Source organism: Ornithorhynchus anatinus, chromosome 4 (assembly GCF_004115215.2).
Source record: "Ornithorhynchus anatinus isolate Pmale09 chromosome 4, mOrnAna1.pri.v4, whole genome shotgun sequence".
Classification (NCBI taxonomy): Eukaryota; Metazoa; Chordata; class Mammalia; order Monotremata; family Ornithorhynchidae; genus Ornithorhynchus; species Ornithorhynchus anatinus.
In genome coordinates, this window is record NC_041731.1 from 135241630 (window position 1) to 135357961 (window position 116332).

Below are 116332 nucleotides of genomic sequence, written 5' to 3' on the forward strand. Positions count from 1 at the left end.
GTTCAGGGACTAGTTATTAACGCTCATTCCTCCCCTCACCAATTTCAGCATGGTCATCCTTCCAAAAAAATAATAATAATAATAATAATAATAGTCATCCTTCAGGCTTTGGGGTTTTTTTGTTTTGTCTTTTTTTTCTTTTGTTCTGTTCTCCCCAGGAATTAAAGCTAAATGGGGATTCCCCTTGAGGTTTTCAATCTGAATCCTTCCCCCCCACCCACGACCCCCCCCACCCCGAAGCAGAGACAGCAACACCAACAATATTCCTGTCTCCACCTCCCAAAGAAAAAGAAAACCTAAAACCTACTCATTTTTCCCAGCACATTAAAGTCATGCAAAGTTGCTATCCTTTTTAAATACGTTAGGAAAAAAAATAATAATACTAATAATCCCCTAGTTCAGGCTAGAAGAAGCTGTAGTCTTGGTTATGGTGTTGCTGGCAGGCACTGTACATCCAGACGCATGCCACTTCTGCTTTGCATTGCTCTTTGCATTAGACATTTCACAAATCGGGCATCGTTAAAGCAGTCATTCCCTGGGGTGGACGGCTGCGGTGAGGCCGCTACATTTAGCTATCAAGCAGCTGGTTATGCCGAAATATGCAGGGTTTCCCCCCCCGCCCCTCCCCCCACCCCTTTTGCAGATTCCGGCCACGCACTGCACCGCTGCAAGGTCCGGATTGGGTGGGCACATTGATGTGCAAATGCGTTGCCATGGAAACTGCAACCCCCCCTCCCCCCCACCCAGCTCGACTTCAATGACACCATTCAGCAAAAGCCCAAAGGAAAGGGAAGAACCGGTTGTAGGAATATTCGTACAACGCGACCAGAGACAGACAGAGAGGTGGGGGGGGGGAACAGTCGGCAGGGCCCCGGGCGCATGCGCCGGACCCGGGCGGCGGGAGGCCCCGGGCGCATGCGCCGGCCGCCCTCTCCTCCGGCGGCGGTAGGACTAGGGCGCATGCGCCGGCCGCCCCCCCCCCACGGCGGTGGCGGCGGCAGGAGGCCCAGGGCGCATGCGCCGGCAGCACGTGGAGGCCCGGAGGTCGAAGCCGGAGACTTTGCCCCGCGGTCGTGCAGTCGGAGGGATCCCTGGTTAGACTCCGAGGGGCGGGACCGGCCGACGACGGGGTGGGGAAGGGCGCCGTCCACCGCCCACCGTCCTTTCGGACATTCTGGCGAGATGAGGCACATCCAGTGAAAGTGCAACGTCGCGGGCCGGGAGGGAGGCGGGGAGGCCGGCCGGGCTCTAAGGGTCCCGGGCCGGCCGAGCCGGTCCTCCCCGGGCCCGGACCCGGCACCGACCACTTTATACGTTTTCCCTGAAAAACGACAGTCTCTCCTCTTCCTCCTCCTCCTCCTCCTCTTCGTCCTCCTCCGCCGCCGCCGTGCCCGGGGGCCGAGCGCACGTTCCGCTTCCCGCCGCGTGAAATACCGAGAACCGCGTTTCAAGTAAAAGTGTGGCCGCGGCCGCTCCCGCCGCTGCATTCGCTGCATCGGGAACGCGGGCCGTGTCCGACGGACGGGCGGCGGGAAGAGGCGGGGGGCCGAGCGGGGGTCGCGGAGCGGGGCGGGATTTTAGCTCTCTGGGCTCGGGTCGGGGGGGATTCCGGCGGGCCGCGGCCGGCGGGGCGTCCGGGCGTCCAGCGCGGAAGCCTCCGGCCCCCGGGGAGGGCCCCGCCGTGCCGTCCGTCCATCCTGACCGTCCCTCCGGGCGGCGGGTCAGCCGCGGCACGGCGGGAGCAGGGGGCGAGCACGGTGACCGCCGCGAAGGAGGGGTCGGTGGCAGCCCGGTGACGACCGAAGACGGGCCCCCGGAACCGGAGGGGGGCGAGAGAAAGGAGGGGGAGAAACCTGCCTCGGGGATCGGGCGGGGGTTGCAGTATCGGCGGTGCGCACGGGGGAGCGGGCCGGGGTCAGGGGTCGCTGGGGGTCGAGGCCGGCTGCCGGTGGCGTTATTCCTCCCGCAGCTGCAGGCGGTAGCGATGGTAGCGCAGCTGGAAGAAGAGTTTCTCGAGCGGGGAGTGCGTCATGCCCGGCAGGGCGTAATGTTCCACGACGCCCGTGTGCTTGAAGCCCAGGGACTCGTACAGCTTGTGCGCGGCCACCTTGACGGCGGTGGTGCCCAGCACGACGGCCGAGAAGTTGTTGAGCACGGCGAACTCCAGCACCTTGCGGCCGAGGCTCTTGGCGATGCCCTTGCCGCGGTAGTTGGCGTCCACGGACATGCGGCACAGCTCCACGGTGTTGTCCTCCTCGCGGCCCCGCGCGCCCACGATGCCCACCACGTTGCCGTCCAGCACGGCCACCCAGAAGCAGGAACCTGCAAGGGAGGGGGCGGGGCGCGAGCAAGGGGTCAGCGGACAGGGCTCGAGCGGCCGGAGGGGTTGGGGGAGGGCGTGTGAAGACCCCGCCCTCCTTCAGCTGGGCAGCACCCCCACTGCTCCGGGAAGAGGACGACGGGCTACTCTTACCTTACCCGGAGTCCTCGGCGCGGACCTGCCCCTCTCCGCCTCGCCCTGAGCCCCCCCGCAGAGGCTCTGCCCCTCTCTGCCTGGCCTAAACCCCCCAACGAAGACTTGCCCGGCTCTTCCTCACCCGAGCGTCCCCTGCGGAGACCCCCCCCCCCCCCCCCCGTCCCCGTCCCCGTCCCTCTCTACAGTTTGCTTTTCCTGCCTCTGGCCATGCCATAAATCCATCCGGGGGCATCCGTTCCCAAGGTGGCCCTCAGATTGTCTCTCATTTGCCTCCCTCACCCTCCACCCGGCCTTGCTGGGAGGATGGGTGGGGAGACCCCTACCCTCAGGTCGGATAAATCATGGGACCGAGGGAAATGGGGGAGGGAGGGATGGCAATGGTCAATCAATGGTGTTTATTGAGCGCTTACTGAGTGCAGAGCCCGGGACTGAGCACTTGGGAGAGTCCAGTACAATACAGTTGGTAGAGACTATCTCTGTCCACCAGAACCTGACAGTCTAGATGGGGTGATGGACAGCCAAGTAGATTGGGGCAGGGGAAATAAAGTATAAGGTCTCTCAAGGACCACCTCAGATAGGATGCAGGTGACCAGTCAGAAAATGACCAGCCTGCATGCCACAAAAACAAATTTCCAACATCCGGTTCACCTGGTCCTCAGCAAAGGGCCGTCCAAGACCATTAGCTTCCTCTGTCATTCCTCTGTCAACCAATGGCATTTATTAAGTACTGGCTGTGTGCAGAACACTGTACTAAGCACTTGGGAGAGGCCAATACAACAGAGTTGGTAGACAAGGTCCCTGCCCAAAATGAGCTTACAATCTCGACGGGGAGACAAACAGTAGAAATAATGATCCTCCCTGCTCTGTGCTTTCCTAATCCCCTATCCTAAAATACTGCCTGGATCCTCGCCGATCACTCTTTCCCCCCCTTCAAAGCCCTATTGAAGGCACACCTCCTCTAAGAGGCCTTCTCAGACTAAGCCCCACTTTTTCTCAGCTTCCCCTCCCTTCCGCATCATCACCACTCGCTCCCTTTGCTCTTCCCCCCTCTCCGCACCCCACAGCACTCATGTCTATGTCTATAGCTCTATTTATTTTATACCGATGCCTGTTTACTTGTATTGTGTCCGTCTGTCTCCCTTCTAGACTGTGACCCAGTTGTGGGCAGGGATTCTCTCTCCTTATTGCTGTATTGTACTTTCCAAGCGCTTAGTACAGTGATCTGGACAGAGTAAGTGCTCAATAACTAGAACTGAATGAATGGCCTCTTCCACCCATTTCCTCCTCCTGCCGTTCCTGTCCAAACTCCACGAATGGGTTGTCTACACCCACGGCCTCCACTTCCTCTCCACCAACTCCCTTCTTGACCCCCTACAATCCGGCTTCTGCTCCCTTCATTCTTCGGCTACCAACTCTATGGGGATGCCTTATTAAAATCACATCTCCAAGAGACCTTCCCCAGCTAAACGCTCATCCTCTTCTCCCACTCCCTTCTACGTTGCCCTTGTACTTTGGATTTCCACCCTCTATTCGGCGCTCCGACCGCCCCACAGCACTTAAATACATATCCCTAATTTCAACTCTGTTGTACTCTCCCAGATGTTTAGTACAGTGTTTGGCATAGAGGAAGCACTCAATGAAGATGACTGGTGGATTGATGACTATCATATCGACCTCTATCCTCTGCAATCTCACATTTCCTCCTGCCTCGGGGACATTTCTATATGGATGTCCTGCCAGCAACTCCAGCACAACACGTCCAAAATTCAACTCATCTTTCCTCCCAAATCCTCTCCGCGCCAAGTCTCTCCTATCACTGTGGATATTACCACCATTCTCCCTGTCCCAAAAGCCCTCAACCAGTAGAGAACCAGCATGGCCTAGTGGATAGACCTCAGGCCTGGGAATCAGAAGGACCTGCGTTCTAGTCCCGGCTCTGCTGTGTGACCTTAGCCTAGTCACTTCACTGTGCCTCAGTTCCCTCATCTATAACATGGGGATTCATTCAGTCAGTCGTATTTATTGAGCACTTACTGGGTGTACTGCGTGTTTGGCAAGTGCCATTTGGCAACAGATAGAGACAATCCCTACCCAACAACGGGCTCACAGTCTAGAAGCGGGGAGACAGACAACAAAACAAGTAGACTGGCATTAATAGCATCATAGGGGATTAAGGCTGTGAGTCCCATGTGAGACAGGGACTGTGTCCGACCCGATTATCTTGCATCTACCCCAGCACTTAGAACGGTGCCTTAACAAATACCATGAAAAAACCAATAAACAAATCCTGCTGGATTTTTCTTCACGACATCAGTAGAACCTGCCCCCTTTTTCTCCATCCAAGGTACTCCAAGCACCTGTCACGTCCTGCTTCCTTACTGACCTCCCTGCCAATGGCTTCGCCCCTCTCCAGCCGTTACTTCATTCTGCTGACCAGGTCATTCTTCTAAAACATCATTCTGTGAACATCTCCCCACTCCTCAAAAACTTCCAGCGGCTGCCCAACCATCTCTCAACCATCTCTGCTCAGAAGCGGCGTGGCTCAGCGGAAAGAGCCCGGGCTTGGGTCAGAGGTCATGGGTTCAAATCCTGGCTCTGCCACTTGTCAGCTGACTGTGGGCAAGTCACTTCACTTCTCTGGGCCTCAGTTACCTCATCTGTAAAATGGGGATGAAGACTGTGAGCCTCACGTGGGACAACCTGATTACCCTGTATCTCCCCCAGTGCTTAAAACAGTGCTCTGCACATAGTAAGCGCTTAACAAATACCGACATTATTATTATCTCTTCATCAATCAGAAACTCCTTCCCACTGGCTTTCAAACATGCCCATGTCTCCCCTACCCTAAAAAACAAAAAACCCTTCCTTGACTCCAAAGCTCCCTCCAGTTAGCACCCTATCTCCCTCCTACTATACCTCTCCAAACTCCTTGAACAAGTCGTCTACAGCTGCTGTCTCCACTTCCTCTCCTCCAATTGTCTCTTCGACCCCCTCCGATCTGGCTTATTAATAATGGTATTTGTTAATCGCTTACTACAATAATAATACTGCATGCCAGGTACTGTTCTAAGCACTAGGGTAGATACTAGATAAAGCATTGGACACGGTCCCTGTCCCACAGGGGGCTCTCGGTCCTAATCCCCATTTTACAGATGAGGTAACTGAGGCACAGAGAAGTGAAGTGACTTGCCCAAGGTCACACGGCAGACGAGTGGCAGAGCCAGGATTAGAACCCATGACCTTCTAAAGCCCAGCCCCATGCTCTATCCACTACACCGTGCTGCTTCCGCCCCCTTCACTCCACAGAAACTGCTCTGGGACGTAGAAGGGGTAGAATAATAATAATAGTAATAGTATTTGTTAAGCGCTTACAAACACTGTTTTAAGCGCTGGGGTAGATACAAGGTAATCAGGTTGTCCCATGTAGGGGTCACAGTCTTAACCACCATTTCACAGATGATGGAACTGAGGCCCAGAGAAGTGAAGTGACTTGCCCAAAGTCACACAGCTGATAAGTGGCAGAGCGGGAATTAGAACCCACAACCTCTGACTCCCAAGCCCGGGCTCTTGCCACTGAGCCACAAAGTCAGCAATGACGGCGAAGTTCACCTAGCAGCCTGTGTGTGGGCCTGAAGGGGCCAGTGCGGGACCCGCGGCACCAGCTACGTTGGCCACACAAAAAGTTGCCTTTTGTTGTGGTTTTCTGTTTGACATCCAGGCCTGGGGTTGGGGATTTCTGGTTCCTTGGAGAGACCTGGGTGCTTGTGCGGAGGGGAGTGGCAACAGCTAGGGGAGACTGAGGCAAGCTGCAGGACTGTATGCCTGGAGCCTGAAGGAGAGCAGGAGCTCATGGACGATAATAATAATAATGTTGGTATTTGTTAAGCGCTTACTATGTACAGAGCACTGTTCTAAGCACTGGGGTAGATACGGGGTCATCAGATTGTCCCACGTGAGGCTCACAGTCTTCATCCCCATTTTACAGATGAGGTAACTGAGGCACCGAGACATGAAGTGACCTGCCCAACGTCACCCAGCTGAGAGGTGACAGAGCTGGGATTAGAACCCATGACCTCTGACTCCTAAGCCTGTGCTCTTTCCACTGAGCCACGCTGCTTCTCCTGACAAGAGCTGTCAGTTGGAGAAGAGGACCCTTGGGTTCTCAAGGGGAATCTGGAAGGTGACTGGAAGCTCGTTGGGGGCAGGGGATGTATCTACCAACTCTGCTATACTGGACTCTCCCAAGCACTTAGTACAGTGCTCTGCACACAATGCTCAATAAATAACATTGATTGATCCCCTTCCTAAATCCAATAGCCTCTGCTCCATCCTAAGCCTCCTCGACCTCTCGGCTGCCTTCAACACCGTCAATCGTCCCCTTCTCCTGGAAACATTCTCCGGCCTTGGTTTCATGGACAGTGTCTTCTGGTTTTTTGTTTTGTTTTGTTTAGGGTATCTGTTAGGTTCTTGCTATGTTCCAGGCACTGTTCTAAGCACCAGGGTAGATACCAACTAATCAGGTGGGACAGTCTATGTCCCACATAGTAATAATAATGTTGGTATTTGTTAAGCGCTTACTATGTGCAGAGCACTATTCTAAGCGCTGGGGAAGATACAGAGTAATCAGGTTGTCCCACGTGAGGCTCACAGTCTTAATCCCCATTTTACAGATGAGGTAACTGAGGCACAGAGAAGTGAAGTGACTCGCCCACAGTCACACAGCTGACAAGTGGCAGAGCCGGGAGTCGAACCCATGACCTCTGACTCCGAAGCCCAGGCTCTTTCCAGAGCCACGCTGCTTCCCCTAGTATTAGCCCCCATTTCAGTAACTGAGGCACAGAGAAATGAAATGAGTTTCCCAAGGTCACACAGCATACAGATGGCAGAGCCAGGACTAGAACCCAGGTCTTTCTGACTCCCAGGCCCGGGCTCCATCCACTAGGCCACGTTGCTTCCTCCCCCACCTCCCTGGCTGCTCATTCTCGGTCTCTTTTCGCAGGCTCCTCCTCTGCCTCCCACCCCCAAACTGCGAGGGTCCCTCAAGGCTCCGTTCTGGGTCCCCTTCTATTCTCCATCAACACCCACTCCCTTGGAGAAATTCCACACCCCCTTCGACCCTGAGCTTCAAATACCACCTCTATGCCAATGAATCCCAAATCTACATCTCCAGCCCTGATCTCCTCCGCAGTCTTGCAATTCCTCCTGCCTTCAAGATATCCCTACTTGGATGTCCCGCCGACACCTCGAACGTAACATGCCCAAAACAGAGCTCCTTATCTTCCCACCCAAACCCTGTCCTCCCCATAACTTTGCTGTCACTGTAGACAACACCACCATCCTCCCTGTCTCACAAGCCAATAATCTTGGTGTTACCCTTGAATAATGTCTCTCATTCCACCCACACAGTCAATCTGTCACCAAAACCTGTCCCATCAACCTTCACAAATTGCTGAAATTCATTCATTCATTCATTCATTCATTCAATCATATTTATTGAGCGCTTACTGTGTGCAAGGCACTGTACTAAGCGCTTGGAAAGTTCATTTGAGCAACAAAGAGAGACAATCCCTGCCCACAACAGGCTCACAAGAGTCTAGAAGAGGGGAAACAGACATCAAAACAAGTAAACAGGCATCAATAGCATCATTATAAGTAATAGAATTATAGATATATACACCTCAAAACAAGTAAAGAGGCATTAATATAAATAAATAGAATGATAGATATGTGTAATAATAATAATAATAATGTTGGTATTTGTTAAGCGCTTACTATGTGCAGAGCACTGTTCTAAGCGCTGGGGTAGACACAGGGGAATCAGGTTGTCCCACGTGGGGCTCACAGTCTTAATCCCCATTTTACAGATGAGGGAACTGAGGCACAGAGAAGTTAAGTGACTTGCCCACAGTCACACAGCTGACAAGTGGCAGAGCTGGGATTCGAACTCATGAGCCCTGACTCCAAAGCCCATGCTCTTTCCACTGCCCCACGCTGCTTCTCTATCTCTTGTGTAAATATATATACACAAGAGCTGTGGGGCGGGGAGGGCGGGTAGAGCAAAGGGAGTGAGTCGGGGTGATGGGGAGAGGAGAGGGAGCTGAGGAAAAGGGGAGCTTGGTCTGGGAAGGCCTCCTGGAGGAGGTGAGCCTTCAGTAGGGTTTAGAAGGGGGGAAAGTGTGATTGTTTGGCAGATTTGAGATAGGAGGGCATTCCAGGCCAGGGGTAGAAATTGGTCCAGGGGTCGACGGCGGGACAGGCAAGAACGAGGCCTAGTGAGGAGGTGAGCGGCACCAGAGGAGCAGAGTGTGCGGGCTGGGATGGAGAAGGAGAGAGGGGTGGGGAGGTGGAGGGGGCAAGGGGATGGACGGCTTGGAAGCCAAGAGTGAGGTTTTGCTTGATACGGCGGTTGATAGGCAACCACTAGAGATTTTTCAGGAGGGGGGTGACGTGCCCAGAACGTTTCTGTAGAAAGATAATCCAGGCAGCAGAGTGAAGTTTCCCTCTGTTTCTCCTCCCCTACCCATTCATTCTCCCGCCCTCTGCTCTTCCCCCTTCCCCTCAGCATTGTGCATATTTGTATATATTATTTATTACTCTATCTATTTGGTTAATGATGATTCTATTTATCTTGATGATATCTATGCCAGACTACTTGTTTTGTTTTGTTCTGTTTTTCTTTGCTGTCTCCCCCATTTAGACTGTGAGCCCATTATTGGGCAGGGATTGTCTCTATCTGTTGCCGAATTGTACATTCCAAGCGTTTTGTACAGTGCTCGGCACATAGTAAGGGCTCAATAAATACTATTGGATGAATGAATGAATGAATGAATGAAGTATAGACTGAAGAGGGGAGAGACAGGAGGTTGGGAGAGCAGAAAGGTTGCTGATGCAGTCATCCAGTCGGGATAGGATGAGAGATTGTAACAACAAGGTAGTGGTTTGGATGGAGAGGAAAGAGCAGATCTTGGTGATGTTCTGAAGGTGACACCGGCAGGTTTTGAAGACAGATTGGATGTGTGGGATGAATGAGAGAGTGGAGTCAAGGATGACACCAAGGTTGTGAGCTTGTGAGAAGGGAAGGATGGTCGTGCCGTCCACAGTGACGGGAAAGTCAGGGAGAGGACAGGGTTTGGGAGGGAAGATAAGGAGCTCAGTCTTGGACATGTTGAGTTTTAGGTGGCGGGAGGACAACCAAGTGGAGATGTCCTGAAGGCAGGAGGAGATGTGAGCCTGGAGGGAGGGAGAGAGAACAGGAGAGGAGATGGAGAGTTGTGTGTCATCTGCGTAGAGATGATTCTTGAAGCCGCGGGAGCGAATGAGTTTACCGATGAGTATAGATGGAGAACAGAAGGGGACCAAGAACTGACCCTTGAAGAACCCCTACAGTTAGGGAATGGGAGGGGGAGGAGGAGCCCGTGAAGGAGACCAAGAATGAACGGCCGGAGAGATAAGAGGAGAACCGGGTGAGGACGGAGTCCGTGAAGCCAAGGTTGGATAACGTGTGGAGGAGAAGGGGATGGTCGACAGTGTCAAAGGCAGGTGAGAGGTCGAGGAGGATTAGGATAGAGTAGGAGCCGTCGGATTTGGCAAGGAGGAAGTCACTGGTGACCTTTGAGAGGGCAGTTTCGGTGGAATGGAGGGGACAGAAGCCAGATTGAAGGGCGTCCGGGAGAGAGCTGGGGGAGAAGAATTCGAGGCAGCAAGTGCAGACGACTCACTCCAGGAGTTTGGAAAGGAAGGGTAGGAGGGAGATGGGGCAATAACTGAAGGGGGCTGTGGGGTCAAGGGAGGGTTTTTTAGGACGGGGGAGACGTGGGCATTTTTGAAGGCAGAAGGGAAGAAGCTGTTGGAGAGTGAACGGTTGATGGAAGTTAAGGAGGGGAGGAGGGACGGGGCAAGAGTTTTTATAAGGTGGGAGGGAATGGGGTCTGAAGCGCATGTGGAGGGTGTGGCATTTGAAAGGAGGAAGGGGATCTCCTCGGAGGATACTGCTGGGAAGGATGGGAAAGTAGAAGAGGGGGTCGAGAGGAAGGGGGATGGAGGAGGGAGGGGATGATTTGGGGGAGCTCAGACCTGATGGTGTTAATTAATGAAGTAGGTGGCCAGATCGCTGGGGGTGAGGGATGGGGAGGGGGAGGAACTGGGGGCTTGAAGAGGGAGTTAAATGTCATGAACAGCCGACGAGGAAAATCTGCCCTGTCCTCTCCATATAAACTGCTACCATGTTAATCCAAGCGCTTATCCCATCCTGCCTTGGTTACTGTATCAGCCTCCTTGCTGACCTCCCTGCCTCCTGTCTCTCCCCCTCCAGACCGCACATCACTCTGCTGCCCACATCATTTTTCTACGAAAACGTTCAGTCCGTATTTTCCCACTCCTCAAGAACCTCCGGTGATTGCCCATCCACCTCCGTATCCACCAGAAACTCCTCCCCGTCGGTTTTAAAGCAGTCGATCGCCTTGCCTCCACCTACCTCACCTCCCTGATCTGCTACTACAACCCGGTCTGCACACGTTGCCCCACAGATGCCAACCTACTGGCTATCTCTATTCTCTATCTCGTCTATCTCGCTGCCGACCTCACCCGCGTCCTGCCGCTGGCCGGGAGAGCCCTCCCTCTTCATATCTGAAAGACAATCACTCACCCCACCTTCAAAGACCTATTGAAGCCAAGAGACCTTCCCCAACTAAGCCTTCATTTCCTCGTCTCTCACTCCCTTCTGTGTCTCCCTTGCACTCTTTATTCACCCTTCCCTCAACTCTACAGCACTTATCTACACATCCATAATTTATTTATATTGTCTGTCTTCCCCTCTAGACTGTAAGCTCATTCAACTACTCATTCGAGAAGCAGTGTGGCTCAGTGGAAAGAGCCCGGGCTTGGGAGTCAGAGGTCATGGGTTCTAATCTCGGCTCCGCCGCTTGGCAGCTGTATGACTTTGGGCAAGTCACTTCACTTCTCTGGGCCTCAGTGACCTCATCTGTACAATGGGGATGAAGACTGTGAGCCCCCCGTGGGACAACCTGATCTCCTTGTATCCCCCCCCAGGGTTTAGAACGGTGCTTTGCACATAGTGAGCGCTTAACAAATGCCATCATTATTATTCAACTGTGTTTATGGAGCGCTTACTATGTGCAAGTGCTTAGTACAATCCTGCTCACTGTGGGCAAGGAACATGACTACCGGCTCTGTTACACTGTAGTCTCCCAAGCACTTAATATTCATTCATTCATTCAATCGTATTTACTGAGCGCTTACTATATGCAGAGCAGTATACTGTGCACTTGGAATGTACAATTTGGCAACAGATAGAGACAATCCCTGCCCAACAACAGGCTCACAGTCTAAATGGGGAGAGAGACAACAAAACAAAACAAGTAGTCAGGCATCAATACCATCAAGATAAATAGAATCATAGATATATACACAGTGCCTGCACACAGTAAGCGCTCAGTAAATATGATTGAGTGATTGAAGGCACTGAAATTGGCTCTCTCCCCACCAGCCTATCCTCACTCCTCCCCCACTTCACCCCAGCTCAGGCACTTTACTCCTCTCAAGCCAACCTACTCACTGTGCTTCATTCTTGTCTCTCAATCAACAGTATTTAGTGAGCGCTCACTGTGAGCAGAACACTGTACTAAGTTCTTGGGAGAGTAAAATAAAACAATATAACAGACACGGTCCTTGCCCACAGTGAGCTTACAGTACTTTTGATTACCCCTCCTACCTGTCTAGAACTTCCTGTGCTCTCCCCATCTTCAAAGCCCTTCTGAAATCACATCTCCACTGGGAAGCCTTCCCCGATTAATCTCCCATCTCCCCAACCTATTTCTCCTCCGCATCACATACGCCTTTTGGGCCCTCACCCCTATGCACTTCGAGCTATCGGGCCCCCTCTCCCAGCAGCACTTAAGGAGATATTTTTAAACTAGGTTTCTTCCCCGCTACCTGCGATTTATTTTAGTGTTTGTCTCCGCCAGCTAGACTGCAAAATCCTCGAGGGCTGGGACTGCGTTGACTAACTCTATTGTACTCTCCCAAGCATTTAGTACAGTACTCTGCCCAAAGAAAGCACACGCTACATACTATTCGTTGATCGACTGGGACGTTGTGGAGGCGGACTGACAGGATCCGGTGGGAGACGGATCACGGGGGTTGAAAGTGAAAGGAGTCAAGGACGATGCCAAGGCCATGAGCTTGTGGGGCGGAGAGGGGGGGTGATGTTGACGGTGATGGGAATGTGAGGTGGAGGAGTGGGGTTGGATTGGGAGGCAGAGAAGTGGGGAGTGGGGCAGTCGTTTTCTGGGCCCCGGGTTTGGCTCTCCCAGGGTGGGCGCTGCCCAGGTCACACGTACCCCCTCGCACCCCTGCTGCTGGACAAAGCCTGGCCCTCCTTGGTGTGGCCGGAATAGGACTCCCGGGCCCGGCAGCCGGTAGTTTCCCCTCAGGGTAGGCCAGGCTTGGGGGACAAGATCCCCAGGAAAATGAACCCTCTCAGCCAATAGCCCTGGAAGAGACGCTCCAGCCCAGGGCACAGACCCCCAGCTCCAGCCCAGGGCACAGATCCCCAGCTCCAGCCCCGCACACAGACCCCCAGGCAGTTTTCCACGGGGAAGGGGTCGGGGGTGGGGGAAACAGTTGGCAGCGGGTAGGAGCGATAAGAGAGCAGGGCTGCATGATTCAAACAGGACTGAAACCAACAGATTCTTTTGAATGGTGTTCTTCTAACAATAATAAGAGTGCTTTCAATGTGCCAAACACGTCTTCCTTGGTGCTGGGCTAAGTCTTGGAAGAGTCCTTGAGAAAGCAACAAGCCTAGGAGTACAATGGATCACTCCTCACTGAGCAGCCCAGCATTAACACCCTGCCTGCATTTTATGCACATGCAAGCACACACACCCACACACACCCCACACACACACACACAAACACTCTCTCTCTCTCTCTCCCTTGCTCTCTCTGCCTCTGGGGGGTACCTTCGATGTGCAGAGCACTGTGCTGGGCATTTGGGAACATACAATGGAAGTTAAAGGGGCAGCTCAAGACCTTAAGCTATGACCATCTTTGAACCTGGTTAGTCAAGAAATTCAACTTTCAAATTCAAATTCAACTAAAGGTGGCCAACTTTAAACCAGCCAAACTCCTCCACCACCCCCTCCTTCCCTTCTTCCCCCTCCTTCCTCTCTTCTTCCTCCTTCTCCTTTTCCTCCTCTTCCCCCCTTCCTCCTTCTCCTTTTCCTCCTCTATCTTGTCCTCTTCCTCCTCCTTCTTTTCTTCCTCTATCTTGTTCTTCTCCTCCTCCTCCTTCCCCTCCCTCCTCCTTCTCCTTTTCCTCCTCCATCTCCTCCTTCTCATCCTCCTCCTCTTCCTCCCCACAACAAAGGCCTTGGTGGAGAGGCAGAAGAGCGATTTCTTGCAGCAATTTCCCCTCCCCTTCCTCCGGACAGGAATCAGACAGTTTGACATGTCTCGGGGAACGGTAAAGGGGAAGAGGGGGAAACTGATCAAGCAATAGCATCTACTGAATCTCTTCCATGTGCAGAGCACTGTACAAAGCACTTGGAAGAGTAGGACTGAGAAGCAGTGTCACCTAGTGGGAAAGGACACAGGGCTGGGACTCAGGAGACCTGGTTCTAACCTTGGCTCTGCCTTTGCCTATGTGACTTCAGGCAGGCCACTTAACCTCTCTGTGCCTCCGTATCCTCATCTGCAAAATGGGGATTCAAAACCTGTTCTTTCTCACCTTTAGACTGTTAGTCCCATGTGGGACAATCAATCAATCAATAATATTTATTGAGCACGTACTTGTGGGCAGAGCCCGGTATTACGCGCATGGGAGATTGCGCTTAGAATAGTGCTTTGCACATAATAAACGCTTAACAAATGCCATCATCATCATACAACAGGGTTGGTAGACATGTTCCCTGCTCACTCTTGCAGCCTAGAGGGAGAGGCAGACAATAAATAATAATAATAATAATAATAATAATGGGATTTGTTAAGCATTTAACTATGTGTCAGGCACCGTACTAAGCACTGGGGTGGATACAGGTGGATTGGGTTGGACACAGTCCCTGTCCCACAGGGGCACATTTTACAGATGAGGTAACTGAGGCCCAGAGAAGTGAAGTGACTTGCCTAAGGTCACATAGTATACAAGTGGCGGAGCCAGGATTAGAACCCAGACCTTCTGACTCCCAGGACCGTGCTCTATTCACTACGCCACGATATATAGATATATATATATGTGTGTGTGTCTATATATAAGTCCTGTGGGCTGAGGGTGGGGTGACTCTTAAGTGCTTAAAGGGTACAAATTCAGTCAGTCAGTTGTATTTATTGAGCGCTTCCTGTGTGCAGCACACTGTACTAAGCTCTTGGGAAAGGACAATATAGCAGTAAATGGACACAATCCCTACCCACACTCTTGGAGGCAATGTGATTTTAGGAAGGACTTGATGGTAGGGAGAGTGGCAGTCTGTCGGATATGGAGGGAGAGAGATGACACGGGCAAGGAGTCAAATGCACATGACAGACAAGACAGGGATTGTACCTGATCTGTTTATCCTGTATCTATACCCACGCTTAGGAGTCATTTTACAAATATCACAATTAGTAGTAATGCAATAGTGTTAGTGGTATTTACAATAAAGTGTGTGAGATAGACAGTAAAATTAATTTCAGATAAGAAAAAGAAATAGTCTATTAAGATATGTAAGTGGCATGGGGGGGCGGGGGGAGAGAAGGGGAAGGGACAGGGGATGAATCCTCAAGTGAATCAGTGACCTTTGGACATTTGATATTCACCCCGCCCCCAACCCCACAACATTTATGTACAAATCTTTAGTATAGTGCTTTGTACACCGTAAGTGCTCAATAAATACGATTGAAAAAACATCTTTAAATTACATATTATACATTATATATTTCTATTAATGTCTGTCTCCACCTGTAATAATAATAATTGTGGAATTTGTTAAGTATTTACTATGTGCCAGGCACTGTACTTAGCACTGGGTTAGATACAAGGTAACCAGGTTGGGCACAGTCCCAGTCCCACTTGGGGCTCACAATCTTCATCCCCATTTTCCAGAGGAGGGACTGAGGCTCAGAGAAGTGAAGTGACTTTCCCAAGGTCACAAAGCAGACAGTGGTGGAGCTGGGATTAGAACCCAGATCCTTCTGACTCCTAGGCCCGTGCTTTATCCATTAGGCCATGCTGCTTCTCTAGACTGTAAGAGCTTTATGGGCAGGGAATGTGTCCACTAATTCTGTTGTACTGTACTCTCCCGAGCTCTTAGTACACTTCTCTGCACATAGTAAGTGCTCAGTAGATACCACTGATTGATTGAATGAACTGCCTCGATGACGCAGAAGTGCCAAAGTGGCCGATGCCAGCGGAGGGAACTAGGATGAGGAGATGAGAGGTGAGTCAGGGAAGTCTTCCTGGAGGAGATGGGTTTTCAGAATCAACAGCATTTATGGAGCGCTTACTGTGTTTACAGCACCGTACTAAGCGCTTGGGAGAGTAAAATACGACGGAGTTGGTAGAGATGTTCCCTACCCACACTGAGCTTACGGTCTAGAGGAAGACCTTTGCAGATGGGGAGAGCAGTGGTCTGTTAAGGTGTGGAGGAGGGAGGGAGCTCCAGCAGGAGGAAGGGGGTGAGCAAGTGGCCAGTGATGGGAGAGAAGAGGAGGGAGAGTGAGCAGGTGGGGGAGGAGCTGAATGCGAGTGAGCTGATGGGGAGCCCTATCGTGGGGACAGATCGGGGGGCAGGGGGCTGGGGGCAGGGCATGGCTGACACGGGCAGAGGGAGGAGCGTGGGAGGCCAAGGGGCTGTGGCTGCCAGCCCCCTCCTGCCCAGGCGCGCCTCTTGACCCAGAGCAGCCGGGACCAAGGGTCCACCACGTTCCACCCACGCTTCCTCGGGGGCGAGGGAGGATTCCCCCTGGGGGCCATGCTGCCACAGCGTGGGCTCACGTGCCCACATGCCAAGAACCTCCAGGGAGCGAGACTGTGCGTGGCCCGGGGCACCAACACCCGCGGGACTTGTAGTCCAGATCCTGGGGTGGCCCACCGGGAACTGTCGGGGGGAGTGTGGGTCTCAGAGGGGGGTATCGGGAAGGGTTACGTCTTGGAGATTTGGGGCGCGGGGGAGGACTGGGGTGCATGTGAGCCTCAGTGCAAGGTCTGAAGGCTTCCTGCCCAACAGGCTGGTGGCTTAGAGAAGCAGCACGGCTCAGTGGCAAGAGCCCGGGCTTGAGAGTCGGAGGTCATGGGTTCGAATCCCGACTGCCACTTGTCAGCTGTGTGACTGCGGGCAAGTCACTTAACTTCTCTGGGCCTCAGTTCCCTCATTTGGAAATGAGGATTGAGACTGTGAGCCCCACGCGGGACAGCGACTGGGGCCAACCCAGTGTGCTTGCTTCCACTCCCAGCACTTAGTACAGTGCCTGGCACATAGTAAGCACTTAATGACTACCATCATCATCATCACTGAGCTCTTACTGTGTGCAGAGCACTGGACTAAGTACATGGGAGAGCACAATACAACAGAAGGAGGAGACGCTTTCCCTGCCCTTCCAGTCTAGGGCTCCACATCGGCCCCTGACCTGAGACCAGCTTCTGACCGGGCCTAGACCAATGCACACCAACTCCAGACCAGGCTTGACTGACCCCAGACTGATGCAGACCAGTTCCAAACCAGCCCTGATAAGCCCCAGATCAGCCCCCGATCAGCTCCAGTCTGAAGCAGACCAGCTCCCGCGCGGCCGCTGACCGGCCACAGTCCAACCCCTGAGTGGCCTCAGACCGATGTAGACCAGCTCCAGCCCAGCCTCCAACTGGCCTCAGAGCAACACAGACTAGCTTCAGAGCGGCTCCAGACTGGCTCCTGACTGACAGGCGCTCCTGACCAGCCCCCGAATGACCCCTGATCGGGCCTAGACCAATGAAGACCAACTTCAGACCAGCCCCAAATCGACGGAGCCCTTGTCCAGCCCCTGATTGGCTCCAGAGTGACTCAGACCAGCAGCAGACCAGCCCCAGACCAGCCCCCAACTGAGACCAGCTCCAGACCCGCCTCAGCCCAGACCCAGACGGGCACAGATTTACTCCAGACCAGTCCCAAATCAATGCAGACCAGCTCTGGATCAGCCCCCGATTGGCTCTAGACAGATACAGATCAGCTCCAGACCAACCGCTGATTGGACCCTGACCAAAACCAGCTCCAAACTGGCCCCTGACCGAGGCCAGCTCCAGCTCGGCCCTTGACCAACTCCAGACCAACACAGCCAAGCTCCAAACTAGCCCCTGACCAGCTCCAGAGCAAGACCACCTCCAGACTGGCACCTGACCGGCCCCGGAATGACACATATTGGCTCCAGACCAATATCTGATTGGCACCAGTTTGGCTCCAGGCCAACCCCTGACCAACACAGACCGGTCCCCCTGACCGAGAGACCCGGCTAGCATCCAGCCCCGGCTGATATCTGTGGCTACAAACAGGCGCTCCACACCCGGTCTACCTCGCTGGTGGCCACAGCCTGGGCATCCCTCACCGGCCTAGGTGGGGACGCCCCTCACCACCCTCCTGGCAACTCGGTTTCTGGCCTTCCTTAGGCCCTACTCCCAGAAGGACCACTGTTCCACACATACCCAGAGCCCAAGCAGAAGCAGCTCCAGAGCCCTGTCCCCCCCGTCCTTTGGCTCCTGCCCCCAGCCAGCCACTGGCCACAAACACTCACACATACACACAGAGTCCAATCTGCCTCCCCCTCCTGCCCCACCCCACTTCCCAGCGGCACTGACCCCACCGGCAGAGAGGGGCAGAGCCTGTGTCCACAGCCCCGTCCCTCTGTGGAAAGAGCACAGGTGGGCCTAGGAATCAGATGATCCTGACCCTGCCACTTACCTGCTCCGTGAACTGCTCTCCGCTTCAGTTCCCTCATCTGTCAAATGGGGATTCCAAACCTGTTCTCCCCAGCCTTAGACTGTGAGCTCCATGTCGGGCAGGGATTGTACCTGACCCGATTAGCTTCCATCTCCCCCGGCACTTAATACAGTGCTTGACACATAGTACGTGCTTAACAAATCCTGTTATGATGATGATGATAATCTCAGGCAGAAATTAGCCATGAGCTAAAGCCTCTAGCTCAGAAGCTATATTTCCAGTCCCAGCAGAGGGGCAAAAAAAAAACATACGGATACATGGATGGTTTTATTCAATCATTCATTCATTCATATTTATTGAGGGCTTATTGTGTGCAGAGCACTGTACTAAGTGCTTGGGAGAGTCCAATATAACATCCAGCACTTAGAACAGTCCTTGGCACATAGTAAGTGCTTAATAAATACCAGCATCATTATTATTATTATTATTATTAGCAGACACAAATCCCCCCAACGCGTTTAGTCTAGCGGGATGGTGACACATGCAAACCGACACACACTGACAGATGCACACATATGAATTTGCATCCAGACCCACAATCAGCCAGCCCTATTTATGGCCCTTAGGGAGAGCATCAGGCTGCCCGCCCAGCTCAGAGGAGTGACAAGGGGATGACTCACTCCCTGCCCTCAAGGACCTTCAATTCTGAGAAGAGTGAAAAAGAAAATCAAGCACAAATACAAAGATACCCCAAGCACAGATTTGGGTCAAAGAAATCCCTGCTGAGGATGGTGAGAATACAGGCCGGAAAAGGCCGGAAAAGGTGCCAGGCCCTGCTTGTTGTGTTTCCATGGAAACCGCATGTAAGCGGCCCGAGATTTACCCTCTGAGTCACTCATGCTCAGAGATCAATCAATTGTATTAATTGAGCACGAACTATGTGCAGAACTCTGTACTATGTATTCAGAGATGTGCAGAACTCTGTACTATGTGTTCAAGATCAGCATGGGAAGCAGCATGACATAGTGGATAAAGCACAGGCCTGGGAGTTTGAAGGTCATGGGTTCTAGTCCCAGCTTTGCCACTTGTCTGCTGAGGGATCTGGGGCAAGTCACTTCACTTCTCTGTGCTTCAGTTACTTCACCTGTAAAATGTAATCAAGACTGTGAACCCCAAGTGGGACAGGGTCTGTGTCCAACCCGATTTGCTTGTATCCACCCCAGTGCTTAGTTCAGTGCCTGGCACATAGTAAACACTTAACCAATACCATTACTATTATTATTATTATCAGCAGCATTGTCTGTGAGCCCAACCCTGACTTGACACACTTCACCTGCTGCCTTATATTTCTGAATCACCTCCCTCTTACCTCACCTCCCTTCTTTCCTCCTGCAGTCCAGCAAACTCTGCTCCTCTGGTGCCGCTAACCTCACTGTGCCTCGTTCTCGCCTGTCCCGCCGCTGACCCCTGGCCACGTCCTACCTCTGGCCCGGAATGCCCTCCCTCCTCACATCTGCCAAACTAACTCTCTTCCCCTCTTCAAAGCCCTCCTGAGAGCTCACCTCCTCCAGGAGGCCTTCCCAGACTGAGCCCTCTCTTTTCCTCAGCTCCCCCTTCCCTCCCCATTGCTCCGGTTTACTCCCTTTGCTCTACACCCCCTCCCCGCCCCAAAGCACTTGTGTATATATGTACAGATGTATAATTCTATTTATATTAATGCCTCTTTCCTTGTTTTGATGTCTGTCTCTCCCTTTCTAGACTGTAACCCCGTTGTGGGCAAGGACTGTCTCTCTTTATCATTGAATTGACCTTCCCAAGCATTTAGTACAGTGCTCTGCACACAGTAAGCGCTCAATAAATACGAATGAATGAATCTTATGTCAGGCTTCCTGGCCACTGCTTCCTCCTCCTCTCCCAATCCTTGTGGGGCCTGAGGGAAGCCCAGAGTCAGTCAATCAATCAATCAAGGTATTTACTGAGTCCATATAGGGTGCAGAGCACTGTACTAAGCACTTGGGAGAGTACAGTGCCAAAGAGTTGGTAGATTACTCAATCCATCAATGGTATTTATTACGTGCTTAATGTGTTCAGAGCACTACGCTAAGCACTTGGGAGAGTACAATCCAAAAGAGTTGGTAGATCCACAGTGAGACCTGTCTCCACACATCGGGGAATAGAGCTTTAATAACATCACCGAAGAGCCAAATGCTGTACCTTTGAGCAGTCCAAGGCAACTTTCCGCGTTAAATTGGGAGGGTTTTTTTGCCCCAATTTTCCAGACGAAGGACTGATGGATTGATCATTCACTGGGAACAGTCTCTGCTCCGTCCTGCTGAGGCTGGGTCCGGAGCTGAGGAAGTGGTCAGCGTCGTAGGGCAGTTACGATCTAAAAGTCCTCGGACCGAGAGAGTCAAGAGAGAGGCTGTGTCTACAGGAGCAAATTTTCCAGACGAGTCCAGACCAAAAATCACACGTGGAAATTCTCTGGACACTCCAGGGCAAAAATGGTCTCTCTCAGTTGTCGGTCTCTGGTCAGAGTGGTTTGGGAAGGTTCCTGCTCAGGTGCTTTATTCAAGGAAAAAGCTGGAATCTTTCTGCTGCTGCAGGCTTCTCAGCCATCAGAGCTGGAATCACTGGTTCCTCAGCCCTGCCGTGCCCGGGGCCACACTGGTTGGCGGGAAGGCCCGGAAGAAGCAGTGGTGGCCTAGTGGATAGAGCCCGGGCCTGGGAGTCAGAAGGGCCTGGGTTCTAATCCCAGCTCCGCCACTCGTCTGCTGTGTGACCTCGGGCAAGTTACTTCACTTCTCCGTGTCTCAGTTCCCTCATCTGTAAAATGGGGATTGAGACTGTGAGTCCCACGTAGGACAGGGACTGTGTCCAACCCAATTTGCTTGCATCCACCCCAGCGCTTAGTATGGTGCCTGGCACATAGTAAGCATTTTACAAATGCCACGATTGTTATTATTTTTATCATTTATTATTATTGTTGTTATTGTTATTATTATATGGGGATTAAGACTGTGAGCCCCATGTGAGACAGGGACTGTGTCCAACCTGATTAGCTTGTCTCTACCCCAGAACTTAGTAGAGTGACTGGCACAGTGTAAGTGTCTGACCAATACCAGAAAAAAGAAGGAGAAGAAAGAAAGAAGGATGCCCATGCCACCGGCCAAGTGCCCCGAGCCCCTTTCCAAAAGAGTGCAGAGGAGATGACAGCCACAGCAGCAGTTTCCCTCCTCACCGCTGGACTAGGTAAGCACAAGTTTCCCAGACCCCCAAATCAGACACTGGGTCGACCTGGACCCCCAAATCAGACACTTGTCATGCTGAACACTAAAGTCAGACATTGGGTCCTCCTGGACCACAAAACTAGGCACTGATCATGCTGAACCCCAAAATAAGATAATGGTCAGGTGGACCCAAAAATCAGATCTGAGCATCCTGGGCCCCAAACTTAGACATGGGGCAACCTGGACCCTAAAACCAGACATCAAACATCTTGGAACCCCAAAACTGGGCATTGGTCATGCTGAACCCCAAAACAGACACTGGTCATCCTGAATGCTAAAAGATATTTGATCGCCTTGGACCCCAAGACCAGACACTGATCACACAGGTCTCCAGAATGAGGCATTGGCCATCCTGGACCCCCATATCGGATGCTAGGTCATCCTGGACCCCAAAACCAGACACTGGTCACGCCGAACTCTAAAATCAGACACTGCATCACCAAAACTAAACCCTGATCATGTTGAACTCCCAAATCAGACACTGTTCGGGTGGAGCCCAAAATCAGATACCAATCATCCTGAACCCCCAAAACCACATCAGGCATGCCTAACCCTACTACCAGACATCAAACATCCTGGCCCCCAAAACCCCAGTCTCTCCCTACTCCAATCCATACTTCACTCTCCTGCACGAATCACTGAACAACAAAAACATTCAGTCCATATCTCCCCAATCCTCAAGAACCTCCAGGGGCGGCCCATCCACTTCCGTATCAAACAGAAACTCTTCACCATTGGCTTTAAAGCGGTCAATATCCCTGTCTCCTCCTCCCTCACCTTGCTATTCTACTCCAACCCAGCCCGCACACTTCGCTCTTCTAATGCCAACCTTCTCACTGGGCCTGCATCTTGCCTGTCTCGCCACCGCCCACATCCTGCCTCCCTCCTCAAATCCCACAGACAATGACTCTCCCTCACTTTAAAGTCTTATTGAAAGCACATCTCCTCCAAGAGGCCTTCCCTGACAAAACCCCCCTTTCCTCTTCTTCCACTCTCTTCCGCATCATCCTGACTTGCTCCCTTGATTCTTGCCCCCTCCCAGCCCCACAGCACTTATGTACAAATCTGTCATTTATTTATTTCAATTAATGCCTATCTCCCTGCATCTAGACTGCAAGCTCGTTATGGGCAGGGAATGTATCTGTTTATTGTTGTATTGTACTCTCCCAAGCGCTTAGTACAGTGCTCTGCACACAGTAAGCGCTCAATAAACACCATTGAATAAATGAATCATAACTCTTTTTGCGGAAAGTTTAGGGAAAAGGAGTGGAATTCATGAATCTGCGAGGCACCAGCCTGATGCAGCTAAAGGAATGAGAGAGACAGAGTCTGAGGAGAAGAGGAAAGACAGCAAGATAAGCAGAGAAGCCCAGAGAGACAGAATGGATACACATGGACAAAGAGACAGAAAAATACAGAGAGAAGTAGTGTAGCTTAGTGGATAGAGCCCAGGTCTAGGGAGTCAGAAGGATCTGGGTTCTACTTTTGACTCCACCACTTGTCTGATGGGTGACCTTGGGCAAGTCAGTTCATTTCTCTGTGCCTAAGTTCCCTTCGTTGTACAATGGGAGCTAAGACTGTGAGCCCCATATAGCAGGGACTGTGTCCAAGCATCTACCTCAGTGCTTAGTGCTGTGCCAGTGAACATACTAAGCACTTGACAAATACCACGAGAAGCAGCATGGCTTAGAGGATATAGCCCAGGCTTGGGAGTCACAGGTCATCGGTTCTAATACCGACTCTGCCACTTGTCTGCTGGGTGACCTGGGGCAAGTCACTTAACTTCTCTGTGCCTCAGTTCCCCTAGAACAGTGCTTGGCACATAGTAAGCGCTTAACAAATACCATCATCACCATCATTTCTTAAAAAAAAGAGAGGTTGAGTACACTCAGGGCAGTTAGGGTCAGGTTCAGTGAGCTGAGACAGACTGCTTCCCCACTGCCCTGAGACTGAGCGAGGTGGGGAGGCTCCCCCGAGGCTCCAGGACTGGACAGTGTCTCCTGGTCAAACCTCACACCCCCATAGCGCCTTACCAAAGGAGACTTTCCCCCAATCCAAGGAGACTGTCTGTCAGTCAATCATATTTATTCAGCCCTTATTGTGTGCAGAGCACTGTATTGAGCACTTGGGAGAGTACAATATAATATAGTTGGGAGGCACGTTCCCTTCCCAAAACGAGCTTACGTCTAGAAGGGGTGGCTGGCATTGATATAATAATGTTGGTATTTGTTAAGCGCTTACTATGTGTAGAGCACTGTTCTAAGCACTGGGGGAGATACAGGGTAATCAGGTTGTCCCATGTGAGGCTCACAGTTTTAATCCCCATTTTACAGTTGAGGGAACTGAGGCACAGAGAAGTTAACTGACTTGCCCACAGTCACACAGCTGACAAGTGGCAGAGTTGGAATTCGAACCCATGACCTCTGACACCCAAGCCCGGGCTCTTTCCACTGAGCCACGCAAATTATGGCTATTATGTAGCCTATGTGCTGTGGAACTCAGTTTGGAGTCCTCTTCTATTTTCCATCTCCACCCACTCCCTTGGAGAAATCATTCGCTCCCATGGCTTCAACTACCATCTCTCTGTGGATGATTCCCAAACCTAAATCTCCAGCTCTAACCTTTCTCCTTCTCTGCAGTCTCGCATTTCCTCCTGCCTTCAGGACATCTCGGCTTGGTTGTCCCCCCGTCACCTCAAGCTCAACATATCCAAAGCAGAGCTCCTTATCTTCCCACCCAAACCCCAACCTCCCCGACTTTCCCGTCACTGTAGATGGCACCACCAACCTACCCGTCTAACAAGCCCCGTAACCTTGGCGTTATCCTCAACTCATCTCTCTCATTCAACCCACATATTCAATCTGTCACTAAATCCTGTTGGTTAAACCTTCATGACCGCTAAAATCCACCCTCTCCTCTCCATCCAAACTGCTATCACATTAGTCCAAGCACTTATCCTATCCCGCCTTTACTGCATCGGCCCCCCTCGCTGACCTCCCTGCTTCCAGGCTTCACCTCTCCAGTCTGTGCTTCCCTCCGCTGTCCAAACCATTCAGTTCACATCTCCCCACTCCTCAAACACCTCTATGGCTGCCCAGCCATCTCCTCATTAAACAGAAACTCCTCATGACTGGCTTTAAGGCACTCAGTCAGCTCTCCCTCTCCTACCTTACCTCGCTGATTTCCCACTACAAAAGCCTGTACATTTCACTCCTCTAACACCAACATACTCACTGTGCCTCGATTTCATCTCTCTTGCAACCAACCCCTTGCCCCCATCCTGGAACTCCCTCCTCTTTCACGTAGAGAAACAGCATGGCCCAATGGAAAGGGCACGGGCCTGGGAATCAGAATTCATTCATTCATTCAATAGTATTTATTGAGCACTTACTCTGTGCAGAGCACTTTGCTATTGTTTATGTTTGCTATTGTTTTTGTCTGTCTCCCCCAATTAGACTGTAAGCCCGTCAAAGGGCAGGAACTGTATCTGTTACCGATTTGTACATTCCAAGCGCTTAGTACAGCGCTCTGCACATAGTAAGGGCTCGATAAATACTATTGAATGAATGAATGAATACTAAGCGCTTGGAATGTACAGTTGAGCAACAGATAGACACAATCCCTGCCCATTGACGGGCTTACAGTCTAACTGGGGGAGAAGACCTGGGTTCTAATCCTGATTCCGCCACCTGCCTGATGTGTGACCTTGGGCAAGGAGAAGCAGCGGGGCTCAGTGGTAAGAGCACGGGCTTTGGAGTCAGAGGTCATGGGTTCAAATCCCGGCTCGGCCACTTGTCAGCTGTGTGACTTTGGGCAAGTCACAACTTCTCGGTGCCTCAGTTACCTCCTCTATAAAATGGGGATTAAGACTGTGAGCCCCACGTGGGACAACCTGATTCCCCTGTGTCTTCCCCAGCACTTAGAACAGTGCTCGGCACATAGTAAGCACTTAACAAATACCAACTTCTCAGTGCCCCAATTATCTCATCTATAAAATGGGGATTAAATCCTACTCCTCCTACTTAGACTGTGAGCCCAATGTGGGCCAGGGACTGTGTCCAACTTGATTAACTTCTACCAACCCCAGGGCTTAGAACAGTGACTGGCACATAGTAAGGACTTAACAAGTACCATGATTATTGACAGAGCCCCACTCTCTCCATCTTCAAAGTCCTACCAAAGTCACATCTTCTTCAGAAAGCCTTCCCCATCTAACCTCTCATCTTCTCCCTTTATTCACCCGCCCTTCTGTGTCGCCTACGAATCCCCTAAACACTTTGATATTCCCCCCCACCTCTCCTCCCCACAGCACTTTTGTCCACATCCTTGCATTCTGCTGCCACTGATTAATTGATTGATGACTACAAAGTACAGGAGTGTTCAGGAGCCAAGGTTGGTGGGGTCTTGTAGGACTGTAGACTGTAAGCTACAGAAACAGCATGGCTCAGTGGAAAGAGCCCGGGCTTGGGAGTCAGAAGTCATGGGTTCTAATCCCGGCTCCGCCGCTTGCCAGCTGTGTGACTTTGGACAAGTCACTTAACTTCTCTGTGCCTCAGTTACTTCATCTGTAAAAGAGGGATTAAAACTGTGAGCCCCATGTGGGACAAACTGATCACCTTGTATTCCCCCAGTGCTTAGAACAGTGTTTGCACAGAGTGAGCGCTTAACAAATACCACCATTATTATTATTAAACTCCTTATGGGCAGTCTCCTAAGTAGTTGGTACAGTGCTCTGCACAAGGTAAGCACTCAATAAATACAACTGACTGACTGGCTGAGTGAGGACACTTACCAGGCCCAGGTCTACAGTGCTGTACAACCCTGGAACACCACCGGCCGAGGCAGGGGAGATGATCCCAGAAGAGCAGCCCAGCCATCCGGCCCTGAGAAGCTGAGACAGCTCCTGCTCCGAGGGTTCAGCGAGGAGGAGGGCATGGGGTTCTAGGGCCAATGGGGCCCCGTGAGGCCTCTGGCTTCTGGATAAGGGTGGTGCCCTTGGCGGAGCTGGTAAGGGACGGGGCGGGGGTGCGGCGGGGGTCTGGGTCTCTCAGCGGGAGGTCAATTAGCAGGGAATCTCTCTCCCCCCAGGGGCCCAACCAGCTGCCTCATCAATGTGGAGAAGCAGCATGGCTCAGTGGAAAGAGCCCGGGCTTGGGAGTCAGAGGTCATGGGTTCTAATCCCCACTCCGCCACTTGTCAGCTGTGTGACTTTGGGCAAGTCACTTCACTTCTCTGGGCCTCAGTTACCTCATCTGTAAAATGGGGATGAAGACTGTGAGCCCCACGTGGGACAACCTGATCACCTTGTATCCCCCCACTGCTTAGAACAGTGCTTTAAACATAGTAACATAGTAACAAATACCATCATTATTATTACCAGCCAAGATATGGATGCAGGCCCTAAAGGAGAAGATTGCTTTCTTCACATCTCCTGGAGAGAGCAAGAACATTCTTCCACTTTTCAAGAGAAGGGTGACCAACCCCATAGGAAGAGATTCATTCAATCATTAAATCATATTTATTGAGCACTTACTGTGTGCACAGCACCGTACTAAGCACCGTACTACTTGGAAAGTACAATTTAGCAACTGCGAGAGACAATCCCTGCCCACAACCACTTATACCCAAACCCATCCAAGCTGGTCTCCACCCACAGATCAGCCCAATATTAAAGGGTCCACACCACCCCCTACCTTCTATCAGCTGGCTCTCTCAAGACAACAAAATGCCTCCCCTTCAGAAGTAATCTCTGCCCTGAATTATTTGGACAATTTACCAAAGAGCTTGACCTCAGATTTTGCCAGGGGGGACTGCAGGGGGTTGCGTTCTGAGGGTGTGAATACCATGGCAGAGTCAGAAGACCTGGGTTCGAGTTTCAGATCCATCCTTGCCTGTCAGATGACCTTGGGATAGTGGCTTACCCTCTCTGGGCCTCAGTTTTCTAATCTGTAAAATAGGGTGCAAAATCCCTGTCTCTCTCCCTGCCTACCTGGGTTATTGTGAGGGCAAGTATGAGAGCTGTTTGGAAAAGAACAGAGCTTCTGTAAGAAAGAGGCATTGAGAAGACAGGAAGGAGGGGTGACAGAGCAGTTGCCGGATTACCGGGGCACAGAGGTGGCAGAGGGGTAAGATGGGCTGCACCCCTGCCCCAAGCACACACACACACACACACACACTCCCCCCTCCCAGCCAGTGCACACAGTCCTCAGGCCACTGCTCTAAGCCAGAGACTGTTCGAGGACCCCTAAATGATAATAATAATTATTATTATGTTATTTGTTAGGTGCTTAGCATGTGCCAAGCACTGTTCGAAGTGCTGGGACAGACATAAGGTTATCAGGTTGGACATAATCCTTGTCCCACATGGAGCTCACAGTCTAGGTAGGAGAGAGAAGGACTTAGTTCCTATTTTTAACAGATGAGGGAACTGAGGCACAGAAGTGAAGTGGCTTCCCCAAGGTCACACAAGAGATGAGTGGCAGAGCTAGGATTAGAACCCAGGTCCTTTGACTTCCAAGTCCATGCTCTTTCTACTATGCTTCTCTTGGCTTCCATCCTCTTAGGCCGTGTCTGGGGCTCTATCCACCTTCATCCATTTCTGTTAATCATATTTATTCAGCAATTACTGTGCAGAGCACTGTACTAAGCGCTTGGGAGAGCATAATCTAAAACACAGCCCCTGCCCACAACAAGCTTACAGTCTAGAGGGGGAGACAGATTGTAATATAAATAAATAAATGACAGATATGTATATAAGTACTGTGGGACTGGGAGGGGGGTGAATAAAGGGAGAAAGGGCGATGCACCAGAGGAAGAAGAGGAAAGAGGGCTTAGTCAGGGAAGGCCTCTTGGAAGAGATGTGCTTTCAATAAGGCTTTGAGGAGGGAGGAGAGTCATCGTCTGTCGGATTTGAGGAGGCAGGACATGGACGAGAGGCCAGCAACGAGATAGACTAGATCAAAGTACAGTGAGAAGGTTGGCATTAGAGGAACAAAGTGTGTGGGCTGGGTTGTAGTAGGAGATTAGTGAGGTGAGGTAGGAGGGGGCAAGGTGCTTTAAAGCCAATGGTGAGGAGTTTCTATTTGATGTGGAGGAGGATGGGCAACCATTGGAAGTTCTTGAAGAAATGTAGAAATGTAGAAAAATGACCCAGGTGGTAGGGTGAAGTATGGCCTGGAGTGGGAAGAGACTGGCTGGAAGGTCAGCAAGGAGGCTAATACAGTAATCAAGTTGAGATAGGATAAGTGATTGGATTAACGTGGTAGCACTGTGGATGGAGAGGAAAGGGCGGATTTTAGAGATGTTGCGAAGGTCGAATAGGTTGTGAATATGTGGGCTGAATGAAAGAGATGAGTCAAATAAGTCAAGGGTGACACCAAGGTTACGGGCTTGTGAGAGAGGGAGCATGGTGGTGCCGTCTACAGTGAGGGGAAATCAGGAGGAGGGCAGGGTTTGGGTGGAAAGGTAAGAAAATCTGTTTTAGCCATGTTAAGTATGAGTTTTCCTCTTGCCTGCCTCATGCTAACTTCTTCCTAAGCACTTGGGGTCAACCACACCCTTGCGAACTCTCTGATTCCCACATCTCAGTTGCACTTCTGTTCTCACCCTGTTTGCTCACCTACAGATCCAGCCACTCACCTCTTCCACCTGTCTCTGATTTTTTTTGGTGGCTTTCTCCCCTGCTAGACCGTGAGTTCCTTGTCAGTATCTCTATTTATTCCCAAGCGCTCAAAATAGTGCTTTCAACACAGTATACCCTCAGTCAATAAAATTGAGTGATTGATTAATGGATGGATGGACAGAATGGTTGATAGGTGTTGGGACTGGCCAGAAATGAGCACAGAGAGAGAGCTTCAGACTGAAAACCCAAAAATGGACTTATGAGTGGGGAAAAAAGAGAAGGCTGAACATTTTTGTAGATTTTCTTTTGGTACAGAAGCTTTAAAATACGTTCTCACCATCTGGAATGTGCTGCAGTGAGAACTGGAAGCAACTCTCAGCTTTTTATAGTCATGGGGTTTTGTTTGTTGGGATTTTTTTTTTTTGGTGGGGGGGTTTGAGAAGAGGCACAGAGAAATTCTTGTGTACCCGCCAATAGCTAAAAAGCTGCTGAGAATACGTAAAATTGCTAGCCAATTTCATCTGAAACCCAAGCCCCCAAAACAGCTTCCTTGTTGGGGGCCAAGGACCTATGCAACATAATGCACATTTGCTGGGGTCAAAAAATATTAAATTTTGACTCTGAAATCTGTTACTCGCCCCTAATTACCCTCACTCCTCCCTGAACACACCCCAGCCCACACACTTTGCTCCCTCTAAGCTGTAAATTGGCTGTGGGCAGGGAATATGTCTTTTATATTGTTATATTGTACTCTCGCCGGTGCTTAGTACAGTGCTCTGCACACAGTAAGCATTCAAGAAATACAATTGACTGACTGATTCTCAGGACAACCAAATCCCTGGGCCTTGCTCTCCTCTCTCACACCAAAGGCCCCTCGCTACACCCTCTCTACCACCTGGAAGTCCCTCCCTCCTCACATCCATCCACACATCATCCTCACATCCACATGCTCTCTTCTCTCTCACCCAAGACCCCTCGTTCACACCCTCTCTACTGCCCGGAAGTCCCTCCCCTCTCAGACATCCACACATCCTCACATCCACATGCTCTCCCCTTCATCAAAGCCCTTCTGAAATCATATCTCCTCCAGGAGGCCTTCTGCAATTAATTTCACATCACACCAATCCTACTTTCCTTTTACTGCTATATCAGGACTTCTGTGACACCATCAGGTGTGAGCTCCCTAAAATCGCCTCTGCCCTTCCTCAGTCCCTCCCCCCTTCCAGCCCCCTCTTCAGCTCTCCCATCCTTCCCAGCGGTTTCTCTAGAGGAGATGTCTTATCTCCTCTCCAATTGTGCATTGGACTCCATTCCCTCACACCTTTTCAAAACTCTTGCTCCCTCCCTTCTTCCCTCCCTAACAGGCATCTTCAACCGTTGGCTCGCCAATGGCTTCTTCCCCTCTGCTTTCAAACACGCCCGTTTCTCCCTTATCAATAAATACCACTGACTGATGGATTGATTGAGAGGGTTGTCCTTTGCACTCCAAGATGATGTCACTGATGCTAAATTCACCTGTCAGAGCATGTGTGCCTGAAAAGACCAATGCAGGATCAATCATTCCATCAATCAATCAATAGTATTTACTGGGTGCAGATCACTGTCCTAAGTGCTTGGGAGAGTACAATATAACAGAGTCGGTAGGCATGTTCCCTGCCCACAACAAGTATACAGCCTAAAGGGACCCAGAGTGCCAACCAGTTAATTCATTTAACCATATTTACTAAATGCTTACTGTGTGCAGAGCACTGTACTAAGTGCTTGGGAAAGTACAATACAACAATTAAAAAGTGACCACCCCTGCCTGCAACGAGCTCACAGTACAGAGCAGGGGAGACACACATTAATACAAATAAACAGACATCAATAAGAATAAATAAAATTACAGATATAAACATAAGTGCTGTGGGCTGGGAGGCGGGGAAGTGCAAAGGAAGCAAGTCAGGGCAACGCAGAAGGGAGTGGGAGATGAGGTAAAAGTGGGGCTTAGTCTGGAAAGGCCTCTCAGAGGAGATGGGCCTTCAGTAAGGTTTTGAAAGAGGGGAGAGTCATTGTCTGTGGGATTTGAGGAAGGAGGGCGTTCCAGGACAGAGGCAGGATGTGGGCCAGGGTTTGGAAGTACGACAGGTGAGACGGAGGCCCAGTGAGAAGGTTAGCACCAGCGGAGCGAAGTATGAGGGCTGGGTTGTAGAGGGAGAGAAGTGAAGTAAGGTAGGAGGGGCAAGTTGATGGACTCCTTTAAAGCCAATGGTGAGGAGTTTTTGTTTGATACGGAGGTGGATAGGCGACCAATGGAGATTTTTGAGGGAAGTGATATGTCCTGAACGTTTCTGTAGAAAGATGATCAGGGCAGTGGAGTGAAGTTTGGACTGGAGTGGGGAGAGGCAGGAGGTTGGGAGGTCAGCAAGGAGACTGAGGCAGTAATCCAGTTGGGATAGGATGAGTGACTGTTCCAGAGAATTCCAGACACACACAAACACGCATACAAACACACACTCACAGAGTCCTGTTTGCTTTCATCACCTGGAACTGTTTTCCCTTTTGCCTCCTTATCTCAGGACGACGGTGACATGTGAACATAAATGCATATACTTAGAGTTGCTAAGTAAAGCCGGCCTGCCTATGTGGTGTGTATGATCCCAAATTTAAACAGTGGCATTTGACAGTTACAACCCAGTGCAGCAGAAGGGCCTGGAGGGTGTTCAGACCACAGCGGCCAGGCGAGGAGCAGAAAGTTGGACCGACCATAGTCTCAAATGCTCCTAGCTCACATTGCCCTTAAAAACACTGCAAAAAACTGGCCTGCAAATCAATCACTCAATCAGTCAATCATAATTACTCTCTGCAGAGCACTGTACTAAGCACTTGGGAGAGTACAACGTAACAGTGTTGGGGGACAGATTCCCTGACCATAACGACCTTATAGTTGAGAGGGAGAGGCAGACATTAACATAGGTACATAAATGATGGACATGGATGTTAAGTGCTGTGAGGCTGAGAGAAGGATGGATAAAGGGTACACAGAAAAAGGGTACACAGATGGATAAAGGACACAAAGTGCATAGGTGACACAGAAGAGAGTGGGAGAAGATAAAATGAGGTGTAAGTCAATACCTATTCTCCCTCCTACTTAAACTGTAAGACTCATGTGGGACAGGGTCTGTGTCCAACCTGATTAACTTTCATCTATTTCAGCACTTTGACACAGTGACTGACACATAGTAAGCACTTAAATACCACTAGGTAACGGAAGGCCTCTAGGAGGAGATGTGCTTTTAATCAGGCAAACCCCCCAAACACCTGAACAGTGCTAGTCCTAGAGGATAAAAACCTCCCTACATGCAGTTCTGCAGTAACATCACTCCAGAGCTTAGGACAGTGCTCTGCACACAGTAAGCACTCTGTAAAAATGACTGATTGAAGACAGCATAGCTGAAAAGAGAAAATCAAACTGCGTGCAGGCCCCATTACCCCCAGGGAATGGGCATTGGCCCATAGTGCTGTAATCCTGGAACACACTCCCTCCTCATATCTGATAGACAATGACTTTCCTTCAAAGACTTAATAATAACAATAATAATAATAATAACGTTGGTATTTGTTAAGTGCTTACTATGTGCCAAGCACTGTTCTAAGTACTGGGGTAGATATAAGGTAATCAGGTTGTCCCAAGTGGAGCTCACAGTCTTAATCCCCATTTCACAGATACACAGGGAAGTGAAGTGACTTGCCCCAAATCAGCCAGCTGATAAGTGGCGGAGCCGGGATTAGAACCCATGACCTCTGACCTCTTACTGAAGGCACATCTCCTCCAAGAGGTCTTCCCTGACTAAACCCTCCTTTTCTCTCTTCCCACTCCCTTCTGCGTCACCCTAACTTGCTCCCTTTACTCAACCCCCCTCCCAGCCCTACCGCACTTACGTACATAGCCGTAATTTGTTTATTTGTATGAATGTCTGCCTCCCTCTCTAGACTGACTGTAAGCTCGTTGTGGGCAGGGAATGTGTCTGTTTATTGTTATAGTGTACTCTCTCAAGCCTTTAGTTCAGTGCTTTGCACACAATAAACTCTCAATAAATCCGACTGAATGAACAAATGAATATTCGGGGAAGCCGTGGATACTCTGGGCCCAGCTGAAAGCAGGAAACAAGACAGGTTCCATGGGAACAATTAGGAAATAAAAGGTCTACTCGCTGAGCAACATCAATTGCCCCAACAGAGCCTTGCGGCCCATGAGAACACAGACAAGAACGGAGCTTTCTGAAACCTGCACCGTGACTTGTAAACCAAATTGAGAATATATGCGACGGGTGATGTAGAAGCAACGTGGCCTAGCTGAAAGAGCACGGGTCTGGCAGTCAGAAGACTTGGGTTCTAATCCTGGCTCTGCCGCTTCCCAGCTGCGTGACCTTGGGGCAGTTCTATTACCTTCTCTGTGCCTCAGTTTCCTCATCTAAGCTTTCTAGAGTGAGAGCTTGTTATGGGAGGGAATGTGCCAGTTATATTGTTATACTGTATTCCCCCAAGCGCTCAGTACAGTGCTTAGCACAAGGTAAACACTCAATAAATATGATTGACTGACTGGCTGTAAAATGGGGATTCATTATCTGGTCACCCTCTTACTTGGACTCTCCTGTGTCCGACCTGCTTGTCTTGTGTCTACCCTAGCACTTTAGAAAAAAAAATGGTATTCGCTAAGTGCTTACTGTGACCCAGCCACTGTACTAAGCACTGGGGTGGATACAAGCAAATTCATTCCTTCATTCATTCATTCAATTGCATTTATTGAGCACTTACCGTGTGCAGAGCACTGTAGTAAATGCTTGGGAAAGTACAATACAACAATAAACAGTGACACTTCCTTTCCACAACAAGCTCCCAGTGTAGACGGGGGCAGACAGACACCAGTACAAATCGGTAAAGGTACAGATGTGTACATAAGTGCTTTGGGGCTGGGAGGGGGAAAGAGCAACGAGCAAATTAGGTTGGATACAGTCCCTGCCCCAAATGGGGCTCACAGTTTCATTCACCATTTTACAGATGAGGTAACTGAGGCCCAGAGAAGTGAAGTGACCTGCCCAAGGTCACACAGCAGCCAAGTGGTGGAGCCTGGATTAGAAGCCACAGCCTTCTGAGTCCCAAGCCTGTGCTCTAGCCACTAGGCTACGGAACAGTGTCTGACACATCTTAAGCACTTAACAAATACTTCCATTATTATGGCATGCCAAAGAGGAAGAGAACACAGGCTACACAGACCATCCCCAAAACAATAACTTCCTCACTTCTCTAAAGAGAGATGGCCCTGTACATAATAATAATAATGTTGGTATTTGCTAAGCACTAAAGTGCTGGGGTAGATACAGGGTCATCAGGTTGTCCCACGAGAGGCTCACAGTTAATCCCCATTTTACAGATGAGGAAACGGAGGCACAGAGAAGTTAAGTGACTTGCCTACAGTCACACAGCTGAAAAGTGGCAGAGCCATCACGATGGCTGTGCACAACAACGATGGTTCCAGACTCATCCCAGACAAGGAAGGAAGGAATCCCTACTGGGATGGCAAGAACATTTCAACTTCTTCTTCAAGACACTTCTACTACTGAAGACGAAACTCCGCAAAATATACGCAACCTTCTTAAACATGAACATATAGCACTTGTCCAAACTTGTCAGAGCCATGAAACATGGCAGAGGACCTAGACCCAGTGGCCTATCTGCTGAGATCTTCAAACATGGAGGGGGCACCCTGCTTAAGCACCGGCACAAACTCTTCCTCAACAAACAACCACTGAGGAAATGCCACAGGAGCTCACAGATGGCACCGTCATCACCATCACCAGAAAGGTGAAACACCAGATCGCAGCAATTATTGCAGCTTAGCAGAGGGACTGGGAGTCAGAGCACCTGGTTTCTCATCCCAGCTTTGCCAATTACTTGCTTTGTGCTCTTGGGCAAGTCGCTTTGCTTCTCTGTGCCTCAGTTTCCTCACCAGAAAAATGGGGCTCTCTCCCCATCTTAGACTCTGAGCTCCATATGGGACAGGGATTGTAACCGACCTGATTAACTTCTATTTACCCCAGGGCTTAGAACAGTGCTTGCTCTTAGCGCTTAACAAATATAATAATAATAATATAGTTAATAAGGCTTGGTGGAAAGAGCACAGGCCTGGGAGTCAGATTTCTAATCCCAGCTCTGCCATTTGCCTGCCATTTGACCTTGGGCAAATCACTTCATTTCTCTGTGCCTCAGTTACTGTATCTGTAAAATGGGGATTAAGACTGTGTGTTCCATGTGGGAAAGGGACTGTGTCCAACGCAATTTGATTGTATCCACTCCGGGACTTAGTACAGTGCCTGCACATAGTAAGCACTTAACACTTAGATGGGGCATGGCTTAGTGGATAGAGCACGGGCCTAGGAGTCAAAAGGTCATAGGTTCTAATCCCAGCTCTGCCACTTTTCGGCTGTGTGACCTTAGGCAAGTCAATTCACTTCTCTGTGAATTAGTCAATTCACTAATCTGTAAAATGGGGATTGAAATTGTGAGCCCCATGTGGGACAGGGACCATGTCCAGCTCAATTTGCTTGTATCCACCCCAGCACTTAGTACAGTGCCTGGCATATAGTAAGCGCTTAACAAATACTACAGTTATTATAAATATCCACCCCAGTACTTAGTACAGCACCTGGCATGAATTAAGTGCTTAATGCCACAATAATAATTATTATTACGACTAGGGCCAGAGAGGTAGATTTGCAAGTCACCTGCACAGAGGTGGTAAATTAAAGCCATAAAAGTGGATAAAATCCCCAAGGGAGTGGGTGTAACAGAGAATAGGAGGGGTCAGGGTTAGGGGATGGAGGACGGAGCAGGAGCCGGCGAAAGAGACCGAGACACAGTGGGCAGAGGAGTGGGAGAACCAAGAGAGGACAGTGTCAGACCATAGAAAACAAGATCTGTCCTGCACATCAGATTCAGGAGAACAGAGGACTGACCGAGACCACCACCCAGTTTTCACAAACCTTATAATAATAATTATGGTATTTGTTAAGAGCTTACTATGTGCCAGGCACTGTACTAAATGCTGGGGTGGATGCAATCCACCCCACAGCTTGTCAGCTGTGTGACCGTGGGCAAGTCACTTAACTTCTCTGTGCCTCAGTTCCCTCATCTGTAAAATGGGGATTAAGACTGTGAGCCTCACGTAGGAGAATCTGATTACGTGTATCTACCCCAGCGCTCTGCACATAGTAAGCACTTAACAAGTACTAACATTATTACAATCAGATCAGGAGCACTTGATCCTTGAAAGGAGCTAGGTTCCTGAAACTGCTAAGCAAGTCGGGCGGCCCTGCCGAGCCCATGGACAGAGATCTTGACACAGTTTCCTGAGGGCCTGGCTGTCCGGGGCAGAACAGAGGGGTCCCTGCTGACCAGCTGGGGCTGACCAGCCAGGGCAGAGCGGAGGGGTCCCGGCTGGGCCCTGGCTGAGCTCGACCCCGGCACGCAGGGAACCAAGCAGGGATGTGGAGTGGGCCTGCCCCTCTGCCACCTCTTCTGCTCAGCCACGCTGGAGGACGCAACAACAGACCAGGGGCGGGGGTTAGACGGCACTTCTGCACCTCTGGGGAACTCCTCCCTCTCAACTCGCTTCCAGCACCATCTGAAGTCCTAGGAACAGTCAGTTATTCAAGGATCCCTGTACTCAAACAACTGCTTATATTGTACTCTCCCAAGCGCTTAGTACAGTGCTCTGCACACAGTAATGCTCAATAAATACCATTGATTGATTGACAGAGGTCCCCACCCACCCAAAAATAGTCAATTGATACTGAACCACATTGCCAAATCAGCCAGATGCTCCGGGCTGATGGTAAGGCTAAAGAAAACCGAGGTGATGTATTCGGAGAATTACTCTGTGTCCAGGGCACTGTACTAACCTTTTGAGAGAGGATGATACAACAGAGTTGGTAGAATGAGCTTTTAAGTCTGGAGGAATGAGGAGAAGGAGGGAGGAAGTGAAGAGGGAGGGAGTTCCAGGCCAAAGGAAAAGGATGAAAAAAGAGGTTGGTGGCAGGAGAGATGAGAATGAGGCATAGTGAGTAGGTTGACTTGAGAGGAGTGAAGTGTATAAATTGGGGTTTTGTACACGGAACAGTGGATAAATGAGAAGAGGGAAGAAGATTGAATCTTAAAGCAGATGGTGAAGAATTTAAGTTTGGGAATTCAATCAATCAATGCTATTTATTGAGCACTTACTATGTGCAAAGCACTATTGAGAGAAGCAGCGTGGCTCAGTGGAAAGAGCCCGGGCTTGGGAGTCTGAGGTCATGGGTTCGAATCCCGACTCTGCCGCTTGTCAGCTGTGTGACTTTGGGCAAGTCACTTAACTTCTCTGTGCCCCAGTTCCCTCATCTGTAAAATGGGGATGAAAACTGTGAGCCCCATGTGGGACAACCTGATCACCTTGTATCCCCCCAGCGCTTAGAACAGTGCTTTGCACATAGTAAGCGCTTAACAAATACCACCATTATTATTATCCTAAGCGCTTGGGAGATACATTACAACAGAGTTTCTAGTCTCGTTCTCTGCTCACAATGAATTTTCGGTTTAGGAGATAAAGACAACTATTGGAAGTTTGAGAGGAGTAGGGAGACGTGCAATAGGGCATTTTAGAAAAATGATCCAAGCAGCAGAGAGCCTGGAGGCAGGGAGGTCACCAAGGAGGCTGAGGCGGGCAGAGGTCAATCCAGGATATAACTAAGTGCTTAGTACAGTGCTCTGCACAGAGTAAGTGCTCAATAAATATATTTAAAATTTATATATTTAATATATTATATATTTCATATAATAATATATTGTTCTATGTTGTGTGTATTTATTATATATTGTATTATATAACATATTTAATTTATTTTAAATATATAGCACTCAATATAACAAGAGAAGCAGCGTGGCCTATGTGGAAGGAGCCCAGGACTGGCAGTCAGAGGACTTTGGTCCTAATCCCAGCTCTGTCACTTGCTTGCTGTGTGACCCTGGGCACATCACTTCACTTCTCAATGCCTCAGTTTCCTACTCCTACTTAAATCCTACTCCCTCCTACTTAGACTGTGACCCCATTGTGGGACAGGGACTGGGTCCAACCTAATTAACTTGTATCTTCCCCACTGGACACGTAGTAAGAGCTTAACAAATACTATAAAAGAGTGCCTGGAACAGAATAATCGCAATTTAGAAAGAAGAAGGGGAGGAGTCTGGAAATGTTGCAAGGAAAGAACTGAGAGGATTTGGCGAGAGACTGGATATGAGGGTTGAAAGAATGAGAAGAATCGAGGATAATGCCAAGGTTACGGGTTTATGAGCTGGGGAAGAAGGTGGTGTTATCAACAGTAACCGGAGAGGAGAGGATTTGGGAGGGAAGACGAGAAGTTCAGTTCGGGACATGTTGAGTTTGAGGTGTGGAGGGATTTCCATGATTGGATGACCTGAAGGCAGGAGAAACTGAGATTGCAGAGTAGCAGCAAGGGCAGAACCAGTGAGGCAAATTTGGAAGTCATCCACAGAGAGGAGGTAATAAAAACCTTGGAAACAGATCAGTTCCTCATGGGAGCAGAGAAGCCGTGCAGTCTAGTGGATAGAGCATGGGTCTGGGAGCCAGAAAGACCTGAGCTTTAATTCCGGCTCAGCCACCTGTCTGCTGTGTGGCCTTGAGCGAGTCACTTCACTTCACTGTGCCTCCATTACCTCAGGTGTAAAATGGGGATAAGACTGCACCCGGTGTGGGACATGGACTCGGTCCAACCTGATTAGCTTGTATCTACCCCAGTGCTCAAAGGAGTGAGTGTAATTTGAGAATGGCAGGGGACCCAGAATAGAGCTTTGAGAGGCACCAAGAGTTACTGGGTGGGAGGCAGAGGAACAGCCAGTGAAACAGACTTTGAAGGAGGGACCAGAGAGGCAGGAGAGAACTGTGTCACAGACACTAAGGTTGGGGAAATAGTGTCATCAGTGGAAAGAGCCTGGGCCTGGGAGTCAGAAGACCAGAGTTCTAATCCTGGTTCTGCCTCTTGCTTAGCCATGTGATTTGGGAAAGTCGCTTAAATTCTCAGGGCCTGAATCTCATCATTTGTAAAATGGGGATTCAATACCTGTTCTCTTTCCTACTTAGACTATGAGGCCCATTTGGGACAGGGACTGTATCTGACCTGATTACCTTGTCTCTACCCTAGCACTTAGTGCAGTATTTGGTACATTTTTAATGGCATTTGTTAAGCTCTTACTATGCGCCAGGCACTACTCTAAGATCTGGGGTAGATACAAGCTAATCAGGTTGGACCTAGTCCAAGTCCCACATGGGGCTCACAGTCTTTATCCCCATTTTACAGATGAGGGAACTGAGGCACAGAGAAGTGAAGTGACTCACCCAAGGTCACCCAGCAGACAAGTGGCAGAACTGGCAATAGAACCCAGGGCCTTCTGACTCCCAGGCCCATGCTCTATCCACTAAACCGTGCTGCTTCTCTTAATTAAATTATAACAATTTAGATGTTAGAATAGCAATCCAAAGTTAAATGCTCTCCCGGAAGCCTGTCTCCTCGGCAGCAACATCACAATGATAGGGAAGAAGAAAACCAAACCCACATCAACCAGAAACTCCTCACCATGGGCTTTAAAGCAGCCCATCACCTTGCCCCCTCCTACCTCACCTCGCTACTCTCCTACTTCAACCCAGCCCACACACTTCATTCCTCTAATGCCAACCTTCTGTCTGTACCTCGATCTCGTCTTTCCCGCCACTGACCTCTCACCCACATCCTGCCTCTGGCCTGGAACGCCCTCCCTCCTCAAATCCGACAGACGGTTACTCTACCCACCTTCAAAGCTTTGCTGAAGGCCCATCTCCTCCAAGGGGCCTTCCCTGACTAAACCCGCCTTTCTTCTTTTCCCACTCCCTTCTGTGTCACCCAGCCCTGCATCACATGTCTCATATTTATATGAATGTCTCCCCCTCTAGACTGTTAGCTCATCACGGGCAGGGAATGTGCCTGTTATATTGTTGTGTTGTACTCTCCCAAGCGCTTAGTACAGAGCCCCGCACACACTAAGTGCTCAATAAATACGATCGATGGATTGAGTGAAGAAGGCGGCACATCCTCTAGGAGACGGTCAAAAGGAGTGTGGCAACAATGTGGTATCAGATCCCAGACCAGACTGAAGGTCTGTGGAGCTGGGGTGTCATCTACCTCCCCTCCTCCAACCACCGCGAGGCCTGGAACTCCCACAGCCGCCATGTCCAGCTCCTCGAGCCGTGCCCCCGGTGTCGCCGACAGGCCAGGCTCGATGGCGAACGGCGAGGCAAGACGCCGGTCCGTGAAGTTCCGGAACATCGACGGTCTCTCAGCACAGAAGCTCTGCTCACCTGAACACAGCTACACAGGATGGGACCCATGAGGAGAATGAACAACAGCAGAAGGACTCAAATAGCTCCTGCGGGTAGAGCTGAAATTGGAAAAACGAAAGCCAGGACGGCAGAGGAAGCGTTTTAAGGACACAGTAAAACTCAACCTAAGATAATGCTGCACCCTAGCTGAACACCGGCAATCCCTCGCTGAGGACAGGCCAGGCTGACGTGCAGCCATAGAGAAGGGAGCAGCTTCTCTTTGAACAAAAGCTTCATAAAGAGCAAGAGATAAGAAGGCTAAAAAGAAAACACCGCCGGATGCAGCAAACACTAAGCACAATAGCACAACATAATGTGTACATAATATGGCAGGAACTATGGTTCCCACATCGGCTTTTTCAGCTACACAGGCACTCCTAGGTGACCATCACCGTCAGAGATGCCTTCTTTGAGTCCGACGGACAACTACAGCTATATATATATACACTGGAAAGAAAGCACTACAAAGGGTCCTCAATGTATCACTGCTGCTCAAAAACGTTCAGCACAGCATGGCAGCAATGCTAGTCAAACAACTGAAAAGTGGCACAGCTTTGTGGAAACCCAGAGTACCTCGGTTCCAATCCAGGCTCCCCCACCTATCCGCTATATGACCTTGGGCAACATTTAACTTCACGGGACCTCAGTTTCCTCATCTGGAAATAGGGATTCAGTACCCATTCTCCCTCCTACATTGACTGCGAGCCCCATGTGGGACAGGGACTGGGTGAAAGACATGATTATCTTGTAACTACTCAATAATAATGTGATATTTGTTAAGCACTTATCATGTGTCAAGTACTGTTCTAAGCACTGGGGAAGATCGGGATAATCAGGTCAGACACAGACCCTGTCCCACAAAAGGCTCACAATCTAAGTTGGAAGAAGAACAGATATTGGAGCCTCATTTTACAGATGAGGTCACTGAGGCACAGAGAAGGTAAGTGACTTGCTCAAGGTCATACAGCAGACACGTGACGGAGCTGGGATTAGAACCCAGGTCCTCTGGCTCCCAGGCCCTTGTTCTATCCACTAGGTCACACTGCTTCTTATTACAGTGTTTGGCACAGATTAAACACTTAAACACTTCAAACACTAGAAGCAGCGTGAACTAGTAGATAGCTCATGGGCCTGGGAGTCAGAAGAACCTGGCTTCTAATCTCAGCTCCACCACTTGTCTGCTGTGTGACCTCGGGCAAGTCACCTAACTTCACTGTGTCTCAGTTTCCTCATTTATCAAATGAGGATTCAATACCTGTTCTTCTCCCTCCTACATTGACTGTGAGCCCCATGTAGGACAGGGATTGGGTCCAACCTGATTAGCTTCAATCTACCCAGGCCTTAGTACCGTACCTCGCACATAGTAAACACTTAACAAATACCATTTAAAAAATATATATATATCACTGAACTCCATTCCCTGGCTTCCCTCTCCTTCCCCCAACCTCATACCACTAACCCACAGCTCTGGATCACCTCCATAGTGCGCTTCTTCCGCTCCTATGCATGAACTGCAGAACACTACTGGCAGAAATCCACACATCAAGCCAAACTCGTTCACCTCAAACTCATCCTCATCTGCTTTAATTCTGCCCTCTCCTCTGCCGAGCGACATTATTTCCCCATCCTTAATGACTCCCATACCCACTGCCCACACCAGCTGTTTCAGACTTTTAACTCCTTCCTCAAACCCCCTGTTCTGCACGCCCTCACCCCTTGTCCCTAATGACCTGGCCACATACTTTATCAATGAAATTGAAACCATCAGGTGAGATCTCCAGCGTGGTTTAGTGGAAAGAGCATGGGCTTGGGATTCAGACGATGTGGGTTCTAATCCCAGCTCCGCCACTTGTCACTGTGTGACCTTGGGCAAGTCGCTCAACTTCTCAGTGCCTTAGTTACCTCATCTGTAAAATGGGGATTAAGATCGTGAGCCCCAGGTGGGACAACCTGATGACCTTGTATCTACCCCAGTGCTTAGAATAGTGCTTGGCACATTGTAAGCGCTTAACAAATACCATAATTATTTTTACCTCCCTAAAAATCTCCCCTGCTTCTCTCCAATGACTCACTCCTCCTGACCACTTTTTGACTCTCTCATCTTTCCCGGCAGTACATCAAGAGAAAATTCTCCCACTTCCTCTTAAATAAATAATTGTGGCATTTGTTAAGCACTTACTATGTGCCAGGCATTGTACTAAGCACTTGGGTGGCTTTGAGCAAATCATGGGGTTCACGGTCTCAACCTACCACCCTTCACATTTTAACAAAACATTTGCCCTTTCCTTTCTTCCTTTCCTGACTGCCATCTTCAACCATTCACTTTCCAATGGCTCCTTCCTCACTGCTTTCAAACACACTCATGTATCCTCTATAAAAAAAAAAACAACAACCCCTCCCTTGACCCCACAGCTCCCTCCAACTATCGCTTCATTTCCCTCCAGCATTCCTCTTTAAACCCCTTGAGCAAGTTGCCTAGGCCCATTGTCTCCACTTCCTCTCCTCCAATTCTTTCTTTGACCCCCTCCACTGTGGCTTCCGACCCCTTCACTCCACAGGAACAGCCCACTCTAAGGTCACCAATAACTTCCTTCCTGACAAATCTGACAAACTCTACTCCATACTAATCCTCCTTGACCTCTCAGCTGTTTCTGGCACTGTCAACCACTCCTGTCTCTTGGAAACACTGTCCCACCTGGGCTTTGCTGACCCTGTGCTCTCTTGATTCTCCTCCTGTCTCTCTGACCGCTACTTCTCATTTCTTTTTCTGGCTCTTCCTCTGCCTCCCACCCTCTGACAGTGGGCGATCCCTCGACTCAGTTCTGAGTCCCCTTCTATTCTTTTTTTACACCCACTCCCTTGGAGAATTTGGACCCACGGCTTTAACTACTATCTCTATGCGGACGATTCCCAAATCAACCTCTCCAGCACTTTCTCTCCTTCTCTGCAGTCTACATTTCCCCCTGCCTTCAGGATATCTCTACCTTGATTTCTCCCTGATACCTCAAACTTACCATATCCAAACCTTAACTCCTCACCTTCCCTCCCAAACCCTGCCCTCTCGTTTGTTTTCCTATCACTGTAGACAACACCATTAACCTCCCTGCCTCACAACTTCGGCATTATCTGCTACTCATCTCTCTTATTCAATCTGTCACCAAATCCTTTTGGTTCTACCTTCACGACATCGCTAAAATCCATCCTTTCCTCTCCATCCAAACTGCTACTAGCCTAGTCCAAACACTTATGATATCGCATTTCCTCACTGACCTCCCAGCCTCCTGTCTCTCCCCTCTCCAGGCCATATTTCATTCTACTGTTGGCATCTCTTTTCTAAAACAATGTTGAATCCACATCTCCCCTCTCCTCAAGAACCTCCAGTCGTTTCCTGCCCCCTCCTCCTGCACCCCCCAGAAATTCCTTACCTTCTGCTTTAAAGCACTCAATCGGCTCTCTCCGTTCCCTTTTACCTTACCTCCCTGATCTCCTACTACAACCCAGCCCGCACGCTTTGCTCCTCTACTGCCCACCTACTCACGGTACCTCGATCTCGCCTATCTCGCTGCCAACCTCTTCCGCACGTCCTCCTGCTGGCCTGGAATTCCCTCCCCCTTTATATCAGACACACCACCACTCTCCCTATCTTCACAGCCCTATTAAAAGCACACCTCCTCCAAGAGGCCTTCCCTGACTAAGCCTTCATTTCCCCTCCTCCCTCTCCCTTCTGTGTTGCCCTTGTTTGGATCTGGACCCTTCAAGGACTTGATATTTACCCCCACCCTCTGTCCCACAGCACTTACGCACGTATCCGTTATTTATTGTAATGTCTGTCCCCTTCCTTGCGGACAGGGCCTGTCTCGACCAACTCTGCTACAGTGTAGTCTCCCAAGTGCTTAACAGTGTAAGCGCTCAATAAATCCCATTAATTGATTGATTGATCAGTTACTACTAACCAGCCCCAGCTCTCAGAAAGGTGACCGACTGGGCTGTGAAGAAAAGAGGGAACAAACGCTACGGGGGAGAAGCGTAGCCTTGGCCCCCCACACCTTCGGGTGAGTCAGTGCCTCTCTGGGGGCGGGAGGCTTCCCGCATCCTTCCCCTCCCCCTCCCGATCCTGCTGCCACTCCAAACCTCGGCCCATGGACACAGAGCTTCCTGTTTTGGAGCTGAGAAGCAGCTCCCATTCCTGTAGACCCCCGACTGGACCCTTGGGTTCTAATCCTGACTAATGCTGGGTGCCGGCAGTGTGACCTTAGGCAAGTCACGTAATTTCTCTGTGCCTCATTCTCTTCATCTGTAAAATGGGAATTAAATGCCTGTCCTCCCTCTTAGACTGCACTTACCCTTCTTACCGCACAGCACGTATGAACATAGCCTTAATTTATTTATCTCTATTAATGTCTGTCTCCCCCTCTGGACGGTCAGCTCCTTGTGGGCAAGGAAAGTGTCTACCAACTCTGTTATACTGTACTCTCCCCAGTGCTTAATGCAGTGCTCTGCACACTGTAAGTGCTCAATAAATACCATCTGCCAGCCCCATGTGAGACTGGGACTGTGCCTGATCTGATCGTCCTGTACCTCCCCCGGCACATAATAAGGACTTAATGGGTATGATAATTATTATATTTTATTGGTATTATTTTTATCATTATCATCATTATTATTAAAATCCCTGCTTCAGACACGGGTACTGTGAAAAGTCCCTACCAGCCCGATGCCCAGGTGGCACTAATATGCCACCTTCCTGCAGTAGAGAGGCAGCAAGGTCTAGCAGAAAGCACCCATGGCTGCGAGTCTGAAAGGCCAGTTCTAGCCCCAGCTCTACCCCTGGCCTGCTGCATGCTACCTGTGGTATTTGTTAAGCGCTTACTATGTGCTAAGCACTATACTAAGCGCTGGGGTAGATACATGATAATCAGGTCCCACCTGGGACTCCCAGGCTCAGACGGAGGGACGACAGCTATTGAATCCCCATTCGGCAGATGAGGTAACTGAGGCTCAGAGAAGTGAAGTGACTTGCTCGAGGTCACCCAGCAGACAAGTGGTGGATCCCGGATTAGAACCCAGGTCCTCTGACCCCCAGGCCCGTGTTTATGACTTTGGGCAAATCACTTAACCACTCTGGTCTTCAACTGCCTCAGCGGTCCAATGGGTATCACACCCGCTCTTCCTCCCTGATGGGCCCGGGAGCCCCATGTGGGACAGGGATTGGGTGTCTAATCTGATCATCAACGGTCTACCCCAGGACGTAGCTCATTGAGTAAGCACTTAATACCACCGTCATTATTCCTACATTATAATTCCAGCATTTCCTCCTTGGCTTTATAACAATCAGGACAGGGAGTGTCCCAAACTTTTTCCCAACATTGAGCTGGGCTGGCCACTCTCCAAGAGCCGACACACAGTAGCTAACACCCAAGGGGAAAAGGTTAATGAGGAAGCTTCCAACTGCCTTCCTCCTCCTCCTCCCCTCTCCTCGGTAGGGAAAGGGGAGAACCCTGAGGGCCGGGAACAGCTGCTTCTCCAACCCTCAGCCCGTCCAGCCTGATTCCCCGGGCTCTCACCCCTAAGGGACAGTCTGAGGGCCGGCCCCGGGAGTGACCAGGCCCGGACCCCACCCCCATCCCCGGGACCCTGAGGGACACGACTGGTCAGGCTGACCCCCTGGGCCCCGGGCATGCCGAGGGAGGACAGATGAGCCCCCTCACGGCCGGCCGCACGGAGACCAAGAGGGAGGGATCTGAATGCCATCGGTGTTTTGGCTTTGCTACGGCTTTGTGCGGCAGCAGAACTGGGAGAAAACGCCTGAGTGGAAATGATACTCACCTGGTGGTTTCATGTAATATTGCTCAATATCAGACATGTCCGTGTGCAGGGCGCAATTGAGATACGTGAGGATAACTTTTCTACTGTAGTAGTACCTCATGCCCATCAGAAACACGGGCACACAGCAGGTCAGCAGCAAGGACTTGGTCACAACAAAGCACAATACTATGGAGATAAGGAAGAGAAATAAACGATACCTGTCAGAAAAGAGAATTCAGTGTTGATTTCGGAATGCAAAACCCCAAAATATCACAGACATCATATGCAATTCAAGACATCACACTTAAGAGGAAATGACAAACAGTAAGAAAAAACAGTGTTACATAGGTTCAAAATAAAATCAACATCAAATGCATTTCTGCCTCGGAATATACTTTTTCAAATTAAATCATCTTAACGTTGAAAACCCGAAGGGGAGAAAAATAAATTAAAATTAAAAAAAAGGGTGAGTCAACTAGCTGTAGAATTCAGAGCCCCAGGTGGGGGGCCAGGAGGAGGGGGAGGGGAGGTAGAAGGTTTTGCCGGGATGATAGGATCCCACTCCGCCTCTTGGCTGCTGTTTGGCCTTGGGCAAATCACTTCACTTCTTTGCCCCTCAGTTCCCTCATCTGCAAAATGGAGATTCAGTACCTGTTCTCCTTCCTACTTAGACTGTGATGAACTGGTACCTACCTCAGCGCTTAGTACAGTGCTTGGCACATCAAAAGCACTTATCAGATACCACCATCATTATTATTATTCCTATTATCGTTGTTGTGATTATTATCATTATTATCATCTTCATTACAACCCGACCGACAACTGTCCACAGCTCTGAATCCCTGAAAATGAGACACAAATCTCTGCCACCAGGTAACCTAGTCAGGGACTCCAGTGGCTAAATTTGTCTCAGGCCCCCAGTAGCGATGGTACAGGTGCCTACAAGGTGCAATGCACTGAACTAAGCACCTATGGGGCACAATGAAGTGTACTAAGAGCCTATGGGTGCAGTGCACTGCGCTGAGCACCTGCTGGATGCAATGCAATGTGGGACCCCTCGGGAAAGTACACAACTGCGGGTTATTTAAGATGGGGGTGGGTTTCTGCACGGCTTTGACTCCATCTCCGTCCCAGGACAGGGGTCTTCCTTGGCCCGGTGATGGTCTGGGGGTGCAGGAGTGGCTGGTCTGTCCATCCCCCGCCCCATCCCTGCCCCATCCCTTCCGCCTGGAATGATGAAAAGAGGTTTGAGAGAGGAAGAATGGGGGCGTAGGGAAGGGAGAGGGCAAGCTTCCAGGGATGGGGCTGTGGGCAGAGAGGGCTCGGACTCCCATCCCCTGTGCCCCCTACCCAGCCCTGGCTGACCTCACCCCCGGCAGCAGCAGTGGGACGAGGCCGCACATTCAACATCATCATCATCATCAACAACAATGGCATTTATAGAGCACTTACTGTTTTTAGGGCACTGTACTAAGCGCTTGAGAAGCGGCACGGGGTAGCGGACAGAGCACGGGCCTGGGAGCCAGAAGGTCACGGGTTCTAATCCTGGCTCCGCCACTCGTCTGCTATGTGACCTTGGGCGAGTCACTTCACTTCTCTGGGCCTCAGTTCCCTCCTCTGTCAAATGGGGATGGAGACTGTGAGCCCCTCATGGGACAAGGGACTGTATCTAACCCGATTTGCTTGTGTCCACGGTGCCTGGCACATAGTAAGTGCTTAACAAATACCATCCTTATTATTATAGTACAGCAGAGTCAGTGGGCACGTCCCCCACCTGCCCCCTGCCCCCGACCCATTTCATCCTGAGACAGGCAAGGGCAGGGGGACCCACCACCGATTGCAATAACCCCTCTAGACTGGCCCTTCGTCGTGGGCCGAGATGGCCTCTACAAATTCCACTGCACTGTAGTTACCCAAGCGCTTAGTACAGGGCCCTGCGCACCGTTAGGGCTGAGTACAGGCCCCTGATTGACAGTGATTGATGGACCGATGGGCCGGTGGCCGCTGCGGGGTCGGGGCGGTGACCCCCGCATTAGGGGCCCTGGACCCTCATTCGGGGTCCTGTGGGCCCGGCGGCGGGTTGCGGGGGAGCTGCGGCGCTGCAGCTGCGGCCCAGGGTGGCCGCAGGGGAGCTGCATTGGTGCGGCTGCGGCCCAGGGTGGCGGGCCCGGCGACGGGCTGCAGGGGAGCCGCAGCAGCGCCGCTACAGCCCGGGCTCGGGCTGTCGGCTCGGGGTTGCAGGGGAGCTGCTGCAGGGGAGCTGCAAGGCGGGGAGCTGCATCGTGGCAGCGGCTGGGGGGGCTGGAGGCGGGGCAGGGGAGGGGACCGGAGGACGGAGGGGTGGGGGGAGGGGCACCGCTTCAGGAATTTGGGGACCCCCGCGACCCCGGGCCCCGCCGCAGCTGCAGCAGGACCAGCGGCAGAGCTGCAGCAGAGCTGCAGCAGCTGCAGCCGCCGGGGTGACGAGGCTCGTCCGCGGCCCAGGGGCGCTGGCCTGCAGCTCTGGAGAGCTCCGAAGGGCAATCCCCCTGCCTCTCCTCCCCACAAGCCCCTAACCCTAAATCCTCCCCACCCCCCAAAAAAAAGAATTCCTTAACAACGACCCCCCTCCCCGAGGATGTGGCTGCAGGTCCTCCCAAAATGTGAAATGCTGGGGAGGGGATGCACGACCTGGAAGGAGCTCATCACGGTGTCCTTTTTATCTGATGGGTCGGAAGCGTACTGGACGCCCCGAGGGGCCGCCCCCGCCCCCCACCCCGGGATGGCGGGCAAGATGCTGGCGGCGGAGGAAGGCCCGGCGCACGACGGAGGGCGGCGCGGCGGAGGAGGCCCGAGGAGCGCGGCCAGGCAGAGGCCCGGAGAGGTGGAGGGGGCAGAGGGGGGCACCCAGGGCACCGACAGGGAGGCGCGGGACAGATGGAGGGGCCACAGAGACACGGAGGGCACCTACAGAGACGCAGGAGAGACAGAGGCGGAGAGATGGAGGAGGGCAGAGAGACAGGGAGGGGACCGACAGAGAGACACGGCAGAGACAGAGATGGAGGGGACCGACAGAGACAGGAGAGATGGAGGGGGCAGAGAGACACGCAGGGGACCGACAGAGGCGCAGGAGAGACAGAGATGGAGAGGGGCAGAAAGAGATAGAGGGGACCGACAGAGACGCAGGAGAGACAGTGGAGACAGAGAGATGGAGAGGGGCAGAAAGAGACGGAGGGGCCTGACAGAGACGCAGGAGAGACAGTGGAGATGGAGGGGGCAGAGAGAGACGCAGGAGAGACAGTCGAGATGGAGGGGGCAGAGACACATGCAAGGGACCGACAGAGACGCAGGAGAGACAGTGGAGATGGAGAGGGGCAGAGAGAGACGGAGGGGCCCGACAGAGACGCAGGAGAGACAGTGGAGATGGAGGGGGCAGAGAGAGACGCAGGAGAGACAGTCGAGATGGAGGGGGCAGAGACACATGCAAGGGACCGACAGAGACGCAGGAGAGACAGTGGAGATGGAGAGGGGCAGAGAGAGACGGAGGCGCCCGACAGAGACGCAGGAGAGACAGTGGAGATGGAGGGGGCAGAGAGAGACGCAGGAGAGACAGTCGAGATGGAGGGGGGCAGAGAGACATGGAGGGGACCGACAGAGACACAGAGGAGATGGAGAGGGGCAGAAAGAGACGGAGGGGCCCGACAGAGACGCAGGGGAGACAGTGGAGATGGAGGGGGCAGAGAGAGATGCAGGAGGGACAGTGGAGATGGAGAGGGGCAGAAAGAGACGGAGGGGCCCGACAGAGACGCAGGAGAGACAGTGGAGACGCAGAGATGGAGAGGGGCAGAGAGAGATGCAGGAGAGACAGTGGAGATGGAGAGGGGCAGAGAGACATGCAGGGGACCGACAGAGACGGCAGAAGAGACAGTGGAGATGGAGAGGGCAGAGAGACGGCCAGGGGAGACAGGAGGGAGGGTAGAGAGTCCCGAGTGACCAGCGGGTATTTTCGGGCCGAAGGACCGACCCCGGTGGAAAGGAGGGGTTGGACGGACGGACGGACGGACGGACGGACGGACGGACACGGGGACTGGCTACTTACATGCCAACAGCACGTACATCAACTGAGCGAGGGGCTGCTGTTTGAGCCCCCTAAAGGCGGTGTTGGGGACCCTCTCCATTATGCCGTCATAGAAGATGCGGCAGGCGACGTCCTGTTCCTTGGGGTGGAATTCGCGGATGTAAAGGGGCTCTTTCTTGAGCTCCTCCTCGGCCCCGACGCCGGAGGCCGGGAGGCCGGAGGCCGGGCCGCCCGAGAGCGACGGCCACATCTGGGAGGTGGAGACGATTATGGAATCTTTTTTGGATCCGGGAATGGCCTCATGGTCCTCCGCCACGATTTTAGTCTCGCAAACCATTTTGGGAGAGAGACAATGCATGCAACTGGCCGAGAAAGGGGGGGAAGGCAGGGTGAGAAAAAAAAATAAAATAAAATGAATGGAGGCCCGGGATGCGAATCGACGAGGCGGGGGAGGGTGGGGAGGGGTGGGAGGGGGAGGGAAAAGGGAAAAAAAAAAAAGAAAAATGAGCGAGAGGGTTTCCTAGGAGGGAGGATCGGGCGGGACCAGACGGAAGGCCATAAAGAGGGTCCGGTGCATTTTGGAGAAGTATTTATAATGCAGCAGAGCCGGTGCAATCGCGGGGCCCGGGCCGGCGCTGGGTCCTAGCGCCCCGCCAGCGTCGGCTGCGAAGGGTCACCATGTGATCTGAAGGGATGGGGGCGGGGAGGGGTGGGGGAGACACCTCGGCTCGGCGTTGGGTTTGCAAATTACTACAGCATTTCCTTGCTCTCGGTGCGTCAGAGTGTGTGTGTCTGGGTCCGTCTCCTTCCCTGAGCATCCGAGCCCTCTCGGCCGCCTGGAAGCCCCAACGCCATGCTGGGATGGGCCAATCTCCTTGGAGAGAGGGCTGGGGGTCGGGGAGAGAATCAGTGGGGGGTTGTTGGGGAGGGGGGGGTTTCCTTCGAATAAGGGGGCAGCAGGAAGCACCGGGGCGCAGAATCGATACGCGACATTTTGCAGAGCGGTGTTTGCCATCCATCGGGAGAGGCGAGGGGGTCTCAGGCCTTCCATCCTTCCCCCCGCCTAACCCCCAAACCGCCCTTTAAAGCTTTCCGGAGAATCCCATCCCATGCTGCAATCGAAAAATCGCTGGCCTTCCTATAGTTCGGAAGGAGCAGATGGCTCCAGGGAAAAGAAAACTTTGGGGGCGTTGGGGTATTTATTGTTCCTTTTAACGTGGAGCCTTATTACTCCTTTAGGGCTGGGAATCGCAGGCCCCTTTCGGTAACCGGATAATAATAACTGTGGTATTTGTTAGGTGCTGACTATGTGACAGGCACTGTACTAAGCGCTGGGATGGATACAAACAGATCGGGTTGAGCACGGTCCTCGTCCCACGTGGGGCTCACAGTCTAAAGCCCCTTAGGAGATGAGTTGGTCCCTGGTATGTGCGCACATTTTGGGGGACGTCCAGCTGCAGCGAGCCCGAGGAAAAAGCACGTGTCTGGGAGTCGGGGGACCTGGGTCCTAATCCCGGCTTCCCTCCTATGTGACCTTAGGCAAGTTACTTAACTTCTCCATACCTCGGCTACCTCGAGAAGCAGCATGGCGTAGTGCATAGAGACCGAGCCTGGCAGTCAAAAGGTCACGGCTTCTAATCCGGGCTCTGCCACTTGTCTGCTGTGTGACTGTGGGCAAGTCACTTCACTTCTCTGGGCCTCAATTACCACATCTGTAAAATGGGGATTGAGACTGTGAGCCCCACATGGGACGGGACTGTGTCCACCTCGATTTGCTTGTATCCACCCCAGTGCTTAGTACAGTGCCGGGCACTAAATAAGCACTTAACAAATACTATCATCATCATTATTATTATTACTTCACCTAAAAAATAGGGATTAAATACCTGTTCTCCCTTCTACTTAGACTGTGAGCCCCATATGGGTCGAGGGACTGTGTCCCAACTGTTTATCTTGTATCCTAACCCAGTGCTTGGCCCAGAGAAAACGGTTAACCAGTACCACAATTATAAGAGAGAAGGAAGGAGGAAGAGGGATTGGTGTGGTTTAGGACCTTCTCTCCAGTTTCCAGGAAGTGGCATCTGGTTTCCTGTAGGCAGAGGGACCCGCCCTGTCCACAGCAGGAGCTCCATTAATACTATTGGGTGATTAATTGATCTATTGACTGGCAACCTCTCCGCCTTCCTCCTCCCCCCACCATCCCCCCACACACACTCTGCTCTTTCCCTCCTTGGGGATGCCTCAGATTGACTGTCCGTGACTTTTTTTAATATTATTTGTTAAACGCTTACTATGTGCCAGGCACTGTACTGAGCACTGGGATAGACACAAGCTAATCTGATTGGACACACTCCATGTCCCATTTGGGGCTCACAATCTCAATCGCCATTTTACAGATGAGGGAACTGAAGCACAATGATTCTCACCCCTTCAAAGCCTTACTGAAGGCCCATCTCCTCCCAGAGGCCTTCCCAGACTAAGCCCCACTTTTCCCCATCTCCCACTCCCTTCTGCGTCACCCTGACTGGCTCCCTTGGCTCTTCCCCCCTCTCCCCGCCCCACAGCCCTTATGTATACATCTGCCTTTCATTTATTTGTATTGATGTCTGTCTCCCCTCTTCCTATCCAAAAATGATGGAATTTGTTAAGCGCTTTCTATGTGCTAAGCACTGTTCTAAGCACTGGGGTAGACACAGGGTAATCAGGTTGTCCCACGTGGGCCTCACAGTCTTAATCCCCATTTTACAGAAGATGTAACTGAGGCACAGAAAAGTTGTGACTTGCCCAAAATCACACAGCTGATAAATGGCGGAGCCGGGATTAGAACCCATGGCCTCTGACTCCCAAACCCGGGCTCTTTCCACTAAGCCTAGCTGCTTCTTTCAAGACTGTGAGCTCGTTGTGGGCAGGGTTTTTCACTCTTTATTGTTGCATTGTACTTTCCCAAGGGCTTACAGTGCATTGTACTTTCCCAAGCGCTTAGTACAGTGCACGGTGCATAGTGAGCGCTTAATAAATACTTTTGAATGAATGAACTTGCCCAAGGTCACAAGGCAGACTTTTCAAAGCAAATCCCCGGGGGTCCTGGTTTGGCTGTCTTCCTCTTTTAGGTCCATCCCACGCACCTTGCTCGCCCGATGGCTCCGAAAACCAAACCCGACCTGGGAGCGCCTTTGTCCGGAATGAGAGAGTGAGTCACCTGCCGGGACGGAGTCATCGACCGCTCCCTCCTCCCTCCTCATTCAGTCAGTCGTATTTATTGGACACTTACTGTGTGCAGAGCATTGTACTAAGCGCTTGGAAAGTACAATCAGGGAAGCAGCGTGGCTTAGTGGAAAGAGCACGGGCTTGGGAGTCAGAGGGCGTGGGTTCTAATCCGGATCCGTCACTTGTCTGCTGCGTGAGACAAGCGTTTAACAAATACCACAATTATTATTATTATTATTACAATTCGGTAACAAAGAGAGACAATCCCTACCCCACAACGGGCTCACATTCTAGAAGGGGGGAGACAGACAACCCAACAAAACAAGTAGACAGGCATCAATAGCATCAATATAAATAAAGAGAATTATAGATATATACACATCATTAATATAAATAAATAGAATAATAAATCTGCACCTATATACTCAAGTGCTGTGGGGAGGGGAAGGGGGTAGAGCAGGGGGAGGGAGTCGGGGCGAAGGGGAGGGGAGGAGGAGCGGAGGAAAAGGAGGGCTCGGTCTGGGAAGGCCTCGTGGAGGAGGTGTGCTCTTCGATCTTCCCTCCTCTCTCTTCGATCCTCATTCATTCATTCAATGGTATTTATTGAGCGCTTACTGTGTGCAGAGCACCTTACTAAGCGTTTGGGAGAGTGTAATATAGCAATAAATACAGAACAGTGCTTGGCATAGTAAGCGCTTAACAAATGCCATCATTATCAATAGAGACAATCCCTGCCCACACCGGGCTTATAGTCTGGAAGGGGGGGGGAGACAGACATCAAAACAAATAAGGGCAGTAATATAAATAAATAGAATTATAGATACATACCCTTCAAAACAAGTAATCCTCCCTCCTCCTTTGCTGTCCTTCTTCCCCTCCCCTGAAGTGACCGATGTACGCCAGGCTCCCAGGCCCCGTGGAGGAGCGGGCGGAACGTATATGTAAGGGTCTCCGCCGGCGCACGTCTCGGCTTTTGCTCTTATCAATCGATCAATCAATCAGTGGCATTTGCGCAGCATTAATCCCTGGGGAGAGTGCACTTCAGTGGGAAGACCCAATCCCCGCCCTTGAGGAGAGAACAGTCTACTGAGTGTACAACACTGCACTCACTGCTGGGGACGGTCCAGCAGATGGTAGGAATAATAATAACAATTATGGTATTTGTTAAACGCTGTGTGCCAAGCACTGTATTAAGTGCTGGGGTGGATACAAGCACATCGGGTTGGGCACAGTCCCTGTCCTAGGTGGGGCACATAGTCTCGATCCTCAGGAAACTAAGGCCCAGGGAAGTGAAGTGACTTGTCCTAGGTCACACAGCAGACGCGTGGCAGAGCCGGGATTAGAACCCGTGACCTTCTGACTCCCAAGCCTGTCCACTACATCATGCTGCTTCCCCAGAAAAAAAAACAAAAACACAATAACTTGGTTAGATGCCACGAAGTAGGTGGCAATGCCTTATCCATATATTCATTCAATCGTATTTATTGAGCGCTTAATATATGTTGGTATTTGTTAAGCGCTTACTATGTGCAGAGCACTGTTCTAAGCGCTGGGGTAGACACAGGGGAATCAGGTTGTCCCAGGTGGGGCTCACAGTCTTAATCCCCATTTTACAGATGAGGTCACTGAGGCACAGAGAAGTGAAGTGACTCGCCCACAGTCACACAGCTGACAAGCGGCAGAGTCGGGATTCGAACCCATGCCCCCTGACTCCGAAGCCCGTGCTCTTTCCACTGAGCCACGTGTAATATGTGCAGTGCACTATACTAAGCACTTGGAATGTGCTGTAGAGGCCACTAGGACCCCTTCCATCCTTCTCCAGGGGAGTCCTAACCTTCTCTCCTTTCATACAATACATGGTATTCATGGTATTCTTTTCATTCCTTCATTCGATCGTATTTATTGAGCACTTTCATCAGCTCTTGGAACAGGGCTTGGCTTATAGTGAGCGCTTAACAAATACCATCATCATCCATTCATTCATTTCATTCAATCATATTTATTGAGCGCTTACTCTGTGCAGAGCACTGTACTAAGCACTTGGAATGGACAGTCTAAGAGAAGCAGCGTGGCTTAGTGGAAAGAGCCCGGGCTTGGGAGTCAGAGGTCGTGGACTTAATTCCGACTCCTCCACTTGTCAGCTGTGTGACTTTGGGCAAGTCACTTCACTTCTCTGTGCCTCATTTACCTCATCTGGAAAATGGGGATTAAGATTGTGAGCCCCAAGTGGGACAACCCGATAACCTTGTAACTATCCCAGTGCTTAGAACAGTGCTTGGCACATAGTAAGGGCTTAACAAATACCATCATTATTATTATTAGACAGGGAGAGACAGATAATATAAGTAAATGGGCATCGATATAAATAAATAAAATAACAGATATACATAGAAGCAGCGTGGCTCAGTGGAAAGAGCACGGGCTTTGGAGTCAGGGCTCATGAGTTCGAATCCCAGCTCTGCCACTTGTCGGCTGTGTGACTGTGGGCAAGTCACTTCACTTCTCTGCGCCTCAGTTCCCTCATCTGTAAAATGGGGATGAAGACTGTGAGCCCCACGTGGGACAACCTGATTCCCCTATGTCTACCCCAGCGCTTAGAACAGTGCTCGGCACATAGTAAGCGCTTAACAAATACCAACATTATTATTATTATTATTATAAGTGCTTACTGTGTGCAAAGCACTGTACTAAGCGCCTGGGAGAGGGCAATAGAAAAATAACAGACACATTCCCTGCCCACAGCGAGTTTACCCTCTCGAGGGGGAGACAGACATTAATAGAAATCAATAAATGACAGAAAGGGACATAGGGGCTTTGGGGTTGGGAGCGGGGGATGAATGAAGGAAGCAAGACAGGGTGGCGCAGAAGAGAGAGGGAGAAGAGAAAAGGAGAGCTTAAACAGTAAACTCGATCCCTGCCCTCGAGGAGCGGATAATCTACTGAGTGCCAAGCACTCTACTAACCGCTGAGGACAACCCAACAGCTAGAAGACCCTATCCCTGCCCTCGAGCATTCATTTATTCATTGAATTGTATTTATTGAGCTCTTTCTGTATGTAGAGCACTGAACTAAGCGTTTGGAAAGTACAAATCATCAATAAAGAGAGACAATCCGTGCCCACACCGGGTTTACAGTCTAGAAGGGGGGAGACAGACATCAAAACAAGAAAATAGGCATCAGTATAAATATATAGACATATGTATATATATATATATATATACATCAAAACAAGTAAACAAGCATCAATATAAATAAATAGTGCTCGAGCAGCAGTCTATTGTGTGCCGAGCACTGTAGTAACCATTGGGGAGAGTCCAACAGAGAAGCCGCGTGACTCAGTGGAAAGAGCCCGGGCTTAGGAGTCAGAGGACATGGGTTCTAATTCCGACCCCACCACTTGTCAGCTGTGTGACTTTGGGCAAGCTATTCATTCATTCAATAGTATTTATTGAGCGCTTACTATGTGCAGAGCACTGTACTAAGCGCTTGGGATGAATAAGTCGGCAACAGATAGAGACAGTCCCTGCCGTTTGACGAGTTTACAGTCTCTGTGCCTCAGTTAACTCATTTGTAAAATGGGGATTAAGACTGTGAGCTCCCCGTGGGACAACCTGATTACCTTGTATCTTAGAACAGTGTTTAGAACAGGCTTGGCACATAGTAAGCCCTTAACAAATACCATAATAATAATAATAATTAATAATAACATTTGTTAAGCACCACTTAACTCCACCTCAGCGCTTAGAACAGCTGTATCTAATAATAATAATAATAATTATGGCATTTGTTAAGTGCTTACTATATGCCAAGCACTGTTCTAAGCACTGGAGTAGATACACGGTAATCGGGTTGTCCCACGCGGGACTCACAGTCTTTATCCTCATTTTACAGATGAGGTAACTGAGCCACAGAGAAGTGAGGTGACTTGCCCAAAGTCACACAGCTGACTAGGGGAGGAGCAGGATTAGAACCCAGGCCCTCTGACTCCCAAGCCCGTGCTCTTGCCACTAGGCCAGGCTGCTTCTGATAATGGTATTTGTTAAGCACTTACTATGTTCCAAGCACTGTTCTAAGCGCTGAAGTAGATACAAGGTTATCATGTTGCCCCACGTGGGGCTCACAGTCTCAATCCTCATTTTCCAGATGAGGTAACTGAGGCACAGAGAGGTGAAGTGACTTGCTCAAAGTCACCCAGCTGACAAGTGGAGGAGCCAGGATTTGAAACCACGACCTCTGACTCCCAAGCTCGGGATCTTTCCAGAAGACCCTATCCCCGCCCTCGAGCATCTGACAGGCTCCAGCGTGCCGAGCACTGTACTAAGCGTTGGGGACAGTCCAACGGGAGAGATACCCTCGGGGTCGCCAAGTTCGGGGGTGGGGTTGAGGGGCGAGGAGTGGGTCCCCCGAGGGAATCAGGCCCCTTAAATGGGTCGAAGCAATTGGCAAAAAGCCCGCAGGACCAGCTCGCCCTCCCCCCATTGCCCACTCCCACCCGCGGCCCCGGATTCGGGATAATAATAATAACAATAATATTTGTTAAGCACTTTACTATGTGCCTGGCACTGTACTATGTGCTGGGATGGCAAAAGAGCACGGGCTTGGGTATCAGAGGTCATGGGTTCTAATCCCCACTCTACCACTTGCCAGTTATGTGACTTTGGGCAAGTCACTTGACTTCTTTGGGCCTCAGTTCCCTCATCTGTAAAATGGGCATGAAGACTGTGAGCCCCACGTGGGACAACCTGATTACCTGGGATTTCCCCCAGCGCTTAGAACAGTGTTTTGCACATAGTAAGTGCTTAAGAAATGCCATCATTATTATTATTAATCCCCACTCCGCCACTTGCCAGCTGTGTGATTTTGGGCAAGCGACTTGACTTCTCTGAGCCTCAGTTCCCTCCTATGTTCAATGGGGATGAAGACTGTGAGCCCCACCTGGGACAAACTAATCACCTTGTATCTCTCCCAGCGCTTAGAACAGTGCTTGACACATAGTACGTGCTTAGCAAATACCACCATTATCATTATCAGTACAAGCAGGGCCCATAGTGTCAGTTCCCAGTTTCCAGATGAGGTCACTGAGGCCCAGACAATAATAATAATAGTGATGTTGGTATTTGTTAAGCACTTACTATGTGCAGAGCACTGCTCTAAGCGCTGGGGTAGATACAGAGAAGCAGCGCGGCTCAGCGGAAAGAGCAGGAGCTTTGGAGTCAGAGGTGATGAGTTTGAATCCCAGCTCTGCCAGTTGTCAGCTGTGTGACTGTGGGCAAGTCACTTAACTTCTCCGTGCCTCAGTTCCCTCATCTGGAAAATGGGGATTAAGACTGTGAGCCCCACGTGGGACAACCTGATTCCCCTGTGTCTACCCCAGCGCTTAGAAGAGTGCTCTGCACATAGTAAGCGCTTAACAAATACCAACATTATAAGAGCATGGGCTTTGGAGTCAGAGGTCATGGGTTCGAATCCCTGCTCGGCCACTTGTCAGCTGTGTGACTTTGGGCAAGTCACTTCACTTCTCTGGGCCTCAGTGACCTCATCTGTAAAACGGGGATGAAGATTGTGAGCCCCAAGTGGGACAACCTGATTCCCCTGTGTCTACCCCAGCGCTTAGAACAGTGTTCGGCACATAGTAAGCGCTTAACAAATACCAACATTATTATTATTATTACAGGGTAACCAGGTTGTCCCACGGGAGGCTCACAGTTAATCCCCATTTTACAGATGAGGCCACTGAGGCACAGAGAAGTGAAGTGACTGGCCTAAAGTCACACAGCGGACAAGTGGCGGAGGCGGGATTAGAACCCATGACCACTGGCCTCCCAGGCCGACGGGGGCAAACCTCCCCAGGTCCGGTCCGTCCTGGCTGGGACCGGCCGGCCTGGGCTGGACCCCTGCCCCCTCCGCCCCCCCCGACGCGCATGCGCCTGGCGACTTCAGTGCAGGTACCCGGGGGGGTCCTCCGGGTGCACACACACTGCGCTACACACTGCGCTGCACCCTGCGCCCCTCCGCTCCCGCCTTTCGGTGGCTACGAGGCAGCGGGGCCCCGGGAGAGCGCGGACAGCTTTATAATAGGGATGGGATTTGTTAAGCGCTTACTATGTTCTAAGCGCTGATGCATCGATCAGTCGGTCCTTCAATCAGTCGGTGGAAGTTTATCCATCGCTTACTGCGTGCAGAGCACTGGACGAAGCGCTGGGGGAGGCACACCGCCTCCAAGAAGCCTTCCCTGACTAAGCCCTCCTCTTCTCTTCTCCCACTCCCTTCGGCGCCGCTCTTACTCCTTTATTCATCCTCCCTCCCATCCCCACGGCACATATGTATATATCTTTGTATATATCTGTAATTGATCTATTTATCTATTTATATTAATAAAAATACTAATTATGGTATATGTTAAACGCTTACTATGTGCCAAGCACTGTTCTAAGCACTGTTCTACACCTCCTCCAAGAAGCCTTCCCTGACTAAGCCCTCCTCTTCTCTTCTCCCACACTCCCTTCGGCGCCGCTCTTACTCCTTTATTCATCCTCCCTCCCATCCCCACGGCACATATGTATATATCTTTGTATATATCTGTAATTGATCTATTTATCTATTTATATTAATAAAAATACTAATTATGGTATATGTTAAACGCTTACTATGTGCCAAGCACTGTTCTAAGCACTGTTCTACACCTCCTCCAAGAAGCCTTCCCTGACTAAGCCCTCCTCTTCTCTTCTCCCACACTCCCTTCGGCGCCGCTCTTACTCCTTTATTCATCCTCCCTCCCATCCCCACGGCACATATGTATATATCTTTGTATATATCTGTAATTGATCTATTTATCTATTTATATTAATAAAAATACTAATTATGGTATATGTTAAAGGCTTACTATGTGCCAAGCACTGTTCTAAGCACTGTTCTAAGATGGCTCAGTGGAAAGAGCCCGGGCTTGGGAGTCAGAGGCCATGGGTTCGAATCCTGGCTCTGCCACTTGTCAGCTGTGTGACTGTGGGCAAGTCACTTCACTTCTCTGGGCCTCAGTGACCTCATCTGTAAAATGGGGATGAAGACTGTGAGCCTCATGTGGGACAACCTCATTTCCCTGTATCTCCCCCAGCGCTTAGTGCTTAAGTGCATATAGTAAGCACTTAACAAATACCAACATTATTATTATACAAGGTAATCAGGTTGTCCCACAAGGGTCTCAGAGTCTTAAGTCCCATTTTACAGATGAGTTCACTGAAGCCCAGAGAAGTGACGTGGCTTGCCCAAAGTCACACAGCAGACAAGTGGCAGAGCCGGATTTAGAACCCATGTCCTCTGACTCCCAAGCCCGGGCTCTTGCCACTGGGCTATGCTGCTTTTCTGTTAACGTCTGTCCCTCCCTCTAGACTGTGAGCTCTTTGTGGGCAGGAATGGGACTGTTTGTTGTTGTATTGTTCTCTCCCAAGCGCTTAGTACAGTGTTTTGCACACAGTAAACACTCAAGCAGCTTGGCCTAGTGGATAGAGCACGGGTTCTAATTCCGACTCCACCGCTTGTCTGCTGGGTGACCTTGGACAAGTCACTTCGCTTCTCTGGGCCTCAGTTCCCTCATCTGTAAAATGGGGATTAAGACTGTGAACCCTATGTGGGACAGGGATTTTGTCCAACCCGAATATCTTGTCTCTACCCCAGCGCTTAGAACAGTGCCTGGTATGTAGTAAGCGATTAATTAATAATAATAATAAATACGATTGAATGAATGAATGGGAGAGACCATAGGTTTGGTAGACTTGTTCCCTGCCCACAAGGAGTTTAGAAGTCAAGTCGGGGAGACAGACAATGAGACAAATGACAGACCGGGGAAGTGGCGGAGTATAAGGAGGTAGACAAAAGTGCTCTGGAGTTAGGGGTGTCAAACGTTTTGGGGGTATTGATGTGTATATATCTATAATTCTATTTATTTGTATTGATGCCTGTTGACTTGTTTTGCTGTCTCCCCGCTTCTAGACTGTAAACCCGTCGTGGCCAGGGATTGTCTCTCTTTATTGCTGAATTGTACTTTCCAAGGGCTGAGTACGGTGCTCTGCACACAATAAACGCTCAAGAAATATGATTGAATGAACTGGATAAATGAAAATGCATAAGCGACACAGAAGAGAAGGAATGGAGGGTGGTGAAATGAGAGGTTAATCAGGGAAGGCTTCCTGCAGCTCCACACTGTTTCGTGAAAGCCCTATCTTTCATTCATTCAATAGTATTTATTGAGCGCTTACTATGTGCAGAGCACTGTACTAAGCGCTTGGGATGAACAAGTCGGCAACAGATAGAGACAGTCCCTGCCGTTTGACGGGCTTACAGTCTAATCGGGGGAGACGGACAGACAAGAACAATGGCACTAAACAGCGTCAAGGGGAAGAACATCTCGTAAAAACAATGGCAACTAAATAGAATCAAGGCGATGTACAATTCATTAACAAAATAAATAGGGTAACGAAAATATCTTCCCCGTAGCCTCTCAGTCCCCGCCCTCTAGTCGCCCCGTCCATATTCATTCAATCGTATTTATTGAGCACATACTGTGTGCAAGGCGCCGTATTAAGTGCTGGGGGAAGTACAGTGGAAAGAGCCCGGACTGGGGAGTCAGAGGTCATAGGTTCAAATCCAGACTCCGTCACTTGTCAGCTGGGTAACCTTGGGCAAGTCACTTAACTTCTCTGTGCCTCAGTTACCCCATCTGTAAAATGGGGATGAAGACTGAGAGCCCCACGTGGGACAACCTGATGACCTTGTATCCTCCCCAGCGATTAGAATAGTGCTTTGCACATAGCAAGCGCTTAACAAATGCCATCATCATTATTATTATTACAACAGTAAAGAGTGACATTCCCTGCTCACAACGGGCTCACAGTCTAGAGGGCACTCCTCACTCCATCCCTTTCCCACCATGCTGGCCCCCTCTCAGCTCACTTCCATCCAACCCTTCCTCATCTCTCGTGCCATCCCCCCACCCCCCCACCCTGCCCATCCCTGTAATCCTTTTCATTCACTCATTCCATCGTACTTACTGAGCATTTACTGTGTGCAGAGCACTGTATTAAGCGCTTGGAATGTATAATTCAGCAATAGATAGACAATCCCTGCCCAACAATGGGCCAGTGCCATACTTCCTCCGCCTCCTCCTCCTCCCATGTCAGCCCCCCTCAGCTAACTACCATAATAATCATTATTATATTATATGAATAATAATATAATTATAATAATTGGTATTATAGTAATAATAATCATAGTATTTGTTAAGCACTTATTATGTGTCAGGCCCTGTATTAAGCACTGGGGTGGATACAAGCAAATCAGGTTGGGCACAGTCTTGACTTATGCACATATGTCCCTGTCCATAAGGAGGAGCAGTGTAGCTCAATGGAAAGAGCATGGGCTTGGGAGTCAGAGGTTATGGGTTCCAATTCCGACTCTGCGACTTGTCTGCTGTGTGTCTGCTGTGTGACCTTGGGCAAGTCGCTTCACTTCTCTGTGCTTCAGTTACCTCGTCTGGAAAATTGGGATTAAGACTGTGAGTCCCACATGGGACAACCTGATTACCTTGTATCTACTCCAGTGCTTAGAACAGTGCTTGGCACATAGTAAGCATTAACAAATGCCATCATTATTATGATTATTATTATATGGGGCTCACAGTCTCAATCCCCATTTTACAGATGAGGGAACTGAGGCACAGAGAAGTGAAGGAACTTGCCTAAGGTCAAACAGCAGACAAGTGGTGGTCAGGATTAGAACCCATGACCTTCTGACTCCCAGGCCTGTGCCCTATCCACTGAGTCATGCTGCTCTCACCCAACCCCCTCCTTCAATCCCCTTCCCCTAATGCCCTGTCCCCTGCACACTCAGCCGAGTGCGACCTGTGGAACCCCTGTTAGATCATGGAAAAGCATCCCTTCATCCTTGGGTTTCTGACCCAGGCACTGCTCCTTCTTGTCATTACTGGAACTTGGCTCTCCTCAGATGACACTGTCTCCCCTGCCGCTCTCACCTGGGGCTGGGGGGCTGAGGAAAGGGATTCAAAGGATCTTGTCTTCTGTCTCTCCCCAAGACTACTGGGAAAGGGGGAAAAGTGGACTTCCTTCTCGTCCTCCCCACCCCCATGCAGCTCTTGCACATCCCACCTCCGCCACCCCTCTCTTTCTCTTCCTTTGAAACCCACATGATCCTCCTCTACAACCCACTCCAATTATTGGTCACCCTACCAAGCCCAGGCCTGGAAGTCAGAAGGTCATGGGTTCTAATCCTGTCTCCGCCACTTGTCGGGACTGTGACCTTGAGCAAATCAACTCACTTCTCTGGGCCTCAGTTCCCTCATCTGTAAAATGAGGCTTGAGATGATGAGCCCCACGTTGGACAGGGGCTGTGTCCAACTTGATTTGCTTGTATCCACCCCAGTGCTTAGTACCATGCCTGGAACATAGTAAGCACTTCACAAATACCATAATTATTATCATTATTATGATTATTAAGGGCAGAAAGGAGGAGATCGTGCCTAAGAGTCCCAGCTCTGCCACTTGTCAGCTGTGTGACTGTGGGCAAGTCACTTAACTTCTCGGGGCCTCAGTTACCTCATCTGTAAAATGGGGATGAAGACTGTGAGCCTCATGTGGGACAACCTGATGACCCTGTATCTACCCCAGCGCTTAGAACAGTGCTCTGCACATAGTAAGCGCTTAACAAATACCAACATTGTTAAGAGTCAGTAGAGCTAACTGCTGGGGACTTTTTGCCCAACTGTTGGTGGAAAGAAGGTTAAAATTAATCTTTGATGTATTTCTTGGCTACTAGTTCCTTTATTATTTTATTCCTTTATTGGAGAAGCAGTATGGCTCAGTGGAAAGAGCCCGGGTTAGGGAGTCAGAGGTCATGGGTTCGAATCCCGGCTCTGCCACTTGTCAGCTGTGTGACTGTGGGCAAGTCACTTAACTTCTCTGGGCCTCAATTACCTCATCTGTAAAATGGGGATGAAGATTGTGAGCCTCACGTGGGACAACCTGATTACCCTATATCTAACCCAGCGCTTAGAACGGTGCTCTGCACATAGTAAGCGCTTAAAAAATACCGACATTATTATTATTATTGCTTATCGATCCCAGGAGAGAAAAATGGTCAACTATTTCAATCTTCTCTCCATCCACCACAAATGTGTGAAAACTTCCTGTTGTCATGATCTTTGTTTTCCTGACATACAAATTAGGCCCATCTTTTTGCTCTGTTCCTTGACTTTTAATAATAAGCCCTTCAAATCTTCTTCACTTTCTGCTAGTAGGGTTGTATCATCAGCAGAACAAAGGTTGTTGATATTCCTTCCTACAGTCTTTACTCCCCGTTTGTCTTCATCCAATCCGGCTTCTCTCATTAGGTATTCAGTGCAAAGGATGAGCAAATAAGGTGATAAAATACATCCTTGTCTTACACCCTTACTGATGGGAAACCAATCTGTTTTTCTATATTCTGTTCTCATTGTAGCCTCCTGTTTGTCATAAAGGTTCCATATTAATGCAATTAAATAATCTACAGAAACTCTCTGGGCATGTCACTCCCTCCTCAAAAATCTCCAGTGGTTGCCTATCAACATCTGTATCAAGCAAAAGCTCCTCATTATTGGCTTTAGAGCTCTCCATCACCTTGCGCCCTCCTACCTCACCTCTCTTCTCACCTTCTACAGCCCAACCCACACACTCCACTCCTCTGGTGCCGCTAACCTTTCTCACTGGGCCTCCTTAATAATAATAATGTTGGTATTTGTTAAGCGCTTACTATGTGCCGAGCACTGTTCTAAGCACTGGGGTGGACATAGGGGAATCAGGTTGTCCCACGTGGGGCTCACAGTCTTAATCCCCATTTTACAGATGAGGGAACTGAGGCACAGAGAAGTTAAGTGACTTGCCCACAGTCACACAGCCGACAAGTGGCAGAGCTGGGATTCGAACTCATGAGCCCTGACTCCAAAGCCCGTGCTCTTTCCACTGAGCCACTGGAAAGCGTGGCTTTCCACTGAGAAGCCACGCTGCTTCTCTCCTTCTCGCCTATCCTGCCGTCGACCCCTGACCTATGTCCTTACCTCTGGCCTGGAATGCCCTCTCTCCTCACATGTGCCAAACTAACACACTTCCCCCTTCAAAGCCCTACTGAGAGCTCACCTCCTTCAGGAGGCCTTACCAGACTAAGCCCCCCCTTTTCCTCTGCTCCTCCTCCCCTCCCCATCGCCCCAACTCGCTCCCTCTGCTCTACCCCTCTCCCCACTCCACAGCACTTGTGTATATATGTATATATTTATTATTCTATTTATTTTATTAATGATGTATATATATATCTATAATTCTATTTATTCATATTAATGCTATGGATGCCTCTTTACTTGTTTTGATGTCTATCTCTCCCCTTCTAGACTGTGAGCCCAGTTTTGGGTAGGGATTGTCTCTATTTGTTGCTGAATTGTACTTTCCAAGCATTTAGCACTGTGCTCTGTACACAGTAAGAGCTCAATAAATGCGATTGAATGAATGACTGGTCCAGCTTGCCCATTTTCCTTACTGCTCCAGTCGATATTTCCTTCTGCTACCTGGATCATTTTTAAAAAAAAAATTCATTTCACATCTCCCCACTTCTCAAGAACCTCCAGTGGTTACCCACCAACCTCGGCCTCAAACAGAAACTCCTTACCACAGGCTTTAAATCACACAATAAGCTCACTCCCTCTTACTTTACCTTACCAATTTTCTTACTACAACCCAATCCGTACACTCCGCTTCTATAACACCAACCTATTCACTGAACCCCTTTCTCATCTATCTCACCACAAACCCCTTGCTTAAGTCCCCCTCTGACTTGGAACTCCCTCCTTCTCCATACCCAATAGACCACTACTCTCTCCAACTTCAAACCCTTATTAAAATCATGACTCCGCCAAAAAGGCTTCCCCAACTAAGCCCTTATTTCCTGTATTTGTCCACCCTTCTGCATTGCTTATGCACATGGACTGTCCCCTTTAGGTGCTTAATATTCATACATTCATTCAATCGTATTCAATGAGTGCTTACTGTGTGCAGAGCACTGTACTAAGCACTTGAAAAGTACAATTCGGCAACAGAGACAATCCCTACCCAACAATGGGCTCGCAGGCTATTCGTCCCACCCTCAGCCCCATAGCACTAATGCACATATCTGTAACTAACTGGATTTATTGGACTTGGCAAGAAAGAGCTCACTGATGATTTTAGAGATGTCAATTTCCATGGAGCAAAGGAGGTGGAAGCCAGATAGTAGGACAGAATTGGAGGAGAGGAAGAGGAAAATAATGGAGGCCCTCATCCTACACCTCGAGCTGCATCCAGGAGAGAAGTCCTACTAACTGTGATCCACAGTTCTGCACAGGGAGGTGAGGAAATATTGGGGGTGGGGGTGAGGGGGGTGGTCCCCTACCTTTGTGACCCCAGTTTCACTCTGTAGTGTGGACTTGGCTGAGCTGAGCTGGGCATCGTGGCATTTGCTTGGTCCACGCTTCCTATACCCGCAGCAGGACAGGCTGGGGATAGATTGGGAAATAAGGTAGTTGTGGTGTTTAGGAATTCACCTGTGCCAAGCACTGTGCTGAACCCTGGGGTAGATACAACATAATCAGATTGGACACAATGCCTGTCATTCATTCATTCATTCATTCATTCATTCAATCATATGTATTGAGTGGTTACTGCATTAAAGCACTAGCTGCTTGGAAGAGTACAATATAACAATAAACAGACTCATTCCCTGCTCACAACGAGCTACGGTCTAGAGGGGGAGACAGACATTAATATAAATAAATAAATTCTCGATGATATTATAGATAAGGAGGAGCTAAGTCTGGGAAGGGCCCTTGGAGGAGATGTGCCTTCATTAAGGCTTTGAAGCAGAGGAGAGTAATTGTCAGATTTGAGGAGCTCCAGGCCAGAGGTAGGATGTGGATGGGTGGTCGGGGGTGAGATAGATGAGATTGAGGTACAGTGAGAAGGTTAGCATTAGAGGAGAGAAGTGTGTTGGCTGGGTTGGAGTAAGAGAGCAACGAGGTGAGGGAGGAGGGAGCAAGGGGATTGAGTGTCCCACACAGCACTCACATTCTGTGAGGGAGGGAGAGTTGAAATCTTATCCCCATTTACAGATGAGGACGCTGAAGCCCGGAGAGGTTAAGTGATTTATTCAGTCACTGAGCTGGTTAGTGGCACACTTGGGAGTAGAACCCCAGGTTTCTGGCTCCAGGCCCCACCTTCTTTCCACCAACAACAGGGCAAAAAAACCACAGAAGTTTGCCCCAGCCCCATTCAGCTCTAGTGACTCTTAGGCACCATCCCCACTTGTGCCCTTAGGCATTCAGGGTGCAGTTTGGCATCAGCAAAACACCTCAGAGCCATCTGGGTGGTTTATTTCTCAGCCACTCTGAGGAGGTATGCTCACTTGTCTTTGAGGAATAGATCCTGCCCCAGAGAGCTTGGAGAATCTGCCCAGTGATGATTACAGTATTTATTAAGCCAGCCCTGAGGAACCTGCTCAGGGGTAATTACAGTATCTATTAAGGAACCTCTGGAGACCTTAATCCCACCATCCAGGAGACTTCCTGCAGCCACCACTCCCCTAGACATGGGACCCCTAACCCCGTGTCAAGGCGCGGACCACGTCTCAGGCCAAGGCCTTCGGAAGTTTTAGATCTTTTTGTGGGGGCTTTTGTGGCAGCGGCTGTTGTGATTGGACACCACAACCTATGTCTGGGACCATGAAACTCTAACTTCTCCAGGATTTATTCTCATCTTGGTCCTTTCATTTGTTTTCTCTCTTTTGGTTTCACCTTCCCTGTGTCCATCACCAATCAATGGTATTTATTGAGCACTTATTGTGTGCTGAGCCCCGTGCTAAGTACTTGGGAGAGTTGGTAGACATGATCCCTGTCTATCAGGGGAGACAGATATTAAAATAAGTTACAGATAGGGAAAGAGGCAGAGTATAAGGAAATGGACATAAGTGCTGCGGGGGTGGAGATGGGGTGAATATCAAAAGTGCTTAAGGGGTGCAGACCCAAGTGCATAAGGGAGAAAGATGAGATGGACATCCAGTGAGTAGGTTGGTGTTGGAGGAGTGAAGTGAGTGTCCTGGATTATAATAGGAAATCAGCAAAGTAAGATCGGAGAGGGAGAGCTGATTGAGGACTTTAAAGTCACTGGTGAGGAGTTTCTGTTTGATGCTATTATTTTACTATGTTAACTGTTATTAAATGATAAGCCTCTAAAAGACCAGGGACCTGGTCTAATTTTCATCAGAGTACTTTTTCCCACCACTTAGTTTAGTGCCTCATGCCACTGCCTTTCACTCCCTTATTCCTGAAGCAACCAACTTTCCTTCTCACTTTAGGGATGTTTAGGGAGTCCACCCTCAGGCCTCAACTCCTTTAGAGACGCAGCGTGGCCTAGCGGATAGATCATGGGCCTGGGAGTCAGAAGAATCTGGGTCCTAAATCCATCTCTGCCATCTGTTTGCTGTGTGACTTTGGGCAAGTCACTTAACTGCTCCGTGCTTCAGTTTCCTCATCTGTAAAATGGGGATTAAGACTGTGAACTTCATGTAGGACATGGATTTTGTCCAACCTGATTAGCTTGTATCAACCCCAGCGCTTATTTGGCTGGCACATGGTACAAGCCTAAAAAATACCATTAAAAAAATAATTAAAAAATACCATTGATTGATTCAAAGGAGAAATAAACTAATGACAAACCATTTCAGAGGGTTCTAGAGCCATGCTGAGCACACTGCTTTGCGTTTCAGTGTCTTCCAAAGCCAATCTGTGTCCCTCCCCAATCCAATCAATCAGTGGGAGGCAGTGTGACCTAGTGGAAAGAGCACAGGGCTGGACATAAGACGACCTGGGTTCTAGTCCCGACTTGTCTGCCCTGTGACTTTTGGAAAGTCACTTCACTCCTCTGTACCTCAGTTTCCTCAACCATAAATTGAGTACTAAGTCCTACTCCCTCTTACTTAGACTGTGAACCCCATGTGGGACAAGGATGGGGTCTGCAGCAGCATAGATAGTGGATAGAGTATGTTCCTGGAAGTCAGAAGGTCATGGGTTCGAGTCCTGGATCTGCCACTTGTCAGCTGTGTGACTGTGGGCAAGTCACTTAATTTCTCTCTGCCTCAGTTACCTCATCTGAAAATGGGGATTAACTGTGAGCCTCATGTGGGACAACCTGATTACCCTCTATCTACCCCAGCACTTAGAACAGTGCTCGGCACATAGTAAGCACTTAACAAATACCAATATCATTATCATTGAGAAGCAGCGTGGCTGAGTGGAAAGAGCACGGGCTTTGGAGTCAGAGATCATGGGTTCGAATCCCGGCTCTGCCACTTGTCAGCTGTGTGACTGTGGGCAAGTCACTTAATTTCTCTCTGCCTCAGTTACCTCATCTGTAAAATGGGGATTAACTGTGAGCCTCATGTGGGACAACCTGATTCCCCTCTGTCTATCCCAGATCTTAGAATAGTGCTCTACACATAGTAAGCGCTTAACAAATACCAACATTATCATGGGTTCTAATCCTGGCCCTGCCACTTGTCTGCTGTGTGACCTTGGGCAAGTCACTTCACTTCTCTGTGCCTCAGTTACCTCATCTATAAATTGAGGATTGAGACTGTGAGCTCCACGTAAGACAGGGACTGTGTCCAACCCAATTTGCTTGTATCCACCCAAACACTTAGTACGGTGTCTGGCACATAGTAAGTGCTTAACAAATACTATGATTATTATGATTATTATTATTCATACTACAAGTCAGCCCAAACACTTCACTCCTCTAATGCCAACCTACTCACCGTACCTGGGAGTCAGAAGGACCTAGGTTCTAATCCTGGCTCTTCCACATCTGCTGTTACCTTGGGCATGTCACTTCACTTCTCTGGGCCTCAGTTACCTCATCTGTAAAATGGGGTTTAAGAGTGAACTGCATGTAGGACAGGGATTGTGTCCAACCAATTAATTTGTATCTACCTTAGTGCTTGGCACATAGTAAGTGCTTAACAAGTACCATAATTATTATTATTATTAGCTTGTATAGCTCAGTGCTTAGAACAGTGCTTGACACATTGTAAGCCCTTAACCGGTACCATAAAAATGGTATTTATTGATTACTTACTTTGTACCGAGCATTGTACAGAGCACTTGGGAGAGTAAAATTCAGCAGAGTTGGTAGATATGTTCCTTGCCCACAGAGAGCTTGCGATCTATCAATCAGTCAATCACTGGGGAAGCAGTGTGGCCTAGTGGAAAGACCACTGGCCTGGAAGTCAGAGGACTTAGGTTCTAATTCATTCATTCATTCATTCAGTAGTATTTATTGAGTGCTTACTATTTGCAGAGCACTGTACTAAGCGCTTGGAATGTACAAATCAGCAACAGATAGAGACAATCCCTGCCCATTGACGGGCTTACAGTCTAATTGGGGGAGACAGACAAAAACAGTAGCAATAAATAGAATCAAGGGGATGTACATCTCATTAAAACAATAGCAATAAATAGAATCAAGGGGATGTACATCTCATTAACAAAATAAATAGGCTAATAAAAATATATACACATGAGCGGACGAGCACAGTGCTGAGGGGAGGGGAAGGGAGAAGGGGAGGAGCAGAGGGAAAGGGGAGGAAAAGGGGGCTTAGCTGAGGGGAGGTGAAGAGGGAGGCAGAGAGGCAGCAGAGGGAGCAGAGGGAAAAGGGGAAGCTCAGTCTGGGAAGGCCTCTTGGAGGAGGTGAGCTCTCAGTAGGGCTTTGAAGAGGGGAAGAGAGTGAGTTTGGTGGACGTGAGGAGGGAGGGCATTCCAGGATGGCAGGAGGATGTGGGCCAGGGGTCAACGGCGGGATAGGCGAGAACGGGGGATGGTGAGGAGGTGAGCGGCAGAGGAGCAGAGCCTATGGGGTGGTTAGTAGAAAGAGAGAAGGGAGGAGAGGTAGGAGGGGGCAAGGTGATGGAGAGCCTTGAAGCCCAGAGTGAGAAGTTTTGTTACGTGCGGACATTGATAGGCAACCACTGGAGAGTGACATGCCCAGAGCATTTCTGCAGGAAGATGAGCCGGGCAGCGGAATGAAGAATAGACTGGACCGGGGAGAGACAGGAGGAAGGGAGATCAGAGAAAAGGCTGACACAATAATCCAGCCGGGATATTATGAGAGCCTGTACGAGTAAGATAGCTGTTTGGGTGGAGAGGAAAGGGCACATCTTGGCGATATTATAAAGGTGAGACCGGCAGGCTCACCCTGAGCCTGATGGCAGAGCTAATCCCGGCTCTGCCAATTGCTTGCTGTGTGCCTTTGGGCAAGTAACTTAACTTCTCTTTGCCTCAGTTTCCACAAAGGTAAAATGGGGATTACATACCTGTTCTCCCCCTTATTTAGACTGTGAGCCCCATGCAGGACAGGGACTGTGTCCAACTTAACTAACATACCTATCCCAGGACTTAAAATGATGTTTGACACATAGTAAGCACTTAACGAATACTATTTAAAAAATCAATCAATCGTACATACTGAGCACTTACCATGTGCAGAACACTGTACTACACACTTGGGAGAGTACAATAAAATAAGATTGATAGACATGTTCCCTGACTGCATTGAGTTTACAGTCTAGAGGGGTTACCCACAGTTGTACTCTCATTTAATTAAAAATGTTGGTTTGTGCTCAGGCACGTAAATACTTGTTGGGCACCAGTTCCCCCAGGAGGGGCTTTTCCCACTCTGTTTCTTGGACCCCAAAGCCCTAGCCTCGTTAAAGACCTCCTTCCAGGTTTTAGGGTTGAAGAATACTTGGACTTTCTACCGATGCTCTTTGCGGGCTCTGAACATTTCACCAAAATTTATCTCCTTAAAATCTTCCTAGAACAGTAACCAAGTTGCCATTAGGAGATGATAGTGTTGTTTCCCCCGGGCCCTCACCCAACAATTTAAACGATACAGAAGGGTCAGTTGGGTTATAAATTATGTGTTTGGATACCTCCGACCTATCTGCCTCAACTTTAGAAGCTTCAGAGAACCTTAGTGAACAGATGGGAGAACTATGCCCTGTTCTCAGCTTTGCCTTTAACTAACTTGCTGAGTATCCCTTTAAAGGTGGGGAGAGGTGGGTGGAGGGTAAGGGTTGGTATAACTTTACATACTGCGTGGCTGCACCTTGAAGCCTGTATCCATCTCCTTTGCCATTAGGCTTTTTGAACTCTGAATTTATTTTTTATTTTTAATGGTATTTGTTAAGCACTTCCTCTGTTCCAGTCTGTATTAAGCACTGAGATAAATGCAAGCTAATCAGGTCGGACACAGTCCATGGGGCACATGGGACTCACAGTCTTCATCCCCATTTTACAGATGAAGTAACTGAGGCACAGAGAAGTTAAGTGACTTGCTCGAGGTCATACAGTGGTAAAATGGTGGATTTGGGATTAGAACCCAGGTCCTCTGACTCCTTCCCCCTTCATATATGACAGACCAATACTCTCTCCACCTTCAAATTCTTATTTAGATTACATCTCCTCCAAGTCCTTATTTCCCCTATTCCCTCTTCTTTCTGCATCACCTACGCACTTGATCTGTACTGCTTAAGCATTCAATAAGCATTCAGAGAAGCAGTGTGGCTCAGTGGAAAGAGCATGGGCTTGGGAGTCAGGGGTCATGGGTTCGAATCCCAGCTCCTCCACTTGTCAGCTGTGTGACCTTGGGCAAGTCACTTCACTTCTCTGTGCCTCAGTTCCCTCATCTGTAAAATGGGGATGAGGACTGTGAGCCCCACGTGGGACCACCTGATCACCTTGTATCTATCCCAGCGCTTAGAACAGTGCTTGGCACATAGTAAGCGCTTAACAAATACCAACATTTATTTATTTTTATTTTTTTATTCAATATTCATCCCTCTTTCAGTTCCACAACACTTACATACATATCTGTAAATGATTTTAATGTCTGTCTCCCTCTCTAGACAGTAAGCTCCTTGAGGACAGGGAACGTTTCTACCAATTCTGTTGTATTGTACTCTCCCAAGTGCTAAGTAGAGTGCCCTGCAAACTTAAGCACTCAATAAGCACCCCAGTGGACTGCTTATCAAAACTACCTTCCCTAGACGACTAAACTGACTACCTCAACACCACCCTCTCTACTGAACTTGACCCACTTGCTCACCTAACCCTTGGCTGATCTCATACAATTAACTCAAAGACCTGGTTCACCTCCACAGTCCTCCTTCTTCACTTCTGTACACGAGCCACAGAGCACTGCTGGTGGAAATCCAGATATGAGGCCGACTTTGTCCACCTAAAATTCATCCTTGTCTACTTTAACTCTGCCCTCTCCTCTGCCCAGTAACAATATTTCTCCATCCTTATTGACTCATTCTTGTTTCAGATGTTTAACTCCACCTCAAATCCCCTGTCCTGCCGCACCCTCGAATCTCTTGTCCTTGATGACCTGGCAATGTACTTTATTGAGAAAATAGAAACTATCAGGCATGATCTTCCTAAAATCTCCCCTGCTTCTCTCCAGTCCCTCCCTCCTCCTGCCCCTTCTTTGACTCTCCCATCTTTACCAGCAATATATCAAGTGGAGATCTCACATCACCTCTCAAAATCCACCCCCTCCGCCTGTGCCTCCGACCCATCCCTTTGAACCTTATCGAGGTACTTGCTCCTCCCTTCTTCCCTCCTTGACCACCATCTTCAACTGTTCACTCTCCAATGGCTTCTAATCCATGGCTTTCAAACATGCTCATGTCTCCCCCTCTTAAAAAAACCCTCCTTTGACCCCATGGCTCCCTCCAGTTACCATCCTAACTCCTTCCTACCATTTCTCTCCAAACTCCTTGAGTGAGTTGTCTACAACCACTGCCTCCATTTCTCTCCTGGACCCGCTAAAATCTGGCTTCTGCCCCCTTCACTCCACAAAACAGCCCTCTCTACGGTCACAAATGACCTCCTTCTTGTTAAACCCAGTGGCTTCCATTCCATCCTAATCCTCCTTGACCTCTCAGCTGCCTTCGACACTGTCAGCCACCCCCTTGTCCTGGAAACATTTTTCAACCTTGACTTCACTGATACTGTCCTCTCCTGGTTCTTCCTCCTATCTCTCTGACTTCTGCTTCTTATTCCCCTTCACAGGTTCCTCCACTGCCTCCCACCCTCTAACTGTGGGAGTCCCTTTAGGCTCAGTTCAAGACCCCCTTCTATTTTCCATCTACACCCACTCCCTTGGAGAACTCATTCTCTCCCACAGTCTCAACCACCGTGTCTACACAGATGATTCCCAAGTCTAAATAATAAGAATAATAATAATAATTGTGGTATTTGTTAAGTGCTTACTATGTGCCAAGCACTATTCTAAGCACTGGGGTAGATACAAGGTAATCAGGTCAGACACAGTCGCTGTCCCACATGGGGCTCTCAGTCTTAACCCCCCTTTTACAGTTGAGGTAACTGAGACATGGAGAAGTGAAATGACTTGTCCAAGGTCAATCAGCAGACATGTGGTGGAGCTGGAATTAGAATCCATGTCCTCTGACTTCCAGGCCCGTGCTCTTTCCACTGGGCCATGCTGCTTCAAATCTACATCTCCAGTCCTGATCTTTCTGCTCTGCAGTATGCAGCATGGCTCAGTGGAAAGAACCCGGGCTTGGGAGTCAGAGGTCATGGGTTCTAATCCCTGTTCCACTGCTTGCCAGCTGTGTGGCTTTGGGCAAGCCACTTTATTTCTCTGTGCCTCAGTTACCTCATCTGTAAAATGGGGATTAAAACTGTGAGCCCCATGTGGGACAACCTGATCACCTTGTATCCCCTAGCGCTTAGAACAGTACTTTGCACATAGTAAGCGCTTAACAAATACCAACATTATTATTATTATTATTTCTTCCTGCCTTCAGGGCAACTCTACTTGGATATCCTCCCATCACCTCAAACTTAACATGTCCAAAACAGAACTTCCAAACCCTCTCCTCCCTATTATTTTCCCATCACTGTAGACAGCACCACCATCCTCCCTGTCTCACTAGCCCATTGACACTGCGTTATCCTCGACTCATCTCTCTCATTCAATCTGTCACCAAATCCTGTCTATTCAACCTTCACAATATCGCTAAAATCAGCCCTTTCCTCCCCATCCAAACTGCTACCACAGTAATCAGCGTGGCTCAGTGGAAAGAGCCCGGGCTTGGGAGTCAGAGGTCATGGGTTCGAATCCTGGCTCTGCCACTTGTCAGCTGTGTGACTGGGCAAGTCACTTAACTTCTCTGTGCCTCAGTTCCCTCATCTGTAAAATGGGACTAAGACTGTGAGCCTCATGTGGGACACCTGATTGCCCTGTATCTACCCCAGTGCTTAGAACAGTGCTCTGCACATAGTAAGCGCTTAACAAATACCGACGTTAATCCAAGCACTTATCCTATCCCGCCTTGATTACTGCATCAGCTTCCTTATTGACCTCCTTGCGTCCTTTCTCTTCCCACTCCAGTTCAAACTTCACTATGCTGCCTGGATCATTTTTATACAAAACCATTCAATCCATGTTCCCCCGCTCCTCAAGAAACTCCAGTGGTTGCCCATCCACCTCTACATCCAACAGAAACTCTTTTCCGTCGGCTTTAAAACACTCAAACCCCCTCCTATCTTACCTCCCTGATTTTCTATCACAATTCATCCCTCACACTTCACTCCTCTTATGCCAACCTGATCACTGAACCTCGATCTCATCTATCTTGTCGCCAACCTCTTGCCCACATCTAGCCTCTGGCCTGGAACACCCTCCTTCTTCATATCTGACAATCACTTTCCCCATCTTCAGAGCCTTATTAAAGGTATATCTCCTCGAAGAGGTTTTCCCCAATTAAGCCCTCATTTCCCTCTAGGCTGTATTCTCATTATGGACAGGGAATTTGCCTGTGATATTGTTTTGTTGTACTCTCCCCAGTGTTTAATACAGTGCCCTGCACACAGCAAGCACTCAACAAATATAAATGATTGATTGATTTCTTGTCTCCTGATTCCTTCTGCATCACCCTTGCAGCTGGATTTGCACCTTTTATTCACCCCTCCCTTAGCCCCACCCCTCTTACTTAATACAGTATTCTTCACACTAAGTGCTCAATAAATACAGATCGATTGGTTCTGTCTGTAATGATGGGAAAGTCGGGGGAGGACAGAGTTTGGGTGGGAAGAAAAGGAGTTCTGTTTTGGACATATTAAATTTGAGACTTTGGCGGGGTATCCAAGTAGGGATGTCTTGAAGGCAGGAGGAAATATGAGACTGCAGAGAAAGGGAGAGATCAGAGCTGGAGATGTAGATTTGGGAATCATCTGCACAGAGATGGTAGTTGAAGCCATGGGAGTGAATGAGTTCTCCAAGGGAGTGGGTGGAGATGGAAAATAGTCGGGCACCCAGAACTGAGCCTTGAGGGACTCCCACGGTTAGGGGGTAGGAGGCAGAGGAGGAGCCCATGAAAGAGACTGAGAATGAGTGGCCAGAGAGATAGGGAGGAGAACCAGAAGAGGACAGTGAAGTCACCATTCGATCAATCAGTCATATTGATTGAGTGCTTACTGTGTGACTGTGTGCTTACTGTGGACAGAGCACCGTACCAAGCGCTTGGGAGAGTATAATATAACCAAGTTGGTGTATATATTCCCAGCCCACAATGAGCTCACAGTCTAGAGGGGGAGACAGATGTTAATATAAGTACATAAATTACAGCTATGAACTTAATAATAATAATGTTGGTATTTGTTAAGCGCTTACTATGTGCCGAGCACTGTTCTAAGCGCTGGGGTAGACATAGGGGAATCAGGTTGTCCCACGTGGGGCTCACAGTCTTAATCCCCATTTTACAGATGAGGGAACTGAGGCACAGAGAAGTTAAGTGACTTGCCCACAGTCACACAGCTGACAAGTGGCAGAGCTGGGATTCGAACTCATGAGCCCTGACTCCAAAGCCCGTGCTCTTTCCACTGAGCCACACTGCTTCTCTGTGCTGTGGAGCTGAGGGGGAGGTTAATGAAGGGAGCGATCAAACAATCATATTTACTGAGTGCTTACTGTGTTCAAGGCACTGTACTAAGTTCTTGGGAGAGTAGAAAACAACAATATGACACATTCCCTGCCCACAATGAGCTTACAGTGTAGAGGAGAGGCAGACATTAATACAAATAAATAAATTGTGGATATGTAATCACTGCTATGGGGAGCAAATCAGGGTGATGCAGAAGGGAGTGGAAAAAGAGGAAATGAGAGCTTAGTCAGGGAAGGCCTCTTGGAGGAGATGTACCTTAAATAAGGCTTTGAAGGTGGAGAGAGTAATTGCCCGTCGGGATATGAAGAGAAAGGGGTGATCCAGGCCTGAGGCGGGATGTGAGTGAGAATCTAATGGATATTTCCAGGAGAAGGAGGAGGTCGACTGTGTCGAAGGCAGCTGAGGGGTGGAGGAGCTGATCAGGGTGGAGTAGAGGCCATTGGCTCTTGCAAGAAGGAAATCAATGGCGATCTTAGAGAGGGTCATTCCCATGGAGGAAAACAGATTTCATTAATCATCTTTAAGGCACTCAGTCACCTTGCCTCTCCTCCCTTACCTCACTGAGCTCCTACTACAACCCAACCAGCACACCTTGCTCCTCTAATGCCAACCTTCTTTCTGTATCTTCATCTCGCCTATCTCGTCGCCAATCTCTCAGCCATGTCCTGCCTCTGTCCTAGAACTCCCTCCTCCTCCGTATACGACAGACTACCACTCTTCCCACCTTTAAAACCTTATTAAAATCACACCTGCCCCAAGAGGCCTTCCCCAATGAAGTCTTCTTTTCCACTACTCCCTTCCCCTTCTGCATCTCCTATTCACTTAGATCTGTAGTCTTTAAACAACCTCACACACTTACATACATATCCACAGTTTATTTCTTTATATTAATGACTGTCTTTACTCCAACTGTAAGCTCACTGTGGGCAGGAAACATGTCTCCCACCTGTCTTCTATTGTATGTACTCTCTCAAATGTTTAGTGTAGTACTAGGCATACAGTAAGCATTCAATAAATACCAATGTTTGATTGATTGGTTGAGAAGGCTCAAGGAGAGAAGGGAAGGAGAAGAAATGAGGGCAGTGGGTATGGACAATTCACTCATGGAGTTCGGAGAAGAATGGTGGGAGGGAGCTGGAGTGATAACGGGAGGGAACCATGAGGCCCAAGGGAGGATTTTTTAAAATAATAAAAATAATAATAATAATATTTGTTAGGCACTTACTATGTGCCAAGCACTGTACTAAGTGCTGGGATAGTTGCAAGATAATCAGGTTCCACATGGGACTTCCAGTCTAAACAAGAGGGAGAACAGGTATTGAATTCTCATTTTGTCAATGAAGGAACTGAAGCACAGAGAAGTTAAATGACTTGCCCAAGGTCATACAGCAGACAAGTGAGAAAGCCAGGGTTAGAGCCCAGGTCCTCTGACTCTCAGGCACGGACTCTTTCCAGAGAAGCAACGTGGTTTAGTGGAAAGAGCCCTGACTTGTGCTTCGGGGCTGAGGGAGGGGTGAATAAAGGGAGCAAATCAGGGCAGTGAAGAAGGGAGAGAGAAAAGAGAAAATGAGGTCAAAAGATCGGACATCTGTGTGGTGAGAACAGGACTGATTTACAGATTGAGGTGTGGGAGAGAAGGCAAGTGAGGAGATTGTGGTCGGAAAGAGAGATTTCAGAGTCGGTAAGGGTAGAGGTTGTATAGTTACCAGAGATGATGAGATGGAGCGTGTGTCCAAGTTAGTGAATAAGTTAAGTGGGGTGGAGCAGGAGGTCAGTGGAGTTGAGGAATGAGAGGAAGCAGACAGAACAGGCTGTCAGGAATGTCCCTGTGGATATTGAAGGTTGTTTAGGTGACAACATAGGTTTCTCCCTTCAAAGTGTGGCCAACGGCGGCTCTCTCCTCAGAGATGACAGTGTCTCCATCCATGTTTACAGTGAGTATCCAGCCCACAACAGGACTACAGTCCCCAACCTGGCACCCGACAACCCAAAGCTTCCACAGCCCTCCTAGTGACCAGAACGCCAGCGGCAGGACACCACGGCCAAGAAAAACAGCCCGATGGAGACTCAATGTGCAGGGAGGAGGGTGGCAGTCAACCAGAAATGCTTCAAGGGCAGGGCTTGCTGCTCTGGCCTCTAGCCCTGGCACCTAATATGGCACCCCACCCACAGTAGATGCCCAACACAGCGTCCCGCTCACAGTAGTCACCCAGCACAGTGCCCTGCCCATAGTAGATGCCCAGCACAGTCATGTACCCAAACAAGAGTTTTGCAATCCAGGTCTTTCTCATGATCTTTTCATTCCAAGGAAGAGAGTGACAGCTCTGGGGAAGGACATTTTGTTTGGGATAAAAATAAAATTTTCTCCATGTTGTCCCCTCTCTTGCTCTTGCCACTGCCTCCTGCACCCCTCCATCTTGTCTATCTCGCCATGAACCTCTTGCCCACATCCTGCCTTTGGTCTGGAAAGCCCTCCTTCTTCATATCTGACCCTCCCCACCTCCAAAGCCTTATTGAAAGTACATCTCCTCCAGGAGGCCCTCCCTGACTAAACCCTCTTTTCCTTTTCTTCAACTCCCTTCTGCATTGCCCTGATTTTCTCCCTTTATTCATCCCTCCACCACCTCCACAGCACTTATGTACATATTTGTAATTTATCTGTATCTAGTTCTGTCTCCCCTCTAGACAGTAAGCTCATTGTGGGCAGGGAATGTGTTTGCTATATTGTTAAAAATGTACTCTGACAAGGGCTTAATACAGTGCTCTGCACACAGTAATTGCTCAATAAATATGATTGACTGACTCTTCCTCATCCTCCTTCTTTTCCTCTTCCTTTTCTTTCTCCTTCTCTTCCTCCACTCCACATCCCCAGGGGACTGTGCCTTGTTTCATCTGAGACGCAGCATGGTGTAATGGGCCGGGAGCCAGAAGGTCATGGGTTCTAATCCCAGCTCCACAACTTGTCTGCTGGGTGACCTTGTACAAATCACTTCTTTTTCTGTGCCTCAGTTACCTTGTCTGTAAAATGGGGATTGAGACTATGAGCCTCACGTGGGACAGGGACTGTATCCAACCCGATTTGCTTGTAACCACCCCAGTGCTTAGTACAGTGTCTGGCACATAATAAGGACTTGACAAATACTACAATTATTATTAATCAACAAGGCTTTGAAGAGGGGAGAGCCGCATATGAGGAGGGAGGGCATTCCAGGCCAGAGGCAGGATGTGGGCAAGAGGTAGGTGGTGAGATAGATGAGGTGGAGGTATAGGAGGCAATGGCAAGAGCAAGAGAGGGAAGAACAGGGAGAAAATTATCTTTCTATCCCAACAAAATGTCCTTCCCCAGCCCAAATGAGCCCCAGGCTCCTCCATGTTGCAGGAACACTCTTTTTAAACAGAAATGTTTACAGGCAACAGCAGAGGCCCATGCCAGCTCCCCAGGGCAGAGCAGGGTAGGGCAGGGCAGGGAGAGCTGAACTCAGTGCCAACCCTGCTCCCTGGGGCTAGAGACAGCCGAACCAGACATCCTGGCTGGGTCAGACCTGTTCCACCATCGACCCCTGGCCCACTTTCTACCTCTGGCCTGCAACGCCCTTCCTCCTCAAATCTACCGATCAATCACTCTTCCCTCCTTCAAAGCCCTATTGAAGGCTCACCCCCTCCAAGAGGCTTTCCCAGATTAAGCCCCCCTTTCCTCAGTTCCTCCTCCCCTCTGCGTCACCTCGACTCTCTCCCTTTGCTCAAACCCCCTGTCCCCACCCCACGGCTATATGCATATAGCTACAATTCTGTTTGTTTATACTGAGGCCTGTATAGCTTCAATTCTGTTTATTTATATTGATGCCTGTTTACTTACTTTGACGTGTATATATCTATAATTCTATTTATCTATATTGACGTTTGTTTTTCTTGTTTTACTTGTTTCGATAAAGCCCCCTTCTAGACTGTGAGCCCGGTGGAGGCAGGGATTGTCTCTCTTTATTGCTAAATTGTACTTTCCAGGCGTTTAGGACAGGAGTCTGCACACAATAAGCACTCAATAAATATGATTGAATGAATGAAAGAATGAATGGGGCCGTGGCCTCTCCCAGGGAAGTCTGGTCTCTGAGCACAAACGGACACTGTTGTCTGTGATAGACCGTGAGGTTGAGTGGGTTGGGGGCTGTAGAGAGGTGGGGTGGGTAGACCTGAGGGTCAGCCGGCAGTTCCCAGCCCTCCCCCAGCCAGCGGCCCACAGGCCCACAGAGAGCTCCTCCAGCTACCTGAGACCAGGCTCCAGGCATCAGTCCAGCCACAGCTGGCCTCTTCCACCCTGGCAGGCCTGCCACCCTGGGACCAATCAATAAATCATATTTATTGAGCGCTTACTGGATGCACAGCAGTGTACTAAGCACTTGGGAGAGCACAATATAACAGAGAAGGTAGGCCCGTTCCCTGCCCACAGTGAGCTTACAGTTAAGAGAAGAAGAGACAGACATTAATAGAAATAAATAAATGATGGATATGGATGTAAGTCCTGAGGGGCTGAGGGAGGAGTGAACAAAAGATGCAAGTCCATGTGCAAGAGCAGTGCAGAAGGGTGTGGGAGAAGAGGAAATGAGGGCTCAGTTGGGGAAAGCCTCATGGAGAAGATGTGCCTTCAATAGGGCTTTGAAGGTGAGGGGAGTGGAGGTCTGTTAGATCCTGGAGATGCAGCGTAGCCCTAGTGGATAGAGCATGGGCCTGGGAGTCAGAAGGTCCTGGGTTCTAATTCCAGCTTCACCACTTGTCTGCTGTGTGACCTTGGGTAAGTCATTTCTCTTCTCTGTGCCTCAGTTACCACATCTGTAAAATGAGGACTAAGATTGTGAGCCCCACATGGGACAAGGACTGTGTCCAACCTAATTTGCTTGTATACACCCCAGCCCTTAGTACAGTGCCTTGCACTTAGGAAATACATAATAAATACATTATTATTATTACTACAACATGAAGAAGGAGTCCTGTTCCAGGCCGGAGACAAATTGTGGACCTGAGTCCAGTGGTGAGATAGAGGTAAAGGGAGTAAGTTGGCCTGCCGCCACCTCCGAGACCTGACAGGAATTGACGGTTCCGGCCCTGGGGGATGCTCGTGGGGACAGGATCTCCCCCGATTAGACTGTTATCCCCCGATTAGACTGTTATCCCCCGATTAGACTGTAAGCCCGTCAAACGGCAGGGACTGTATCTGTTGCCGACTTGTTCATTCCAAGCGCTTAGTACAGTGCTCTGCACATAGTAAGCGCTCAATAAATACTATTGAAAGAATGAATGACAGGGGAGGATGAGGATGCGGCAGTGCTGCTGCGGTCATGTCTCAGATCTGCCCCCGGGGCCCTGGGTGGGCAGGCCAGGGGGGCATGGTGCAGTTCAGAGGTCGGTGGAGGGAGGGCTGTGCCCCACAGAACTCCAACTGGACAATCAGCACAATTTGGTGATGGTAATTGTTCACCATTTACAATATAGATTTAGTACTGTGCTAAGTGCTGGGGTAGATAGTGGGTAATCAGATTGGACACAGTCTCTGTCCCCTTTGGGGCTCAGAGTCTCCATTTTACAAATGAGGCCCAGAGAGGGCAAATGCCTTGCCCAAGGTCACACAGCAAATCAGGAGCAGAGCTGGAATCAGAACCCAGGTCTCCTGGCTCCCAGCCCCAGGCTCTTCCCACTAGACAACAGTGCCCTCCAACCCCTCCAGCTGTGCCATGGCCATGACTGACAATGGCTGATGATGGCTGATGATGGCTGACACTTTACTACTTCAACGCCAATCTATTCACAGTACCTCGAACTCCTCTGTCTCTCCAATGACCCTTCCCCGCCCTAGCCTGCCTCTGACCTGGAACCCTTTCCCCTTCATATCCAACAGACACTCTCCCCACTTTCAAAAGCTGATTAAAATCCCATCTCCTCCAAGAGGCCTTCCCTGATAGAGCCCTCATTTCCCCTACTCCCTCTTCCTTCTGCATCGCCCTTGCACTTGAATTTGTCCCCTTTGTTCACCCCACTGTCATCCCCACATCCCTTACATACAGACCCACTGTTCATTTAATGTCTGTCTTCTGCTAGGGACTCTTAGCTTCTTGTGGGCAGGGAGTGTGTCTGCCCACTCTGTTATATTGTATGTACTCTGATTTATTGTACTCTCCTGACTCCCAGACCTGGGATCTCTCCACTAGACCTCCTTCAGTTGTCAACTGAAATGGAAAAATTATGGGAAGGAGTGGGTATAGGAGGGAAAATGAGTTCTGTTTTAGGTGGGGTGTGGACCACTGGAAATGATGATCAAAGGACAGACTATGGGGTGCTCCCAACCCAGCAGGATCCCCCACCCACAGTATCCCCCTCCCCAGGCAGGACCCCAGTGACAATTACGTTAACATCTGCCACAGTCTTCCCTCTAGACTATAAGCTCGTTGTGGGCAGGGAATGTGACTACCAACTCTGTTATATTATATTCTCCCAAGCGCTTAGTACAGTGCTCTGCACTCAGTAAGTGCTCAATAAATACCATTGATTGATTGATTGCCACCTTTTCTCCTGGCATGGAGATGACTTACCCTGTTTGGTGGCAAAGACAACAAGCCACTCTGCCCACCACTGGGCTCCCCATCTGCAAAGTTCTCTAAAATTACATCTCCTCCAGGAGGCCTTCCCTAATTAACCTCTCAGCTTCCCACTCTATAGCCCCACTACCTCCACTGCAGCATATGGGCTTCCCCCAAGATCTTGGTCACTCCCCACCCACTCTGATCTCCCTGAAGCTTCCTTCTGCCTAGCATTTATTGCAACGCTTGGACTGTAAGTTCCTAGAGGACAGGGACTGTGTCTACATACTCTCTTGTTCTCTCCCAGGGCTTAGTATAGTGGTCTGCACACAGTAAGCTTTTTATAAATACTACTGATCGACTTTGTGAAGAGAGAGAGAAGATGTGACTGAAGAATGATGCTCCCTATGGCTTCTAGGAATCCTAGATGTCCTGGGGGTTGTATCTCCTCACCTCCTCCTGCCACTATCCCCCTCTGCCAGAGAGCCCTGATGCTCTCTCTCCCCATGCTTAGGACTCATCCTTCCCAAGGTCTCGTGCCCTATGTGCCCAGAAAGAAAGCCCCTGACCAAAGCCCTGAGCAGACTGCCCTAATGGGCCCTCACATGATTGTTAACTGATGTCCAGGGCTGTCCCCCGCCCTTAATAATAATAATAATAATAAAAATAAAGCAGCGTGGCTTAGTGGAAAGAGCCCAGGCTTGAGAGTCAGAGGTTATGGGTTCTACTCCAGGCTCTGCCATTTGCCTGCTGTGTGACCATGGGCAAGTCACTTAATTTCTCTGTGCCTCATTTACCTCATCTGTAAAAATGGGGTTTAAAAAATGTGAGCCCCATGTAGGACAATCTGATTACCCTGTATCTATCCCAGCACTTAGAACAGTGCTCTGCACATAGTAAGCGCTTAACAAATACCATAATTATTAATAGTGGTATTTGTTAAGCACTTACCATGTGCCAAGCACTGTTCTAAGTGGTGGGGTAGATACAAGGTTGTCAGGTTGGACACAGTCCCTGTTCCAAGTGAGACTCATGATCTTAATCCCCATTTTACGGATGACATAACTGAGGCCCAGAGAGTGAAGTGATTTGCCAAGGTCACACAGCAGGTAAGTGATGGAGCTGGGATTAGAACCCAGGTCCTTCTTGTTCCCAGGACTGTGCTTGATCCACTACACCATGCTGCTTCCTCTTTCATGCCCCTGCATGGCTCCCAAGCCCAGCAGTGGGGGCTGGACGGAGGAGAGAAGCAAGTCTGTTGTCTGCCATCTGGGCCTTGGGAGCCATGGGGCCGGGGAAGCGATGGGCAGGGGCGTGGGTGGCCTTCTCTGCCCTGACCGGTCCGGGCAGAACTGCCCTGCACCCTGGAGTCTGGGATAAAATGGGATTCTTTTCACTGGAGAAGCAGCATGGCATAATGGATAGACCACGGGACTGGGAGTCAGAAGATCATGGGTTCTAATCCTGGCTCTGCCACTTACCTGCTGTGTGACCTTGGGCAAGTCATTTTACTTCTCTGGGCCCCAGTTCCCTATCTGTAAAATAGGAATTGAGACTGTGAGCCCCACGTGGGACAGGGATTATGTCCAGTTTGCTTGTATCTACCCCAGCGCCTAGTACAATGCCTTGCACATAGATCACTCCCTCTGTCCACCTCCTTCACTCTTATGCTCGAGCTGATAAATGCAGCTGGCCAAAATCTAAGCACCAAGCCAATCTTGTTCACTTGAAATTCATCCTTTCCTGCCTTAACTCTGCCCTCTCTTCTGCCAGACAAATCTATTTTTCTTCCCTCATTGACACCCATGTCCATCACCTCCACCAACTGTTCCAGACATTTAACTCTCTCCTCAGGCCCCCTGTTCCTCCCCCTCCTCCATCCCTCACCCACAATGATCTGGCCACCTACTTCATTATGAAAATTAGCACCATAAGGTCTGAGTTCCCCAAAGTCGCCCCTCCCCCTTCTCCATCCCCCACACTCTCAAACCTCTCCTCTCCCTACTTTTCCATCCTTCCCAGCAGTATCTTCAGAGGAGGTCTCCTCTCTCCTCGCAAGTGCCACCCCTCCACCTGTGCTTCGGACCTCATTCCCGCTCATAAAAACTATCGCCCCTTCCCTCCTCCCCTCCTTTACTTCCAACTTTAACCGCTCACTCTCCAATGGCTTCTTCCCCTCTGCCTTCAAACATGCTCATGTCTCCCCATCCTAAGAAAACTCTCTCTCGACCCCACTTCCCCTTCCAGTTATCATCCTATCTCCCTCCTACCCTTCCTTTCCAAACTCCTAGAACGAGTCGTCTACCCTCGCTGCCTTGAATTCCTCAACTCCAACTCTCTCCTGGACCCCTCCAATCTGGCTTCCGTCCCCTCCCCTCCACTGAGACTGCCCTCTCAAAGGTCACCAGTGACTCCTTCTTGCCAAATCCAATGGCTCTTACTCTATGCTAATCCTCCTCGACCTCTCAGCTGCCTATGACACTGTCAACCAGCCCCTTCTCCTCCACACTTTATCTAACCTTGGCTTCATGGACTTCATCATCTCCCGGTTCTTCTCTTATCTTTCTGGCTGTTCATTCTCTGTCTCCTTCGCGGGTTTCTCCTCCCCCTCCCATCCACTAACTGTCGGGGTTCCTCAAGGATCAGTTCTTGGCCCCCTGCTGTTCTCCAGCTATACTCACTCCCTTGGTGAACTCATTGTTCCCATGGCTTCAATTATCATCTCTACGCAGATGACACCCAAATCTCCATCTCCTCCCCTGTTCTCTCCCCCTCCCTCCAGGCTCGTATCTACTCCTGCCTTCGGGATGTCTCCACCTGGAGGTCCGCCTGCAACCTGTCCAAGACTGAGCTCCTTATCTTCCCTCCCAAACCTTTTCCTCTCCCTGACTTCCCTGTCACTGTGGACGGCACAACCATCCTTCCCGTCTCACAGACCCGCAACCTTGGTGTCAACCTTGACTCTGCTCTCTCATTCACCCCACACATCCAATCCATCACCAAAACCTGCCGGTCTCACCTTCACAACATCGCCAAGATCCACTCTTTCCTCTCCATCCAAATGACTATGGTGCTGGTATATAGCTCTCATAATATCCCGACTGGATTATTGCATCAGCCTCCTCTCTGATCTCCCATCCTACTGTCTCTCCCTGCTCCAGTCTATTCTTCATTCCACTACCCGTATCATCTTTCTACAGAAATGCCCTGGGCATGTCTGTCCCCTCCTCAAAAAACTCCAGTGGTTGCCTATCAATCTTCGCATGAAACAAAAACTCCTCACTCTAGGCTTCAAAGCTCTCATTCCCTGGCCCCCTCCTACCTCACCTCCCTTCTCTCCTTCTACAGCCCACCCTGCACACTCCACTCCTCTGCTGCTCACCTCCTCACTGGGCCTTGTTAATAATAATAATAATAATAATGTTGGTATTTGACTGTTCTAAGCGCTGGGGTAGATACAGGGTAATCAGGTTGTCCCACGTTAGGCTCACAGTCTTAATCCCCATTTTACAGATGAGGTAACTGAGGCACAGAGAAGTTGTGACTTGCCTACAGTCACACAGCTGACAAGTGGCTCTCGCCTGTCCCACTGTCAACCCCTGGCCCATGTCCTACCAATGATCTGGAATGCCCTCCCTCCTCACATCCACTAAACTAACTCTCTTCCCCTCTTCAAAGCCCTACTGAGAGCTCGTCTCCTCCAGGAGGCCTTCCCAGACTGAGCCCCACCTTTCTTTCTGCTCCTCCTCCCCTCCCCATTCCCCTTACTCCCCACTTGCTCTTCCCCCCTTCCCCTCCCCACAGCACTTGTGCATATTTGTATATATTATTTATTACTCTATTTTGTTAATGATATGTATATATCTATGATTCTATTTATCTTGATGATATTGATGCCAGGCTAATATTGACACCAGGCTACTTGTTTTGTTTTGTTGTCTGTCTCCCCCTTTTAGATGTGAGCCCATCGTTGGGTAGGGGATTGTCTCTCTCTGTTGCCGAATTGTACATTCCAAGCGCTTAGTCCAGTGCTGTGCACATAGTAAGCGCTCAAAAAATACGAATGAATGAATGAATGAGCAAATACCATTATTATCATTATTATTGTTATTAAGTTGGGGTCGCTACCACTTGCTGGGAATCCCTGCTCCTGGATCATTGGAAAAGTGCTTTCGATATTGTCCATTCCAAGGCGTTTAGTCCAGTGCTCTGCACATAGTAAGTGCTTGATAAATACTACTGAAATAATGAATGAATCGATCAAACGATTAGTAAGTCCCGTGTTTAAGAGCAATTATGATAATTATGAGAAGCAGCGTGGCTCAGTGAGAAGCAGCATAGCTCAGTGGCAAGAGCCCGGGCTTGGGAGTCAGAGATCATGGGTTTCAATCCCGGCTCTGCCACTTGTCAGCTATGTGACTGTGGGCAAGTCACTTCACTTCTCTGTGCCTCAGTTCCCTCATCTGTAAAATGGGGATGAAGACTGTGAGCCTCACGTGGGACAACCTGATGACCCTGTATCTCCCCCAGCGCTTAGAACAGTGCTGTGCACATAAAGTGCTTAACAAATACCAACATAATTATTATGATGATGATAATGATGATGATGAGAAGCAGCGTGGCGCAGTGGAAAGAGCACGGGCTTTGGAGTCAGGGCTCATGAGTTCGAATCCCGGCTCTGCCACTTGTCGGCTGTGGGACTGTGGGCAAGTCACTTCACTTCTCTGTGCCTCAGTTCCCTCATCTGTAAAATGGGGATTAAGACTGTGAGCCCCACGTGGGACAACCTGATTCCCCTGTGTTTACCCCAGCGTTTAGAACAGTGCTCTGCACATAGTAAGCGCTTAACAAATACCAACATTATTATTATTATTATTAATTATTACTAACTGTTACTACCAGGAGTAGTGGGTATTTGGGTGCAGTTGCACTTGTGGCCACGAGAGGGCGCGGCGGACCGGGCTCCCGCTGGGAGGGCTCTGGCCCGCCCCTCCCCCCCCCGCCTTGATCATCCAGGGATGGGGGGTCCCGGGGTGGGGGGTCCCGGGGGTCCCACAGTGTCCGGAGGGTGGGAATCTCTCCCTACCGTCCACTCCGACACTTCATATAACGGTGATGATGACGATGATGATGGTGATTTTGGCATTTAATAATAATGCTGGTATTTGTTACACGCTTACTATGTGCAGAGCACTGTTCTGAGCGCTGGGGTAGACACAAGGGAATCAGGTTGTCCCACGTGGGGCTCACAATCTTCATCCCCATTTTGAAGGAACTGAGTCACAGAGAAGTTAAGTGACTTGCCCAAAGTCACACAGCTGACAAGTGGCAGAGCAGGGATTCGAACCCATGATCTCTGACTCCAAAGCCCATGCTCTTTCCACTGAGCCACGCTGCTTCGCCATTTGTTTTATATGCCAGGCACTCGGCTCCGGGGTGGTTACAAGATAATGAGGTTGGATACGATCCCCTTCCCGCACAGGACTCACAGTCTCAATCCCCATTTTAATTTGTTTTAAGTGCTCACTATGTGCCAGGCACTCAGCGCTGGGGTGGATACAAGATAATGAGGTTGGAATTCGGTCCCCGTCCCACACAAGACTCACAGTCTCAATCCCCATTTTACAGATGAGGGAACTGAGGCACAAGAGAAGTTCAGTGACCTGCCCATGTGGGGACAGGGACTGTCTCTGAACTGATTACCTCATATCTACACCAATGCTTAGAACAGTACTTAGAACATAGTGAATGCTTAACAAATACCACAATTATTATTATCATTATTATTAGGAGGGAGTAGGATTCTAATCCCACCTCCGCCACTTGTCTGCTGTGTGACCTTGGGCCAGCCACTTCACTTCTCTGTGCTTCAGTTACCTCATCTGAAAATGGGGATTAAGACCGTGAGCCCCATGTGAGTTAACCTGATTACACTGTGTCTACCCCAGTACTTAGAACGGTGATCAGAACATAGTAAGCACTTAACAAATCCCATTATTATTATTATTATTATTATTATTATGGTATTCGTTAAGTGTTATGCTAAGTGTTAATAATAATAACAATAATAGTCCCCATTTTACAGATTCCCCTTGCTACCTCTCCTCCCTTCTCTCTTTCTACTGCCCACCCCGCATGCACCGCTCCTCTGACGCCCACCTCCTCACCGTCCCTCGGTCTCGCCTATCCCGCCGTCGACCCCCGGGCCACGTCCTCCCGCGGTCCCGGAACGCCCTCCCTCCTCACCTCCGCCAAACTGATTCTCTTCCCCTCTTCAAAACCCTACTTAAAACTCACCTCCTCCGAGAGGCCTTCCCAGTCCGAGCTCCTCTTCTCCCTCTACTCCCTCTACCACCCCCCCTTCACCTCTCTGCAGCTAAACCCTCTTTTCCCCCTTTCCCTCTGCTCTTCCCCCTCCCCCTTCCCATTCATTCATTCAATAGTATTTATTGAGTGCTTACTATGTGCAGAGCACTGTACTAAACGCTTGGGATGAACAAGTCGGCAACAGATAGAGACAGTCCCTGTCGTTTGACGGGCTTACGGTCTAATCGGGGGTGATGGACGGACGAGAACGATGGCAATAAATAGAGTCGAGGGGAAGAACATCTCGTAAAAACAATGGCGACTAAATAGAATCGAGGCGATGTACAATTCATTAACAAAATAAATAGGGTAACAGAAATATATACAGTTGAGCGGACGAGTACAGTGCTGTGGGGATGGGAAGGGAGAGGTGGAGGAGCAGAGGGAAAAGGGGAAAAAGAGGGTTTAGCTGCGGAGAGGTAAAGGGGGGATGGCAGAGGGAGTAGAGGGGGAAGAGGAGCTCAGTCTGGGAAGGCCTCTTGGAGGAGGTGAGTTTTAAGTAAGGTTTTGAAGAGGGGAAGAGAATCAGTTTGGCGGAGGTGAGGAGGGAGGGCGTTCCAGGACTGCGGGAGGACGTGACCCGGGGGTCGACGGCGGGATAGGTGAGACCGAGGGACGGTGAGGAGGTGGGCGGCGGAGGAGCGGAGCGTGCGGGTTGGGTGGTAGAAAGAGAGAAAGGAGGAGAGGTAGGAAGGGGCAAGGTGATGGAGAGCCTGCTTCCCATCCCCTCAGCACTGTATTCGTCTGCTCAACTGTATATATTTTCATTACCCTATTTATTTTGTTAATGAAATGTACATCGCCTCGATTCTATTTAGTCGCCATTGTTTTTACGAGATGTTCTTCCCCTTGACTCTATTTTTTGCCATTGTTCTTGTCTGTCCGTCTCCCCCGATTATACCATAAGCCCGTCAAACGGCAGGGACTGTCTCTATCTGTTGCCGACTTGTTCATTCCAAGTGCTTAGTACAGTGCTCTGCACATAGTAAGTGCTCAATAAATACTATTGAATGAATCACACAGCAAACATGTGGCAGAGCTGACATTTGAACCCCGGTCCTCTGACTCCTTGGCCCATGGTCTTTCCACTAGGCCATGCCTCTAGATGGTAAAAATGTGTCTGTTTTATTGTTATATTGTACTCACCCAAGCACTTTAGTACAGTGCTGTGCACACAGTAAGTGCTCAATAAGTACAACTGATTGTTGCTGCTTCTTGGTGTCCGTGCTGAGGGGCTGTGGTGGGGAGGGGGGAAAGGGAGGGGCCTGGGGCAGGGGTGAGTGGGGGAACATTTCAATCTAGGGGTATTGGAGTCCCCTACTGCCCTGCTAAATGCCCCACTTGGGTCTGGGCAGACGTCTTGCTAACAGGGCGGGCTCAAGGTGGGGAGGGCCAGGCTAGGGCAAGGGTCCCCATGGACCCGCATCCTTCCAGCTCCCCATTCCCCTCCACCTCTATACCAACCCTTACCCAAGAGCCAAGGCCTACTTCCAATCCACTGTCAGTCAGTCAATCCTTATTTATTGAGCACTTAGGGTGTGCAGAGCACTTAACTGAGCACTTGGGAGAGTACAGTACAACGATACATTCCCTGCCCACAGCAAGCTTACACTCTAGAGGGGGAGACAGACATTAAGAGAAATAGATAAATCACAGATAAGTACGTAAGTGCTGTGCGGCTGGGATGGAAGATGAAAAAGGGGAGCAAGTCAGGACAGCGCAGAAGGGAGTGGGAGAAGAGGAAAGGAGGGCTTAGTCGGGGAAGGCTTCTTGGAGGAGATGTGCCCTCGATAAGGCTTTAAAGGCGGAGGGAGTAATCCTCTGTTGGATATGAAGGAGGGCATTCCAGATCAGAGGCAGGACGTGGACGAGAGGTCAGCGGTGAGATAGAAGAGATCAAGGCAGAGTGAGAAGGTTAGCATTAGAGGAGGAAAGTGTGCAGGCTGGGTTGTAGTGGGAGAGTAGCGAGGTGGGGTAGGATGGGGCAGGGTGATTGACTGCTTTAAAGTCAGTGGTGAGGAGTTTCTGTTTGATACAGGGGTGGACGGGCAACCAGTGGTGAGGAGAGGGGAAACAAGACTGTGCTCCTGGGGGCAGCAGGGATCATGGTCCCTGCGGGCAGCTGACCCCCGACTGATGGCGGGGGCCTAGCATTAAATGAGGCGGAGGACAGGGGCAATCCACCCGGCTTCTCTCTGCCCCTGGGGACTGGTGTTACCTGGTCCCATGCTGGTGGGGGGAGGGGGGCTCCCCAGCAGGTCACGGAGGTCCCTAAAGGTCAGTCAGGCAGTCAGTTGCTCTGGGATCTAATGATACATCATGGAACCTGCATTCATGATACACATCAGTCAATCAATCAGTGGTATTTATTAAGCACTTACTAAGTACAGAGCACTGTACTAAGAACTCCCAGATCCTCTCCACCCAAACAGCTCCTGTCCATTTTTTATGGTATTTGTTAAGCATTTAATCTGCGCCAGACAGTGGACTAAGCAGTGGGGTAGATGATAATAATAATATCGTATTTGTTAAGTGCTTACTATGTACCAGGCACTGTACTAATTGCTGGGTGGTTACAAGCAAATCAGGTTGGACACAGTCCCTGTCCCATCTGGGGCTCTCAGTCTCTATCCCCATTTTACAGATGAGGTAACTGAGGCAAAGAGAAGTGAAGTGACTTGCCCAAGGTCACACAGCAGACAAGTGGCAAAACTGAGATTAAAACCCATGACCTTCTGACTCCCAAACCCGTGCTCTATCCGTTACACCGAGCTGCTTCCACTAGCTTGTACCCATGAGATACAAGCTAATCTGGTTGGACACAGTCCATGTCCCAAATGGGGCTCACAGTCTTAATCTTCTAGACTGTAAACTCATTGTGGGAAGGAAACGTGTCTGTTTCTTGTTATATTGGACTCTCCCAAGCACTTAGTACAGTGCTCTGCACACAGTAAGTGCTCAATAAATATGATTGACTAATCCCCATTTTACAGTTGAGGTAACTGAAGCCTAGGGAAATGTTTTAAGGGCTCACTATGTGCCAGGCATTCAGTGCTGGGGTGGATAGAAGATAAGCAGGTTGGATACAGTCCCCGTCCCTCACAGGACTCACAGTCTGACTCCCCATTTTATAGATGAGGGAACTGAGGCACAAGAGAAGTTAAGTGACTTGCCCAAGTCACATAGCACACAAGGGGCAGTTGGGATGAGAACCCAAATCCTTCTGACTCCCAGGCCCGTGTTCTGTCCACTAGGCCCTGCTGTCCTGGTCTTGCCGTAGCTCCAGTTTTGCATCAGACCCCTTGCTGATCTCCCAGCCTCCGGCCTCTCCCATCTTTGATCTATACTCCACGCTGCCCCTACAAATATCTTTTTCCTGAAGTGTTGCTACCAAGTTAATCCAAACACTTGTCCTATTCTGCCTTGATTACTGTATCAGCCCCCTTGTTGACCTCTATGCACACAGAGACACAAAGTCTCTACTCTCTCTAATCCAGTCCATACTTCACTCTGCTGCCTGGATTGTTTTTCCACAGAAACATTCAGTCCATATTCCCCTCCTCCTCAAGAATCTCCGGTGGCTGCCCAACCACCTCTGCATCAAACAGAAACTATCAGCTTTAAAGCACTCGATCACCTCACCTCGCTGCTCTCCTTCTACAACCCAGCCCACACACTTCACTCCTCTGAAGCCAACCTACTCACTGTACCTCGATTTCTTCTATCTCGCCGCCAACCGCTCACTCACGTTCTGCCTCCGGCCTAGAATGTCCTCCCTCTTCATATCTGTCAGACAATGATTCTCCCCACCTTCAAAGCTTTATTGAAGGCACATCTCCTCCAAGAGGCCTTCCCTGACTAAGCCCTCCTTTCCCCTGTTCCCATACCCTTCTGCGATGCCCTGATTTACTTCCTTTATTCACCCCTCCCTCAAGCCCACAGCACTTGTGTACATATCTGTAATTCATGTATTTATATCAATGTCTATCCCCCCTCCAGAGTGTGAATTCATTGTAGGCAGGGAATGCTCCTCATCTTCCCTCCCAAGCCTGGTCCTCTCCCTGACTTCCCTATTACCGTGGTTGGTACGACCATCCTTCCCGTCTCTCGGGCCCGCAATCTCAGTGTCATCTTTGACTCGTCTCTCTCGTTCACCCCACACATCCTATCCGTTACCAAGACCTGCCGGTCTCACCTGTATAATATCGCCAAGATCCGCCCTTTCCTCTCCACCCAAACGGCTACCTTACTGCTACAGGCTCTCATAATATCCCGGCTGGACTACTGTGTCAACCTTCTCTCTGATCTCCCTTCCTCCTGTCTCTCCCCGCTCCAGTCTATTCTTCACTCCGCTGCCCTGCTTATCTTCCTGCAGAAACGCTCTGGGCCTATCACTCCCCTTCTTAAAAACCTCCAGTGGTTGCCTATCGACCTCCACACAAAACAAAAACTTCTCACTCTAGGCTTCAAGGCTGTCCATTACCATGCCCCTTCCTACCTCTCCTCCCTTCTGTCTTTCTACTGCCCACCCCACACGCTCCACTTCTCTGCCACCCACCTCCTCACCGTCCCTCGGTCTCGCCTATCCCGCTGTCGACCCCGGGGCCACATCCTCCCGCGGTCCTGGAATGCCCTCTCTCCTCACCTCCGCCAAACTAATTCTCTTCCCCTCTTCAAAACCCTACTTAAAGCTCACCTCCTCCAAGAGGCCTTCCCAGACTGAGCTCCCCTTTTCCCTCTGCTCCCTTTACCCCCCACCTTCACCTCTCCGCAGCTAAACCCTCTTCTCGCCCCTTTCCCTCTGCTCCTCCCCCTCCCCCGTCCCAACCCCTCAGCACTGTACTCGTCCGCTCAACTGTATATATCTTCATCACCCTATTTATTTTGTTTTTGAGATGTACATCACCCTGATTCTATTTATTTGCTATTGTTTTAATGAGATGTTCTTCCCCTTGATTCTATTTATTGCCATTGTTCTTGTCTGTCCGTCTCCCCCGATTAGACTGTAAGCCCATCAAAGGGCAGGGACCGTCTCTGTTACCGATTTGTACATTCCAAGCGCTTAGTACAGTGCTCTGCACATTGTAAACGTTCAATAAATACTATTGAATGAATGAATGAATCTACCAACTCTTTTGTATTTTACTCTCCCAAGTCGCTTAGTAGAGTGCTCTGCATACAGTAAGCGCTCAATAAATATTCATTCAATAGAATATGAAGAGCTCCATTTTGGACATGTTTAGTTAGAGGTGTTCGCAGGACATCCGTGCAAAAGTAAAGATGTCCTGAAGGCAGGAGGAAATGTCAGCCTGCAGAGAAGGAGAGGAGAAGGGCTAGAGACGTAGATTTGGGAATTATCTGCATAGAGATGGTAGTTGAAGCCAGAATTAGTTCTCCAAGGGAGTGGGCGTAGATGGAGAATAAAAGGAGAACCAGAACTGGCCCTGAGGGACTCCCACAGTCGGGGGATGGGAGGCAGAGGAGGAGCCCACAAAAAAGAATGAGAAGGAGCAGCCAGAGAGATGGGAGGAGAGCCAGGAGAGGACCATGTCACTGAAGCCAAGGTTAGACAATGAACTTTCCTGGTCCCAGCTGTGCCGTCTACTGACCTAGGTCTGCAGATGACCCGTGCAGGGGCTGACTGCTGGTGTGGTTCTGGGAGGCCTCGGGCCTGGCCCATCAAGTCCCCAGATTCCAAGAAACTGACCCCGGAGCCTTCGAGCTTTGGATGGAAGACATCCCCACTGCCCCCCACCCCGAACCTTGACTCTATTTATTGCCATTGTTCTCGTCTGTCCGTCTCCCCCGATTAGACTGTAAGCCCGTCAAACGCCAGAGACTGTCTCTATCTGTTGCCGACTCGTTCATTCCAAGCGCTTAGTACAGTGTTCTGCACATAGTAAGCGCTCAATAAATACTATTGAATCAATTGTGGCCTCCTCACATCCTCAGCCCCTCTTCCCACTCAGTCCCCTCAGAATGGCCACCAAACCCATGGTCACCAGCAGCCTCCAAGTCTGGGCCCCCTTTTGATACCAGGCAGCAGCCTGGGCTCCCTAGTCTCTCCCTCACCTCTACCTGTGTCTCCCTCTGTGTCCAGATCTTTCTGGCTATCTCTATGTTGGTCTTTTGGTCTCCCTGAGGGTCTCCATTTCTCTGGTTATCTCAGTATCTCTGATTTCCTTACAGTGTTATTTAATACTGTTTTCACTCAAATACCATTATCTCTAGTCTCTGTTGGTCTCTCTGTCTCTCTCTGCCTTGGGCTCCCTGCTCATATGCTCCTCAGCACCAGAATCTCCATTTTTAGGGTGCAGTGTGTGGAAACACTCCAACAAGCTAATCCCATTGGCCACGCTTTCCTTGGAGGCTGGGTGTCTGGGGGGTGTCCAGCACCCAGTACATGTGGGCTGCATCCCACCTGATTAGTTTGTATCTACCCTAGAGCTTAAAAGAGTGCCTGGAACATAGTAAGCACTAAACAAATATTATTAAAAAAAAATGGAACCAGCTTGGACATTGACTCTAAGCTCTTTGGGGGCAAGGCTTCATTCATTCACTCAATTGTATTTATTGAGTGCTTACTGTATGTACTGTACTAAGCACTTCCCTTGCATTGTGGGGTGTCCTATGCCTCAGTCCTGACCGGCCCACAGGCTGGTGTTTGATGTGACCCCCTGACTCTCTCTTGCCTTTCAATCGAGGGAAAAGTGATTGCCACCCCAAGTGTGTGCAGACTTGGACTGGACTGCCTGGCTTCAGTCAATTATATTCATTGAGCACCTCCTGCATTGAGTGGCTCTAATCAGATTCCGAAGCAATAGCTGTCTTCCAAGCAGCCATGAAAGGATTCGCCCTGTGCTCAGTCCACAATGCTTTAAAAAAAAAATGGTATTTGTTGGTATTTGTTAAGCGCTTATTATGTGCAGAGCACTGTTCTAAGGGCTGGGGTAGATACAGGATAATCAGTTTGTCCCATGTGGGGCTCACAGTCTTCATTCCCATTTTACAGATGAGGAAACTAAGGCACCGAGAAGTTAAGTGACTTGCTCAGTCACACAGCTGCCAAGTGGCAGAGCCAGAATTCAAACCCATGACCTCTGACTCCCAAGTCCAGGCTCTTTCCACTGAGCCACGCTGCTTCTCTGATAGGGTGGGAAGAGCAGAGTTCAGGATCTGCGTTCACAGCTGTTCCGAGGCAAGCACTCAGATCCAGGACGGAGCATTCAAACCAGGGGACAACCAGTCCCAGCCCAGCATGAGCCCCAACCCAGCCCAGACCCTCTGGGTCCCATCCAGCCTCCAGCCCCATCCTTGTCCCAGTCCCCACCCCCGGGACAGACCGGCTCTTCTAACTGTGGTTTCCACTGCAGCTCTTTGTCTCCCGCCAGATGTCCAAGGTCCCTCCTTGTGGCCGGTCACCCCTGTGTGGGGACTGTCGGTGCCTCCATGTCAAACCCACAGGCCCCGGAGCCCATGGGGGCCGGGGTGCGGGAGCACGGACACGGTGCCAAGGGCCCCCGGGTCTGGGATGGATGGTCAGGTGTGGGCTGGGGGGCAACCGTGGTGAAGCTGGAGGGGTTAGGGGCAAAACTGTCTTGTGGTGAGGGGTGGGTTGGGGAGGGGGGCTGCTCAACCCCGCTCAGTCGGGCTTGAGGCAGCCCGATGCAGAGAGAGCAGCTCCCAAGCTGCTCACCTTCTCACCATCCTTCGCTCTTGGTTTTCCCCCTCTGACCCATCCATCCGTCAATCTTCCCCAGCCACCCCCCACCGCGCTGGAAGCCCCTCTCCTCAAATCTGCCAGACCACAGCTCTCCCCTTCTGCAGTCTCCTGAAGCCACCGCCAAGAAACCCTCCCCACTTCACCCCAACACCCCAGCTACACCAACCCAACACCCATCCTTAATCCTTGAGGATTTCATTCCCATAACTTGCACGGGATCCCTTGATACATTTATCTGAACGTCATTTATTCAGCTACTTCATCCTTTTACATTGGGGCTGCTTCTGGTTCTATCTCCGCTTCCACACTTCATACAGAATCTCCTAAGAGTTTTGTTTAGTTCTTTGCACTCCAAAGTAGTAGGAGTGCTTTGCATCCTGTATAAGTTGCAGTAATAGAGTAATAGCAGCAGCAAAAATGGTTACTGAGCTCCTGCTGAGGACAGGACACTGTCCCGGATGCTTGGGAAGCTCAAAAGAAGCAGGACTTATTCCCTGCCCTCGAGGAGCTCCACTTTCAAAGGGGAGACAGACATCAAAATCCTGACAGACAGACCATGGACTGACTGGGGGGCCAACGTCGACCTTTGCTCAGGAATAGAAGACTCCCCCTATCCCAATAAGCTCCACCCCTCCGTCAACCCCAGCCTGAACCTGACCGCGGGAAGGCCTGGTCAAGACACAGTTGAGGGCAGCGGATCACAAGCCCTCCGGGTGGCCCGGGCTCTGCCTTGTGGCTCCCCCCACCTCACTTGGGGCTCTCACGGTCCTGGGGTTTAGTCACGCGAGACCCAGCGTTGCCAGGACCCAAGAGGCAGGGGGCCGAGCGGGTCAGTGACAGTCAGGCAGACCATCAGGCAAGGAAATGGAAAATTGAGAAACACAACTCTATCGGGAGCCTCCAATCGCCAGCTCTCATTCTGGAAAACCTTAGGAGCCGTTTGGACAGGGGATAGTGGGTCTGGGGGCAGTGGCAGGTGTCTGGGGACACATACAAATTTACAGGGCTATTTTGGACAAAGGCGGCATTTTTTCACAGTCCTTGCAAAGCTGACATATTCAGTCCCTTTCTCAGATTTAACAGAAAAACAGATGAGGGATTGCGGGGCGGGGGGGGGGAATCATTCCCGCTGGGGAGGAAGGAGGGGACAAGGGAGAGACCATCCACAACAGCGGCGGGGGAACGGGAGGAAATGACACCATCCAAGAAAGGGGAGGGAAGGGGGACATTGGAAGAAACCATTCAGGACAGTGATAGCTGGGGGAGGGACGACGACACCATCCAAGGGGGTTGGGGGAAAGATGGGACATGGGGAGAAACCATCCACAACGTAACGGAGGAGGGGAAGGAATATCACCATCCAAAAATTGGGAAGGGAGGAGGACACGGGGAGAGACCTTCCATGTCAGCGGTGGGGGTGGAGGGGAAGATAGATACCACTCATGACGAAGGAGGGGGTACGGGGAGAGATTAGCCACAGCACTGGGAGAGGAAACCATTCAAGAGGAAGGGTTTTGGAGAGAGTCCATCCACGACGAGGCGGGAAACGGATACCGGGAGAGACCATCGATGACAGGATGATGGGGAAGGGGATTCGGAGAGAGTCCATCCACGACAGGGGGACCGGAACGAAATGTCAGGAGAAGGGGGTGACTTTGGCGGAACTGGGGATGGGAACTGAGGCTGGGCTGCTGCTCGTTCTCCTCGTCAGCAGGAGAGAGCCTCCCAGTTTATTTCCATGCTAAACAAAAGAAAATGAAGGGAAAAAAAGGAACTGTGGCCGGGTTGGGTTCCGCCCGCAGCGGACACAGGACAGCAGGTGGGCAGACGGGCTCGGAGGCCAGCCCGAGGGCCCCAGGCGACGTTGGGCCCGAGGAAGCAGGCAGGACCACCCAAGGCGGCATCTGCTTGGAGAAGACATCATCTCCTTGTGGGAGCGCCGCGAGAGCAGGCTTCCGGGCTCGAGTAGTGGGATGGACACTGGCCCACGGAGCCGGGCTCTGCAGCGGGCAGCGGCGGGCCCGGTCAGTGCATGGCCGGAAAGCAGTCGCAGAGGGCCCTCTCCTCAGTGTGCAGGAGCAGAGTTTCCGTCTGCAAACGAAGCACCGCACGCTTTATTCCACACTTGGCTCCGCTGCCCGGATCATTTTCCCCAAACACTGCTCTTCCTGTAGCGATCTCCCCACTCCTCAGACGGCTGCCGGTCCAACTCCACAACAAACAGAAACTCCTTACCATCAGCTTTAAAGGTCTCTATCAGCTCTCCTCGCTCCTACCCCAACTCCCTGATGTCCTACACCATCCAGCCCGCACATATCTGTCCCCTAATGCCAACCTACTCACCTCCATCTCATCTATCTCGCCACCGATCTCTAGCCCGTGTCGTGCCTCTGGCCTAGAATGCCCTCCCCCTTCATAGCCCATAGACATTCACTCTCCCCGCCTTCAAAGCCTTATTAAAATTACATCTCCTCCAAGAGGCCTACTCAGCCTGAGCTCTTTATTTCCCCTATCCACCCACCCCTCTGTGGTGACTCTGCACTTGGCTGGGGACCCTTTGAACACCTTAGTACTCCAGCCCCACAATATTTATGTAAAGATTTTTATCCTCTATTATTTCTCCTATCTCTAATCTATTTCAGTGTTTGTTTCTCTCTCCTTGTGCACAGGAATCACTCCTACCAAGTCTGTCTCACTGTACTTGCCCAAGCATTTAGATGATTCATTCTTTCGATCAAATTTATTGAGCGCTTACCGTATGCAGAGCACTGTACTAAGCACTTGGGAGAATACAAAATAAAAGTAAACAGACATGTTCCCTGCCCATAATGAGTTTACAGTCTAGAATCAGGGCTCTGCGTGCAGTAAGTGCTCAATAAATAGCATGGATTGACTGTACCTCTTCCAGGCCATCCACCCCTTGTCCATACCCTCCCCCCTGCCCTGGAATTCCCTCCCTCCCTCTTCACATCTGACAGGCCACCTCACTCTCCCCACCTTCGGAGCAGTTTTAAAGTCACATCTCCTCTAGGAGGCCTTCCCTGATTACTCTCTCCTCTCCTCTCTCCATTTTCCTCTCTCCCGTTATCACCCACGCACCCAAATCCTCACCCCCTAAATGGTTTGGTGCAGGAGGGGTGATAGGCATGGTTTGCGGCAGGGCGGGTGGCCCGCGTTGTTTTCGGGGTGCAGAGACACTCCCCCGGCCGCCCCGCATTGTTTTAGGGGGGCAGAGACACTCACCCGGCTGTCAAGATTGTAGGCTGTCTTCTTCAAGTCCTGCAAGGCCCTCTGCATGAATTCAAAGGCGTGGCAGTCAACACATGGGCGGCCTAGGAAAGGAGAGAGCAGAGAGAGGCTGCTGAGCACTGTGGGCCCCATGCATTGTGGCGAGCACGGCGAGCACCAGAGCAAACGATGCCAGCAATGAGCTCCACCGTGAGCAAGCATCATCATCGCTGGTGCATCTAACTCAGGCCAGCCTTAAACTGCCCCTCCAATTTAAATACCCTCAGAGGGAAGGTAATTCCCACTTCTCCTCCAAGTATGAGCCTCTGAGGAAGATGAGGGAGGAGGCTGAGGAAAAGTGGAGGTGAAGTGGGGTGGCACTGTGTGAGTAAGCGCTTAACAAACACCTTAATAATAATGATGATGATGATGATTGGAAAGTCATGGGTTCTAAACCTGCCTCTGCCACTTGTCTGCTGTGTGACCTTGGGCAAGTCACTTCGCTTCTCTGGGCCTCAGTTCCCTCATCTGCAAAATGGGGATGAAGACTGTGAGCCCTACATGGGACAATCTGATCCCCTTGTATCCCAGCACTCAGAATAGTGCTTCGTACCTAGTAAGCGCTTAACTAATACCATCATCATCATTAAAATGGCAATTGAGCCTGTGAGCCCTACGTGGGATAACCTGATCATAGAGAAGCAGGGGCTCAGTGGAAAGAGCCCGGGCTTGGGAGTCCGAGGTCATGGGTTCGAATCCCAGCCCTGCCACTTGTCAGCTGGGTGACCATGGGCAAGTCGCTTCACTTCTCTGTGCCTCAGTGACTTCATCTGCAAAATGGGGGTGAAGACTGTGAGCCTCACGTGGGACAACCTGATGACCCTGTATCTCCCCCAGCGTTTAGAACAGTGCTCGGCACATAGTAAGCGCTTAACAAATACCAACATTATTATTATTACCTTGTATCCTCCCCAGCGCTTAGAATAGTGCTTCACACCTCATAAGCGCTTAACAAACACCATCAGCATAACAATAATAATAATGTTAGTATTTGTTAAGCGCTTACTATGAGCAGAGCACTGTTCTAAGCGCTGGGGTAGACACAAGGGAATCAGGTTGTCCCACGAGGGGCTCACAGTCTTAATCCTCGTTTTAAAGATGAGGTAACAGCATCATTATTAAAATGTGGCTTGAGCCCGTGAGCCCTGCGTGGGACAACCTGATCACCTTGTAACCCCGGCCAGCGCTTAGTATAGTGCTTCGCACCTCGGAAGCGCTTAACAAAGACCATCAGCATCATTATTAAAATGTGGCTTGAGCCCTGAGCCCTGCATGGGACAACCTGATCACCTTGTATCCCCGGCCAGCGCTTAGTATAGTGCTTCGCACCTCGGAAGCGCTTAACAAACATCATCATCATCATCATTATTCAAATGGGGACTGAGCCTGGGAGCCCCAAGTGTGTCCAGCCCCACTTGCTTGGATCCACCCCAGCGCTTAGTACAGTGTCCGGCGCCTAGTAGGCGCCTAATAAAGGCCCCGATGAGGAGGAGGAGGAGGAGGAGGATTTCGCCATCCAACGTCCGTCGCCCCTCCGGGGGCCGGGGTGGGTGGGACCTACTCTCTGCCGGGATGACGCTGCCCTTGTCCCCGGCGAGGTCGGGGTCGGGGGTCCCGGCGGGGTCGGGGGTCCGGGCGGGCTGGACGCCCCGCAGCAGCCCCGACCCCAGCAGCAGGACCAGGGCGCCCAGGCAGGCGGAGCGGGGGCCGACCACCGCCATCCGGGCACCCACCCGCACCGCCCGGGGAGCCCGAGATGGAGCCGCAGCGAGGAGGAGGAGGAGCTGCAGCTGCAGCTGGAGGGGGGAGGGAAGGCAGCAAGCGGAGGAGATGGAGATGGAGCGGGGAGGAGCAGGAGCTGCAGCTGCAGCTGCAGCTGGAGGGGAGGCAGCAAGCGGAGGAGCTGGAGCGAGGAGGAGCAGGAGCTGCAGCTGCAGCTGGAGGGGAGGCAGCAAGCGGAGGAGCTGCAGCTGCAGCAAGCGGAGGAGCTGCTGCTGCAGCTGGAGGGGAGGCAGCAGGCGGAGGAGCCGGAGCTGCAGCTGGAGGGGAGGCAGCAAGAGGAGGAGCTGGAGATGGAGCTGGAGCGAGGAGGAGCTGGAGCTGCAGCTGCAGCTGGAGGGGGGAAGGGGGGAAGCGCTGGAGCTGGAGGCGGGGAGGGAGCAAGCGCCGGAGCTGAAGCTGGAGCGGAGCCGGATCTCGAGGGAGAAGGGGAGGCTGGAAGCGCCGGAGCCGGAGCCGGAGCCGGAGCCGGGAGGGGAGGCAGCAAGCGGAGGAGCTGGAGATGGAGCCGGAGGGGGGAAGGGAGCAAGGTGGGGAGGGAGGAAGCGGCGGAGCTGGAGCTGCAGCAAAGCCGGAGTCGGAGCCGGAGCCGGAGCCGGAGGGAGGTGGGGAGGCTGGAAGAGCCGGAGCCGGAGGCCGGGAGGGGGCGGCGGGAGGGGGCGGCGGCAGCGCTCAGCGACACCCTTGACGCCTGCAGCCGGGGGAGGGGCGGGAAGACGACGACGAGGAGGAAGGGGGTGCAGGGAGAAAATGGGGGGAGGGGGAGGCCTCCTTGCTCAAGAGCTTTTTCTCTCCCGCCGTCCGGTCCGATCCGCTCCGCTCCGCTCCGGGGCCGGGCCTGCAGCGCTCCGGGGGGCAGCGGCGCAGCCACAACGCGCATGCGTCCCCCGTCCCCCCGGGGGGGGGCGGACCCGCCCCCTCTTTGTCTCTCCTTTCCCTCCCCCCCCCCTTTGTCTCTCTTTCTCTTTGTCTCTGTGAGGCCGCCCCGCCGGTTGGAGTGGGGTGACCCCCGTGGAGGTTCAGCTTCCCGACCCCCGCAGGGACAGGCCGGGGCTTGGATGGAGCTGGCGGCTTTGGCTTTTTCGGCGCTTTTTAAAACGGTGTTTGGCAAGCGCTGATTGACGATAATAATGATAGGTTAAGCGCTTCCTATGTGCAAAGCACTGTTCTAAGCGCTGGGGAGCATACAAAGTCGTCGGGTTGTCCCACGTGGGGCTCACGGTCTTCATCCCCATTTGACTATGTGTCCAGCGTGGCTCAGTGGAAAGAGCACGGGCTTTGAAGTCAGAGATCATGGGTTCGAATCCCGGCTCGGTCACTTGTCAGCTGTGTGACCTTGGGCAAGTCACTTAACTTCTCGGGGGCCTCAGTTACCTCATCTGTAAAATGGGGGTGCAGATTTTGAGCCCCACGTGGGACCACCTGATTCCCCTGTGTCTACTCCAGCGCTTAGAACAGCGCTCGGCACTTCTCCCTTCCCATCCCCACAGCACTGTACTTGTCCGCTCAACTGTATATATTTCTATTACCCTGTTTATTTTGTTAATGAATTGTACATCGCCTTGATTCTATTTAGTTGCCATCGGTTTTTACGAGATGTTCTTCCCCTTGACTCTGTTTATTGCCATTGTTCTCGTCTGTCCATCTCCCCCGATTAGACCGTAAGCCCGTCAAACGGCAGGGACCGTCTCTATCTGTTGCCGACTTGTTCATCCCAAGCGCTTAGTACAGTGCTCTGCACATAGTAAGCGCTCAATAAATACTATTGAATAAATGAATGAACATAGTAAGCGCTTAACAAATACCAACATTATTATTATTAGTCTGCGGGCAGGGTTTGTCTCTATTGCTGAATTGTACTCTCCAAGCTCTTAGTCCAGTGCCCTGCACACAGTAATCGCTCCATAAATACGATTGAATGAATTAGGACAGACACTGACAGTGCTTCCTTCCTCTTCGCCTGCCCTCTGTCCGCTGCGGTCTGACATTCGCCCCCGCCCCCCCCCCCACCCCACCCCACCCCCACCCCCGCGCCTTCAGGACATCTCTACTTCGATGGCCCACCAAGACCTCAAACTTAAAATGTCCAAAACAGAACTCCTATTTCATGCATTCATTCAATAGTACTTATTGAGCGCTTACTATGTGCAGAGCACTGTACTAAGCGCTTGGAATGTACAGTTCGGCAACAGAGACCATCCCTGCTCAATGACGGGCTCACAGTCTAAACGGGGGAGACAGCAAAGCGAAACAGAACAAAACAAAAACAAGACAACCTCATCAAGATAAATAGACTCAAGGAGATATACACCTCATTGACAAAATAAATAGGGTAATAACTAATATATGCAAATGAGCACAGTGCTGAGGGGAGAGGAAGGGGGAAGAGCAGAGGGTGGTAGGGAGGGGAGGAGGAGCAGAGAGAAAAGGTGGCTCGGTCTGGGAAGGCCTCCTGGAGGAGGTGAACTCTCAGTAGGGCTTTGAAGAGGGGAAGAGAGTTTGTTTCCACCCAAAGCTCCTCACATTTCCCCCTGACTTTCCCATCCCCCACCCCCACCCCATCCCTATAAACCTATTCCGCCACCTCCCCTCATTCCCCTACCATCCAAGCCCTCCTCCTGCCCCCCCCCAACTGCTTCAGCCACATGCAGCTTTTGAAATTCATTCACTCAAATTTATTGAGCACTTACTGTATGCAGAGCACTGCACTCCGTCACAGGAAAGCTTCCCTTCATCCTTGACCTGTTTCTGACCCAATCACTGCTCCTCCTTGTCCTCACTGAATCCTGGCTGTCCCCAGATTCATTTATTCATTCATTCAATCGTATTTATAAGACAGTCTCCCCTGGTAGTCTCTCTAGAGGGGCTCTCATCTTCACCCACTCCCCAAGACTCACTGGGAAAGCGGGAGAAGTTGAGTTCCTTCTCACTCCCCAGTGCTGCTTTCACACCATTCCACCTCCCCCATCCCTCCTCTCTATCCCTTCCTTTGAAGCCCACATCATCCGCCTGTACCACCCACTCCAGATTCTAGTCACGGTCAAGGTCCCTCAGGCCTCCACGTCCAACTTTTTGAACCAATTCGATCCCTTTCTCATATCCCTTCTCTCTTCCTCCAGCCCTACATTGATCCTTGGGGACTTCAGTATCCACATAGGTGTTCCTGACAAGTTTTCCGCTACCCACTTTCATCACTTCTCAACCCCACCGGCCTCCTTCTCCACCCCGGCTCTTCCACTCACCAACTTGGTCACACCCTTGATCTCATCATCTCTACCCCCACCAGCTCTGAAATCCCTCTATCATCCAACCACAACCTCCTTACCTGCCTTCTCTCCTACCCATCTCCCGGCACATCTGTTCCCTCTCAGAAACCTCCGATTTTTTTGAACCCATCCAATTCTCTCACATCATCATACCCCATTTGGTATTTGCTTTGGGCTCACAGTCTCAATTCCCATTTTCCGGATGAAGTAACAGGCTCAAAGAAGTAAAATGACTTGCTCAAGATCACACAACAGACAAGTGGCAGAACTGGGATTAAAACCCATTACCTTCTGACTCCCAGGCCTGGGGTCTATCCGCTATACCAATGCTGCTTTTCCAATAATCAGGACTGAAAAAATGAAGTTTGGGCATCAACTATATAGAGGTGGTAGTTGAAGCCATAGGAGTGAATGGGTTCTCCAAGGAAATGGGTGTAGATGGAGACTAGAAGGGAACCCAGAATTTAGGCTTGAGGGACCCCCACAGTTAGTGGATGGGAGGCAGAGGAGGAGCCCATGAAAGAGGCTGAGAATGAGAAGCCCAAGAGAGAGGAGAACCAGGAGTGGACAGTGTCACTGAAGCCAAAATTGGATAATGTTTCCAGGAAAAGGGGGTGGTCCACAGAATCCAAGGCAGCTGAGAGATTGAGGAGGGTTAGAATGGAGCAGAGGCCATTAGATTTGGCAAGGAGGACATCATCGGCCACCTAAGGGAGGGATTTGAATGAGACATGGAAAAACTCTGCGTCGGATAGGTTTGCAGGAGACTTTGTGAACCTCTTTTTGCTGAAAACTTATTTCTCAATGTAGACTGAGGTGAGTCCTGGAACCTAACCCTAACCCACCCACCTAACCAATATATAGAAAGAGAAAGAGAGAGAAAGTGCATGCACATGCTCATTTTCACATGTGCATATGAGAGATATTTGTGTGTGTATATTCAAGTATGTGTATATGTATGTATGAGAGTATGAATTGTACTTTCAAAGCGCTTAGTATAGTGCTCTGCACACAGTAAACGCTCAGGAAATACGATTGAATGAATGAATGAGAGAGATCAAGTTTTCCTTTGCATTAATAATAATGTTGGTATTTGTTAAGCGCTTACTACATGCCGAGCACTGTTCTAAGCGCTGGGGTAGATACAGGGTAATCAGGTTGTCCCATGTGAGGCTCACAGTTAATCCCCATTTTACAGACGAGGGAACTGAGGCACAGAGAAGTTAAGTGACTTGCCCACAGTCACACAGCTGACAAGTGGCAGAGCCAGGAGTCAAACCCATGACCTCTGACTCCAAAGCCCAAGCTCTTTCCACTGAGCCACGCTGCTTCCCTATTGAAGATGACACCATGGATGGTGAAGTTCACCTACGAGCACATGTATGGCTGAAAAAGCCAATGTGGAATCCATAGTCCCCGGCCCCATTGTTCACACAAAAAGTATTCCTTTGTTGTGTTATCGTATTAAATAGCTTGCAGCACCTGGTGCTGTTTTTTCTTTTCCTCATTTGTCATTCCATATGAAGCTCCTGCTCATCCCACCTCCCCCCTTCCTACCTCACCTCGCTACTCTCCTCCTACAACCCAGCCTGCACACTTGGTTCCTCTGCTGCTGCTAACCTTCTCACTGTACTATCTCTATCTGGCCACCGACCTCTCACCCACATGATGATGACGATAGCATTTGTTAAGTGCTTACTATGTGGAAAGCATTGTTCTAAACTCTGGGGGGATACAAGGTGATTAGGTTGTCCCATGTGGGGCTCACAGACTTGATCCCCATTTTACAGATGAGGTCACTGAGGCCCAGAGAAGTGAAGTGACTTGCCCAAAGTCACACAGCTGGCAAGTGGCAGAGCCAGGATTTGAACCCATGACTTCTGACTCCCAAACCCGGGCTCTTTCCACTGAGCCACGCTGCTTCACATCCTAACTCTGGCCTGGAATGCCCTCTCTCCTCATATCAACAGATCATTGCTCTCCCCCATTTCAAAGCCTTATTGAAGACACATCTCCTCCAGGAAGCCTTCCCTGACTGAGCCCTCCTCTCCTCTTCTCCCGCTCCTTTCTGCGCCATTCATACGTCTTTATTCATCCTCTCTCCCTTCCCCATAGCAATATGTATATATCTGTAATTTATCTATTTATATTAATGTCTGTCTCCCCCCTAGACCGTGAGCTCGTGAGGGCAGGGAATGTGTTTGATGTTATATTGAACTCTCTCAAGTACTTAGTATAGTGCTTTGCACACAGTAAGCACTCAATAAATACGATTAACAATAATAATACTCTCCCAAGCACTTAATACAGTGCTCTGCACACAGGAAGCGCTCGGTAAATACTACTGGCTGATTGTCCTCCTTTTAGACTGTGAGCCTGTTGTTGAGCAGCGACTGTCTCTGTTGTCGAATTGTATATTCCAAGCGCTTAGTACAGTGCTCCGCACACAGTAAGAGCTCAATAAATATGATTGAATTTTTATATGAATTTTTAAATATGATTGAATTTGGGAGAAGCAGCGTGGCTCAGTGGAAAGAGCATGGGCTTTGGAGTCAGAGGTCATGGGTTCAAATCCCCGCTCTGCCACTTGTCAGCTGTGTGACTGTGGGCAAGTCACTTAGCTTCTCTGTGCCTGAGTTACCTCATCTGTAAAATGGGGATGAAGACTGTGAGCCCCACGTGGGACAACCTGATTCCCCTATGTCTACCCCAGCGCTTAGAACAGTGCTCAGCACATAGTAAGCGCTTAACAAATACCAACATTATTATTATTATTATTATTGAATGAATGGATGGTCTCTTTGCACCTGGCATACTGTAAGCTCTGAAAGAGTCCTGGGTTTTAATCCTGGCGCTGCCACTTGCCTGCTGTGTGACCTTGGACAAGTCACTTAACTTCCCTGTGCCTCCGTTTCCTCATCTGAGAAATGGAGATAAAATACACATTCTCCTTCCTAGGCTGTGAGCTCCGAGTGGGCCAGGAAATATGTCCCATCTACTTATCGTGTATCTATCCCAGCACTCTCCTAAGAATCGACACCTTATCATGGCAGGAGAGTTTGCATACGTCGATGAAGCTTAGAGCTATGCCATAGGGGGCTACTCGGAATGGAAAGGTCTGAGCCGAAGCATCAGACAAAGTTGATTAACTGTTGCCGGGCAGCAGCGGCAGGGGAAAGAGTCGAAGGCGGATGACGGCAGAGACTCAAGTTTTTACTGTGCGGAAGAAGGTGAAGGTAAACCACTTCTGTATCTTTACCAAGAAAAGTCTATAATAATAATAATAATAATTATAATGTGGGTATTTGTTAAGCACTTACTATGTGCCGAGCACTATTCTAAGCGCTGGGGTAATAATAATAACGTTGGTATTTGTTAAGCGCTTACTATGTGCCCAGCACTGTTCTAAGCACTGGGGTAGATACAAGGTGATCAGGTTGTCCCAGGTGGGGCTCACAGTCTTCATCCCCGTTTTACGGATGAGGTAACTGAGGCACAGAGAAGTTAATGACTTCCCCAAGGTCAAAGAGCTGACAAGTGGCGGAGTGGGATTAGAACTCATGACCCCTGATTCCCAAGTCCTTGCTCTTTCCACTAAGCCACGCTGCTTCGCCACTTAGCCACACTGCACATATCAGAACAACTTTGCCAGAAGATGGGACGTTCTGAAGAGGGGGTGTCCATGGAGTGGTGACTGTTCGGAAACGAGTCGACAGCACCTGAAGAAGATCCCAGCACTCGGAACAAGAGCTTGTCACTTTATAAGTGCTTAATAGCACCACATTTATTATCAGCAGCAGCAGCAGCAGCAGCAGTCAATTGTATTTATTGAGCACTTATGGTGTGCAGAGCACTGTACTAAGCACTTGGGAGAGTACCATGTAACAATAAACACATTCCCTGCCCACAGTGAGTTTACAATCTAGTGGGGGAGACGGACATTAATATAAATAAAATAGATATGTACAACAATATTTTGGGTTTGGAAGGAGGGATAAGTAAAGGGAGTACAACAGGGTGATGGAGAAGGGAGTGGGAGAAGAGGAAAGGAGGGGCTTAGTCTGGGAAGGCCTAGAACTAGTGACAGGAAGGTGTTGCACTGATTCTTTAGCTCCACTGGAGGAATCATTTGCTCCCTGACTGTCTCTTGGGGGCAGTTATGGTAATGAGCATAATGGCCACCCCTTAGCGATGACCACCAGGGCCTGAAGCATCCCACTGCAGTCCTCGAACTCCAGCTTTCCTTGGTCCTCTGGGCCTCGAGCCTCCCACCTCCTGAGCTGGAGGTTGCAGAAGAGGCAGCAGCAGGACGGTCTGCAGGAGGTGGCATTGTATATGTGTCAGAATCCCACCTCCCTCCCTCTCAATGTTGCACTGCGCTCAGCCCTCTGGTGACCTCTGCTCGAGGAGGGGTCTTTGGAGAGACCAAGAGGGGTCGCAGGGGGAAGGCCGGGATGAGGTCATCAGGGGAGTTTGTGACCTTAGAGATCCTCTCCTCCTGGCTTCTGGAGAGGGTCTGGACTGGGACTGGAGCAACATTGGCTCCCAAAGCTGAACCTCCCTCCGCAGAGGCCGGCTCTGACCTCTCGCCACACCCTCCCTCCCCACCCCTCACCCGGCTGGCCCAGAGCATCCCTGGATTCTGCTAGGGCTTCTCTCCCCTCTTCCCTGCAAGTGGCAGAGTTGGGATAGAAACCGTTCTGTTGAAGGAGATGCAGCATGGCTGAGCAGAAAGAGCATGGGTCTGGGAATCAGGGAACCTGGCTTCTAATCCTGGCTCCATTACTCAGCTGCTTCTAGATTGTGAGCTCGCTTGTGGATGGACAACGTGTCTGTTATATTGTTATGCTGCACTCTCCTGAACAGTACAGTGCTCTGCACACAGTAAGCGCTCAATAAATATGACTGACTAGCTGTGTGACCTGGGAGTCACTTAATTTTTCTGGACCTCAGTTTCCTCGCCAGTAAAATGGGGATTCAACACCTTGGGCAAGTCACATCACCTCTCCGGCCCTGCTTCCCCATCTGTAAAATGGATTCATATCCCTGCTCTCCCTCCCCCTTAGATTGTGAGGCCCCATATGGGACAGGGACTGTGTCTGATCTAATTATCTTGTATCTACCCCAGTGCTTAGAACAGTGCTCTGCACATTGAAAGCGCTTAACAAATACTAACATTATTTATTATTACTGTACAAAGCACAGTACAGTATCTATCTACCCCAGTGCTTTGTACAGTAATAATAATAATAATGTTGGTATTTGTTAAGCGCTTACTATGTGCAGAGCACTGTTCTAAGCACTGGGGTAGATAGAGGGTAATCAGGTTGTCCCAAGTGAGGCTCACAGTCTTAATCCCCATTTTACAGATGAGGTAACTGAGGCACAGAGAAGTGAAACGACTTGCCCAGTCACACAGCTGACAAGTGGCAGAGCTGGGATGTGAACCCATGACCTCTGACTCCCAAGCCCGTGCTTTTTCCACTGAGGCACGCTGCTTCCCTTAAGCACCTGATACACAGTAGGCACTTAACTACCACTCTTATCATTATTATTATTATCATCATCACTAAGTCCCCTGACTTCCAGCCCTTGCTCTTTCCACCAGGCCCTGCTGCTTAAGGCTCAGAGCAGCCCCAAACTGATGGATTACACTCGTCTATAGCCAACCTATGCACTGTGCCTCGTTACTGTCTCTCTAGCCATCAACTAGAGAGACACCTTCCCTCTCTGCCTCCTTCCCCTTTCACACCCAACAGACCACCAGTCTTCCCTTCATGAAAGCTCTAACTTCATATCTCCTCCAGGAAGGCTTCCCCCGTCTCTCATCTCCCCATTCTGTTTTCCCTCTCTTCTGCATCACTCATGTGCTTGGGTCTGTAACAGTAAAAAAATAATAATAAGCTCCACATGGGACAGGAACTGTGTCCAACTCGATTTGTTTGTATCCACCCCAGCACTTGGTACAGTGCCTGACATAGTACGCGCTTAACAAATACAACCGTTATTATTATTATTGGATTGTGAGAGACCCTGAGGGCCAGGGACCTTACCTACTTCTAATCCAAATCCGTTTCCCCAACGTTTAGCCTAATGCTTTGCATACAGCATTTACTATTCATTTTATGGAATTTATTGAGTGCTTACTATGTGCAGGGCACTATACTAAGCAGCAGCGTGGTTCAGTGGAAAGAGCCTGGGCTTCGGAGTCAGAGGTCATGGGTTCGACTCCCGGATCTGCTACTTGTCAGCTGTGTGACTGTGGGCAAGTCACTTAACTTCTCTGTGCCTCAGTTACCCCATCTGTAAAATGGGGATTAACTGTGAGCCTCACGTGGGACAACCTGATTACCCTGTATCTACCCCAGCGCTTAGAACAGTGCTCTGCACATAGTAAGCGCTTAACAAATACTAACATTATTATTATTACTAAGCACTTGGGAGAGTACACTACAACACTATTACTAATTGCTCAATAAATACCACTGATTATTACTATGCTACAAGAAGATGGGCACGAGTAAGGGTAAAAGCATATATGCTTGTACCTATACAGGCATCCAGGCACTGTGCTGAATGCTCCCGGCCTCTACAGAGATGGAGAGCTGGAGACATAGTAAGCACTCAATATGATTGACTGACTGATTGATACACCCAAATGATGAATAACCGACTCCACCCCAGATCTGCCCCAGCCCAGCTCCATACCCGGCCCCACCTCCATCCCAACACGCTCCCACCCAAGTGCGAGCCCCATGCTAACATGTCAATCAGTGGTGTTTAATGAATGCTTACTGTTTAATGAATGCTTACTCTATGCAGAACACTGTATTAAGCACTTAAAGCGGTACAATACAGTAGAGTTGGTAGACATGATCCCTGCCCACCATGAGCGTGGCTCAGTGGAAAGACCATGGGCTTAGCAGTCAGAGGTCATGGGTTCTAATCCCAACTCTGCCACCTGTCAGCTCTGTGACTTTGGGCAGGTCACTTAACTTCTTGGTGCCTCAGTTACTTCATCTGTAAAATGGGGATTAAGACTGTGAGCCTCACGTGAGGCAACCTGATTACCCCATATCTACCCCAGCACTTAGAACAGTGCTCGGCACATAGTAAGCACTTAACAAATACCAACATTATTATTATTATTATTATTGAGTGCACAGCTAGAGGGGAAGACAGACTTTAAATAAATTACAGAAAGGAGAAATAGTGGAGTTTAAGGATACGAACTCGACTGCTGTCAGGCTGCAGGGAGTAGCAAGGTGCTTGCTTAGGGGGTGCCCAACCAGGTGCATAGTCAAAGTAAGCTGGGTGAGGCAGGCAGGGGAACTGAGGACTTAGTAATAATAATTGAGGTATTTGTTAAGCGCTTACTATGTCCAGGCACGGGGGTGGATACAAGCAAATCAGGTTGGACACAGTCCCTGTTCCATGTGGGCTCACAGTCTAAATTCCCATTTTCCAGAAGAGGTATCTAAGGACCAGAGAAGTGAAATGACTTGCCCAAAGTCATACAGCAGACAAGTGGCGGAGTTGTGATTAAAAGCCAGGTCCTTCTAACTCCCAGGCCTGGGTTCTTTCCACTAGGCTATGCTGCTTGGTCTTGGAAGGCCTATTAGAGGAGATGTGGTTTTTTTAAAAAAATAAGGCTTTCAAACAATCAATTATACTTACTGAGCATACTGGGTGCAGAGCATTGTACTAAGTGCTTGGGACAGCACAATGTAACAGAGACACGTTCCCTGTCCACAACGAGCTTACGGTCTAGAAGAGTGGGAGACAAGATATTGATATAAATTACAGACATGTACACAAGTGTTGTGGGGGCTGAGGAAGGGGTGAATAAAGCGTGCAAATCTAAGTGTGAGGTTGACACGGAAGACAGTGGGAGAAGAGAAAATGAGGGCCTAATCAGGGAAGGCCTCTTGACCGAGATGTGCCTTCAGTAAGGCTTTGAAGGTGGGGAAAGTGCTCGTCTGTTGGATATGGAGAGGGAGGGTGTTCCAGGCCAGAGGCGGCATGTGGACAAGAGGCTGACGGCAAGATCGACGAGCTCAAAATATAGAGAGTAGGTTGGCATGAGAGGGACGAAGTATGCGGGGCTGGGTTGATGAATGTGTTAGCAGTTTGGATGGAAAGGGAAGAGATTTTAGCAATGTTTAGAAGGTTGAACCCACAGGATCTGATGACACATTGAATATGTGGGTTGAATGAGATGAGTCAAGAATAACGCCAAGGTTACGGGCTTGTGAGATAGGGAGGATATGGTGGTGCTTGTCTTACAGTGATGGAAAAAATCATAGGGAGGATAGGTTTTGGGTAGGAAGATAAGGTGGTCTGTTTTGGAGCCCGTTGTTGGGCAGAGATTGTCTCTGTTGCCGAACTGTACATTCCAAGCGCTTAGTACAGTGCTTTGCACGTAGAAAGTTCTCAATAAATATAATAATGTTGGTATTTAAGTGCTTACTATGTGCAGAGCACTGTTCTAAGTGCTGGGGTAGATACAGGGTCTTCAGGTTGTCCCACTTGGGGCTCACACTCTTCATCCCCATTTTACAGATGAGGTCACTGAGGCACTGAGAAGTCAAGTGACTTGCCCGAAGTCACACAGCTGAAGGGTAGCGGAGCCGGTATAAGAACCCATGACCTCGGACTCCTAAGCCCAGCCTCTTTTCATTGAGCTACACTTCTCTATAAATATGACTGAATGAATATTAGGATTGAGTTAATAAATAATAATAATGTTATATTTGTTAAGCACTTACTATGTGCAGAGCACTGTTCTAAGCGTTGGGGTAGATACAGGGTAATCAGGTTGACCCACGGGAGGCTCACAGTAAATCCCCATTTTACAGATGAGGTAACTGAGGCACAGAGAAGTAAAGTAACTTGCCCACAGTCACACAGCTGACTAGTGGTGGAGCTGGGATTCGAGCCCATGACCTCTGACTCCCAAGCCCGGACTCTTTTCACCAAGTATAGGTGTCTAAAGCAGCAGGAAATGTGAGACCGCAGAGAACCACATCTGTAGAATGGAGATTAAAACTGTGAACTCCATATGGGACATGGACTGTGTCCAACCTGACTACTAGCTTGTATCTACCCCAGTACTTAATAATGATATTCTTTCCGGTACAGAGTATGGGCCTAACAAATACCGTTAAGAGAGAGAGCGAGGGCCCAAATGTTTGAAGACATGATCTCTGCCCTTGCGGGCAGACAGCTGGCTGTTCACATGGCAGCATGACAGTTCTTGTGCTTGTCTTGCAGTGATGGAAAAAATCATAGGGAGGATAGGTTTTGGGTAGGAGGATAAGGTGTTCTGTTTTGGAGCCCGTTGTTGGGCAGAGATTGTCTCTGTTGCCGAACTGTACTTTCCAAGCGCTTAGTACAGTGCTCTGCACATAGTAAGTGCTCAATAAATACGACTCAATAAATAGGCCAGCAGTTCC

General features: G+C 50.0%; 2 protein-coding genes and 1 pseudogene across 2 annotated transcripts; all 3 read right to left on the bottom strand.

The window, feature by feature from the left end:
- Positions 1–1934: 1934 nt before the first annotated feature.
- NAT8L (N-acetyltransferase 8 like) lies at positions 1935–51216 on the bottom strand. Its single transcript, XM_029061968.2, has 3 exons — positions 50613–51216; positions 46556–46720; positions 1935–2322 (listed from the first exon to the last, which is right to left on the bottom strand). Exons 1-3 carry the CDS (start codon positions 50947–50949, stop codon positions 1955–1957), a joined length of 870 nt encoding a protein of 289 aa, XP_028917801.1. The 5' UTR covers positions 50950–51216; the 3' UTR covers positions 1935–1954.
- Positions 51217–55543: 4327 nt separating this feature from the next.
- LOC114811484 lies at positions 55544–55654 on the bottom strand (annotated as a pseudogene).
- Positions 55655–98770: 43116 nt separating this feature from the next.
- On the bottom strand, positions 98771–103655 carry C4H4orf48 (chromosome 4 C4orf48 homolog). The gene is made up of 3 exons (XM_029064155.1): positions 103394–103655; positions 101788–101876; positions 98771–100635 (listed from the first exon to the last, which is right to left on the bottom strand). The coding sequence occupies exons 1-3, from the start codon at positions 103551–103553 to the stop codon at positions 100570–100572; spliced, it is 315 nt and encodes a 104-aa protein (XP_028919988.1). The 5' UTR covers positions 103554–103655; the 3' UTR covers positions 98771–100569.
- Positions 103656–116332: the final 12677 nt, after the last annotated feature.

What these genes read in the sequence shown, in the direction of transcription:
- C4H4orf48 (XM_029064155.1), bottom strand. Translation starts at nt 103,553, where the DNA reads ATGGCGGTGGTCGGCCCCCGCTCCGCCTGCCTGGGCGCCCTGGTCCTG. An exon ending in CAGCGTCATCCCGGCAGAGA is followed by an intron (nt 101,877 to 103,393) that starts GTAGGTCCCACC and finishes CTCCTTTCCTAG; the next exon opens with GCCGCCCATGTGTTGACTGC. An exon ending in CCTACAATCTTGACAGCCGG is followed by an intron (nt 100,636 to 101,787) that starts GTGAGTGTCTCT and finishes CTTCGTTTGCAG; the next exon opens with ACGGAAACTCTGCTCCTGCA.
- NAT8L (XM_029061968.2), bottom strand. Translation starts at nt 50,949, where the DNA reads ATGCATTGTCTCTCTCCCAAAATGGTTTGCGAGACTAAAATCGTGGCG. An exon ending in GATGTACGTGCTGTTGGCAT is followed by an intron (nt 46,721 to 50,612) that starts GTAAGTAGCCAG and finishes TTATCTCCATAG; the next exon opens with TATTGTGCTTTGTTGTGACC. An exon ending in ATATTACATGAAACCACCAG is followed by an intron (nt 2,323 to 46,555) that starts GTGAGTATCATT and finishes CCTCCCTTGCAG; the next exon opens with GTTCCTGCTTCTGGGTGGCC.